The sequence below is a fragment of the Musca autumnalis genome, unplaced genomic scaffold, assembly GCF_047663935.1.
Source record: "Musca autumnalis isolate F117 unplaced genomic scaffold, ASM4766393v1 scaffold_1, whole genome shotgun sequence".
In the NCBI taxonomy this organism is placed as follows: Eukaryota; Metazoa; Arthropoda; class Insecta; order Diptera; family Muscidae; genus Musca; species Musca autumnalis.
In genome coordinates this window covers 108557001-108701179 of record NW_027411644.1, presented here as the reverse complement: position 1 = coordinate 108701179, position 144179 = coordinate 108557001, and the positions used below count along the sequence as shown (strand labels likewise).

The window sequence follows — 144179 nt, the reverse complement described above, 5'->3', positions numbered from 1 at the left end:
CTCTCGTTTTAAAGCAAGATTATTAAGTACTTAATAAGCCCACAAAAATATATGGTGATCGGTTAATTCGTTTTCGCCCTATAGCCAACACCGCAAAACGATTTGTTAAAAAAGGGGGTATCCTCTCAGTGAGGTGGTCGCCGAAAAAGCAGAGTTCGAAAATAAACAGTACACTAACATAGTGTACCGCTCCGAGAACAGTATCACTAAAATATTTTTAGCGTTAGTGTTCCGGAACACAAACACTAAAAAATATTTTAGTGATACTGTTCCGGAGCACAACGATAAAGGTAGTGTTCCACATTTTGGTACACTAAAAACGTTGGGTACCGCAGTCGGAACACTAAAAATCGTAGTGCTCCGCAGTCGGAGCACTAAAAATCGTAGTGCTCCGCAGTCGGAACACTAAAAATCGTAGTGCTCCGCAGTCGGAACACTAAAAATCGTAGTGTTCCGCAGTCGGAGCACTAAAACATCGTTGTGTACCACATGTCGGAACACTAAAAAATAACGTAATGATAATGTAATGTAATGATTTGCGAGGAAAATTAAATATTTATAATTTTTGAGATAAGTGCAAATTAAGACATAAAAACTCAGATACACCTCTTAAATCCATGTAAGTATACATATTAATTAATAACGTTGGGAACTTAAGTAGAAAATATGAAAAACATTGATTCGGTTGTTGTACAATGGCGCACTACAAATTGTAGTGTTCTGACTGTGGATACATGAGTTTATTATGATTTGTGAGGAAAATTAAATATTTTATAATTTTTTTTAATAAATACAAAAAATAAAAAATAAAATTTAATAGAACACGTGAAAAACGCCTGATTTCATTTTTGGACAATGGATCTCTAAAAATCTACTGCCGGATCACTAAAAATCGTAGTGTTCCGACTGCCGGATCTCTAAAAATCGAAACAATGGAACAATAAAAATCGTAGTGTTCGGCTGCGGAGCACTAAAAATCGTAGTGTTCCGACTGCCGGATCACTAAAAATAGTAGTGTTCCAACTGCAGGATCACTAAAAATCGTAGTGTTCCGACTGCCGGATCTCTAAAAATCGAAACAATGGAACAATAAAAATCGTAGTGTTTGGCTTCGGAGCACTAAAAATCGTAGTGTTCCGACTGCCGGATCACTAAAAATTGTAGTGTTCCGACTGCCGGATCTCTAAAAATCGAAACGCTGTTAATTATAATTTCTGAGGAAAATTAAATATTTTATGGGTTGTGGGACGAGTAAAAATTAATAAATAAAATGCACGTGTTTTAAATTAGTTACAAACGTTGAGAGCTTTAGTAGAAAATTAGAAAAAAAAAATTATCATCATTAATTGATGAATATTGTTTCTTGTACAAATGGCAACAGGTACAATTTCCCCAAAATAATAAGTGTGTGGTAGTATTTATCCCGAAATCATAAAGTTGACTTTAAATGTACAATCCTGCTTGCGGAAAATCAGCACATTCTCATTGAGTGATATTGTTTGTTGTACAAATATCAACAGGTACAATTTCCCCAAAATAATAAGTGTCTTCAAACGTACAAGTCTACTTGGGAAAATCCACATACTTTCTTAAACTGAATTCACTGGGGAATTTTGTTTTTGATACAAAAAGTTACAGGTACAATTCCCGCAAACATTGTGTTGTTATCAATATTTTCCGTTTCTTATTTCTTTTGTTCACATTAAAAAAATTAAGTAATTTATGAAGATCAAGAAGACAATTTTTATACGAATATGTACATCTTTATGAAACTAAGTATTGTTATTGTGATACGTATATACTCAGCGTCTAAATGTGCAACCACAGTAACGTGTAATATTTTAGATTATATGTAACAAAAAATGTAATATATAGTGTTTTATAAAAATTTGTACCGCATACATCTTGTCATATTTTCTACTAACGTTCTCAAATTTTGTAACTAATTTTAAGTACATGGATATAACATGCTCATCTTAACTTGGCCCAAAAGCCATCAAATATTTAATTTTCCTCATAATAAACAGATGATTACCGAAACGTCCAACAAAACCAGTCAGATATTTTTCACACTTCCTACTAATTTTTATTTTTTAATTTGTATTTATTAAAAAAAAACATAAAATATTAAATTTTCCTCACAAATCATAATAAACTCATGTGTGGTACATTACCTTATTGTACGAGTATTGCACGTGGTACACTACGATTTTTAGTTATCCGGCAGTCGGCACACTACGATTTTTAGTGATCCGGCAGTAGGAACACTACGATTTTTAGTGCTCCACAACCGAACACCACGATTTTTATTGTTCCATTGTTTCGATTTGTAGATATCCGGCAGTCGGAATACTACAATTTTTAGTGATCCAGCAGTCGGAACACTACGATTTTTAGTGCTCCACAGTCGAATACTACGATTTAGTGCTCCATTGTCCAAAAACCAAATCAGATGTTTTTCACATTTTCTTTTAATTTTTATTTATTAAAAATATATATATAATATTTAATTTCCTCAGAAATCATAATAAATTAATGTATGGTTCATTACATTATAGTTTCAAAACGTGGTACAAAACGATTTTTAGTGCTCCGGCACGACGATCTTTCTGATTCATTCCACAAAAACTAAATATTGTTTGTTCATAATTTTGACCATATTTCGCAATGTGTTTAACTAATTTAGACATACATGGATGTAACAGTTTATCTTAATTTTTATTTGATCAAATTTAACCAAATAATTAATTTTCCTAAGAAAACATAATACCTTTATTATTTTTTAGTGTTCCAACACGTGGTGCACTATGATTTTTAGTGATCCGGCAGTGGGAACACTAAAATTTTTATTCCTCCGCAGTCGGAGAACTAAAATTTTTAGTGCTCCGCAGTCGGAACACTACGATTTTTAGTCCTCCGCAGTCGGAGCACTACGATTTTTAGTGCTCCGGCAGTCGGAACACTAAAATTTTTAGTGCTCCGCAGTCGGAACACTACGATTTTAAGTCCTCCGCAGTCGGAGCACTACGATTTTTAGTGCTCCGGCATGCGGTACACTACGATTATCGTTGTGTTCCGGTACAGTATCACTAAAATATTTTTTAGTGTTTGTGTTCCGGAGCGGTACACTATCGTAGTGTACCTATCCACCTTGGTACGGTACAGAACGGTACGGTACGATACCATTGTGTTTATTTTCGAACACTGCGAAAAAGAGAAATGACACATTCGTCTGCAAACCTCTGCAGCTGAGACCTTTATATATTTGAAGTACTTACTTTTTACTACTCATACAGCAAAAAATATCGATAAACACTTTTATACAATTTTTTCCCCATTCCACTCAATTTAAAATTTGCTTCAGAAAATTAATAAACTTAGTAATACATGTTTGGGTAAATGTAAACACCATATGATTAATGTTTACATGCAAACAAAAGTGTAGCCAAGTTTATTAAATCCCAAGAGAACTTAGGAAACAATTTTGCAGCGACCGTTGCATTTAAATTTTAAATATTAACGCATAATATAATTTATTAATTTTAGAAAAAAAAAAAAAAAACACAAAAATACGAATTAACTAAAATTGTCGGATTTAAATCCTCACATAGCAAAAACTACTTCACGTATCAGTACCAAAATTCAGATTCTTCTTAATGAATATGTTTTATATCACTCCCCATCAATAAATTTGTTCAACGAAGTATTTAGTTTTTACCATTTTTGGCCACGGTCGTGACACTGTGCGTCGTGGTTTCAATCTGTCAACTTTTTTGTTATTGTGAATAAATTGTATGAAAACGTAAACAAACATCTTGAACAATTTTCGGTCAAAATTGAGTTGTTGTTATGCTTCTTACGTGACCTTGTAAATAGATCTTGCCCTCTAGTATTGAGGATATATTAAGTCCGTTTTTCTGTTTGTATATTCTTGATCAGTATCTAGCTATGCCCGTCTGTTGTAATCACTCTAGCGTCCGAAATAATTGAGCTAGTGTAGTGAGTGTACTCGTATTAAGTATCAATCTACGTCAGTCCTCCGGATTTTACATATTTTGAAGATTTTACCTACATTTTTGACCGAACTAACTGTAATTTGACATTTGAAGTTCCCAGTGGTTACAAAACTTCTCCACGTAAGATTTTAAACATAGGTCCATGTTTTGGTATAGCCCCCATATAACGGCACCTCCCGATTTTAGCTACTTTTTTGTCCGAATTAACTGTAATCTGACATTTGAGGTTCTCAGTGGTCACAAAATTTCACTAAAAATTGTCAACGTCCATAGGTCCATAACGGCACCTCCCGATTTTACATATTTTGAGCCACAATACTTTCCCACAAAAAATTGTGAACATATGTGTATATTTCGGTATAGCCCCCATATAACGCTACCTCCCGATTTTCGGTATTTTGAGCAGTTTTGCTACATTTTTGACCGAACTAGCTGCAATTTGATATTTGAGATTCCCACACGCAGAGAAAAAAATATGATTGATCCAACAATATTCGAAGAGCAAAATATGTATTGTAAAGATATTGTTAAATTCCAAATGTAGTATTGTGATTCCAACAATTGGGTTTTGTTAAATCCAAAAATAGTTTTTGTCAACTGGACAATAGTTCTCTCTTTTCTTAGACAATTTTTTCTCTTCTCTCGCTATTCGATGCCGTGTTGAAAAAAACAATTATGGTGAGTTTTTTTTTTTTGTATGACATGATGCATTTATCTTTGTTTTTGTGTGTATGTATACCAACAATGAGACTCTTGTTTTTATTTGTTTCTGTTTTGTTTCATTCTTCTATCTTCATTGTGCTTTGAGGTTTGGTGTTATACCGGAGTTTGTTATGGTGTTTAATTATTCCTTATGTTGTGGTGGGTGCTTGTGGCTTTTTGTTTGTCTTTGTTGTCAGCCAATGCAGCAAACAATGTATTGTGTTCATCAATGATTGCAATATTATACGCGACATTTATATCCAAATTATGTGAAAAGTGTATATGAGAAGTATATACACTCAAATCAAACATTTCTGGGCTGGTTTTCTGGGTTCACAATACTTTTTGTAAACAAAATTAGATTATGATAGTTCCTACAATCGGTATTGTTAACGATTTTTACAATATTGCGGAAATTCGAAAGTTGTTTTTGTTTTCTATGTTTGGAACAAAAGATGGTATTTTTGGATTTGGATTACAATGTTTGAACAAAACAAATACATTTTTGGAACCAAAACAAATATTTTTGTTCCAACAAAAGCCAAAAATATTTTTCTCTGCGTGTAGTGGCCCCAAAACTTCTTCACAAAAAATTGTCAACATAGATCCATGTTTTTGTATAGGTAACTTTAGGCAAATATTTGTTCCAGCGACAGGCAGTGTGCGCTTACTGAGAGCATAAATGCCTTTTTGACGCTCACTTGCTCTCAGTAAGCGCACACCACCTGTCGCTTGAGCAAATATTTGCCCAATGTCACATTTTCAATGCAGTTTTCTCGGCCGCCCGGTATTAATACTTTCCGCAAGGTAACTACACTTGTTTCGGGTATCCGGTCTGATGCAATATGATCTATTGATCTATAAAGTTTCATTTGGCCTATGCATTTCCACGCAATCGACCTAAAACGCAAGCAATTAAAAAAATCGACTTTTTCTAATTTTCGACTTTTAATGAAAAATTAAATATGCGATAAAAATTTAATCAAAAACGCTGCATTCATATAAAGTCAGGGATTGTTAGGAATGTAGTAAGAGTATTTTCTCAATCAAAAACCAAGGGATTGTCATGTAAGAATACACCTATATTACCCTTCAAAACATTCAGCACTTTTAAAAGAAGGGGCGATTGCAGGAAAACTATACTTTTTAGCATGGTAGAACAAATACAAGGTAAAGTTAATACTACAACAAATACAACTCGAACAACAACCACAAAGGAATTTGTTTTTGTTTGTAACGTTACTGTCAGTTGTATTTGTAAACAAAACAAGGAAATGTCTATAAATTATTGGAATTTAAAAAACTAATAATTTTTCACATTTGGTTGAATATTTTGGAAAACATGAATGAAAACTCGTTAGATTTTCAATTTGAATGTTTCCATATCATTCCACTAAATGCATAACTTCTCGCAGAGAGTAGATTTCTTGCAAAAATGTTTGGGGTCGCTGGTAATTCATTGAAAAAAGAGAAGCTGCTTCAATAGTTTGCTTTTGAAAACAAAAAAGCACATGTTTATTAGGGTTTTATTATTTTCAAGTTTAACAAAACACCACACATATAAACAAATATTGTACCGCCTCTATAAGCGGTGTTTTAGTGTGCGGCATGTCGTTCGGACCTGTAGGAGGTTACATGTCAATGCTATGAAGCCGTCTTTATGAGAAATAGTTTTTTTTCTGATGAATAAATTTGTTCTTCTAATATACATCGAACATAGAAATAAATACATAAAATGTCGTATGGAATTTGACACTAACACTACAACCCAGTTCAGTCAGCTGGGTATTGCTGCTACCTTTTCTTGTTCTACCATGACTTTTTAGAGAAAAAAGTTATTTTATAAAAAATGCTTGAAAAGTCTCAAGTCTTCATATAAAATTTTAAGTATTCTTGCAAAAAAAATTATCGGCGCTAAGTGGGTTAAAATCCCTAAGTGGTTTAATGGTCTGTTTCTCTGAGACGTTTCGAATTCAAATTCATTTCACTTACTACCAAACTCATGTTATTGTAGACAATTTTTGTTTGATCAAAAACAAAAATGAATTAATAGCCTGTTTCACTAACCCCCCGTTTACACATGCAAGTGGCAGTTCGAAAAACACAAATACACTCACACATATTCATTGCCACACCAACTAACAACCTCACTGCCGACAAAATTTTCTTGTCAGTAATCAATGTAAGTGCTTTAAAAGTAACTTCAATTTTTTTCCGAACGTCTACACATGCAAGTGTCAGTTCGAAAAAATTGAAGTTTCGACTATAATATGTATACACAACTGTCTGTAAGTTACTTGCATGTGTAATCATTGGGTAAGACGATTCGAATTCAAATTCGTTCGAACTACAACCAAACTTCAGTTTTTGAAAAATATTTAATTCAGTTTTGTTTCCGATCAAACAAATATTGTCTACAATGCAGGGACGTACGCAGGGGGGGGGGGCACTGGGGGCCCCCCCCGAAATGGTTTGGTCGACTAAAATTTTTTGAGCTAATTTAAGAAATTATTACGTTTTTCAATAAAATAATTTTTTACTTTTGGAATTTTCAAATGAAAACTTAGATTGTTCTGAATGTCATGTACTAAAAATTTACTTTATGAACAAGTTGTCTAAGAAATATTTAAAATTTTTTGTTTGAATACTCTTTTTGAGAAAACTTCCACTGAAATCTGTATTACTTCTTTTTCTCATGTAATTTCATTATCAAATAATAAAGGGTCGAGGAATTCTAAAGGCTTTAAACTCATTCTGCATTCATAAAATACGTGTTTTGTATTGTGCGGATTGGAAGTGAATGAAATGACATGTTTACTGGACAAAATGTACGATATATCAAGTGTTTTCCGTAGAGCATATCTCTAAAACCAATAAGAAATTTTTTTTACTGTCCTTAATTTTTTATTATTTATTTTATGGAGAAACATTTATTGTTGTGCGTCATAAAGTGCTAATATCTGCTATAAGTAGCATACCCACCTGAATTTTTCCTATCATTAACAAAGTTGTAGCTGAAAACAACCGCAAACAAAATTAATGCTCAAACATTGGTTAAATGGTATTAAAATCTGCTGTAATTTCGGGCTTAAGGCTAACGATAAAAATGTACCTTATCGAAATAATGGCCTTTGACTTCCCATATGTTTCGACAAAATCCGCTTCAAATAATTTGGTGTCGATTTAGCCCAGTTCTTTCGTCTGTCTGGTTCGAGCGCATAATAACTCTCGAACGGATCAACCGAACTTTAAGTCATATCGGTCCAGTCCTTTTTTCCCACAAGTCTACCTTTGTCGAAGGTCCAAATCGATTTCTTCGAGATATAGATTAGGTTCGCATATGGATTATATCGGTTCACTCCTTCAGGTACCTGCCATACAAAATTTCAATATCCGATTTCACCGAAACTTTGAACATCCTAAAATTACTTTCGGGCGTTCATATGTATATCAAGTTCCAAGAGGGTCTATATGGGACAACATCTTCGGATACTTCCCTCACACAATTTCAAAATAAGTGCAATATAAGGGCTGTTCGAGAATCCATTGGACATTTTTGCCAATGCTACTCTTTGCGGCCTTGTTTACAGAGATATTCTATTTTTCGTGGGTAAGTCGATGCTTCCTGACATAACGATAACTTTCAAAAGGAATGACTTCCAATGTTAGATCCACTTCCAAAATGGATCATTCTTGCAGGTATCTTCTCCACAAAAGTGCAAAACTTTTGCGCTCTTATCGAAGTCAAATTTATGATCACAACATAAACATTTACACAACGCTCACAATCGTGAAGTTTTATACCCAAATGTTTCGATATTTTTGTCGGAAAGTGTATACGTCCTAAAAAGACAACGAAATTCTGAAACTCCCTGACTACACAATTTTTAGGACAGAGATATTGGATATGAAGACCGTATTCGATCTGTCTATAGATTAAAGTCTATACTTTTAATACTGATACTTTTTTACTTGTTTTCGAGAAAACAAAAGTTATGAATTTTCATAAGTTGGTGCCGACAGAAGTGCATAATCTTTGGTCATAGTCCTTGGAAAGTTTTAAATGTCATCAAGTTCATAAACATCTAATCGTATAATTAATGTAGAAATAAGGCGGAACAACCATTGGGATATCAGATGGAGTTTTTCCGACTTAACCTATTTTGTCAGGACTTAGCTAAAATTTTGCCGAGCCCGAATGTGGGTTTCGTAGTCTCATACAGTACTGCGTGTAGAATTCGGAGTATATGAATCGTAGTTGGTATCGCCCGACTTTTGATAAAAATGTTCTAAATGCCTGTTCCAGAACCTTCCAGAATCTAAAAATTTTTACTACTGAAAATGAGTAGATTCTTGCAGTACTGGAGCAGACCATAAATGTAATTTTCTGCATTTTTCAGTTGCATGGACTCTATAACTTCTGGTAAAATAGTAAACTTGTGTTTTTATGACATAAAAGAATATTATTTTCTTACAAAAGCTGGCAATGTTTGATTGGAATTGTTCGGTACAAGTCTAATCTGCACTCTGGGATTCGAGTTATTCTTTTTTTGAAGTTATTTATTTCAATTAATTAATGTTATACAAATAACAGTAATAGGGTTTTTAGATAGATCTTCTTATCAGCATCAGTCCTCGCGGTAAAATGTGTCCAATTGATAACTTAATAAGGCAAAAGTAACACGAAACTTTTTTAATGGGACTGAAGTTAATGTCTGATATATGGATATGTACTTTGAAGAATAAAAAAAACTGTAAATCTTTGAAATAGAATCGAAAATGTCAAATAAGAGCTACTGTGGTTAAAAATTCTGGGATACACCAAAACATAAACCTACATGTGTAATATTCATTTGAAAGATTTTTTAGTTATTGCGTCAATTATGTTGGAGAATTTGGTTAAAAACTTCAAAATACCAGTAGTGGGATTCTGTAACTCATTTTTGCTGTTACCGACAAAAATCGGTAAAATTAAATCGCAAAATTATGACTAAAAACATAAAGAAAAGTTGGCATCACTGTTTGTGTCGGTAGAGGCTAGCGACTACTTTTTAATCGTCGTTAACTTACCGAAAAATTTCGTTAATTATCGAAATTATAAGCATTTTAATTTTACCGACAATTATCGATAACAGCAAAAATGAGTTACAGAATCCCACTACAGGCGGAACTTTTGTATGGGGACTATACTGAAGGTATGATATGCTGCATTTTACTCTGTTCCAAATTTCAAACTTATATCTATAATATTGTAAACTCTCTCTATTGAAATTATATACTTTGTGTCAATGTTTCATATAAAATCAACTAAAAACCCTTTATGTAACGCTACACAACATTTTTTAATTTCATGATTTTTGGTCAAGTTGGGCCCCCCCCGAAATGAAATCCTGCGTACGTCCCTGCTACAATGACATGAGTTTGGTAGTAATTCGAAAGAATTTGAATTCGAATCGTCTTAGAGAAACAGGCCATAAATATTTTTCAAAAAACTGAAGTTTGTTTGTAGTTCGAACGAATTTGACTTCGAATCGTCTTAGTGAAACAGGCTATAAGAATTTTAATGTACACCCGGTGTGTACAGTTTATATTGATGACGTGTTGCCCTGTGTATGTCATTGACGAGTTGTGTCTTTACTAAATGTTAATTCTATCAATGTGGCAATTACTGTTGGTTGAAGCCTGAGCTAAATGTGGAACAAAGTATTCGTATACACATTCGTCCTCCGTTACATTAGGTTCCACTGGAATTTAAAGATTCGAAGTTATGTAGGGAAAACAAGAACAATTAAGTATTTCGTTGCAAAACTAAAATCGGTGTTCCAATCGTTTTGGTCCGATAAAAATTTTTGAAATTGTTTTTGGAAGTTTCAAATCAAAACTTATATTGTTTTCAACACTTAGGGCCTGTTTATGTATGTCGATAAGAAAATGAATGTGTACGAAAAACTATCAAATGTGAATGTGTTTTTCAAATTTGTTTTTCGTTTTGAAGCAAAATCGAAGGAAATAATATTTTCAAAACTAAAGTTTGGGTGTGTTTCATGCGCACACATTTGCATTTCGAAATACATAAACAGGGGGTAAGAGTTATTTCGAGTATTTCTCAAGTAATCGTAGCCATTGTGAGTAGCAATTATATTCAGAACCTCATTGACAGGTTACTCTTTCGTTGAAATGAAATCATGGATACTTTTCGGGAACGAAATGTCTACATTTATTGTGCCGAAAGAAAAGGATTTTATTTAATAACCTCGACCATAAGATGAAAGTTATAAACAATTCGTCACACTGGAAATATTCGTCGGAGAACATTCATATCGTCGGTGTCATGCTTAAATATTCCATACGCCATTTTCCCGTTTTGAGATAATAGCATTTTAATGTTTGCGTCACAACTGCTTGGAGCTGACTAAAGAAAATATTTATATTTTTGACAAATATATTATTAATTGTATATCACGGTGCTCTTGAGTCAAATTTAAATGGAAGGTGCTTACACCTGAGAAGTTTTTGCGGATTCTGAAACCACAATGTTCATAGATGAGAAAAATATAAAAACAAAAAAAATCGCCGGAGCGCTTTTTAAATAAATCGCGATTCAAGTTGACATTTTTAGAGGTTGTTTAGGTTTTCACGATTTTGCTTGGAAACTGCAAGTTCTATTAAAATGAGACTGAAGAAAATGTTGTAGTTATGAAAATTCTCTACAAGATTGACCTTCACGGTATTTTCGTAGGTTTTAACATTTTTTAGATATTGAAGTTCAAATTGGGACAATGCACTGACTGTATCGCCCCCTTATAAAACAATGTCATGAAGGGTGCGCCTTAACTAACTTTTAATGAAAAACGCTTACACAGGCGAAGTTTATGTGAATTCTGAAACAGCAATGTTCATAGATGAGAAAAATCCAAAAACAAGAAAAAATCGCCATAGGTATTTTTAAATAAATCGCGGTAAAAATTCACATTTTTAGGTGTTTTTTAGGTTTTCACGATTTTGCTTGGAAACCGCAAGTCCAATCGAAATGGAGCTTAAGAAAATGTTGTAGCTGTGAAAATTCTCTACAGGATTGACCTTTATGATTTGTTTTCAGGCTGTACCATTTTTGAGATAAAGAAGTTCAGTTTACATTTTTAGGTTTTTTTGTTAGGGTTTCGCGATTTTGCTTGAATACGGTAAGTCTTATCGGCATGGGACCTGAGAAAATGTTATAGCTGTGAAAATTCTCTACAAGACTGGCTCATGTAATTTTTCCTAGGTTGTACCATTTTTTCAGATATATAAGTTTAAGTTGGGAAATTGCAGTCATGACATTGTTTTATAAGGAGACGATACAGAATTGAATTGAATTTGAATTGTCCTAATTTCAACTTCTATATCTCAAAAGTTGTAAAACCTACGAAAATATTATTAAGGCCAATCTTGTAGAGAATTTTGATAGCTACAATATTTTCTTTATTCCCATTTTGATAGGACTCGCGGTTTCCAAGCAAAATCGCAAAAACCTAAACAACCCCTAAAAATGTCAACTTGAATCGCGATTCATTTAAAAAGCGCTCCGGCGATTTTTTTTGTTTTTTGATTTTTCTCATCTATGAACATTGTAGTTTCAGAATCCGCAAAAACTTCACAGGTGTAAGCACCTTCCATTTAAATTTGATTCAAGAGCACCGTGATATATGTAGTACATCTTTGGGTGCCACCGTGGTGGAATGGTGTGCACACCCGCCTTGCACGCTGAGGTTCGATTCCCCGGCCAGGCAACATCAAAAAATTTCTGCGGTGGCAAAATACCACTAATTAATTTTCTGATTATTTCAGCCATGTAAAACTTCTCTACAAGTGGTGTCTTAGGACACGCCGTTCCGACTCGGCGATAAACTGTAGGTCCCATATCATTGAGCTAATATGAATCGGGGTGCACTCATTTATATGAGAGGAGTCTCCCTTGTCCCGTATGGGATGTTTGTGGAACAATTATATTATATAGAACATCTTTACCAAAAATCTGAATTTCGGTGGAGAGCTAGTGCTTACCACTAGAAGCGACGTCCTAAAAGTCCGCACCGATACAATGTGTTCAAAAAAGTTATTCGGAGTCAAAGGTCATTTTTGGAGGCATTATTCAGTTTTTTTTTTTATTTTTCTCGAAAACGGTAAGGCTTAGCAAAAGCCGGCCAAAGAAAAAGTTGTAGATTTAACAATTGTCTACAAGAATGTTCCCTATGATTTTCTAAAAAGGCTTACAATTTTTGAGATCTTAAATTAAAAATTAGTCGCGTAAGTACATTATGAGTCGAACCTGTTAACGTAACCACACATGTGCTAGTTATTTCCATAAGCTTTCAAACGATATCCACTTTGCAGTAATCGGTCCAGTAGAACCGGGACTAACCCGGTTTTTAAATTTGACCTTCCGGGTCCGTAATCAGCGCAACAAACCCTACATTTCGACAAAATTTCAAAAAAATCGGAGAGTTTTCGTTGGTTTAGTCTCCGTTGGGTTTTCGATTACACATGTGGGTTAAATGGGCTATTTTTGCATAAAATTACTCTAGCATGGAATAACTCTACTAAACACGCTCCGATTTTGTTGGAATCTTTTTTTAAGGGATAGGTATAATTTCGCTCTTCAAGGAAACATATATTTTTTGGGGTGACAGACCCGGTTATTTCGGTTATTTTAGCTGGTTCGTCTGAATATGTGCATATTTCCCTTATATGTGCATACAAGTTATGTGTTTTTTGGAACAGCTGTACCTCAAGAACGGTTCCTTCTAGAAAAAAATTATAAAGACCAAACTTGTAGATAATTTTTCTGTCTACAATATTTACTTTAGTCGCATTTTGATCAGATCCTTAAAACCTTAAAATTTGACCTTTGACGCCGAATAACTTTTTTTGCACACATGGGATCGATGGGGACTTTTAGGACGTTGCGTCTAATGGTAAACCCTAGCTTTCCACCAAAATTCAGCATTGTGGGAATTTTTGCTATTTCAACGTTTATTTTGACTGGGCTATATAGAGAATTTTTTAAAAATAGAATTTAGTCGAGTTATTCCATATCCACACTAATGACACAAACGCGAAATATTGTAAATCACATGGAACATAGTGACAAACAAATTTTCCCATCTTTGTCCCAATAAATTCAAAACTTTTAAATCGAAAAATAAAGTTCTGATTTTTGGAATGTGTTTTTAATGGCCAGTTTCTCTAAGACGATTCGAATTCAAATTCGTTCGAATTACTATCAAACTCTTGTTGTTGAATAAAATGTTGGTTTGATTGAAAACAAAAACAAATCAAATATTTTTCAAAAAGCAGAAGTTTGGTTGTGGTTCGAACGAGTTTGTATTCGAATCGTCTTAGTGAAACAGGCCGTCAATTTCACTGTGTGTAATTTTTTGAATCATGTTTTATTAACCATATTCTGACTCCACAGTGTGATAGAACACCAAAAATGAGAAGACACATATCTCGCGGTTTTTCCCTATCTGATGAACTTTTGAAGTTGGTTGTTTGCTTCAATTTTGATCGGTTTGAAAGCAGTATAACAAAACTTGAAAAAAAATTGTAAAAGAAATTTGACCATGGCGATTTTGACCTTGCAGATGAAAGATGAAGCTTGATGCATTATATGTGTTCACAATTTGTATTCTATAAGACAAGAGCTACAACTTTGCCTCCGAGATAAATTCAAATTTCCTAACTGTTTGGAAGATATAGTCCTGACTAAATGACCCTTTCTACATCAAAGCCTCAAACCTTTGGAGGCCTATAACCGCGAAAGTTGATGACATAGGGAAAAACGGCGAGACATGTGTCTTCTCATTTTTGGCGTTCTATCACACAGCGGTGTCAAAATATGGTTAATTATTTTCGTGTTGCACAGTGTTTTTAAGTTATTAAAATATTAATTTCATACCCGAAAAGAATTTATGTTTTAGGACCGAAACAGGGATATCTCGGAAACTAGAGCAGATAGGAAAAGGCCGGCTTTCTGAGAGCAAAGTAGGGTAAATTTCAATATGAAACACATTGAAATGTATGCTAACATGCTCTCAATAAGTGCAGTGACCGCAGAAAAATATGTGTTAGAAATATGTTTGGATCCAAACAAATATTTGTTTGGGACTGGTTGCAAACAAATATATGTTTGGATCCAAACATAATTTGTTTGTCTGCAAACAAATATATGTTTGCAACATTTTGTAACATATCTCAATTTTATTTGTTTGGGTACCATTTGTCATGGGTGGAGAGAGGATTTTTGTCGAAGAGAGTAACAACAGGGCTCTCGCAGATGCTGAATGCTGTTTTATAATAAAGAGCTGTGTGTATGGTGTAATAGGAGACGCAGAAGCTTTGGCCAAACACGTGTGTTTCGTGCTTTGTTTTTGTTAACCAACGTAGCAAACGAAGAGGAAAAGAAAAAAATTAATTATGTTGTTCTTTTTTTAGTTGTCTAATAACATCGTTGAGTAAAGACGGTAATGTGAGTGAATAAAACAGTGTTTTGTGTTTTCTTAAAGAAATGGTGCTTTTTAGTAAATTAAATGCCCAATACATTTTATAATTTGAAGTTTTATAATTGAATCAAAAAGGTGAATGGAAATATTTTACTGGACAAGGAAGAAATCGCATTTATATTGGTAATTACATCAATACATTTTTCATATATGTACATACATATGTACATATTTATGTTTGAAATATGAATGTACCTATTAATGACATTATATACTCATTTAATTCCAGATGCTGATAACCCACTGATGATTTCAACATTGAGGAAAATGTGTTTTATTTCACAACTAAGGAGAAGCGTTCATCGATGTATCTATATATTTATTTCTTTTTAAAGTGTAACTTTTTATAAATTTGTCATTCCGTTTGTAACACATCGAAATATTCGTCGGAGACCCTATAAAGTATATATATATATATATATATATATATATATATATATATATATTATTGATCAGCATAAAATTCTATGTCGGTTTGACCATGTCCGTCTGTCTGTCCGTCCGTCTGTTGAAATCAAGATACAGCTCGCAATTTTAAAGATAGAGAGTCAAAATTTGGTACAGAAGTTTTTATTACTTGCAGGATGGTTGGTATTGAAAATGGGATATATCGGTCCACGTTTTGATATATCTCCCATAGAACGGTACTCCCGATTTTCGGTATTTTTAAGGTTTTAGCTCCATTATCCTACCAAAATGGCTGAAATTTGGTACTTAGTCTTCTTTAGGGGTATAAAACTTTCCCCCCAGAATTTTGTCGGTATCGGTCCACACCTTCATATAGCCCCCACGGTACCTCCCGAACGGTACCTCCCGATTTTCGTAATTTTGAAGGTTTTAGCTTCAATATCACGCCAAAATGGCTGAAATTTGGTACTTAGTCTACGTTGGTGGTGTAAAACTTTCCCCCAGAACTTTGTCGGTATAGGTACATGCCTTCATATAGCCCCCATAGAACGGTACCTCCCGATTTTCGGTATTTTTAACGTTGTGGCCTCAATATTCCACCGAAATTGCTGAAATTTGGTATTTAGACTTCGTTGGGGGTACTCAGACTTCCCCAATTAAAATTGTCGATATAGGTCCACGCCTTCATATAGCCCCAATGGAAAGGTACCTCCTGGTTTTTCGTATTTTTAAGGTTGTGTTTTCAATATTCCACCAAAAAGGCTGAAATTTGGTATTTAGTCTTCAATGTGATATAAAACTGTTCGCCAGAAATATGTCTGTACAGGTCCACGCTTTCATATTGCCCCATTTCTGACTAAAATTCGTCAGTATAGGTCCACGTTTCGATATAGCCCCCATAGAACGGTACCTCCCGATTTTCGTAATACTGAAGATTGTGACGTCAATATCCAACCGAAATGGCTGAAATTCGTTATTTCGTCTCCCAAGAGTTATAAAATATTCCAGAAGAGTATTATCAGTATAGGTCCACGTCTTCCTATATCCCCATAGAAGCGTACTTCTTGATTTTCGGCATTTTTTAAGTTTTAGCCACATTCTCTTACCGAAATATAGGAAATTTGGTATTTAGTCTTCTTTGAGCCTAAAAACTTTCCGTCAGAAATTTGTCGGTATAGATCGACGTTTTGAAATAGCTCCCCTAGAATGGTGCCTCACATTGTTTTACCGAAATTGCTGAAATTTAGAATTAAGTCTTCTTCATACATGAACGGAAACTAATTATTCCATTTTACTTCAATACAACTTGTGGTGGAGAGTATACCAAGTTCGGCCCGGCCGAACTTAACGCCGTTCTTACTTGTTTTAATATACAACCACAATTCGCAATTTATAAAAGGGTAAACCTTGGCTTTAACTATGTTACATTTTCAAAAATATAGCCCATATATGTTATAATATGATGATAAAATTAGTTGGAAACAAACGGTTATGTCATTTTGGTTATGACGTGTGTCCCCATACCTTGTTTTCAGTGAAATATCTGTTTACAGCGACCTCAAAAAATATAATTAAGATTTTATGCAATCTTAGGTAAAAACTCATCAACACACACTTTGATATAGCTTCCATACAAAGGTGGCGCCCGATTGAAATTGTGGAGAGAAAAGAAAACTAATTAATGTGTATTTTATGGTGGAGGGAATAAAAAGTTCGGCCCTGCCAAACTTTACGCTTTTTCACTTGTCTGACCTAATTTGGGCATTTGGGGTACCAGTGGTCCTAAAATTGTGTACAGGAAAGTAATTATTCCATTTTAGCTCAGAATATTTTATGGTGGAGCCGGCCCGGCAGGCTGGACCGATTTTGCTTGAATTCATTATATGTATTGTATTATAGTTTTTTATATTAATTAGTGATTTTAAATTCAAATTGTTGAATAAATATTAAATCCTTCACATTGGGGATCTCTCATGCGGTAATGATGGATATCTCTAACTTGAACTATCATGCCGTTAAGACTCAATATTTTCAGACCCGATAGTTGAGGCAAAATGTTTGGCGTTCTAAAGTTGTAATCAAAAAGAAATTTACCATCCTTGGCCAACAGCAATGAAGTGGGTGTAAAGCCAAAAGAAAATTTAAAGGTGGTGGGGAAACGATCGAAGGGGAATCCACCATGGATTTCTTCTATGCCATATCTAGGGAGAAAATATATAATTTTTAAGAAAAATTCAAATTAAAAACCAAAAGAAAAAAACTTACTCCAATTGTTCGATTTCGTCATCATCGTAAAATACCGGCAACTTAGAGGTCCTTATTATTTTCTTTGTGTCAAATCGCACACTGATATGTACTTCTTGACGTTTAGAGTTGAGAATGTTACAAAAATGCATGTGAAAACGTCCATCCGGTTTACCCGATAGCTTCATGGTCACAACCATGACATGACCCGGTTGAAAACTATTCGGCAAATCATGACTAAATACCAAACGATTGTCAATGCAATTTATTGGTGGCCAGATAATGGGAAAATATCTCCGATGATCAATTTGTTTTAATGCCTTCAAATCTCCCGTCACTTTTAGCGTATTTAATTCCTTGTAGTCCGAAGTATTGTGGCGTATAAATGTTAGTTTTCTATTATTCACTGAGATATAGAATTTCTTTTCATCCAAAGCTATGATAATGTGAAACGGTCGAAGAAAAAGTGGTGTATAGAACTGTTCACTGCCGGCCTGTTTCCATTCTCCATTTATTCGTTTTTTGAAAACTATAAGATCATCCTGGAGATATATGGATATGCGTAAACCAATATCGACATGATCGTCACATTCATTGAATTTGTCCGTAGCCAAAGATATTGAGAACCTAACAATAACAAAGAAATTGTTTGGTTATGAAATTCTAAATTTTAGATATCCTTCCACTTACCAATAACCCTGTTCCTCTGCTACACTTGAAATCTCCAAAATATGACCAAATTTAAGACTTTCACAGAGCCTGCCTTGAAACACCGTCGTCATGTTGGATCGTTGTTTTAACATTTAAATCTATCTGCAGTCTGTTTGTGGATAACAAATTTGTTCTTTCAAAATCACTCAATCTCACTCTGCAAAGTAAATAAAGAAATTCACACTTGACTCATTTGTTGTGTTTCTCGCTCAGACAGTCAGCTATTGTGGGATCAAGCGATGACGGTTCGTTAAGCAAAGACTTGCCGCAAATAAATATCTGTACTTATTATTAATACAATAATAATGTTTTATACCCTCCACCATAGTATGGGGGGTATATTAAGTTTGTTTTTCCATTTGTAACGCATTGAAATAATCAGCGACAATATAAAGTATATATATTCTTCATCTGGATAAAATTCTGAATTGATATAGCCATTTCTGTGTGTCCGACTGTTGTAATCACTCTAGCGTCCGCAATAATTGAGCTAGAACGCTATGCTATACTATGCGCTATACTATGCACCCGAGTGTTTTTTTCCATAGGCGGGTCAAGTTCGAAGGTGGGCTATATCGGTCCATGTTTTGGTATAGACCCCCCCCCCATATAACGGTGACTCCCGATTTTCGATATTTTGAGGGTTTCAGTTACATTTTTTGCTCGAACTACCGGTAATTTAAGATTTGATGTTCCCAGTGGTCACAAAATATCTCCACCAAAAATTGTTAACATAGGTCCATGTTTCGGTATAGCCCCAATAACACAGTATCTCCCGAATTTCGGTATTTTGAGGGTTTAGCTACATTTTTGACCGAACTACTTGTAATTTAACATTTGAGGTTCCCAGTGGTCACAAAATATCTTCAACAAAAATCGTTAACATCGCTCCATGTTTCGGTATAGCCCCCATAAAACAGTACCTCCAGGTACCTCCCGATTTTCGGTATTTTGAGGATTTTCACTACCTTTGTTGGCAGAAGTACCTGTAATTTGATTTTTGAGGTTCTCAGTGGTCACAAGATATCTCCAAAAAATCATTAACATGGGTCCATGTTTCGGTATAGCCCGCATAAAACAGTAACTCCCGATTTTCGGGATTTTGAGGGTTTTATCAAAATTGTTTGTCCGAACTAACTGTAGTTTGACGCTTAAGGTTCCCAGAGGACACAAAACTACTCTACCAAAAATTGTCAACAAAGGTCCATGTTTTGGTATAGCATCAATACAGCGGTACCTCCAAATTTTCGGTATTTTGAGGATTTTAGCTACCTTTGTGACAGAAGTACCTGTAATTTGATCTTTGAGGTTCCCAGTGGTCACAAAATATCTTCAACAAAAATCGTTAACATAGGTCCATGTTTCGGTATAGCCCCCATAAAACAGTAACTCCCAATTTTCCGGATTTTGAGGGTTTTATCAAATGTTTTGTTCGAACTACCTGTAATTTGACGTTTGAGGCTCCCAACTGTCACAAAACTACTATACCAAAAATTGTAAACACAGGTCCATGTTTCCATATAAGGGTACCTTCCGATTTTCTGTATTTTGAGGGTTTTATCCGTATCCGTATTTTTGGGCTGAAATATCTGTAATTTAACATTTGAGGCTCGCAGTGGTCACAAAATATCTCCACCAAAAATCGTTAGCATAGGTCCCATAGAACAGTACCTCCCGATTTCCGGTATTTTGGGTGTTTTATCAAATTGTTTATCCGAACTACCTGTAATTTGACGTTTAAGGTTCCAAGAGGTCAAAAAACATCTCTACCGAAATTTGCCAACAAAGGTCCATGTTTCGCTATAGCTCCCATATAACAGTACCTCCCGATTTTCGGTAGTTTGAGTATTTTAGCTACCTTTTTGGCAGAAGTACCCGCAATTTGACGTTTGAGGCTCCCAGTTGTCACAAAACTACTTTACCAAAAATTGTGAACATAAGTCCATGTTTCGGTATAGACCCCATATAGCGATACCTCTTGATCTTCGTTATTTTCAGGATTTTAACTTTAATTTTAACCAAAATTGATGTAATTAGGCATTTGAGGTTCCTAGCGGTGACAACACCTCTACACTGAAATTTGTCAATACACGTCCATGTTTTGGTATAGCCCCCATATAATGGTACCTCCTGATTTTCGGTATTTTGAGAATTTTAACTACCTTTTGACCAATTTATCTTTTGTTTGATATTTGGCGTTCAAAGTGGTCACAAAACTTCACATTTTCTGATCTTATATAGGCAGTTGGGTTTCCGTGATCACAAAATATCTCTATTTAAAATTGTGGACAGGAAGGAACAGTAACTAATATGTATTTCATGGTGGAGGGTATAAAAAGTTCGGTCCGGCCGAACTTTAAGCTTTTTTACTTGTTTGTTATTGTTGATGAGCCTTCTGCCTATTTATAAAAGATGCAGAAGCAGACGATCTTTAGCAAACAGAAACCACATTGAATATATTGTGATAGACGGATTTTATTCATCAGGTGAAACGTCCGATTGATGCGAATATCATTTCTCAACATATGCTTGTAGCAGACTGTTAATGGCTTTGTGACCTAAAGTACATAACCTAGAAAGAGACGCTTGCGCCTATTATTTCTCAAATAGTAGTACTAATTTAGAAACATAGACAACTCTCTCACTCCCTCTGAAGAACAAAGGCTCGGAGTAGTATCTTCTTCCATGAACGTTCCCGGAAGGAGAATACAAACGAGGATTCTTTCAGGGTGAACAAATCCATGTGGAAACAAGCATCGTTAAGCTTAGCTATGTTTTTTCGGCCCGACTCAGGAAATGCCAATGAGACCTCGTGCCCGAGTTTGGTTGTCCACGCTAAAGTGCGAGACACCATGCTGTTGTAATGTCTGGCGAAAAATCTACAAAGATATTCCAATCAAGATTAGCTATGCCTTTTCGCCTTTAGCTTATCCGGGCCCAGGAAATCCCGATGAAATGTATTGCGAAAATGGACAAAGATGTTGCAATGGACGAGTGGTACGAAATTACCATTGGGCCACACAACAATAACAGTAATGAATCTTGTTCTCTCGTTAACAGAGGCTGGAGTGAAACAACCTGAGAGAGACTGCGACACAACCTGATTTTTGCTGTAAGGCAGGCGAAAGTTAAAATCTTAAGCCCGTGTGACCCGAATGGAGAAGACGATGCCGAAAAGTTACTAGAAAACATGCAGCTACACACGAATATGATACTTAAGGTTGTGCAGATCAATCTGAAGTGGATCCTTCTTCTTGAGGAGGACCTAGACATAGACTTCAAATAGGACGACTGAAGGGGTCATCTACTCTATAGTAGACAACTCTAGGGACCATATCTTTGGACTGCTCTAAGACTAGTCTACTCTATAGTAGACTACCATAGGGTCATTTACTCTATAGTAGACTACCGTAGGAGCCATCTACTGTCATTATACGACCTTAGGGGTAATCTGCTTTACAGTAGACGACCCTAGGGGTCATCTACTCTATCGTAGATGACCCTAGGGACCATCTACTCTACCGTAGACGACCCTAGGGGTCATCTACTCTACCGCAGACATCCCTAGGGTCCATCTACTCTACTGTAGACGGTCCTAGAGGCCATCCTCTCCACCGTAGACGACCCTAGGGGCCATCTACTCTACCGTAGACGGTCATAGGGGGTCATCTACCCCACCGTAAACGGCTCTAGGGGCCATCTATTCTACCGTAGACAACTCTAGGGGCCATCTACTCTACAGTGGACTATATACATACATAAAGCATAAGGGTATGCCTAGATCGTGTCTAATTCTTCAACACAGCATAAACTTTTTCCTTGGTCACCAGTTTAGCACAGCGGACTTCACCCTGGCAAAAGTGGAAACAATAAAAAGTTTCTTTCAATTGTTCCGCGCTGAAGATGATGATGAACTATATGTAGCTCTGCATTTATTCAGACTCACTGCAAAAGAGATGAATCTGCAATAAGCATTGTCCGAAGCGATCAGACCAAAGTTATGCAAGACTTGTTCAACTCCTGTCGCAGAAAGGACAAAGATTCACCTCTCCTCGTGAAAAATTAATTTTCTTGTCTGTTTGATGATTCTCACGGTGTGCCTTAACCAAATTTAAATGGAAGGTGCTTACACCTGGGAAGTTTTTGCAGAATCTGAAACTACAATGCTCATAGATTAGAAATATCAAGAAACAAAAAAAATCGCCGGAGGGATTTTTAAATAAATCGCGATTTAAGTTCACATTTTTAGGAGTTCTTTAGGTTTTCACGATTTTGCTTGGAAACCGCGAGTCCTATGTAAATAGGCCTAAAGAAAATGTTGTAACTGTGAAAATTCGCCACAAGATTGGCCTTTATGATATTTTCGTAGGTTTTACTGTTTTTGAGATATAGAAGTTCAAATTGAGACAATGCACTGACTGTATCGCCTCCTTATAAAACAATAGCATGCTCAGTGCGCCTTAACTAACTTTTGATGAAAACCGCTTGCACACGGGAAGATTTCGCGGATTCTGAAACAGCAATGTTCATAGATAATAAAAAAATAAAAAACAGAAAAAAACGCCGGAGGGATTTTTAAATAAATCGCGATCAAAATTCACAATTTTAGGGTTTTTACAGGTTGTCACAATTTTGCTTGGAAACCGCAAGTCGTATTGAAATGAGTCTAAAGAAAATGTTGTAGCTGTGAAAATTCTCTACAAGACTGACCTTTAGGGTTTTTTCGTAGGTCTTACCATTTTTGAGATATAGAGGTTCACTTCAAATTTTTAGGTTTTTATCTTAAGTCTTCAAGATTTAGCTTGGAAAACGCAAGTCATATCAAAATGGGACTAAAAAAAATTTGAAGCTGTGAAAATTTTCTACAAGACAGGGTGATTTATTTTTTCCTAGGTTGTACCATTTTCAAGATATAAAAGTTTTATTTGGGAAATTGCAGTAATGACATTGTTTTATAAGGAGAGTGCATTGTCTCAATTTGAACTTCTAAAACTCAAAAACGGTGAAACCTACAAATGTATCATAAAGGCAAATCTTGTGGAGAATTTTTACAGCTACAATATTTTCTTCAGGCCCATTTACATAGGACTCGCGGTTTCCAAGCAAAATAGTGAAAACCTAAAGAACCCCTAAAAATGTGAACTTAAATCGCGATTTATTTGAAAATCCCTCCTGCGATTTTTTTGTTTCATGATATTTCTCATCTATGAGCATTGTAGTTTCAGAATCTGCAAAAACTTCCCAGGTGTAAGCACCTATTATTTAAAATTAGTTAAGGCGCACCGTGTTCTATGTAATGTTACATGTAAGCTACAGGGATATGAGGTTGTAAAAAGGTGATCACCCTAACGGCCGATATCGGTCCAACCTTCGGGTTCTTCCCACACAAATTTCAAAAAGTTTTGGCACAAGATCTGTTTAAGGACATGTCTTTGATTATTTTGAATTTTTTTGCATCAGGTTGTCCTCGGGGCCTCCATTAAAAAGGTGGCAAGTCCATACTTCTTAAAACATTAAAACATTGCTTAATAACAGTTTAAGAACTGTTAGATGTTTTTTTTTTGAAAATTTCACCGAACGTGATTATGACTACAACGATATATTTTTTCGTTTCAAGTCCATGCTTCCTGACATAGTGACCCAAATGCTAAAAAATGCAATGAACAACTAAAACATTTTTTAACATGATAATAATCGATAGGATTGAATACCAAAATTGTATCCTGTTAAAAGAGGGAAATCATGATTACATCATTATAATTATTACTAGGGAAAGTAATACTTCCTGAGATATGGGCTCCAAAATGACACTTTTATTTATAGCTACTTCTTCATACATCGGTCACACTGAAGTTTTTAGTAGTATTTGATACAATGCTATTAATTAGTTCTGTGTGGTAGACCAGTGAGTGGATAGTTGTGCCCCACGAACGTCTAAAAATGTACGCTGAAAACTTTCAAACTTCTGTTGTCGCCTACGAATATGTTATTTATTTTTAAAACTATGTATCTGAGCTGACAGATACATTTTTATTTATAAATATTTCAGTATGAGATCATTATTAATATTTGAATTAAGACTTAACATTACTATTGAGAATAAGTTTCAAAATCCGAACACATAGGATTTGTTTTAATGTGCTCCAGTTCGTTGACTTTGACCTGGACACCATCGATGCCAAATATTTTCAAACCACCCACAAAGGGTACAACATTGAGTGTTCTAAATTCAAAACGGCATAGGAATAGACCATCTTTGGCAATTTTCAATTCGTTGTCCATGAAAGCAAATGCCAGTTTGAAAGGCTTGAAGAAGTCCTCGAAAGGGAATTCAAAACTGTCCTCATCTTCTTTATCAAAACTGAAAACCAAAGAAAAAGTAGTTACAAGAAGAACAGCTAGTAACTTTATTCTCTCTTACCAATAATGCTCATCTTCGGGTATGGTTTTTGAAGTTCTCACCACAGTTCGGGTATCGAAACGTACACTCAAATGTAACTCCTGACGTTCCATGTCCCATATGTTGCGTAAATGTACAATAAAACGTCCATTTTCATTACCATCTAAGTGGGCCGAAATAATCATAACATGACCCGGTTCAAAGGGCATTGGCACGTCGGAACTAAATTGTATGCGATCTTCAACAATTTGTATGGGTGGCCAAATGTAAGGGAAATATTTACGATGATCCATTTGACGAAGATATTCTAAATCTCCCATAATATCAATTTCCGTTAGAAGTGATAAACGAGTGCTATAACTGTAGCTTGCTAGCGCCACACCATTGAGGCTTAAGTGAAATTTACCATCTGCCAAGGCAATATAGAGCTTAAATTCTTCTAATAATTGTGAAGTTTCATAGTCAAAAAATTCCTCTTCACACCAATCGTTGTTCAGAAATTTACCGAGCATTATTTGATTTGTTTCAAAGTCGGCAACAAAATGAAGACCTATTTTACGATTTTCTCCCGGCTCTGTACAAAGGGATATGTGAAATCTGTAAGAAAGTAAAATAAAAGCAGTAAAAAATCGTTAAGTTCGGGCTGGGCCGAAATTGTATACCCTCCACAATAAAATAATCTGAACTGAAATAGCATACTTTGTTTCCTTTCCAGTCACTAATTTTAGGTGGAGAAGTTTTTCGACCACGGCCTAAATCAGGTCAGGAAATATATAATAAAAATGTCAATAAAGAAGTTTTTTTTTAACACTGGAAACCTAAAACCTTAAATTACAGAGAGTTCGGCCAACAAATGTACCTAAAATGCTCAAAACTTCTAAAATCTTGAGGTATGGTAATATGCGGGATATACCAAAAAAAGGACTTATGTATGTTGACAATTTTGGGGGGAGAAGATTCGTAACAACAGGGAACCTTAAATGTCAACCTCAGTTTAGTAAAAAATGTAGTCAGAACCCTCAAAATACTGAAAATGGGGTGATACCGAAAAGGGGAGCTATACCTAAACACGGACCTACGTTGACAATTTGAAGTGAAGATGTTTTGTGACCACAAAGAACCTCAAATGTCAAATTACGGGTAGTTCAGTCAAAAAATATAGCCAAAACCCTCAAAATATCGAAAATCGGGAGGTATCGTTATAACGGGGCTATACCCAAACCTGGACCTGCGTTGACAATTTTTTGTGGAGAAGTTTCGTGACTGCAGGAAACCTCATATGTCAAATTACGGGTAGTTCACTAAAAAATTAACTAAAACCCTCAAAATACCTAAAAGCGGAAGGTACCGTTATATGGGTCTATACCTAAACATTTGACAATTTTTGGTATATAAGTTTTGTGACTGCAAAGAATCTCACATGTCAAATCAAGAGTAGTTCGGTCACAAAATGTAGCTAAAATTCTCAAAATACTGAAAATCGGAAGGTACAGTTATGTGGAGAGTATACCTAAACATGGACATACTTACTTACTTAGCTGGCCTTTTACAGAACATTTGTTCCATAAGCCGAACTAAGAAAAAATCTCCAATCCTCTCTGTTTGCTGCTGTATTTTCCCAATCTGGGATATGTAGCTTTGTGATATCTCGTTTCACTTGTTCGCTCCAACGAAGCTTTGGCCTTCCAGATCTGCGAGAACCTCCATGCGGCCCGTATTTATACGCCTTTTTAGCGGGTTCATCATCACTCATTCTTATAACATGGCCTAGCCATCGCAATCGTTGTATCTCGATTCGTTCAACTATATTGATGTCATTGTATAGTTGATACAGCTCGATGTTCATACGACGCCGATATTCGCCGTCAACACAGATTGGCCCGTAGATCTTTCGAAGAATTTTTCTCTCAAACACACAAAGCACTGCCTTATCTGCTTGAGCAAGTACCCATGCTTCGGAACCATACATTAGCACGGGTAGTATCAGTGTTTTGTACAGTGTTATTTTTGTTTGACGAGAGGTGGCTTTATTCCTAAACTGCTTACTCAGCCCAAAGTAGCATCTGTTAGCCAACACTATTCTTCTTCGTATTTCACAAGTGATGTTATTTGTTGTGTTTATGGCGGTGCCGAGGTAGACGAAGTCCTTTACTACCTCAAAATTATAGGTACCAACATTCACAGATGGTGCGGTGTTTATGGACATATTACGCGTCGATACCATCAACTTGGTTTTTACGCCGTTTACTGCCAGACCAACTTTAGCAGATTCTCTTTCGACTTTTGCAAAGGTGTCAGTTACTTCCTTTACCGATCGACCCATGATGTCAATGTCGTCGGCATAAGCCAGTAACATGTGGCTGTTCGTGTATATCGTTCCATTTCTTTTGACCTTCGCGTCTCGTATGACCTTTTCCAGCAGGATGTTGAATAGATCACACGACAGGCCGTCTCCTTGTCTGAAACCTCTTTTGGTAGTAAACTCTTCGGAGAGGTTCTTTCCAATTTTAACTGAGGATCTCGTCTCAGTTAATGTCATTCTACAAAGTCGAATGAGCTTTGCAGGAATACCAAAATCAGACATGGCTTGGAACACCTTTGAACGTATAGGGCTGTCGAATGCTGCTTTATAATCGACGAAAAGATGGAAGGTGTCGATCTGCATTTCTTGGGTCTTTTCCAGGATTTGTCTCAAGGTAAATATCTGGTCAATGGTGGATTTGCCAGGTCTAAAGCCGCACTGATAGGGTCCAATAATTTCATTGACCATAGGCTTTAGTCTCTCACACAATATGCCAGATACTATCTTATATGCAATAGGGAGCAGACTTATGCCCCTATAATTGGAGCACACAGTCTTATCACCCTTCTTGTGGACTGGACATAGGATGCTCACGTTCCAATCGTCGGGTACGCGTTCTTCCTGCCAGATGGTGCTAACTAGCTGATGCATACACCTTATCAGCGTGTCGCCTCCGGTTTTGAACAGCTCGGCTGGTAGGCCATCTGCTCCTGCCGCCTTATTATTCTTCAGCCGGTTTATTGCTGTCCTTACCTCATCTTGGCTGGGCGGTATACATTCAATACCATCATCTGGGATTGGATCTGTGGTATCTTCGCCGTCTTCACTGCTATCGGATACCAACAGTTTGGAAAAATGTTCTTTCCATATCCTGAGCACACTATCTGTATCAGTTACCAAATTACCTTGTTGATCTCTACAGGAGGATATTCCTGTACCAAAGCCATCAGTTTGATGCTTCACTCTTTGGTAGAATTTTCGGACTTCGTTCTGTCTCCTGTACATCTCCATTTGTTCACACTCCCTCTTTTCCATTTCTCTCTTTTTCTTGCGGAAAAGCCGTTTCTCTTCTCTCCTTTTCTCCCGATATCTCTCTCGTGCGCTACGCGTTGCTACTGATTGTAAAGTAGCTCTATATGCCGCATTTTTCTCTTCGGTAGCAGCACGACACTCCTGGTCATACCATGAATTCCTTTGTGGAGGTCTCTGGAATCCAAGTATGGATTTTGCGGCTGTTTGCATGGAGTGGGCAATATGTTGCCATTGTGTTGTTATGTTATCGGGACAAGGAGTGCTCGCTTTAAGCAATTGGTCTAGTTGAGTGGAATATGCTGTGGCTATCTGTTGTGTTTGCAGCCTATCGATGTCCAACTTCCGCGTTGAGTCTGTTCGTGCTTTATTTGCAACGTTTAGACGGGTACGTACCTTTGCTGCAACAAGGTAGTGGTTAAACGAATCGAGATGCAACGTTTGCGTTGGCTAGGCCATATCATGAGAATGAGCGATGATGAACCTGCTAAAAAGGCGTATGAATACTTGCCACATGGCGGTGCACGCAGAATCGGCAGGCCTAAGCTTCGATGGAGCAAACAAGTGGATGAAGAAATGGAAAGGCGCGGTATTCCAAAAAGTCAAGCGAAAAACAGAGAGGAATGGAGATCTTTTCTTAGTTCGGTCTATGGAACAAATGTTCTGTAATGGGCCAACTAAGTAAGTAAGTAAGATTCGTAACCACAGGGAACCTCAAATGTCAACCTCAGATTAGTAAAAAATGTAGTCAGAACCCTCAAAATACTGAAAATGGGGGGCTATACCTAAACACGGACCTACGTTGACAATTTGTAGTGAAGATGTTTTGTGACCACAAGGAACCGCAAATGTCAAATTACGGGTAGTTCAGTCAAAAAATATAGCCAAAACCCTCAAAATATCGAAAATCGGGAGGTATCGTTATATCGGGGCTATACCCAAACCTGGACCTGCGTTGAAAATTTTTTGTGAAGAAGTTTCGTGACTGCAGGAAACCTCATATGTCAAATTACGGGTAGTTCAGTAAAAAATTAACTAAAACCCTCAAAATACCTAAAATCGGAAGGTACCGTTATATGGGTCTATACCTAAACATGGACCTATGTTGACAATATTTGGTATATAAGTTTTGTGACTGCAAAGAATCTCACATGTCAAATCAAGAGTAGTTCGGTCACAAAATGTAGCTAAAATTCTCAAAATACTGAAAATCGGAAGGTACAGTTATGTGGGGAGTATACCGAAACATGGACATATGTTGAACATTTCTGGTGGACAAGTTTCTTAGCTGCAGGAAACCTCATATGTCGAATTACGGGTAGATCATTCAAAAAATGTAGCTAAATCCCTCAAAATACTAACAATCGGAAGCTACCATTATTTGGGGGCTATACCTATAAATGGACCTGCGTTGACAACTTTTTGTGGAAAAGTTTCGTGACTACTTTTATACTTTACTTTTATATGGGGGCTATACCTACAAGTTTACAAGTTTAGTGACTGCATGGAACATCAAAAGCCAAATTTCGGGTAGTTCCCTCAAAAAAATGTAGCTAAAATCCTCAAAATGCCGAAAATCTGGAGGTACAATTACATGGGAGCTATAAACATGGACCTATGTTGACAATTTTTGGTGAAGAAGTGATGTGTCCCAAGGAATTTCAACTGTCAGATTACAGATAGCTCGGTTAAAAATTGTAGTTAAAATTCTCAAAATACCTAAAACCTTCTGTTGAAAATGTTAGGTAGAGAAGTTTCGTGATTGCAGGGAACCTCAGATATCCAATTACTGATAGTTCAGTAAAAACTTGTAGTAAAATACCTCAAAATACCGAAAATCGGGACTATACCTAAACATGGAACTGTGTTGTCAATTTTGTTGGAGAAGTTTCGTGACTGCAGGGAACCATATATATCAGATTGCGTATAGTTCTGTCCAAAATATAGCGAAAACCCTAAAAATACCGAAAATCGGAAGGTACCATTATATGGGGGCTATACCTAAACATGGATCTATGCTGACAATTTTATGTAGAGAAGTTTCGTCACTGTAGGGAACCTCAAATATAAAGATACGGGTAGTTCAGTAAAAAATGAAGCTAAAAACCAAAACTGAAGGTAAAACCCTCAAAATACCCAAAATGGGAAGGTATCGTTATATGCGGGCTATACCTAAACATGGACCTATATTGACAATTTTTGATAGAAAAGTTTCGCGACTACAGGGAATCTCCAATGGCAAATTATGGGTAGTTCAGTCAAAAAGTGTAGCTAAAATCCTCAAAATGCCGAAAATCGGAAACTATCGTTATATGGGGGCTATACCTAAAAATGGACGTATGTTAATAATTTTTGGTGGACAAGTTTCGTGACTGCAGGTCATCTAAAACGTCAAATTATGGGTAGTTTCGTCAAAAATGTAGCTAAAACCCTCAAAATACCGAAAATCGGAAGGTACCCTTATATGGGAGCTATACCGAAACATAGATCTATGTTGACAATTTTAAAGTTCTGAAATGTAAAATTACACCTAATTAGGTGGAAAATTGTAGCTAAAATCCTCAAAATATCGACAATCTGGAGATACCATGCGAAAAAAATGGCCGATATATCCCATCTTCGAACTCGGAATCAAAAATATAGCATTCTAGCTCCATCTTTGTAGACACTATATTGATTACAACAGACGGTTAGACGGACATGGCTAGAGCGACACAGAATTTTATCCTGATCAGAAATATATGTACTTCATAGGTTCACAAATGATTACTTCATACTGTGGTGGAGGGTGTAAAAATAACAAGTAAAAAACGTTAAGTTCGGCCGGGCCGAACTTTTTATACCCTTCACCATTCTAAACTAATACGGAATACTTAGTTTTCTTTCTCTTAAGAAAGAAAAAAATGTAGATAAGTTTCTTGACCTCTAGCAACCTTAAATGCCAAAGTCAGTCTGAAAATGTAGCTAAAAACGTCAGAATACCTGAATTCGGGTGGTACCGTTATATGGGGTTTCGAATCTTATGTAAGTTCAGACCAAAGACACATGTGTATAAAATTGTAGCTCTTAATCTCAACTCGTCCGCAAGATAGGGTGATTACAACAGACAGACGGACATGGTTAAATCGACATAGAATTTTACGCTTATCAAGAATATACATATATACTTTATAGGGTCGCAAATGATTATTTCGATGAGCAAGAACAAACTTAATATACCCTCCATACTATGGTAGAGGGTATAAAAATACAAATTATAAAGGTAGCCATTGAGAAATAGGAAATAGCTGCAAATGTGGAGATTATAACGTATACTTGTTTTCAAAAATTAAACTGTTATCGTAGACTATTGAAGGTATCATCGTCTTCTTTTTCGCTTAACTGTTCAGCATAGGGACTCAATGAAGGTACAGAACAAAGAAATGCTTCTGTTAGGTAATTAAGCCGAAAAGTATTAATTGTTTAAACGCAATTTTTATGGGAATTTTGATTATTTTGATATTTTTAACCCCGTTTAGAATAATTATTAAATTATATTATTGGTCGACAAACTCAATTCGAACACAGTGACAACATTTCTTTGTTTATGTCTTCATTATCATTTTGTATTTTTGTTTGCTGGGGGGAAATCCCTTGCTAGTGAAATTCGCCGTCAAACCACTAAACAGCACTTTTCAATACCACCATTATTGTCACCTCTTTGTGTGATTTCTTTTATTATTTATAATTTATTATTTATGTACGCATAACATAAACAACTACAACAACACTGTTGCCTATATAAGTTTAACGGCTTTGTGATTCACACCCACAATTTTTTCGAATTTTTTTCACATAGGCCAGACTTGTAAAAAAAAACAAACAATACCTTTTAGCACCATCTTTGGCCTTGCCGCAAATTTCAAAACAATGACCAAAACGTAAATGTTCCGCAAAATTCGAATGAAAAACTGACTTGCTCATTGTGATAGTGGCAATTAATCGCTCGCCTTCTTGTAAAGAACTGAATTGAGAAGTATGGCAAATTTCCACGCTAAGAGGGCACATATTGAATGTTGATATTTTGAGACAATTTAAGCTCATATGCATGTAAATAAATAGCTTGCTTTGTTTTCCTTTTTTGCCAAGCCACAATACTCTTGAGTAGCGTTTTATGCAAATATTTGTCATTGGCAATTTGCTTTCGCATCTGTGCAGAGTAAAAAGTCATCCTAAAAATATACTTTGGTTTCTTAAAATGGAATAAAAAATCCTAAAAAAAAAATTCAAGCACTGAGGCCACGGATGCCGTCGTTTGAAATAAGAAGTTTGGAAGTTTAAATTGGAAATTTTTTTAGTGCAAGAGCTGTATGAAGGAATGGCTATTTCGGTGAAACACTTCAAACCATAAAAAATTTGGGCTTTTTGAAAGAAAATTGTAAAAATATATAACTGGACTTTATAGAAGCAACGCTTTTTGTTGAAAGATACTTCATAAGTGTACAAAACAAGATACATATATCATAAACACATAAACATATCCCAGGATATTCGACTAATGTTAACTAAAATGAAGTAACAAATAAAAATTTGAAATGTGCTATTGACGGAGTATACATACATATTCATTCTCATTAAAATAGGTTTTTCTCATTTTTTCTAGTCGTGTAAAAAGACTTATTCTCTCTGTCCCTACAAACATTTCTCAAAATTGCGGAAGATTGTTTGCTCAGATTAATCTTCTGTGATTTCCAACGGCGATCATTTGACGATTGTTTTAATTTTTTTCTTGAATTTGTCAAATGATCGTCCTGGAGAATAACAGAATACTCTGGAAGAGCAACAGATGATTGTTTACATTTTGTTCTTATAGTATGGTTACATTAGAGTTTTTTTGCCGGGTCAACCCATTTCATGAGGATTTATTTGACGTTTGCGCTATGGAATTGACATTTGAAGCCCAAACACACTGGGTTAATCCGGATCGTCCTAGAGAATAAGAGAATACTCTCCTAGAGAACAACAGAAGAGCATTAGATGATTGTTAGTGACATTTTTGATTTGGTTGTATATAATTCACATACATATATTTCCATGCACTTAAGAGAACATATTGAACTTTTGTAAGGGAGTAACCCGAAGGTGTTGTCCGATATAGACCTTGGAACTTAAAATATGTTTGGAAGAAATTTACGATTTGCTAATTTCTTCCAAATAGGATACACAATTCGTAAGTAAAGGTGAACCTCAGTTGTTTTTGTTGTTGTAACTATGCACATATGTTCGTTCGTAGGTATATATTTACAGTTATTTGATTACGGTTCCTCCCTGTCTAGATTAATTCTGCAACCTGGACTGGCTGCGTCCGTAAACATTAGGAGCGTCCGTAAACAATTAGCTGAACAGTTATACAGATGTAGTGTATCGCGGGGTCCCAATCCACATGCGTGGCATGTGTTTGTTATCGTTCTATCAATTTGGCGGCTGCATCTTAGGGATCATAATTGGGTTTGCCTTGGCAGCTGGCGTACTTCAGTTTGATGGGTGGGGATTTTCTCCGAGTACTGCATTCACACTGCATTTTTGTACTGCAAGTGCAACTATAGCAGTGTGAAATGTTATCCAAGCCTGCCTGATTGAACCTCTCTCTAGATCGTGATGATCTTTCCGCCCACTAGATTGTGGCAGGCATACTGCATCGACAAGATCCGGTAAAATGTTCGTTTCCCCATGAATAATCCACAGGGCGGATTTGTGACAGGTTTGAACATTTTTCGACTGCGTAGAGCTAATATTTACATACCACATTGGCGCTGCATAGTTTACCACAGAGCGGGCTATTGCTTTATAAGAGGACAACAAGGATTCTTTGTCACCACCCCATTTGCCGCCGGTCAGCTACTTTAGGACATTTTACCAACTTCTGATTTTGTCGCAAGTAGTCCGGATGATTTAAACATGATATCGAACGTTACATCCAATATCTTGGAGTATTTAGTGATCGGATTCAGTACATCATGGATTAATAGAATTAAACGATCTAACATGACTAAGGAGTTTGTCTTGAAAACGTAGAGGTTAAACAGTTAAGGAGGTATCTGTCCACCTTGGGGAACTCCCTGCTTCACTTTAAGGGTTTTGGACGTCTTATTTCTGATTTCTACAAACGACTGGTGTCCACACACATATTTGATTATCCGATGTTTCAAACACGGCTGGAGGTAAGTCTTCTCTATATCTTCGAACAGCTTGGCACGGTTGACTGTATCGAATTCCTTCAATAGGTCAAGAGTCACCATGACAGTTGGGTTTTTAACCAGCAGGTATGTGCGTGTGGTTGCAGAATTGATGATGTCCCGAAAAATACTCTCAGCTACCTGAAGATCTGGGGGAATTGACAACTCTTTGAAGCGGTGATTGGTAAATTCTTTGAACCCTTTGTCAATAAGTTTTTCCATGATACAGAAAATTCCGGCGGTCAGAAGTTATGCAGTCGGTGTGTTTTGTTAAAGGAGACGATATTAGGAATGTGGTATGAGTCAAGGCGAATCTCCTCTATGGCAATCTCCTCTTATCGTTGTAGGAGGTTCTTCGTTCGCTGTGCAAAATGTGGAGCTATCCAGCCTGTCATGTGGCCAGCCTAGGATAGAATGCTAAAGCTCATGATGAGAATAGACGTCCCCCATGTATGGGTTGCTAGAATGAAGCTCCAAGGAAATAGGCCTGTATTAGGCGGACTGGTGTATAAGAAAGGCAAAAACACATAATTGTTGAGGTGACGGCTCATGGTCTGAGATTCCTCCGAGTCATAATAGGGACCGCGGGGATAAACTGATGCAAATTTTTAAAAAACGATACGAGACATGTCCTTAGGCTGAAATTGTGCCAACATTTTTGTGTGGAAGGTACTCGAAGGATTGAATCGTCCATATTCGAACCAATTATATGGCTACAAATATTATGAGGAACAATTTGTTGACCAATTCCGATGATTCGTTCTAGTGTTACCGTCCGTACCATTGTAGCGAAAATGTTATAACTTTTGTGGAAGGTACCGAAGGTTTGGGAAGATATAGTCCGTATTCGATTATATTATTTTCCCTATATTTTTGGACTAGAGTGTATTTTTTCCAGGCTATATCGGACCACTTTTTGGTATATACGAGACATGTCCTTAGGCTGAAAGTGTGCCAACATTTTTGTGTGGAAGGTACTCGAAGGATTGAATCGTCCATATTCGAACCAATTATATGGCGACAAATATTATGAGGAACAAATTGTTGACCAATTCCGATGATTCGTTCTAGTGTAACCGTCCGTACCATTGTAGCGAAAATGTTATAACTTTTGTGGAAGGTACCGAAGGTTTGGGAAGATATAGTCCGTATTCGATTATATTATTTTCGCTATATTTTTGGACTCGAGTGTCTTTTTTCCAGGCTATATCGGACCACTTTTTGGTATAGCCCCCATACATATATCAGTACCTCCCGATTTTCGGTATTTTGAAGATTTTAGCTACAATTTTTGATCGAACTACTTGTAAATTGACAGTTGAGGTTCCTAGTAATAACAAAATATCTCCACCTAAAACTGTCAACATATGTGCATGTTTTGCTATAGCCCCCATACAATGGTACCTCCCGATTTTTGGTATGTTGAGCATTTTAGTAAAAATGTTCACCGAAGTACCTGTAATTTGAAAGTTGAGGTTCCTAGTGATCCCAAAACATCTCCACCAAAAACCGTCAACATAGGTCCATGTTTTGGTATAGCCCCTATTTAACGGTACCTCCCGATTTTCGGTAGTTTGAGGATTTCAGCTACAATACTGTAAACATAGGTCCACGTTTTGAAACAGCACCCATAACAGTACCTCCCGATTTTCGGTATTTTGAATATTGTAGCTACATTTTGAGACCGAACTACTTGTGATTTGACGTTTGATGTTCCCAGCGGTCACAAAACATCTCCACCAAAAACTGTCAATATGTCCATGTTTTGGTTTAGCCCCCATATAAGGGTACCTACCGATTTTCGGTATGTTGAAGATTTTAGCTACAATTTTCGACTGAACTATTTGTAAGTCGACATTAGAAGTTCCCAGTGGTCACACAACATCTACACCAAAAACTGTCGACAGAGGTCCATGTTTTTGTATAACCCCCTATATAAATTGTCAACATAGGACTATGTTTTGGTATAGCCCCCATATAACGGTACCTCCCGATTTTCGGTTTTTTGAATTTTAGCTAAAATTTTTCCCAAGTATCTACAATTCGACATTTGAGGTTCCTAGTGGTCACAAAACTTCTCCACCAAAACATAGGTTCACACTTTGATATATTCCCATATAAGGTTCCCGACCGATTGAATACATTTTTATGCGTTTTTAGCTTATTTAGGTATTGTGGTCAGAATATTTTATGGTGGAGAGTATAAGAACTTCGGCCTGGCCGAACTTAACGCTTTTTTACTTGTTTTTTACTTTACTTTTATTTTTTCAATTATTTTGAAAATTTCTTATACGATAAATTTTCAAATCCCTCACACATGGGATCCTCCAAATAGAAATGATCAATGGCGCTTACGCGTACCATAACACCTTCAATGCCAAAAATCTTAACGCCAGAGATATCCGATAACACATTTGGTGTGCGCAACGCATAGTCGAAGAGAAATGTACCATCTTTAGCCATACGGAAATGGGTGTCGGTAAATGCCACTGCAATTTTAAATGGTGTTGAAAAATCCTCAAAAGGAAAATGACCATCTTTTTCCTCAGTTCCAAATCTAAAAAAAAATATAAAAGCAAAATTCTTAACAAATTCAATACCCTCATGAACTCCATGTTCTTACACCATTTTTTCAGGATTATCCTTTTTACTTTGTGTTGGCAATTTCGAATTTCTTATAACCTTCTTTTTGTCAAATCTCATGCTAATGTGAACCTCTTGCCGCTTAATATTCAGGGCATTGCGAAAATGCATAACGAAGCGACCCTTAGTATCACCTCTTAGTTTGACCATAATAACCATAACATGACCCGGTTTAAAGGCTATCGGTATATCATGACTAAAATCTACTCGCTTTTCACTTAGTTGTACTGGTGGCCAAGGTCGTGGGAAATATTGTCGATGATCTATTTGATTTATTTGTGACAAATGTCCCATTAACTTCAAAGTGTTCAGTTCCTCAAGCGCTACTTGGTATTGTACAAACATAAATGGTTTACCATTTATGCTTATGTGGAACTTGTCTACATCCATTATCAGATTGATTTTAAATCTCTTCATAAATTCCTCTATATCGTGTTCTTTTGTAGCCACCTCCAACCACTTTTTATCGACTTGTTGTTTTACAATAATTGTTTCATGCTGCGTATTGACGAGCATGTGTAATCCAATGTCAATTATGTCACGTTCTTGATAGCGTCCCGTTGCCAAAGATATGCTGAACCTATAGGACAGTTTGTTTTTAATTTTTACTTATTTATTTTTTTTTGTATTTAGTATGGCGAACTTGCTTACCATGAACCATCAGCTTCCACCTCTGCACCAATTTCTAAAATATGTCCAAATTTTAAATTTTCTGCCAGTTTGCCTTGAAATACCGCCGACATCGTTTATGAGATTTGTTTTTTAACTCTCTTTTTGTTCTAGTTTCCAACCAAGCTTTCAGTATCTCTTTGTTGATCTGAAATTGGTTTTCAAAATTAGAAAAATATATGTATGTATGTATATTTATAAATTCACTCAATAATATTGAGTCAACATCTTTGACTCAAAGAGTAGTAAATGAAAAAGAATCACTGCTCTTTGATCATTTGTTGTTATTTTGCAAAGCTACTCATTTCCATTTGCATTTCTATTAACTTATGAATACACACACACAGTGCTCGACATATCAATGGAAACTCTTCCAGAAAACTAAATAAAATATTGTAAATTTTAACTAGGTGCATTTTTTACTTGCATATTTTTGCATAACATAAAAACTCAATTCAAAATAAATATAAATATATACTCGTACGCTATACAAAGAAAACCATACCTACAAATGCTTTTCTAAATTATCTCGACATATTGATATGTCGAGCACTGTATGTAAAAGACACTGCTCAACATCATTTACTTCCACTATAGAAATTGTGTATTCCTCTAAGAAGTAGAGCGTTTCCGGTAGAGTTATGTAATCTAACATCATGAAATATAACGTGTTATATTAAGTATACGCAGACAAAATGTGGGCCATTGGTACTGCGAAGTGAACCATATAATTCCATATAGTTCCTTTGGCACAACTCTAGTTTCCGGCATTAATTAACGACGGATAAATTCAAATTTGTTGTTGGTAGTACATTTTCAAATTCCGCTCATCAGTTACAAAATAACAACTGCAACTTCTCCAATGTTTGCCCAGAAAAATCCCGCATAACACAAAAATATATCTCTTTATGTAGGTTTTGTTTATTTTTGTCGGCATTTATTGGGGATTCCTTTCTGTTAATAACGAAAATGAAAAATGCTAATGCGGATGTTGTGTCATTTTGTCGGTTTAATTTATTTATTTTTTGTTCATTGCAGATTATAAATCACAGCCATAAACTTTAGCGTTATACACAGAAAAAAATTTCCGCATTTTAGGAATAGCGTTCATAAAGTCTTGCCAAGGTTAAAATTTCTGCATTTCATGAACGCCTTTTTTAAAGAAAAAAAAATACTGGTTTCTTCTGAGAGATTAGAAAAAACAATTTTGGTGAATTGTTTTGTTTTTATTGAATAAAAACCAGCACACACATACATAACTTTGCATGGTAGAACAATATAAGGTAACAGCAATACCCACACCCAGAAAAATGTATGTTAGAAATATGTTTGGATCCAAACAAATATATGTTTGGGACCGGTTGCAAACAAATATATGTTTGCAACATTTTGTAACATATCTCAATTTGATATGTTTGGGTAAAACATATTTTTTATGTTAGAACATCTTTTTCATGGGTGGAGAGAGGATGGCTGCGGAATGCTGTTTTATAATAAAGAGTTATGTGTATTGTATAATAGAAGACGTAGAAGCGAAGAAGGGGGCTTTGGTGCTTTGATGGCGTGTATGCGTCAAACTCGTGTGTTTCTTGTTTTGTTGTTGTTAACCAACGTAGCAGGCGAAGAGGATAAGAAGAAATGGTATGAATTATTTTGTTTTTTCTTTCTTCAGTGTTTTAGTTGCCAGCGTAGCGTCAAGACGGTAAAGTGAGTGAATAAATCAGTGTTTTGTGTTTTCTTAAAGAAATTGTGTTTCAGTAAATTAAATGCCCAATACATTTTATAATTGAATCGAAAAGTTGAATGGAATTATTTTATTGGACAAGGAATAAATCGCATTTAATATTGGTAATTACATACATATGTATATTTGAAATATGGCATATCCATATTTATTTATTACATAATCATTTGATTCCAGATGCCGATTCCACACTGATTATGTCAACTTTGAGTAAAATTTGTTTTATTTCACAACTAAGGAGAAGCGTTCAACTACGTGTCTATATATTTTTCTTTTTAAAAGTGTGACTATTTACAAATTATTTCAATCAGTTTTTTTTATTAAAGTGTGTTATGTATTTCTTTGGAATTTTGTATGTTCCTATGTGTCTGTTGTTGTTGTGCCTTTTAATAAACAAAAACTCCAGCATTTGTGTGTATATTATAGAGATATCAAGTGAGGTCTTACTGAGAGAGAGAGAGCACACATTTTAAAGAGTTTTACATTGAAATTTACGCTCCCTTGCTCTCAGTAATCGCTCACTGGTGCATGTGTTTGTTTTTTTGGGGGCTTTTGGTTTTGTATTTGTTTGCACCAAAACATTTAAATTGTTTGCACCCAAACATTTAAATTGTTTGCACCCAAACATATAAATTGTTTGCACCCAAACATGCAATTTGTTTGCACCCAAACACATATTTGTTTGTAGGACCAAAACATATGTTATGTTTGGGACTGTTGCAAACATATATATATGTTTGCTGCAAAATATGTATGGGACATATGTTAGCGAGGCCTTTTTTTCTGCGTGCAGCTGACTGAACTGGGCTGTAACGTTAGTGCCACATTCCATATGACATTTAATATATTTATTTCTATTTTCGATGCACATTAGGGATATATATTTTAAGGAAAAAATATATCATTCCGAAAAAAAGTATTTCCCATAAAGACATCTTCATATCAATGACATGTAACCTCCTTCAAGTCCGAACGACGTGCCTAAAACACCGCTTATTGAGGCGGTAAAATATAAAGCCCTAAAAAGCGCTTCTTTGATTTCAAAAACAAAAGATTGAAACAGATTCTCTTTTTTCAATTAATTTCCAGTGATCCCAAACATTTTTGCAAGAATTCTACTATCTGTGAGAAATTATGCATTTAATGGAATGATATGGAAACCTTCAAACTGAAAATGTAACGAATTTTCATTCATGTTTTCCAACATATTCAATCATGATTTTTCATTAGTTTTTGTAAATTCCAATAATTTATAGACATTTCCTTATTTTGTTTACATATACAGGTGACACTAACATTACAAACAAAACACATTTCTATGTGGTTGTTGTTGAGTTGTATTTGGTGTAGTATTTACTTTACCTTATTTGTTCTACCATGATAACTTTGATATAAATGGGACGTATAATATTATGAGTATTGACAAACACAACACATGTCCGGATTTTACCAAGCGAATGGACAAAGTAAATGAGAGCCATAATACAACCACCACAACACAAGGAATAATTAAAAATCATAACAGAAAAGAAAACAAAATGGGTAGAAATCAAAGACAACAACTGAAAGAAACAAAGAAGAATGAAACATACATTTCTTTGTAGCGTAGTGTCACATATTACTTGTTTTGTTTTACTTTTAATTTATTGAAAACATAGTAATTTTGTCCTATTGAAATTGTGTCATTGTAAATGTTGTCAAATATTTTATTTTACTCCAATATTGATATACATATTTTTTCATACATTCAGTCTCTTTAAAACCTTCGTATCAAACACATATAATTTTGTTAAATAAAGATTAGTTTTTTAGTAACGTGTTCGTGTTTCAATCCGTTGAAGAACCTTCTGCAATTGGCGCCCACAAATATTAGTATCCCGCTATAAATTGACGCCCAACAGCGAGGCCTGAATAACGCCCAGAAAGCCGTGAAGAAGGATTTTTATTGAAAATATATTGGAGAACTGGTTTCCGACAATAGTGGACATAAATTGTGGCCCTTTCCGTCTGGCAAAATCCCAAAATTTTTTCTTCAACCCGTGTAACAGGATAAGGAATATCCTGTCCATAGTCAATATCTATGAATAAAAGAATTATTGCTGAAGGTACACTCAAAATCAAACGAATTACGAGGAATACGAACATGGTGTCACTTACAACTGAACAATTTGAAAGTCTATTGAGATCCATAAACAGACCCAGCGAGAAGAATGGATCGTTTAGCGGTTGCTCAGCAAGATACAACGGGGAACGATGTGCTACGAAAGTTGAGGAGTTTATATCAGCTATTACAACTTACCAGCTTATTGAAGACGTTGCTGATGCTAATGCTGTTAATGGTATGCCTATGCTACTGCAAGGAGATGCTGCAGAATGGTGGAGTGGTGTTAAGGGTAAAGCCAAAACTTTCATAGATGTCATTAAAATGTTACGTGAGGCCTTTGCTCCACCGACACCAGCATGGCGAATCTATACGGAATTATTTGAAATTAAACAGGGTAAGAATGAACCTACAGATACATTCATTAGAAAGAAGAGAACGTTATTTGCGCAGTTAGCAGAAGTTCCTACAGAATCCAGCCAGATTGATATGGTGTTTGGGATGCTTCATCCTCACATAAGAGAACGTGTATTTCGTCATAAAGTTAAAACCTTTGAAGTACTTCTGGCAGATGCAAGGGAAGCTGAACTTACAATTAGTGAACGCGTTGTTGTGAACACTAAACATTTAGAAAGTGGTCCTCAAGGTGGTCTAAAACGTTGCTCCTTTTGCGGAAAAAAAGGCCATACTGCTGAAAGCTGTTTTAAAAAGCAAAATGTTGTTGAATATGTAAATTCAAATGCTAAGACAGAAGTTTTAAAAACGAAATTGGCTTGCTACGGATGTAACGCACCAGGTTTTGTTCGTGCGAATTGTCCTAAATACAATGAAAAGCTAAACGCAAGTTTTAATTCCTATGATATGTATATCGGTCGTGACATTCCAAGGGTGAATGTTGAAATGTTTGGATTTTCTGGACAAGCTTATTTTGATACCGGCTCTAAAACGAGTGTAGCCAGTTCAAGTTTAAAGCGAATTATGCAGTTAAAAGGATGTAAATTTGATACCATTAGATGTAAAACAACGTTGGCCGATGGATCCACAACCAATCAAACATTTCTTACAACAACATGCAAGACATTGGTTGGAGGAAGAAGTTTTGACATCGATTTTTTGGTTTTTCCGGAAAATAAAAAACAACCGCACTCTTCTGGGAACAGATTTTATGGAGCAGGCCAGTATTGTACTGAATATGGGGCAGAAGCATTGGTATTTTGAAGGCTGTCCAACTAAAGTATTTGACTTTGCTCAAGAGCTACCAATCGAGTTGAACTTAGCAGAAACAAACAAAATTACTGGATCGTATGTTAAACGCAAGCCAGTGAAAATAGCAAAGGGACATACGGAATCTCCGTTTATAACTCCAATGAAAAGTTGTCAATTGTATGTTTCGGACTTTGAATCTTATGGCCCGGATTACCATCGTGAATCTGATTATTCTCCAACTACAAACTAGGGATAGGTAATGGAAAGCAATAATCGATTTTTCGATTTGGTCTAAAACTAAAAATGCGATTTTTCGGTCTGGCGATTATTTCACTTGTCATAAAACTCGACTTTCGACTTTTTCATAACCGCAGAAAATCGATTATGATCGATTATTCGTCGATTTTCGAGTTTTCTTTTGAAAATGTAAAACCGCCAAAACTGTAAAACCGCTAAGTTAGCAATCAATGGGCAAACTCGAAAATCGATCACAAGATAATCGATTATGCGATTTTCCCTCCAGCCAAAAGTCGACCACGATTTTTAGACTTTTAACTGCAAAAAGTCGACTAATCGATTAATCGAAAGTCGACTTACCTATCCCTACTACAAACCAAGCAATATTCAAAAATCCTTTTCCAGATGATACCACAAATCCAGAAAGGAGAAAGGATGCTGATTTATATCCATATATGTGCAGCGTTAAAAGCGAAAGAGTCGAAGATGAAATATACATCGAGCTTCTCATGGTTGATTTTAAGATCGTGAAAGAATCGGATGCGCTTAATTTTAATGAAGAAGGTGACAATTTACCAATAAATTCCCCACCATATCACATGCCATTTGCAAGGGCTGAGCAGTTGATAAAGGAGGTTGTGGTAATGCTTGAAAATGATATCATAGAAGAATGTGATTCGGCATGGGCTTCCCCTATGGATATGTTACCGAAGGAAGATGGGCCGGCAATACAAATGGATGCAAGTGCTCATGTGTTCAGAGAGGTTTCACTGCAGGGGGAGGGTAAAGAAAAACGAGAAGAACATAATTATTCCACCACGGAACGAGATGCTTCAGCTATTGCGTTTGTGGAAAACACTGAAGAATTGGAAATGAAGTCGCAGGACAAAAACAAACTATATATGGAAAAACGTAGACCTCCATATAAAATTTTTGATGTCGGGACGGATGTCCTTGTTAATAAGCATGTCTTAAGTAATTCTCCAAAAGGTGTTACATTAAAGTTTGTTGTTTACTCCAATATTGATATACATATTTTTTCATACATTCAGTCTCTTTAAAACCTTCGTATCAAACACATATAATTTTGTTAAATAAAGAATAGTTTTTTAGTAACGTGTTCGTGTTTCAATCCGTTGAAGAACCTTCTGCAATTGGCGCCCACAAATATTAGTATCCCGCTATATCTTTTAATTTTTTCTTTATATTTTCTTACGATCTTCCATATGATTCATCAGCAAATCGTGGTCGCGATTCGCATTGCATAAATACTTACTTTAGGTTGGTAATTCGCGGAAGATATTTAGACGCGCTCGCCTGCCACTAATTGATCTTCCAGGAGAATCGCAAATTATTCTTACGCGATAGAAAATGTTTGCAGGGCCGTTTCTTCTAATGATTTTTACTGTAGTTGTTATCGTCTTGTGAGTATAGGAGAGCAATATGAACCATATCGACACCTCCAAATAATAGTATGCTAAGTCTAAAAAGTGAGTTTTGCAGGAAAAGCTCTCAAAGTTTGGAAATTTTTTTGAACTTCAGTACTATGCTAAGTCAATATTTGTTTATAACTTCTGTTCGGGTTGACAGATCATTACCAAAATTAGACAGAATTTAAGTTAAAGGACGTTCGACACCTCCAAATAATAGTTTGCTAATTCTGAAAAGCGAGTTTTGCAGGACAAGCTCTAAAAGTTTGGAAATTTCTTTGACCTTCAGTGCTATGCTAAGTAAATTTTTGTTTATAACTTCTGTTTGGATTGTCCGATCATTACCAAAATTTGACAGAATTTAAGTTGAAGGACGTTAAATATAAAAATGTAAAGAACTTGAAAACATGCTAAGTCGACTTAGCATACTATTGTTTGGAGGCGTCGATATGTACGCAGCAAAATGTTTGATGGCAAAGATGCCATTCAATCATGGGTGCGAGTGATCTGGCATGTCATCTTTTTAGCATCTTCATCGATAAATTTTATATGAGCGTGAACCCCAAAAGATGCTATTCATTTTTTTGATCCAAAGCATGCCATTTACACCAATGCTTTGACATGTCATAAGAGAGGAAATATGAGAGCAAATACTGAGAATGTAGGGAAAAATAGGAAAGTGATTTTGCGTATCATGAAAATCTTACATATATTTGATAAAATAGTGTATTTCGGATGGATATAAGAAACTTCACATGTATCTTATGTGAGGTACCTGTATAGTATGAAAAAAACTACATCAGAAACGAGAATATGTTAAAATTCTTGAAATATTTTTTTCTGTGTATCGGCAAAAGAAAACCTATCTAAAACAAAGAAGAGCCAATGAAAGCGATGTGCCAACAAATACTGCCAACAATTCATAGCTCATTACACCCACCAGAACCAGACTAGGGATACGCAGTGAAATGCAATAATCGGTTTTTCGATTATAGAAATCTCAATGGCCTATCGTCATAAATTAGCGTTTATTTTAACATGAATAAAGCATATGTATACAAATAAATGTTTGTTCCAAAAATAATATCAAAATGTTTCTTTAAATTCGGAAAGAATTTTCTACGAAAATTTTAATTAGAGTTTCGCTAAGAATTGGTTCCGAATTCTGAAGTAAATTCTTGGAAAATTCGTAAAAAAAATTTACATTTTCTGACAGAAATCGGTACGAAAAAAATCATTTTGCGATTAATAGTAAAATATTGTGCACGAGTATGTTGAAGCTGTCAACACTAGCTTAAATTATTTTTTGTTGTATTTATATTAAACAAATTTAAACATTTTATATGCGAATTTTATAACCAGCCATCAACATCAACCGAAAAAATCCCTTTCGTACCGAAGATTCTTCAGAAAATGTGTAGAGATTCTTAAAAATACTTTGGGAAAATCGGTACAATTTCTAGGAAAATATTAGAAAAATCGAAAAATTTCTAAAAATATTCGGGAAATCTGGGGAAAAAATCGGAAATCAGATTGTTAGCTGGGTAATTTCAAAATTAATCCACACACCAATAAAATAAACACAATCAGCTGACGTTCCCTGCAAACCAAATTTCGGATGTCCGACACATCTGAACAATGTCGGTAGCAAAATCGTTCAGATTTCGTTCCGATTTTTTATACGATTTTTCGTAGGGGAATTCGTTCAGATTTCGTTCGTACGAATTCGGATCGATTTGTCAGAAACAAATTTCCCCTGGCACAACAACCACCTTTTGGATATATTTAACAAAGTTTAGATTATTCTACTATAACTACGAACTAATAACAACAGTGAAAATCATTAGAACGTTTGAAATTGCAATATTCCAATAAAAAAACATAACAGAGATCGATTTTTAAAAGAAATAGGCGTCAGAACAAATTTTTTGCTTTGCTTTTTGTACAAAGATTCGAAAGGTACCTCCGACTTTCATACGACATTATTCCGAAATCGTTCAGAAATCTGTACGAAAATCAGGAAGAAAAAAAAAATCGCCTTCCGAATTTCCCAAGGATTTTCTTCCGATTTCGTTCCTAATTCTGACCGAAATCTATCAGATTAAGCTCCGACATTTCGTTCCGAAATTATGTCAACCACTTCATACAACTTTCGTTACGGCATCGTTACGATTTCGGATCCGACATCGGACGTAGCGTCCGAATTTTGTTCCGATTTCGTTACGATGTAGGTACGATTGGTTTGCTGGGTTATCACGAAACATTATAATTACACCATGGCGGAATAAGAAGGTATTCATTCATTCCATCTTTTACTTTACTTGACCAACTTTGGATGCCATTTTTATACCCTCCACCATAGGATGGGGGTATATTAAGTTTGTCACTACGTTTGTAACTACTCGAAATAATCATTGTAGACCCCACAAAGTATATATATTCTTGATCAGCGTGCAATTCTACATCGATATAGCCATGTCCGTCCGTCTGTCCGTCTGTCCGTCTGTCCGTCTGTGGAAATCACTCTAGCGTCCGAACGGATTGACGTAGGTTGATGAAATTTTGGGAAAATATGTTATATTTACGTAGGACTTTTGGTATTGAAAGCGGGCTATGTAGGTCCACGCTTTCGTATAGCCCCCATACAAAATGACGCGTGACGCGTCGTCGTTTTAAGGAATTTTTAAGATATTTGGCCCATTTTACCACCGAATTGGTTGTAATTTGGTACTTTGTGTCTCCAGAGGCCAAAAAATATTCCTACCAAAGTTGGGTTATATAGGTCCACGTTTTGGTATAGCCCCCATATAAGGCCCCATATAAAGTACGCGTCATTTTAATATATTTTGAGTGTATTAGACCCATTTGACCACAGAATTGGTTGTAATTTGGTATTTTGTGTCTTCAGAGGCCAGAAAACATTCCTACCAAAGTTGGGTTATATTGGTCCACGTTTTGGTATAGCCCCCACATAAGACCCCTTATAAAGTACGCGTCATTTTAATATATTTTGAATGTATTAGACCCATTTGACCAAAGAATCGGTTGTAACTTTGTATTTTGTGTTTCCAGAGGCTAAGAAACATTTCTACCATAAAATGTTTACATAGGTCCACGTGTTGATATAGGCCCCATAAAACAATATCTCCCGATTTTCGATATTTTGAACGTTTTAGCCTCATTATCACACCGAGATGGCTGAAATTTGGTATTTAGTCTTCGTTTGGGGTATAAAACTTTCCCCCAGAAATTCGTAGGTATAGGTCCACGCCATCATATAGCCCCCATAGACGGTACCTTCCGAATTTCGGTATTTTGAAGGTTGTGGCCACATTAATCCACCGAAATGGCTGAAATTTGTGGTGGAGGGTATAAGAAGTTCGGCCCGACCGAACTTAACGCTTTTCTTACTTGTTTTGATATCATCTTTAACTAGGACTTTCTATCGGAGTTTTTTGTCAAACTGCTCGTATTAATATGCCATTCTGTGAGGGCATCTTAAACCATCCGGTGCGCCTTAACTAATTTTAAATGGAAGGTGCTTACACCTGGGAAGTTTTTGCAGATTCTGAAACTACAATGCTCATAGATGAGAAATATCAAGAAACAAAAAAAAAAAAATCGCCGGAGGAATTTTCAAATAAATCGCGATTTAAGTTCACATTTTTAGGGGTCCTTTAGGTTTTCACGATTTTGCTAGGAAACCGCGAGTCGTATGTAAATGGGCCTAAAGAAATCTTGTAGCTGTGAAAATTCTTCACAAGATTGACCTTTACGATATTTTCGTAGGTTTTACCGTTTTTGAGATATAGAAGTTCAAATTGAAACAATGCACTGACAGTATCGGCTCCTTATAAAACAATATCATTACTGCAATTTCCCCAATTAAACTTATATATCTTGAAAATGGTACAACCTAGGAAAAAATCTTGTAGAGAATTTTCGCAGCTTCAACATTTTCTTTAGTCCCATTTTGATATGACTTGCGGTTTCCAAGCAAAATCTTGAAGACTTAAGATAAAAACATAGACTAATTAAGTAGAGACAACGAACGCTCTCATTTTTCATTCTCAACCAGATGTCGCACGAATCGATTTGGGGCTAGTCATCTGACTCAAGCCAAACTGGGGCTAGTCAAATGACTCAACTTCGAAAACAATTTATTTGTTTTTCTACCAATTAGGGTCTTTGTTTGCAAACTTCGCCAATTTAAAATGTTCTTTACATGTGAAATTAACTATGCCACTCTTTTTGATAGGCATATATTTCGTAAATGTTAATATTTTTAGGAGTTTTCGTTTGAGTGAAACAATTAGCTTTCACTCAAACCATAAACATGCGTAAACGACATCTATGTCGCCGCAGATAAATGGTGAGACCCATTCTTTGTCTCTACATTAATTAGTCTATGATAAAAACCTAAAAATTTGAACTGAACCTCTATATCTCAAAAATGGTAAAACCTTCGAAAAAAACCTAAAAGTCAGTCTTGTAGAGAATTTTCACAGCTACAACATTTTCTTTAGACACATTTCGATGCGACTTGCGGTTTCCAAGCAAAATCGTGAAAACCTAAAAACCCTAAAATTCTGAATTTTGATCGCGATTTATTTAAATATCCCTCCGGCGATTTTTTTTTCTGCTTTTTTTATTTTTCTTATCTATGAACATTGCTGTTTCACAGAATCCGCGAAATCTTCCCATGTGTAAGCATTGTCTCAATTTGAACTTTTATATCTCAAAAACAGTAAAACGAAAATATCATAAAGTTCAATCTGGTGGAGAATTTTCACAGCTACAATATTTTCTTTATGCACATTTACATAGGGCTCGCGGTTTCCAAGCAAAATCGTGAAAACCTAAAGAATCCCTAAAAATGTGAACTTAAATCGCGAATTTTTTGAAAATCCCTCGGGCGATTTTTTTTGTTTTTCGATTTTTCTCTTCTATGAGCATTGTAGTTTTAGAATCTGCAAAAACTTCCCAGGTGTAAGCACCTTCCATTTAAATTTGGTTTAGGCACACCGTGATAATCTTTCGAAGAAACTTCTCTCAAACACACCAAGTCCTGCTTTCGCAAGTACCCATGCTTGGGGTAGGTTGAGATTTCAATACCCACAGTTGGTACGAGTCTACTGGACTTCTTCCGTGTTGATACCATAAACATGGTCTTATTGCATGGTTTACTGTCAGACTCACTCATGTGGCTGTTAGGCTTGCTTTGTTCGGCCTATTATGTCGATGTCATCTGCGTTGGTCAGAAATATTATTTCTTTATTTTATATATCATACATACATTTGTTCCCATACACATCCATGGTGCACCGATTATAAAATTTCTTAATTATGTCTCGTATGACTTTTTTGCATAATGGGAATGCCTAACTCAGACATGGATTGGAACACCTTTGACCTTATTCGGCGGTTGTAGATAACCCCTATTTGACTGACCATAGGTTTTAGCCATTCACATTGTACGCTCGGTAGCCCTATATATGTAACGGGTAGGAGACGCATGCTATATAGTCCATATTGGAACTATAACATCAATTAGACATTTTTGGGGGAAATTTGAACCAACGTGTTTGGTATTTTTGCCACACACACTGTTTCGCAGATATAACCAATTTGTTTCTTCTGCTGAGGGGGTATGGCAATATCGATCCGGCTTATCCACGTTTTAAATTTTCTGCATGGTGAATAATCATTCTTAAGGTTTTACAATAACTTAAATAAACAATTTAATGACTTCGTAATAAGTTTCAATGATTACAATGAACACTTTTTGTTGATATGTACAAGTACGAGAATATCACTTCAGCATCGCCGCTGCCGTATATGCAAAAAGTATGATTGATTTTTCTAAAACAAAAAAAGTGACTAACGTAAATATTTTTTCTAATTACTTTCTTTCACGACGCCAACAATACAGGCACTGATAATATTCAAGTCATGTCGATGTATGATTTATTTTTACAATGTTTTTTTTTGTATTTTTTTTTAATCGCTATGAACCATATTTGTTAAGCCGATATTTACTCTATTGGCAAAAAAGCCAAAGAGAAAATAAAATGTATGGAACAGCTCTTGAGTTTTAATGCTACCAAGCTGTTTAGCAGTTACTCATCATATTCAGCCTAAAAGTATTCTTTAAATTAATGTTGTTTGTCTTTTGTGAAACTATGGATCACAATCTGATCAAATCCAAAATGGAAATGTACTTAAGATTTATTCGATATTCCGTCAAGTACAGAAATTATAAACTGATAAGGCCCCCCCAAACTACCGAAGGATCAATGAGATTTATCGGGTGCAGGTAGAAATTCGTGTGAAGAATGACGCGCTTTGTATGGCAGCCATTTTCAATTGCCAATTGTTACGATAAAGAATCAAAGGATTTCTTTATTTCGACAATAAACAATAATTAAAAAAAATTGAGAAGGCTGCAAACTGCCAGCGATACACCTCCAAGGCTATCCGTATTGTGCCACAATGGTGATATCTGGCAGATATCAGTATGGATCTGGCCCGGTGCTCATTTCTATTTCGGCACGGACCAGAAGAGCTCGGAGCAGGCATACCAGTATAAATTGCCGCTCCCATGGTGAAAAAATGCACGAACACAAACACTTAATTGTTGAGGTGACGGCCCGTGGTCGAAGATTCCTCCGAGTCAATCCGGTGCATAGTACCGGCCGTCTTGGTATTGTATGATGACAGTCTGCAGCGAGTATGCTTGCCACATGTGAGATAATGATGTGTGTTTATGACCTCTCCATACGATTGTATAGCGGATGCGTTCGTGCACATATGTTCACTCTCCCTCTCTCTTTTACACACTAGGTTAAGTTAGGTTAAGTCATATTTTAATACTTAGTTGTTAAGAATGTTTCTTACTTTAATAAAGCAGTGCAGTATAAACATTGGGTGAAGTAGGGGATGAAAGTTACGGTCCAGACAGCTTGACATGGCAAAGCCCAGGATTTATCTTGGTACCTCTTTCATCTCAAGTGGACACTGACCTCCCCGTGGTGTCACCTGGGGAGCTGCCTTTAACACCCGTTAAAGGTAGCGAGCTAACATGTGCCGCGCGTTCACCCATAAGAACGTCAAAAACTTGGGTTTGGGCGTCGGGTTAGTAAACCTCCCCTAGAAATAGCAGCATTCTATGAAAAAACGAATGAAAAGAAAAAAAAACCCTCTAAAATTGACGAACTCCGCAAACGTTCGCACTTGGAATGTTCGCACTCTTTATAGAGAAGGTGCAGTTTACGCATTGGCAGATGTACTTGAAAAGTACAAGGCCGACATTACTGCCATATAGGAAATTAGATGGATTGGGAAAGGCGTTACAACAACACCTGCAGGTGACGCACTGTATTATAGTTGCAATGACACAAAGCATCTGGTCTCCAGCTTCACCCCAGTGATTAAAAGCATAATTCTTCAACATCAGTTTTATTTGCGGATCATGAGATCCCACTGAAGACGAGGACGAACAGACCAATGATATATTTTACGACCGCATGACATTAAAATTCTTCTAGCTATTTTAATGCCAAAATTGGAAAAGAGTATATCGTTGGCCCAACAGTCGGGAAATTCAGTCTCCACACTGAAACATCTGACAATGGTATGAGGCTGATAGACTTCGCAGCGGAAAACAACATGGTATATTCAAAGAACAAGTAATCAAATTTATCATGTTGTGATAGATGGAAGACATTAATCGAGCGTGTTGGATGTGCGATCGTTACGAGGAGCCAACATACACTCGGACCACCACTTTGTTGCAGCAAAGGTGCGTACCAGATTAAACGTAGCAAATAAGGTACGAACTGACACAACTCGGAAATTGGACATCGGTAAGCTGCAAACACAACATATAGCCACATAGTATATTCCACTCAACTAGCCTAATTGCTTAATGAAAGCACTCCTCGTCCCGGTAACATATCAGCACAATGGCAAAATATTGCCCACTCCATGCAAATAGCCGAAAAAACCATACCTAAATACCAGAGATCTCCACCAAGGAATCCATGGTAAGACCTGGAGCGTCGTGCTGCTACCGAAGAGAAAAATGTGGCATATAGGGCTACTTTACAATCAGTAGCAACGCGTAGCGCACGAGAGAGATATCGGGAGAAAAGGAGAGAGGAGAAGCGTCTTTTCCGCAGGAAAAAGAGAGAAATGCAAAGACGGGAGTGTGAAAGAATCGAGATGTACAGGAGCCAGAATGAAGTCCGAAAGTTCTACCAAAGAGTAAAACATCAAACTGATGGCTTTGGTACAGGCACATCCTCCTGTAGAGACCAGCAAGGTAATTTGGTAACTGATACAGATAGTGTGCTCAGGATATGGAAAGAACATTTCTCCAAATTGTTGGTATCCGATAGTAGGGAAGACGGCGAAGATACCCCAGATCCAATCCCAGAAGATGGTGTTGAATGTATACCGCCCAGCTAAGATGAGGTAAAGACAGCAATAAACCGGCTGAAGAATAATAAGGCAGCAGGAGCCGATGGCTTACCAGCCGAGCGGTTCAAAACCGGAGGCGACACGCTGATAAGCTGTATTCATCAGCTAGTTAGCACAATATGGCTGGAGGAACGAGTACCCGACGATTGGAACCTGAGCATCCTGTGCCCTGTCCATAAGAAGGTAGATAAGACCGTATGCTTTAACTATAGGGGCATAAGTCTTCTCCCTATTGCATAAGATAGTGGGATAATTGGCAAACGACTAAAGCCTATGGTCAACGAAATAATTGGGCCATACCAATGCGGCTTTAGACCAGGCAAATCCACAATTGACCAGATATTTACCCTGCGACAAATCTTGGAGAAGACTCAAGAGATGCAGATCGGCACTTACCACCTTTTTGTCGATTACAAAGCAGCCTTCGACAGCCTCCTACGTTCAAAGGTATTCCAAGCCATGTCTGAATTTGGTATCCCTGCAAAGCTCATTCGGATTTGTAGAATGACATTAACTGATACTCGGTCCTCAGTTAAAATAGGAAAGAACCTCTCCGAAGAGTTAAGTACCAAAAGAGGTTTCAGACAAGGTGACGGCCTATCGTGTGACCTTTTCAACATTCTGCTGGAAAAGGTTATACGAGATGCGAAGGTCAAAAGAAGTGGCACAATATATACAAACAGCTTATGCCGATGACATTGACATCATGGGTCGATCGGTAAAGGAAGTAACTGATACCTTTGAAAAAATCGAAAGGAAATATTCTAAAGTGGGTCTGGCGGTAAACGGCGAGAAGACCAAATTGATGGTGTCGACGCGCAAAGCTTCCATAGAGATCGGGCCAACTGTTGAAGTTTGTTCCTATAATTTTGAGGTAGTAAAGGATTTCGTCTAGCTCGGCACAACCGTAAACACAACCAACAACATCAGTTGTGAAATACGAAGAAGAATAGTGTTGGCCAACAGATGCTACTTCGGACTGAGTAAGCAGCTTAGGAATAAAGCCACATCTCGTCAAACAAAAACAACGATTTACAAAAAACTGATACTACAGGTGCTGATGTATGGTTCCGAAGCCGCAGACAAGGCAGTGCTTGGTGTGTTCGAGAGACAAATTCTTCGAAAGATCTATGGACCGATCTGCGTTGACGGTGAATATCGACGTCGTATGAACCACCAAGAGAAGTTTCCCTTGTCCCTTATGGGATGTTTGTGTAACAATTATATATGAACCACGAACTGTATCTGCTATACAACGACATCAGTATAGATAAACGTATCGAGATGAAACGATTGCCTTGGCTATGCCATATAAGAATGAGCGATGATGAACCCGTGCCACATGGCGGTGCACGCAGAATTGGCAGGGTTAGGCCTTAGATGGAGCAAGCAAGTGGATGAAGAGATGAAAAGCGCGGTATTCTAGAAATCGAAGCAGTAAGCAGAGAGAGTTAGATATCTTTTCTTAGTTCGGCATATTGAACAAATGTTCTGTAATGGGCCAACTAAGTACGTAAGTACAAGCATTCAAAAAGGAAGCATGTTTCGTAGTGTCTTACAAGAAGATCCCGATCCTCTTATCATTCTTCGACCGTCTTATTTCGTGTGCCAAAGGTCATTGCAATAAGATCCTGTTGTTATTGTTCGTTTTGCCTTGTGTTAGTTTCATTAATCATTTTTATTGCAGCTAAGTGGATGATTGGTCTTCTGTAGCCTATCCTAGATGCAGTGGTTGTTGTAGCCTCTACAGGTGTAGTTTGTAATGTATTGTGTAAAAGAAAGAAAGAAAATAGAAAGAAAGTAAAATAAGATTAGAAGGACATTAAGCATCCATAACGATTCTGGTGTAAGGTTAGTCGGGTTAGCTGGACATGCAAAGAGGTGCCTCGTGATGTGTGGGGTACCTCCGCATTTTGGACAAACATCCGGGTTCAGGGTTGAGAGGTAGCTATTTAGGTACCTGGAGATACCAGATCGGAGTTGTGATAGTACCGATCTGGTATCTCTGGGTAGTGACCTTTCATCATCACTTATGGGTGGTGGTCTTCCACCGAGCACAATATTGCTTGTGTATGATGATTTGTAGTTATGCACCATCTCTGTGTGGACATGTTTCATGGCTAGTTCAATGTCTTCGGGGGACGGGTCTGAGGGCATTTGGGGTATGTTTTTAAGTTCGGCGCGGTAGTCTTGTCTTATGGGCTCGGTCCTCTCGCTAAATGGGTTTTTGGAGCTACGATGGCTAGGGTGGTTTGGATTTTGACACTTTATTACGTGTTCTCTCGTGAGCAGAGTGCAGTGCTCTTTGACCGGGAGCATCTTGGTCTCATGGTGGAGATGATTTTGAGGTGCCTTTGAGTGGCAACCTGTAGCTATTCTAATTGCATTGTTTTGTATGGTTTGAAGGTTTGTAGTATACTTTCATCGCAAAACAATTTTTTAATTTTTCTATTCAAACTTGTATCACTTTGGCACTAAACATTTAACGGACATATGTTCATCCATGTTCACCACGATAAATTTATCGATTTTATAGTTATAAATTTGATTCATGTTTAACGATCTGGCCACTCCAATTTTTATATTGAACCACTTGTCTCATAAAACGGGTCTCAAGAAGCTTGATATTAACACGTTTTTTCTAATGCTTTCTTTTGCAATTAATCTTCCGAGAGTGAACATCATAATCTTGATCAAAAGTTGACACTATTAACCTCTAAATCTATAAACGGCATAAAATTTCCCATTTTTTTTTTGATAAAGTATTTAATCAAAATTTAAATAAATACAATTTTTAATTGATTTTTAAAAGGTAATTAAATTTAACAAGCATATAGAAAAGTGTTAATGTGTATCATAATTTAGGCGGTATTATACACCACGAGGTTTCTGAAGCCAAGCTCCATTCTTGGGAGCAGCCTTAACACCCGTGGTAACAACTGTACCTGTCCACTGCTGTTGGGTTTTGTTAAGAACCTCCAAATCCCATAAAACCAACGATTATGCAGACTTGTGAAACATTCTAAATTTTGGTACTAGTACAAAGTTTCATAATCGCATGATAAAAGTTCCATAATCATCGCTATTTAAAAGGAATACTCTTCGTCATCATTATTCTCGTCGGAATAACTACAATCGTCAGTACTACAGCATCATTTCACTGGTAAATTTCCTGGAAAGTTCGATCGACAAGTACAGAACTCCAATTTAAACCATCTTTGATATGATGAAAACTCAACATTTCGGTATGATAAAATTATAGTATTGCATCGTTAAAATTTTTAGTCCCAATAAGATTTACATGAAAATATTTCGAATTGTTATCAAATGTTACATTTCCCATTATTTTATTTCGTTTCAAACTAAAAATCTCGATTTTCAACCCTAACTTTAATCTCCACTTAAATTTCAAGAGAAAACAAAAAAGAGAAAAAATAATTGTAATTGTTTAGCATCTCATAAACAGTAAAAAAAATGAGATCTATAAAAACTAAGTTATAAACTTAGAATATCCAACAACAAAAAATTTTGCTTTTATTCCACTCAAGTTTGCATTTGCCAAACCTACTCAGCATACATTGATCACATTTTTGTTTCTTCCTTATGACTACTATAACAACTACAGTTATCACCGAGTGATGGAATTCTTGTCTGGTTTTTCTAATCTAGTTGTAATTGATGTTTTATGAAACTCGGTCGCTGAAGATTATTTAAAAACGAAAACCGCGAGTTCTTGGTAAAAAGTATTTAATTCGTAATAAAAAAGAATAGAAAAATTGATCAGTGTATGTTGAATGTGTGATTAAAGTTATTACTGGCTAATTTATAAAATAAATTGTGAAATATGAAATATAACTAAAATAGTCAAATAATGAAAGTAAAAATTTAATATTCATTAAAGTGATTTATTAAAAAAAAAAAATCAGTGAAACCTATATATTAAGTAACTTTAAATTGTTATTGCATGCTAAAATTATAATTCTTAGACTAAACCACATAAATTGAAATTTCAAAACAGGATTCAAGAATTACAGTTCTTGTCATCGTTCCATAAGACAACCAACATTGGGAGGCCTCTTCAATAAGTAACCTGGTTATGTTATGGTAAGTCCGCACCTCTTTTTTTTCTGGTATCATAGAGTTTTGTTTTACGTTGCTTTTGATTCAATGAAGAAGCATATGTAAACAAAAAGAATTATGTGGTTTAATCTATCTATTCTTTATGCTTAACTCAACCTAGCGTTTATATAATTCTACTCTTCACTTCAAATCTTGTTTTTCATACACCCTACCTTCAGAACAAATGAGTAATAGTTAAGTTAAAATATTCGCACAAAAATTTTTTTACTCCTCGTTTTGTTTACTCTTTTAAATTAGAAGTAGTTATAAGTCAGCATGAAATGAATAAAACTTGTTATATATCTATTTAATATGGATTGCTAAATTTAACCTATGAGTTTCCTTAATAAGATGATGTCGGAATAGATAACTAGATATTGGCCTAAATATGGGGTTCTATTAAAAGTACGTCAGCCAAGTAGAACCAAAGGTAGGGCGGGTATAGAGGCTGTGCTCTCCAAAACACCTAGGAGTAGCCTGACTAACGACAACAATATCGATACCTTTTTTTTTGTTAGATTTCATATTTTATTGTTACCAGATTTATTGGGGCAATTCGTTTTAGGTATCTTGGTAACTTTGGCCCATGTAACTTCATTTTCTTTACAAAATAGGGAGTTAAAAATCATTATAGTAACGTGAAACAGATAGATTTTAACGAAGGACGTGAACCCCCTCAAAACCGACTGCTGCTGCTAGCGTACAAAAACTCCCGTAGTCCTCTCGTCTAGATCTGTTGGCATGAGAAATCATATTTCCCATAACATTGATACTTCTTCTGGAGGTATTTTGAAACACATATGCGTGTTCGTTACAATAATTGGCGCCCAACGTGGGGCCTGAAGGAATTTCTATATTTCCTTTCGGCTCATCCTTTTTAGTAAATTGTAGATTTCATCATTTTGTTTGCTTGGTATTTCAACATTGCGTTTGGTCGAAATGTCTTCGAAAAATTTTGCATTACTTTACAGGATATTTTAGTTGTTTGAGGTAAATAAGTTCGAACAGACTAACCGTTAAGCAGGTGTAATCTAGTTCGAGGATATTTGAGCAGACTCATGGAGGAAGTACATTTGCGAATATTTTAGTTTATCAGCTAGATCTAATAGTCATGTTTAACTAGTTATCGATTCGCTTAAAATATACTCTAGGATCACAAAGATTTTGCTTTTTGCAATAATTTGTCCGAGATATTTTAGGATTTCCACCTGTGAAGAAAGCTTGGATTCGAATTGGTGGGTTAAACGTATTAGTTATAATCTGTAAACATAAAACACCATAGCCCAATTTTTTTCAGTATCGACTTTTGTTGTCCATCTATTCCGAATACACATCGTCTTAGATTAGGGAACTCATGTATATACTCACTTAATTTAAATTACGGACCTATTGTCGTGTTATTTCATAACAATTCGACTAATTATTAACATTTTCTATATATCTTTAAACAAACCTTTTATTCGATTGCTATTGACAACTTCTTTGTTTTGAAAATGTCTCTGAGTCGAACTCCTCCTCCTCCTCCTGCTAATACGGCAGTTTCTGAAACTGCTCCAAATGCTGAAAGCGAATTGGACTGTTTTATTTGTGAAGAATTAATATTGGAGAGTCATGATTGTTTAATCCTAAAAGAATGTTCACATATTTTTCACAGTAGCTGTATAGAGACTTTTTTGGCCACTGCCGCTGAATGCCCTATATGTAAAAAATCATGTAAACTTTCTGATTTTAAGAAATACCCCCTTCTTACGGATTCCGACGTTCCAGTCCCACTTTTATTTCCTATAACTAATGCTACCCAGTCGCACCCTTCGGGCAGTAAAGCGAGTGGGAGAGGGAAACCGAGAGGGGCTAAAGCTTATCAGTCCCACTACCATACCAGGAGTTACACCCGAAATAACCATGACCCAATCTCATATCCTATGGGTATGATTAATGAGCAAATGAACACTCCTGTGAAGCAACGGCCTCCAACATCCTTTCAAAACAATAACTCCAATTCTGTAGTAGATTATGATCAAATCAATCGCCTAATCGAACAGAGTGTTACTAGAACGCTCAGTGCTCTGAATATACTTCCTAAGCCAAATCAAAACCCTTTACCAATTACGCAAAATATTAATAATGATTTTCCTAACCCAACCAATACCAATTCTGAACCTCCAAATGATCCTCCCATAAATCAGAATTTCAATAACCGCAATTCTAATGACATTTCAACTTCCTCAAGTACGTCTTCATCTCATTTCTCAACAGATAAAATCAGTTCTATAATACACAGTTGGCATCTACAATTCGACGGATCCCCGAGTGGATTAAATGTAGAAGAATTTATATATCGATTAAAATCTCTTACTAATGACACATTTTAAGGGGATTTTACACTAATTTGCAAACATCTTCAGATTTTGTTATCCGGCAAAGCCAAAAACTGGTATTGGCGGTATCGAAAACAAGTACCCACTGTAGAGTGGGATGACTTTTGTTCAGCCCTTCGGTCACAATATCGTGATTTTAAAACTTGTTTCGATATACGCGAAGAGATTAGAAATAGGAAGCAAAAACCTGCTGAAAGTTTTGATACTTTTTATGAAGCAATTTCCACTATTGTTGACCGTCTAAGTACCCCTATATCGGAATCTGAACTAGTAGAAATCATTACCAGGAATCTTCGCCCTGAGGTCCGACAGGACTTGTTATATGTTCATATAGAATCTATTTCTCACTTACGCAAGCTGGTGCAAAAAAGAGAAAACTTCTTAAACGATGAACATGTAAAGCGCAATTTGATCTCTCGAAATCCTAATATTCCTCAACAGAAACGACAAATATCCGAGATAGATCTTGAAAAACAAACCCCGGAAAATATTAGCTCCCCCTTAGATGACGCTTCAGTGAATGCCATAAAAAGTTATCCAAGCAACATTCAATGTTGGAATTGTGGAGATATTGGTCATCACTGGGAAGACTGCTTGCGTGACAGAAAGATTTTTTGCTATGGTTGCGGAGCGAAAGAGGTATACAAACCAAATTGCTCGATTTGTTTGGCTAAAAAGGCACCAAAAAACTTCAGAACCCCGGTTCGCAAAGTGGAACAATAAGTCTTAGCCAAGAAATACATACAAAACTTATTGGCAATAATTCGAGTGAATTATCAAAATCTACTCATCTAGACATTCATCCTACTCAAAATGACGTTTTGTCCCCGAATAAAGTCAATATTAAACAACCTCAAATACTTCGAAACTCTTTTTCTAATAAGGATCACAATTCCGAAACAAATAACCATTCCAAACTTATATACCCACTGATACCTTATCACATTCGATGGGAAAGGTACATGGAGAAAAGGAACCAAATTTTTAATGTAGATACTTTATCAACAGATCGTATGTCAAAACCAAAAAGAAATACTTTAAGACTCCGCAGGTATTGGAAGCTTCGCCAGCTAAGTAATCGATTCTTAGTATCTGCTATTGTGAATAATCCAAAAGATAAGCGTTTTTACGCTAAGGTTACTTTCCTACAGTTTACGGAATTTGGTCTTCTGGACACAGGGGCCAATATAAGCTGTATAGGCTCCGATCTGGCAACCTCTAATATTCACAAATATCCTAATTTCACTAAAACCAAATCTTTTGTCAAAACTGCAGATGGGAATCCCCAGCAAGTAGTTGGATGGTTAGATGTGGAAATCACATTTAAGACCCAAACACGCTCAATTAAGTTATTCGTTATTCCCACCTTATCACAAAGGTTAATATTGGGTGTGGACTTCTTTAAAATGTTTAACTTATTTAGTAACGTTTTGGGATCTGTAGATATGGTTTCTCTTAATGATTCGGAAGACATAGCAAACTTTAATGAAAGCAATATCGATTTACCCAAAAATGACGACTCTGATCCAAACCTCGATTCCTCATATCCCCTTTCTACAGCCCAAAGACAACAACTCGATTGCGTTAAAAAACTTTTTCCAAATTTTGAAGCCCAAGGTTTAGGTCGAACGCCTCTGATCAAGCATTCGATCGACGTAGGCAATGCAACCCCAATCAAACAGCGATTTTATCCGGTGTCACCGGCTGTCGAGAAGGTGATGTTTAAGGAAATCGACAGAATGCTGTCTTTGGGTGTAATAGAACCTTCGACATCACCCTGGAGTTCGCCGATGAGGCTTGTTATAAAACCAGGCAAGGTCAGATTGTGTTTAGACGCAAGAAAACTTAATATGGTTACGAAGAAGGACGCATATCCTCTTCCGTCCATAGAAGGTATTTTCGCAAGACTTCCTAAGGCCAACCTTATTACCAAATTGGATCTTAAGGATGCATATTGGCAAGTAGCCTTAGACGAAAATTCAAAACCTCTGACCGCCTTCACGATACCAGGTAGACCATTATACCAGTTCGTCGTAATGCCCTTTGGGCTATGTAATGCTCCACAGACGATGTGTCGCCTCGTGGATGAGATCATTCCTGCAGATCTCCGACACTGCGTATTTGGCTACCTGGATGATTTAGTGGTTGTGTCAGAGGATTTCGAAAGTCATTTAGAAGTCTTAGTTAGAATTGCTTCCCAATTCAAAAAGGCAAATTTGACTTTGAATATCGGAAAAAGTAAGTTTTGTGTTACTCGAGTAAATTATCTTGGGTATGTTATTGGGGACGGTGGGATTACCACAGACCCAGACAAGATTAGCTCTATCCTCAACTGGCCTACTCCGAAGAACCTCAAACAGGTTCGCGGATTTCTTGGACTGGCTGGTTGGTACCGCCGTTTTATTGAGAATTTTTCGACAGAAGTCTTCCCAATAACCGAAGTGGTATCAACCAAAAAGAAATTTGTTTGGACACCAGAAGCCCAGAGATCCTTTGAAAGGATCAAATTTCTTTTAACCACTGCTCCGGTCCTTATAAATCCAGATTTTTCCAAAAAGTTTTTTGTGCACTGTGACGCCAGTGACTATGGGATTGGTGCTGTCCTGGTCCAAATGGACAGTGATAACCAAGAACGACCAATTGCATTTATGAGTAGGAAGTTAAATTCGGCACAGCGCAACTACAGCGTAACAGAGTGCGAATGTTTGGCTGCTCTAGAAGCAATCAAACGCTTTAGGTGCTACCTCGAAATGCAGGAGTTCGAGGTTATCACTGACCATTCTAGCCTAGTCTGGTTGATGAAACAACCAAATCTGAGTGGAAGACTAGCTAGATGGGCATTTCAGCTCCAATCCTATAGATTTACTGTGAGTCACAGAAAGGGCAAAGAGAATGTTGTGCCCGATGCACTTTCGCGTATTCCAGAAACCTCAGTTGACGGTATAGAGATAATCGAACCAGAAGTGGATTTAGATTCCCCACATTTCAAAGATTCCGACTATGAGGAACTCAAACAGAAAATTAATGACAACCAAGAAAAATATCCTGACATTAAGATCTTGGATAAGTATGTATATTTCAGGACTGACCATTATTCTGGGGACCCTGATCAGGAGAATTCAGCGTGGAAGCTTTGGATCCCACAAAACCTTCGTCTATCGGTGTTGTGCAGAGCTCATGATTCACCCATATCCTCCCACGGTGGAATGGTCAAAACTTTAGAATTACTTAGAAGAAATTTTTATTGGCCAGGTATGGTTAGAGACGCACGCAAGTATATCAAGTCTTGTGAAGTGTGTAAATCAACAAAAGCTCCAAATTTCGTCATGAAACCACCGATGGGGAAACAAATCACCACCGAAAGACCTTTCCAAAGACTTTACGTCGATATTCTCGGTCCTTATCCTAGAAGTAAGTCGGGATATATCGGACTTCTGATCGTATTAGACCACCTTACCAAATTCCATTGGGTATGTCCCCTACGGAAATTTACTTCGGCGATTATAAAAGACTTCTTAGAGAAAAATATATTCCATATGTTCGGTGTTCCAGAAGTAATAGTAAGTGACAATGGAACACAATTCAAAGCACACGACTTTAACGCATTTTTAACAACTTATGGTATCACTCACTGTTACACTGCATATTACTCACCGCAGTCTAACGCATCAGAGCGTGTAAACAGATCTCTAATTGCGGGTATGCGGGCATATATTAAAAAAGATCATCAACTGTGGGATAAACATCTGAGTTCCATATGCTGTGCTCTGCGAAATTCGCACCACCAAACAATAGAAATGTCACCATATCGCGCTTTATTTGGATTAAATATGATCACGCATGGGTCATCTTATAAGCTGTTGAGAAATGTAGAACTATTAGAGGAACCTCAAGCCAAACTCTCAAGAGAAGACCAGGTCCAAATTCTAAGAGCTGACATTATGAAACATATAAAAGACGCCTATGAGAGAAATAGGGATCAATACAATTTGAGAACCCGATTGTCTACTTTCATTGTTGGCCAAGCAGTTTTCAGGAGGAACTTTGCTCAAAGCAACGTAGAAAAGAAGTTTAATTCGAAACTAGCTCCGGTTTTTATAAAAGCGAGGGTGCGTGAAAAACTTGGCAGTCATTATTATATATTGGAAGATATGGATGGCAAACTTGTTGGAACCTTCCATGGCAAGGACATTCGTCCATGAAAGTACTTTTTTCCTCATAATTCTGCTGCTCAACGAGCCAGAATTATGTGGTTTTGTAGTATACTTTCATCGCAAAACAATTTTTTAATTTTTCTATTCAAACTTGTATCACTTTGGCACTAAACATTTAACGGACATATGTTCATCCATGTTCACCACGATAAATTTATCGATTTTATAGTTATAAATTTGATTCATGTTTAACGATCTGGCCACTCCAATTTTTATATTGAACCACTTGTCTCATAAAACGGGTCTCAAGAAGCTTGATATTAACACGTTTTTTCTAATGCTTTCTTTTGCAATTAATCTTCCGAGAGTGAACATCATAATCTTGATCAAAAGTTGACACTATTAACCTCTAAATCTATAAACGGCATAAAATTTCCCATTTTTTTTTTGATAAAGTATTTAATCAAAATTTAAATAAATACAATTTTTAATTGATTTTTAAAAGGTAATTAAATTTAACAAGCATATAGAAAAGTGTTAATGTGTATCATAATTTAGGCGGTATTATACACCACGAGGTTTCTGAAGCCAAGCTCCATTCTTGGGAGCAGCCTTAACACCCGTGGTAACAACTGTACCTGTCCACTGCTGTTGGGTTTTGTTAAGAACCTCCAAATCCCATAAAACCAACGATTATGCAGACTTGTGAAACATTCTAAATTTTGGTACTAGTACAAAGTTTCATAATCGCATGATAAAAGTTCCATAATCATCGCTATTTAAAAGGAATACTCTTCGTCATCATTATTCTCGTCGGAATAACTACAATCGTCAGTACTACAGCATCATTTCACTGGTAAATTTCCTGGAAAGTTCGATCGACAAGTACAGAACTCCAATTTAAACCATCTTTGATATGATGAAAACTCAACATTTCGGTATGATAAAATTATAGTATTGCATCGTTAAAATTTTTAGTCCCAATAAGATTTACATGAAAATATTTCGAATTGTTATCAAATGTTACATTTCCCATTATTTTATTTCGTTTCAAACTAAAAATCTCGATTTTCAACCCTAACTTTAATCTCCACTTAAATTTCAAGAGAAAACAAAAAAGAGAAAAAATAATTGTAATTGTTTAGCATCTCATAAACAGTAAAAAAAATGAGATCTATAAAAACTAAGTTATAAACTTAGAATATCCAACAACAAAAAATTTTGCTTTTATTCCACTCAAGTTTGCATTTGCCAAACCTACTCAGCATACATTGATCACATTTTTGTTTCTTCCTTATGACTACTATAACAACTACAGTTATCACCGAGTGATGGAATTCTTGTCTGGTTTTTCTAATCTAGTTGTAATTGATGTTTTATGAAACTCGGTCGCTGAAGATTATTTAAAAACGAAAACCGCGAGTTCTTGGTAAAAAGTATTTAATTCGTAATAAAAAAGAATAGAAAAATTGATCAGTGTATGTTGAATGTGTGATTAAAGTTATTACTGGCTAATTTATAAAATAAATTGTGAAATATGAAATATAACTAAAATAGTCAAATAATGAAAGTAAAAATTTAATATTCATTAAAGTGATTTATTAAAAAAAAAAAATCAGTGAAACCTATATATTAAGTAACTTTAAATTGTTATTGCATGCTAAAATTATAATTCTTAGACTAAACCACATAAATTGAAATTTCAAAACAGGATTCAAGAATTACAGTTCTTGTCATCGTTCCATAAGACAACCAACATTGGGAGGCCTCTTCAATAAGTAACCTGGTTATGTTATGGTAAGTCCGCACCTCTTTTTTTTCTGGTATCATAGAGTTTTGTTTTACGTTGCTTTTGATTCAATGAAGAAGCATATGTAAACAAAAAGAATTATGTGGTTTAATCTATCTATTCTTTATGCTTAACTCAACCTAGCGTTTATATAATTCTACTCTTCACTTCAAATCTTGTTTTTCATACACCCTACCTTCAGAACAAATGAGTAATAGTTAAGTTAAAATATTCGCACAAAAATTTTTTTACTCCTCGTTTTGTTTACTCTTTTAAATTAGAAGTAGTTATAAGTCAGCATGAAATGAATAAAACTTGTTATATATCTATTTAATATGGATTGCTAAATTTAACCTATGAGTTTCCTTAATAAGATGATGTCGGAATAGATAACTAGATATTGGCCTAAATATGGGGTTCTATTAAAAGTACGTCAGCCAAGTAGAACCAAAGGTAGGGCGGGTATAGAGGCTGTGCTCTCCAAAACACCTAGGAGTAGCCTGACTAACGACAACAATATCGATACCTTTTTTTTTGTTAGATTTCATATTTTATTGTTACCAGATTTATTGGGGCAATTCGTTTTAGGTATCTTGGTAACTTTGGCCCATGTAACTTCATTTTCTTTACAAAATAGGGAGTTAAAAATCATTATAGTAACGTGAAACAGATAGATTTTAACGAAGGACGTGAACCCCCTCAAAACCGACTGCTGCTGCTAGCGTACAAAAACTCCCGTAGTCCTCTCGTCTAGATCTGTTGGCATGAGAAATCATATTTCCCATAACATTGATACTTCTTCTGGAGGTATTTTGAAACACATATGCGTGTTCGTTACAGGTTGCTCCAATGGTAATTGTTTATGCTTGGGGCCCAGATTGGTGCCGCATAGTCCATTAATGGACGCCCAATGGCTTTGTAGGTGGTACGGATTGTTTCTTTATCCTTCCCACAAGAGCTACCCGTTAATGTCTTGAGAATTTTGTTGCGCTTCCCCGCATTTTCTGTTATTCCTTCTGCATGTTTGCAAAAGTATTGCAGGTTGTCGAAAGTGACACCTAGTATTTTGGGTTTTTTTTTATTGTTGGGATGATTTGATCATCAATGTGTATGTTAAGGTTTATGTTTACTTCTTTTGCCCATAGGTGCAGTGGTTGAGGTCGTTGCTTATTTAGGATTCCCTTGTTTATTTATGAACCGATCGCTATAGTTCGGATTATGGGACAAATGTTATATATACAAGCAAATTTACCTAAGTGATTGAGTCAAGACTTCGGCACAAAAGCGACTGGCTTTCATGCTTAAGTTATTTCCGATTAAAGACAAAAAGGCAAGGGGCAACATAGTTCGAATTTATCTCGGTCGTTCTTTATTCTATTATAATAAATTACTTAAAAATGAGTGTTATGTTAATTTAGTTTAATTTCCGTTAATTTAAAAATTTGAATTGTAACGTAAAGTTTTTATTACGGAGTTACTTTATTTAACCAACAACAACTACCATGTAGAATTCTCTTCATCATTCCAGTTCTTACTTTACCTTTCATTAATGTGCTTTTGTTTCTTTTGTCATAATCATGTAATTATCGTTTAGTTTGCTACTCTTGTATTTCTTTCATTTGTTTGTTGTTGTAATTACGTCATTAGTGTGCTTGTCCACTTGTATTAATCTTCGCCCATGTATGTGAGTATGGTTGTTCGCTTAGGGGGAATGTGCGTTTGTGTGTTCGTTGCACAGATTCGAGGTGTTACCAGATGTTTTGGATAATTCTCGAACAGGGAGATTTTGGGATAAATACAGGTGGAATCAGCAACGGCGAGTTAGTTGTGTTTTAAGCATTGAACTGAACATATCGGTTAAAGAATAGCTGCGTGCTAACTAGAGACAAGTTGTGTGATTTGTAATTAAAGTCGGTTCCGAATAAGTGTAACAAAGTAAATAAAGCATTGTAGAAACGTAATCTGAAACGAACCCTGTTTTATTTGGTACAAATCGTACTGGAGAATAAAACAACGTCTACACGGAGATTAGTTAAATCTAATTCCGTAACAGTATTATTATGTTCATCATTGCTTCCGGCAACATTTAAAACGTTATTTGCGGCGGCTGTAATTCTTCTGATTTTTTTCTCGATTCGTGGTTTGGAAAAATTACCTACTGCAATATAAATATACGACAAAGTAAAAAATTATGCGGTTTGTGGGTTACAAATGAGAACCAAGCGCATCACAAATTATGCCTGCAATAGTTGAGTAGCGGAAAAAAATCATACAAATAGTATTATTTAGCTTTCAAGCAAACGTCTTGCACTGCAACATGTCGGCGTTGTTTCAAGGAAAACTCATAGAAAATTTGAGCTTTGGTCATCTCCTGCAGATTGGTGGCAAGGCAGAAAGTGAAGAATCATGGCAAGTGATTTGAATTTTTGAAACACCTAAAAGTTGTTGCCAACTTGAAAATTTTCTACTTTCAGGTTCAGCATTTCCCTGTCAATGGGAAAATGCAGCGAAACAGAAACATTCGATACGCCATTTCATATGCTGGTGGATGTTGGTAATGAAAAAATTATATTTAAACGATTTGATGGCCAGTGGGTGGAAGTGGACAGTGAAGAATATGAAACGGAAAAATTTCGTCAGAATTTTCGCATCACAATAGCCGTCGATGAGAATAAGTTTTATGTGGGAATCAACGAAGAATCGTTTTCATTTGTTGCCTACAAGGCGCACCTGACAAAATTAAGCCACATAAGAATCGATGGAAATTTTATGACACTAAAACAAGTTGATCATCGTAAATATTTTAGTGCAGCATGGCCAACGGTTCAAATTGCGGAAGACAATTGTTTGCATTTTAGTCATGACATACCATGCCGTTGGCAACCGGGTAATGTCATGGTGGTGACCATGAAATTATTGGGTAAAATGGATGGTTGGTTTAAAATGGATTTTCGCAATTCCGAGAATTTTAAACGCATTGAAGTCCATATCAATGTAAGATTCAATTTAAAGAAAATTATACGAAATTCCAAATTGCCCACAAAGAAGTCGGAAAATAATCCAGATATGTTAGAGTAAGTAGAGGCGGTTCTTTTTTCAAATATGAATATCGTTTGTGATTAAATGTTTTCATTTTCAATTTAGATGGGGTGACGAAGAAACCAAGGGAAGTTTTCCCTTTGATGTAGAATCCAAGCCATTTAGATTGGCATTGGGATTTACGAACACTTCCCTAAAAATGGCCAAAGATGGTGTATATCTTTTTAAGTATAAATATCGAACAGAGAAAATTTTACCCTTTTTGACGGGAATTAAAATTGAAGGACAAAAAGGCATGATTGTTCGTGTGCTTGGTATTGAAAATTTGCTGTGCGATCATCCTAAATGTCACGGGTTTGAACGGTATTCTGAACTGTTAAACTAACTGAAATAAATTTAAGAAAAAAAGGCTTCAGTAGTTTAATTTAGAATTGTACAATATTGGCTTAACGCTGAGAAAATTTAACTAAGGTGAAGAGCTGAAGTTCAATAGGACTGTACAGAAAGATTCGTTTAAGAATGTTTGTTTTATAGATGTCTTAATTGCCGTTGAAGAAGAGATCAAGAGTGCCAGTGTATGTTATTGTGTTATCACAAAACGTAAAAGTATTTGGAAGAGTTTCCGCACGATGGCTGACATTTATTGAAAAAGCGACATTTAAATGAATCTCTTAGGTCGTAATAGCTAGAGTTGGGCAATCTCGTCCAATTGAAAGATCCGGATCATTATCTCGTTCAATGGACACCGGTAATTTCTTTGAAAAAAACGGCGTATACTTAATTTCACACGTTGGTTTTTATGATGGACAGTGATCCGGATCGTTCAATTGAACGAGATTGCCCAACTCTAGTAATAGCTCAACTCGAAAGATAACTAATTAAAAGAAAAAAAAAAAAAAAATCAATATTGGCCCGGTTCGGATTCGAATCTGGGTCTCCGACAACTAAGTGGCTAGGTTGCCGACGTTTTAGCGTTCTTTGTAGCCATCAACTTGTCATAAACTTCCGAACTATGGAAGACGAAAAATACGAAAGTTAATACTAAATCGTAAGTGCGATCGAATTGGGAAGACGTAAACATCGCAAATGATTACTTATTGTATTATAGCAGCCATGAAACGAAACATGAGCTCGGTTTTTCGATTTATGGTAAACCGAAGACTTAAAAACCTGGTCTTCAGATTTATTCCGGTAAATGAGAGAATTGTCATATAAAGGTGAAGTTTTAAACATCAGTTTCATCTGCATAAGCTTACTTCGCTTAACTCACCAAGTTGGATGTTGAGAAGCTGTGAACACAACCGATATTACAAGTCTACTCCGCTCAACTTACACACATGGTGGAAGGCGGCACTCCTTGTCCCGCAAATGTGGAAGCGGATTGGCAAAGAATAGCCCACTGCCTTTAAACTGGAATCTGGTAACTGATACAGATCGCGTACTGTGAAATGAAAAGCCATTTTATCAAGCTTTTGGAACAGGGACGAGGATGAAGAACAAATCCTAAACTACGGCATTGAGTGTTTACCACCTACTTATTTACTTAGCTGGCTTTTTACAGAACATTTGTTACATAAGCCGAACTAAGAAAAGATCTCCAATCCCCTCTGTCTCTGGATGAATGCATGTCCAGCTATGGGAACATCGGTCTGTTATGTCCCGTGCAGAAGAAAGGGAACAAGATGGTTTGTACCGTCTGCAGAGCTACAAGTCTGCTACCCATTCCACATAAAGTCCTGTCGAACGTATTGCGTGAAGGGCTAAAATTTATCGTTAATTTAATAATCGGCTCAGCAGTTAAAATCGGAAAGAAACTCTCATTTTAATACAAAGGTCATTTTTCAGACAAGGTGACAGTCTATCGTGTGAATTATTTAACATATTGCTGGAAAAGATTATACGAGATGCACAAACATTTATAAAAACAGGTAAAAAGGTATCAGTCAGCTTTGCCTCTGCTTTTAACCAAATATTTGGTATTTAGGAGTTTGCAGGATATTGTGGCCCTTTCTGGACGACAAAAATATGGATTTGGATTAAATCTCAAAAGTGTTGGGGAGGAGGTACCTGAAGGAATCTATCGACGTTGTCCAGTTCAGAAGTGGACTTATTTTAAGAGTCATTTCTTTCTATAGAGATCGCGCACTCCATTGTTTTCATTAATTTAGAGCTTTTCCACAATTTTGTTAGGAAGCATTAACTTGCTCACAAAAAACATAATATCGCTGTAAACAGGGCCACAAAGAGTACCTTCGGTAAAAATTCGCAAAGCATACTTGAACAGACTTTCAAGTGTACTTAAAGAAAAATTGTAAGAAGTGGACCGAAGTGGCCATTTTAGAACTCAAACTAAGTTCGGACAAAATAATATGAGATCCGAAGTTTGGACCAAATCGATTGCTCCGTTTAAGAAATATCGCACGTACCAATTTAGCAACGATTTTTCAAACTTTTGTGGGTAGGTATCGGAAGGAGTGAACCGATAGAACCATCTACGAACTTTATCTTAGATTCGCAGAAATATTACGACATCCACATTTGGACCAATACAATATCCTCTTCGAATGTTGTTCTGCGCACCAGCCACTCATTTACACAAATAGTGACACATCTCAGAATATCCAGTTTCGAGAAAAACGGGTTTGAAGTTGGCGATTGAAATATGACTTTGCAACTTAAAAAGATTATTACACAAAAACTAAAATAACTGCTTGGACCATATTTGGTAAATAGATATTACTGCTAAATTTTTGTGCAAGATCAAGCATGATTTGAAGTGTTTTAGTGCTTCATAAACTCAAAAAACATTTTTGTTGAATTATGCCAAACTCGTAGTAAATGAGCAGTAACTTGTTGAGTTTTAGAAATATCACCATGAAAATTTGACCTACGATAAAATAGAAATCGTAAAAAATAGAAATCGCTAACGCCTTTTTAGAGTAACTGAGCGATATGGTGGACCTAGGTGATATGGCGGACCTAGAGTGAAAAGTAGCATAATGGTTGAATGTGTGGGGCTTCGGTGGTTTCGTAATTTTTCAATGTACCTCTTAAGTCATAACAGCTCAACTAGAAAGATAATTAATTCAATTATGTGTTTGTTTTCGTATACCATGGGAGCGGCGATATAACGCGGAATGCCTGCTACGAGATCTTTTGGTCCGTGACGGTATAAAGAAGAAACCCGGACCATGGATATGTTCCGTTTGCCAGATTCGCATCCACTGCATGTCAACAACTCAGGCCTTGTCCTGTTATGAGTTATATTGCGGCTTGCTGATCCAGATCATCTTTTTGCGTGACTTCAACTTAGTTAAACAACAACCACAAACGCAGCATCATACACCAAATATATATTCAGCGCACCGAAAATGCATCGTTCCTGCAATTCAATGGCAACGATCTCCGTAACAAAGTCAGAGAGTTTGTGGACTTTATGAGTCGAAAAAACATCATGGTCGGTGGGATCCAGGAAACAATGCTAACAGACAACTGCAGTTCCCATGTTGCAATGCAAAAGTATCGTACAAAAAGCTAGGGAGGAAGACTTGCCATCCTTATACACCACAGCCTGTCCAATACGAACTTATCCCGCTTGAGCTTGACTTTGTGCCGTGCTTTATATATTCGACATTAATTCGCCTTTGAAAGCTATTAACTTTCTGGTTCGAGCGGACTTCAGTGCTCTTCATGAGCTTTGGCATTCAGCCCTTGACAAAATCCAATTTTTCCTTGGTGAAGGAAGACGCTCCTACGAGGATAAGTGGAGATTGCCACAGTTCGCCAGACCTGGCATCTGGTCTTATAAAGGACGGGCCCTGGAAACCTGACATTTCACTTTGCTCAGACCATCTTCCAATCATCGATTCCCTTATTAGAACATCCAACTTCTTAATCTCGGCCCGCCGTACTTTTCTTAACAATGGAAAACCTGATTAACGAGGATTCAGAGAATTTTCCAATCTCCGCATCAGAGAGCAGTCTATTCTCTCAAAGTCTTGGGTAGCTGAAAGATTTTTCCGGGACATCATCCCAGCTGCAACCGCTCGATACATGCCTGCTGTTCGAATACGCGAAATTAGACCAAATTCCTCAGCAAAGGCTACGGGACTAGGAAATGGACGTGACGAGGCTCGTCGTACGAACCCTGAAGACCTTAAGGCCTACGTACATAAGCTGCCTTGCCTGCTTACCTTGCTTACTTCTGATAAAAGAATAAAAAAGAAAAGTGCAACCCAGTTCGAAATTTCCTCGGCCTTCTTTATTCTTTTATTTTTATTATGTCAGAAATGAAGCAGGAAAGCAAGGCAATCAGGCAGAGCAGCTTATGTACGCAGGCCTTTAGAGTTAGGGAACTTACTCTGGAAGGCAATAGGCTAGTAGGCGAGAATAAGCATAAAATCGTGGCCGACACTATTCAAAAAACGAAGGTCGTGAGGGTTGCCGAAAACCGGCAGTTGTGTCAGAAAAAAATTAAGCCGTGCGTGAACGGATAATGCAAGATCGTCATGTTATATACCGTGAGATAGAGGCATACTTGGGCATTTCTTTCACCAACTAACATTTCATATTATATGAACACCTGGCCGCAAAAATAGGGTTTTCTCGTTAGATCCAGCAAAACTGGACAATCGGTCAAAAAGAGGCAAAGAAATTGTGAATAAAAACGATCGTTGTGCTTCAAACGACGTTTGTATGATCGTCACAGACGACGAAGCTTGGATCTATCCTTAGGAGGCCGAAACAAAACAGGATTCGACCGTTAGGTCTACGAAAGCGAGCCAAATCGAATGAAAGTTATTCATGTAAGAAGCACTTCGAATCAAATGGTCGCCTATTTCTTCATCAAAACTAACCGTGTGGCGATTTTACGGCTTCAGCAATGTAGGACGGTTAATTCTGAGTGGTACACTACAATTTGTTTGCCAGAAGTCTCCTGAAAAATTCGAAAACCCAAAAAAGACGAATAATTCTACATCATGGCAATTCGAGCTCTCACACATCGATTCAACCCAGCGCGTATTCGACCGGACAAAAAGTGGAATTGATGGGTCATACGCCGTACAGTGACTTTATATGATTTCAGCATATCAAGAAAAAAAGGCGTGGTCAACGATTTTCTTAGTCAGGAGATGCTGTAAAAGCGTTCAAAAACCATGTTTTGGAGGTGTCTGGATCGGAGTGGAAAAAGGGATTCAACAATTGGTTTAAGCGCATGAAAAGGCGTATAAATCATTCTGGAGACTACTTAAGTAAACAGTAAAACTATTTTTGATGGTAAATATTGGTGTTTTTATTGTTAGGCCAGATAGTTATCGTTCAATTCTCGTATTCTTTTATCAGAAGACATAAGCAAGAATGCCAAGCTGTTTATATAACGAGTAAAGTGAAACAGTTCCCCAAAGCGGGGGATATCTCCAGAACTGTTTAATTTCTACCTTTCTGAAATTCCACACCCTCCAGACTGCAAAGAGATCGCAATGTATACGGATTATTGTACGATTTTGGCCTTGGGTCCTACAGTCGATGACATGTGATAGGTTAAATATCTACATATCTGACTTACTGCAGTTCTTCCATATGAGGCCGCTAAATCAACACTAGGACGAATAAAATGAGACTCCCCTTGAGCATGTTTGTCGATGGTGCCCTGACCACTAACTACCCCAAGATAATGGCGTCACCAGAGTACCATCTTTCTAAGATTTTACGGGTGCATCAGCAAAAACCTAATATGTAACATGGGCATGTCGCGAGAAATATATATATATATATATATATATATATTTTTAGCCACTGAAATAAGTTGGCTACTGAACTACTTATTGTTCTACTTATTCGTTAAGTTTTAATGGTAAAAATATATATTTCAATTTTCAAAGATCGAACTGTATTCAAAATTTGCCTTCAAACCTATTTTAAACGAAAAATTCTGCCTACATGAAAATACAAAGTAAGAAAATAAAAAGTTTTTCTTAAAATTCGCAAATACTTTCTGAAAAAAGAAAAGCGCCGTAGGCAAAAATATTTTTAAAAAAAAAAAACAAAAATATTTTCACAATTTAAGAAGATAAAAAGTTTTTGTAAAGATATTCAAATATTTTCTGAAAAACGGAAAGCGCTGCAGTCGAAAATATTTTCACACTTTAAAAAGATAAAAAGATTTTGTAAAAATATTCAAATACATTCTGAAAAACGAAAAGCGCCGCAGGGGAAAATATTTTTGAAAACAAATCGCCCGATTTTTTACAAAAATATTTTCACAATTTAAGAAGATAAAAAGATTTTGTAAAAATATTCAAATATTTTCTAAAAAAAAGAAAGCGCTGCAGTCGAAAATATTTTTGAAAAAATCGCGCAATATTTATTTTAACAATGATTGCTTAAGTCTGGAGTATTCCCCCATTGACTTAACTTCATCATTACCTTTCTATACAGAGAGTAATGTTTACAAAACGCACTCACAATTTAAAAAGATAAAAAGTTTTTGTAAAAATATTCAAATACTTTCTGAAAAACGAAAAAATCGCTCGATTTATAATTTATAAATTAAGAAAAAAAGACGTTGGGAGTTATGTCCGCGATTTTTTGGGTGTTATGTATGCTTTACTTCACGGACATAACTCCCAACGAATTTTGGGAGTTATGTCCGCAAAGCGCAGCGGACATAACGCCCAAAATCATTTTGGGAGTTATGTCCGTAGGAGTTATGTCTGGGCATCTTCTAGGAACATGTCCTTGTTAAAATAACAGTTTAGTAAGGACATTTGTAATGAGTTTTTATGCAGGGTTAGCCCACCTCCTGTATCTACTGTTTATCGGTTTCAAGAAAGCCTTCGACACCATCGGAAAGTCATATCGGAAAGTTAATAATATAACATATAATAATATAACAAAATAATTCGATGAGGATGTAGAACTATCACTTTTTCACAATGGAAACATAAGTCAATTGTTTCCAGTGTACGTAAAAATACTTTATGAAACACATACAAAACAAAACATAACCCACATTGACACCGACATAAGCCGCAGCACCGACGTCATTCCCACCGCCACTGCAGCGAAGCAGCAAACTCTACCCCCTTGAGTCTTTCCCAGCAACCGGAGGAAACTTGTCGTTACAGTGTGTGTCTGAGTGTGGCATTGATCATTTCGCACAGCAAATATTTGTCAAAAATTCTTTTTGTTTCGGTGGTGAATAAAACATCTCGGCAAAGCATAACCGAAGTACATATATTTCAGTAATCGTACGGTTTTCGTATATTTGCTTTGAAAAGTTTGTGGTTTTGTTTTGTTTTCGGAGCGAAATGATTCAGAGAAACTGAAATGTCTGTGACTTTGTTTGATTGGTACGGGAATCGTTTTGTTTGTTTGCGTTCATTGATTGTTTCTTGCAAACACTTGAGTAAAACAAGGATGCGCTCTGTCACCCCTACCGTTTACAATTGTACTCGATGAAATAATGAATTAATGTTGTTCATAGAGAAAAAGTGTCTGACACCATCACCCAAAAGCTAGGTATTAATAACAAATTATATGCAGGATATTATAGCCCAACTAATGGTTATAGCAAACCGGGCCAAGTACTTCGCAGATAATGCTATCCTATAATGCTAACATTGCCAGAGATCGACAAAATAAGGCACATTCAGAAAATAAATCACTGGACCTACAGAAAAAAAATTGGATAAGACCAGATTCCTCGCCGGTCTAAGTCAACGGTTCACATGGGACTGTAAGCAAGCTTGACATTTTTATTCTTCAAAATAAATCATTGGAAGTTTTCAGCAAAGAGGAGTATTCTATCCTCTTCTGAGAAAATCACTTGATTTTTATAGTTTTACTTTTTCATGTGAAGAAGCATGGTAGAACAAAGAAGGTACAGTAAATACTACAACAACCCAGCAAAATTTGAAGGAAGGGGCTCCATGCGATGACGTGATTTCATGGCATCTTTTGCATTGGTTCAAACGAAGTCGTGAAAGATCCGATCTGAACCAATGCAAAAGAAAATCGTGAAAGATCCGATCTTTTCATCAACATTTGAACCCATGCGAAGGAAGTCGTGAAAGATCCGATCTTTTCATCATCATTTGAACCCATTCCATCCATCCAATAGAGATGAATTTTGCGTTTTTATTTATACACAATTTTTCTAAATATATAAGATTTATTATTTACAATAGGCTTGATGTTGTCGGAGACTCGAAATCACGACCAACGTTTTTAAAACTCTCGTCGTAATGGTAATGTTATTGCAAAGGTTTGGTGAAAATGACATGCCAAAGCATTGGTGAAAATGACATGCCGAAGTATTGGTGAAAATGACATGTCAAAGAATTGGTGTAAATGACATGCTTTGGATCCAAAAGCAATAGCATCTTTTGGGGCCACGCTCATATAAAATTCATCGATGAAGATGCTTAAAAGATGACATGCCAGATGACTTGCACCCATGATTAAATGTCATCTTTGGCATCGAACATTTTTCTGGGAAATAAAACTGAACAATAACCACATTGAAGTTTGTAACGTTACTGTCACCGGTATTTGTAAACAAAACAAGGAAATGTCTATAAATTATTGGAATTTAAAAACTAATATTTTTCACATTTGGTTGAATATTTTGAAAAAAAAAATTAATGAAAATTTTTTACATTTTCAATTTTAATGCTTCCGTATCATTCCACTAAATGCGTAATTGCTTGCAGAAAGTAGAATTCTTGCAAAAATATGCGGGGTCGCTAATTCATTGGAAAACGAGAAACTGTTTCAATATTTTTGTTTTGAAATAAAAAAACCATGTTTCTTAGGGCTTTACTTTTTCAAATTTAACAAAATAGCACACATATTAAGAAATGTTCTACCGCCTCTATACGTGGCGTTATAATGTGCGGCACGTCGGTCAGAGTTGGAAGAGGTTATGAAGAAGTCTTTATCGGAAATGGTTTTTTTTCTGAATGATATATTTTTTCCTAATATACATACATCGAAAATAGAGATAAATAGACATCATGTCGTACGGAATTTGACATTAACATTACAGCCAAGTTCAGTCAGCTGGGTATTGCTGTTACTCTATATTGTTCCACCATGACGAAGAAGAAAGAATTTAAACAAATAAAGTTGGAATGGTTTACTTGATATTTATTTTTAATTATTTCAAACCTCCAACTGGGAATATTTTTCAAATCCAACACATGAAATATCCTCCATTTGAATATGATTCAATTCGGTAATTTTCACAGTTAGGTCATCTATTCCAAATATTTTCAAACCACCAATAAAACCTAAAACATCTGGTGTTCGGTAGGGGAAGCAAAATAATAATACACCATCCTTGGCAAGCTTCAATTCATTTTCTCCAAAGGCCAGGGCAACTTGAATGGTTGCGTAAAATCATCGAATGGAAAATCACCAAGCTGTTCCTCGTCATCAAAACTAGAACGAGAAAAGTGAGTTATGAAATTTCAAAGGCAATTGGGTCAATCTAGATAAGTGCAAGTTTTTTTAATTATTATTCCAAAAATCCAAAATTTCGCCACAAATATCAAATTTTTCTGACTCACCTAAAATGATCTCCATCTGGAATAGTCTTCGAATTCAGTATCACAGTTTTGTTCTGAAAATTAACCCTTAAATGTAATTCTTGTCTCTCTGGGTCATTGATATTTCGCAAATGGGCAATCAACGAACCATTTTCATTGCCATCCAACTCTGCTCCAACAATCATTACATGTCCAGCTTTAAATGACATCGGTACATCGCCACTAAAATGTAAACGTTCTTCAAATGATTGAATGGGTGGCCATACAAATGGAAAATATTTTCGATGATCCACCTGACGCACCAATTCCAAACCACCACCATCAATTTCCAGCTGAGTCAAAAGACTTAAACGCAGGCGATATTTATAGGAAATATCGAGCGTGTTATTAATGCTTATGTGGAATTTCTCATCAGCCATAACGATATAGATGCGGAATTCTTTTGTGAATTGTGACGTTTCAAAGGCCTTTGATTCCTCATCACACCATTCTCCGTTAATGTACTTTTTCAAGAGAATCATGTCTTTGAGGAAATTAACACAGATCTGGAGGCCAATATTGGAGTCTTCACCGTCGCCGGTCTTAAGTGTTATTTGAAATCTGAAATGGGTAGTAGTAATGGTCGTCATTGAATTTTGCAAAATGGTGATAGCATTATTTTCAACTTTACCTCTTAGCATCCTCCTTTGCTTTACCAGATATTTCCAAAACATGTCCAAATCGCAAATGCTCTGCAAAGTTACAGCGAAAAAATGTATCCGACATTGTTTTTTACAACGTGTTTTTAGCCTATCGCAAGCTGACTGATGAATAAGTGAAGAAAGTTTAAATGAGCTGCGTAAAAAAAACTTTTGCGGTGAGGGAATCTAATTTTAATTCGAAATCAAATTTAAATATGAAATAAAAATGAGAATGAATCACATGCAGTGTGAGAATAGGCTACATAAAAACATTGAGTACTCTAATATCCACGCTCACTGAATGAATGAGGTGACTGTCAATGGACTGGTTTTAATGGGTTCTTGATATGTACTATGGGGGCAGTGATGCTTTCCAAGACTATTGGAACCAAAGTCAGATAAAAACAACTAAGAACGGAGTTAAGTTTTGCCGGCATGAGCTTTTTATACCCTCCACCCCGAACTGTATGAGATTACTATGTTAAGGCTTATTCCTTGGAGGAATAACTGACTACCATCAGGTCAATATATATTGATCATTTTCTGCCCATTGAGATTCCAAAATACTAAATTTCATCCAGCCTTTGTATCCTCTGACAACACACTATACCAAATTATAGCAATCTCTGTTCAAAAAATCTCACAAAAAATCCCTCGAAATATATAAAATTGTGGAATACTGAATAAAATTGCGAGTAAGTTTTCCGTCTTCCGGGAACACAAAATTCCAATTAAAACCAATTCGATAAAATAATGTTACTAAAAACCTAAAAAATTGTTAAATCAGGTGGTACACTTATATGGGGTTTATACCAAAACATGGGTATATACTGTCTGACTTTTTCAAGGAATGTTTTGTAGTGCCGACACGCCGTTCGGCCTCGGCGATAAACAGTAGGTCCCATATCATTGAGCTAAAATGAATCGGGGTGCACTCATTGATATGAGAGAAGTCTCCCTTGTCCCGTATGGGATGTTGTGGAACAATGCCATATTTCAGTTATTCCGGTTGAATAATGCTGCTAAAAATTTCAAAATACCAACAATTTGGGGTACCGTTCTGTAGGGACAGTATCAAAAAATCGACCTGTACCTACAAAGTTCTGAAGGAAAGTTGTATACCCCCAGCGAAGACTAAATACCAAATTTTAACCATTTCAGTTGTATATTGAGGCCATAAACTTCAACCTTGAGGCCATAAACTTCAACCTTGAGGCCACAACCTTCACATTACCGAAAATAGGGAGGCTATGGGGGCTCTATGAAAACGTGGATCTATACTCATAACTCTCTATTGGAATGTTTTATACCCTCCATGGAAAACTAAATATCAAATTTCAGACATTTCGGCTGGATTATGATGCTGAAACCTTCAATATACCGAAAATCGGGAGCGGCCATTCTATGTGGGCTGCATGAAAACGTGGAATTATTCTTAAAAATTTCTGATGGCAAGTTTTATACCCCCAACGAAAGCTAATTGCCAAGTTTCAGACATTTCGTTTGTATATTGAGGCTACAACCTTAAAAATAATGAGAATTCTTCTCTTCTGATATGTTTTATACCCCCATTGAAGACCATATACCAAATTTCATCCATATCGGTTTTATAATGACGCAGAAACTTTCAAAATAACGAATGTCGGGATGTACCGTTCTATGGGGCTTCATATAGCCCGGGAACCTATAACGAAAATTTAAAAAATTTAAAAAAAATGCCGAATTTCGCTTGATATTGAGGCCGCACACATCAATATACCGAAAATTCTATGGGGGCTTTATGGTTGAATGTTGTATACCATCAACGAAGACTAATTGCGAATTTCAACCATTTCGTTTGGATATTGAGGCCAAAACCTTAAAAATACGGAAAATTGGAAGTTACCCTTCTAAGGGGGTTATGAAAACGTGAACCTGTACTCATAACTCTCTTCTGGTATAGTTTACGACACCATCGAATACTAAGTACCAGTTTCCATCCATTTCTGTTTGATAATGACGCTGAAACCTTGAAAATACCGAAAATCGGGAGGGACCATTGATGAACCTAAATGAATTTCTGTTGGAAAGTTTTGAACCCCCACCGAAAACTAAACACCAAAATTCAGCCATTTCGGTGCGATATTGAGGCCACAACCTTCAAAATACCAAAAATCGAGAGGTACCGTTCTATGGGGACTATATCAAAACGTAGACCGATATAACTTACACGGTGCTCTTGAATCAAATTTAAATGGAAGGTGCTTACACCTGGGAAGTTTTTGCGGAGTCTAAAACTACAATGTTCATAGATGATAAAAATCAAAAAACAAAAAAAATCGACGGGGCGCTTTTTAAATAAATCGCGATTCAAGTTGACATTTTTAGGGGTTGTTTAGGTTTTTGCGATTTTACTTGAAAACCGCAAGTCCTATCAAAATGCGAAAAAAGAAAATGTTGTAGCTAGCAAAGTTCTTTACAAGATTGACCTTAATGATATTTTGGTAGGTTTTAAAATTTTTGAGATATAGAAGTTGATATTGGGACAATTCAAATTAAACTCAATTCTGTATCGTCTCCTTATAAAACAATGTCATGACTGCAATTTCCCAACTTAAACTTATATATCTAAAAAAATGGTACAATCTAGGAAAAGTTACATAAGCCAGTCTTGTAGAGAATTTTCACAGCTATAAGATTTTCTCAGGTCCCATGCCGATAAGACTTGCCGTATTCAAGCAAAATCGCGAAACCCTAACAAAAAACCTAAAAATTTAAACTGAGCTTCTTTATCACAAAATGGTACAGCCTGAGAACAAATCATAAACGTCAATCCTGTAGAGAATTTTCACAGCTACAACATGTTCGTTAGCTCCATTTCGATTGGACTTGCGGTTTCCAAGCAAAATCGTGAAAACCTAAAAAAACACCTAAAAATGTGAATTTTTACCGCGATTTATTTAAAAATCCCTACAGCGATTTTTTCTTGTTTTTGGATTTTTCTCATCTATGAACATTGCTGTTTCAGAATTCACAAAAACTTGCCCTGTGTAAGCGGTTTTCATTAAAAGTTAGTAAAGGCGCACCCTTCATGACATTGTTTTATAAGGGGGCGATACAGTCAGTGCATTGTCGCAATTTGAACTTCAATATCTCAAAAATGGTAAAACCTACGAAAATACCGTAAAGGTCATTCCTGTGGAGAATTTTCATAGCTACAACATTCTCTTCAGTCCCATGTTGATAGGTCTTGCGCTTTCTAAGCAAAATCGTGAAAACCTAAACAACCCCTAAAAATGTCAACTTGAATCGCGATTTATTTAAAAAGCGCTCCGGCGATTTTTTTTGTTTTTTGATTTTTCTCATCTATGAACATTGTAGTTTCAGAATCAGCAAAAACTTCCCAGGTGTAAGCACCTTCCATTTAAATTTGATTCTAGAGCACCGTGCTTATTTTCAATACTAATCATAAATTAAAAAGCCCTATCTTAAATATTGTGAGCTGTATCTTGATTTTAACAGTACGACGGACGGAGAGACGGACATGGTTATATCGACTTAGAATTTTATGCCGATCAAGAACAGAACGAATATTTCAATGTGGTACAAACGGAATGACAAATTTAAGTATACTCTCCATATTATGGTGGAGAGTATAGAAAAGAAGATGCCTCGAAACATGCACTGAAACTATGGGAACGGCTCAATAATGATCTGGGTGAAGCTGAAAAGGCTAGCCAGCCCAAAAGAAATAGTAGCGGCAAACCAAGAAGCATAACAAGAGGTCAAGACTTTGACGGCAGAAGTAAGAAGATAAGGTGAAGCTTTTAAGAGTTCGGAGTGGCCCACTCTTCCAGATGAAAGGATACGATTTCTCTCAAATCAATAAATGCACGCCGATTCATATTGTCTCAATGGTATGGGACCTAATTTTAATCGCTAAGTCCGAACGGTGCGCCTTAAGACACCACTTGCACATAAGTTTGTCATGGCAGAAATACTCAGGAAATATTGCCTACATCACACTGAGGGGATTTGCCCCCAGCAGAGAATTTAAATGTTCTGGTCAGGAATTGAACCGCAGAGCCTCTGAGTGCAGGACGGAAGTGCATACCACTGCATCACGGTGTAGGCTTTGAAAGTTGTGTAGTTTATTTAAGATCGGATTTTCGTCATACTATTGAGGCTTTATAGTCCAGCTTTTCTCCAACGTCATCGTATGATTCGTCGGCGAAATGGGAGAAATACCAGCAGTATGCCTACCCAACAAATGCAACATCTTACACCACATGTTGTTGTTCAGCGCCCCCAAAATGTAAAGTCAGTCGTTGTAGACTTTATGAGTCGGAGGAACATCATGGTCACCGCGATCCAGAAAACAAAGCTCACCATCACCTTTAGCTTGCAATATTGCGACGGTTACAAAGTTTTCCAAAAATATCATATCTCGCTTGACTTTAGTGACCTATATGTACATGGAATGTAGCAGTAAAGTTGCGAAAAAACTAATAGCACCACCATGAATAACTGTGGAACAATGTTTTATGCAAATATGAGGCTTTATGTCTATGTTTGGAGGAAACAATTTTAATTTCGCAGTTGGATGTCCTCAGAAACTCGGAACAGATCCAAAACTATGTAGCAAAACCAATTAACAAGGATTTTTAAGCCGTAATTTCAGGGATCTGACTTTGTCGTTAGAGACTAAACCCTATACATGACAACAAAACTGTGAAGAGTTAACTTGTTTTCGTTGAAATCCTAGAAAATATGACTCTAATTTATAAGATAAGTTGACACTAGTTTGGTCCTTCCAAAAGAATATGAAAAACAATAATCTGGCTAATAATCTGGAGGAAAATCAAAGAAATTGCGGTATAGAAGTTATGTGGCCATTCTCTAGTGTTGTGCGTTGTTCCTAGACTATGACAAATCAAAAAAATGATCAGCTAAGGTCAATAAGGCAACTACAGCATCAAAACCAACGACCAAAAATCATATTGGGAAGTCCTTGGAGAAGAATCATCTTGGTTCTATACCTAGCCTATCGATAGACGATACTAACGCCGTCAACTGAAAGAAAAATCAGTGGGCAATTCGTTCTGTTGATGTACTTATATTCTTGAGTGACAAAGTGCCGATATGTGTCTACTTTCTATAATTTTAATAGAATTTTTATACCCTCCACCATAGGATGGGGGTATATTAAGTTTGTCACCACGTTTGTAACTACTCGAAATAATCATTGTAGTCCCCACAAACTATATATATTCTTGATCAGCGTGCAATTCTACATCGATATAGCCATGTCCGTCCGTCTGTTCGTCTGTGGAAATCACTCTAGCGTCCGAACGGATTGACCTAGGTGGATGAAATTTTGGGAAAATCTATTATATGTGCGTAGGACTTTTGGCTATGTAGGTCCACGCTTTCGTATAGCCCCCATACAAAATGACGAGTGACTAGGGTTTTGGTTTTTCCCGGATTTAATCATTCCCGGGAAACGGGAATTAAAAAATCGCCATTCCCGGGAATCCGGGATTTCCCGGGAAATTTTAAAATACGAGAGTGGACCAATATTTCCATGATTTTTATCTTCTCATAGTAACTTATATGAACTACAATATTTTCAAAGACTTGCGGGCTCAAAAATGGATGACACGTTTTCGCTCTATCGATTAAAAACGAAAAATATTGAAAAATGCACCCGGATTTTGCCCACACCGCCCATTTCCATTATTCAAAGCTAATGAAATCGCTCTATTCAAAGTGATTTGGCTCAAACAATGAAGTTATTGATGAGAAATTCCAATTTTATGGACCTCGAAAATCGTATGTTTTATTCTTATGCTTAAGATTGCTTGAAACAAGTAAAAAGTATCAGTCAGCTGTGCCGACTGAGATATACCTTCAGCCACGGAACTAAAGAAAAGAATCAAACACAATACTTCTAACGTTTCTAGGGACTTTTTGAGTTTTTGAACCAATTTCTTAGGAAGTTGGTTTTGTCCCGAAAAAATTTGTACCGTTTTAACTAGGGTCGCACACAAAACATGCTGCCAAACATTTAAAAGAGAGAGTGTGGGGATTTCTCCCTTTGACGGCTATCTTACGTACTACCCAATGTATTTGCTGAAAAAATTTCAAATCGACCCGAGAAGAGCTCTAAAACTTAACTTTTTCCGAATTTTGTGTGGAACCCGTTCTATGCCTGGAACTAATATTACCATTGGCAAAATTATGACCGTTTCGGCTAATCCCTTCAAGAGTTATCGTTCGCACCATTTTAGCGATAATTGTTGAAATTTTGTGGGGAAGGTACCGGAAGTAGAGGACCACCGATGTGGTCCATCTTCGAACTTAAAACTAAGTTTGAAAAAATCTCGAATGCCAAATTTTTGTCTTGATCGGTGGCTTCGTTCGAAAGTTATCGTGCGCACCAGCCAGCACGCCGGACCCCCTTTAGCCCAATGGGGTATAAAAATGGGACTTTAAACACTTTTGTAGATTAAAGTTATTTCCAAATACTTTGTAATTTATTGATTCTGTAAAATCTAATCGAATTCTGATTCTATGGTATAAAAGTGACGGGAATAGTTTATTCATTAATCCAAAATTAGTTGTGATAAATGTAAAAAGATATTTCCCGATTTCCCGGGAAAATTCCGTAACCAAAAAACCGAGAATTCCCGGGAATTCCCTGTGCGGGATTTCCCTACCCAAAACCCTACAAGTGACGCGTCGTCGTTTTAAGGAATTTTTAAGACATTTGTCCCATTTTACCACCGAATCGGTTGTAATTTGGTATTTTGTGTCTCCAGAGGCCAAAAAACATTCCTACCAAAGTTGGTTTATATAGGTCTACGTTTTGGTATTACCCCCATATAACGCCTCATATAAAGTACGCGTCATTTTAATATATTTTGAATGTATTAGTCCCATTTGACAACAGAATCGGTTGTAACTTTGTATTTTGCATTTCCAGAGGCTAAGAAATATTTCTACCATAAAATGTTTATATAGGTCCACGTTTTGATATAGCCCCCATAGGACGATATCTCCCGATTTTCGGTATTTTGAAGGTTTTGGCCTCATTATCACACCGATATGGCTGAAATTTGGTATTTAGTCTTCGTTTGGGGTAAAAAACTTTCCCCCAGAAATTCGTAGGTATAGGTCCACGCCATCATATAGCCCGCATAGAACCGTACCTTCCGATTTTCGGTATTTTGAAAGTTGTGGCCACATTAATGCACCGAAATGGCTGAAATTTGTGGTGGAGGGTATAAAAAGTTCGGCCCGACCGGTTGGTTGTGCTATTATTGTTTTCGCAGCTGTATATAGCGGATGAATCGTTACGTCCTGCGTTATATGCCTGAGTTCGTTTTTGGAAGGCAATAACCGCCTACTGCTAGGGGACTTCAGTGTTCACCATGCGCTGTGGCGTTTTCGGCCAAGGTAATGACCAGAGAGGTACAGAGCTTGTTTACGAAAACGGTATTGCAATCGACAATAAGTTGGTAATAGCTGATTAATATCAGAACCATTATTCGGATTATTCTTCTTTATGAATGGGCTAATTAAATCCGGATGTTTGTAAAAGTACTATTCGCCGATGTATGCATGCAGTAGAGTTGTATAGTTTATGAACGAACTAGTTCAATTGAACGATTCATTGAAAAGAGCGTATAAACTAGATCAGTGGATATAGTTCATTATAGTTCAATAACTCACTGAACTAGGATCAGTCGATGGCCGTACGATTAACGAACGATTCACAATCTAGTTCAGCATGTCATGAAACATGAATAAAGTGGCGCAGTCTTCTGTGTTAAGTGATGGCTTAGTAATGTAATGAGTTTTGTTGGTTTTGTTCAAAAACATAAAGAACATTTTTAATATAATCCAACATATGGAATCCATTACCTATCTATTCAATGTGAGTTGTTTTTGATAGAAAAAAAACAAATAAAAGAAACACACACACCAACCCATTTTTCGCCATGATAATTTCTACACACAACATAAGATTTTTGCAAGTCACCTAACTGAAATTCTAATTACAATTTTTTTTTCGAAGGACATTTTCTTAACTTAATGTAAACTAAATCTTTCTTTATGAATGGGATAAAAATATCTAATTGCTATATTTTGTTCTGGAGTAGTTTAATTATATTATTTTATTGTTTGTTGCTATTTTGGTGTATGTATGCGTTTTCACCAAGCGAACGATTAAGAGCAGGTGAACGATTCTGATCCGAATGATTGAACTGGATAGTGAACTAAGAAATAGATTACTGAAATAGTTCAGTTAAAAAGCTGAACTATTGAACTAGATCTTTAAAATGAACTAGATTGTACAACTCTAGTACGCAGTAAACATGGAAACGAATCAAACCTGCCCAAAAGCAATACCCTCAAATTCCAAGCACACCATACATACGTACATAACTACGCCGACTTTAACTAATTAAACATCTATCATCGCCAACTATTAAAATATATCTCACACCCCATTGGCAACATTACTCATTTTCCTGACCTTATACTGAACCTGCTGATATCCTAAAAATATGTATGTACATGAAATCTTTTGCTTACACTGTCCATCTGCTTAGGACAATCCATCTCTGACTGGGCCATTCAAGCTAACGAACGAACCAACAACCAACCGCCCACCATTTGTAGCTCTTAATTCGAGTAAAGACAGATTAATGCCCAACAAAGAACACAAGTGCCAAAGCATAAAACCGATGAATTTTCAGCTCAACCGCTAAGAACAAAATGTAACAAAGCTAAAGAGGCGATAATACCTCAAAACAAATGACTTGTCATTTCTCAATATTCGAAAATAGAAATGTATAGTCATGGATGGAATGCGGGTGAGTGACCGTTGTAAAAGAGATAAAATGGATAACAGTGTTATGGAAGTTAACCAAGATTGGTGGAGGAAAGTGCATGACTTAAAGAATATATAAGGAATATGGTATGTTTTTAAAAAGGTGAACAGACTTTTATTAAATAAATTTAGTGATTCGTTAAAAGAAAAGTAGGAATGGGAATTTCTTATGACTACCCGAAAAATATCCTTACAATGTGCGCCGAAAAAATATCCTTACACTGTGCGCCTCTTACTCAAGGAGCTGCAAAGCTTCGTCCCAGCATGTACTTTCACTTTTTTGATGAAATTTACCAGACTTACCAAAAACACAGTCAAACACACAAACAAAGCCATATGGATTTAACCATGACCATAATGATAATAATCATGACGGCTATCATTATTTTACTCGATATAAAGCTGCCGGCAACACTTGTCATCGCCCGTGGCTATCATTTGTCCTGCAAATGAATTGGCATTAACGTATTCGTTTTAAAATGATTAGTTGTTATATTTACAGGGCAATGCAATATTTGCTGACATTTGCAAAACATTAGTCGAGCTTCTCTACGGCAAATATTTTAGATGTCATAATTGACAGTATTCTTCGTCCAAGCTTTTCTATAATTCCTTAAATGCTGTAAGGTGGGAAGATGACATCCTTAATTCATGTCAATAGTTGATATCGGGAGCTCTATATGATGGAAACTATTTTGAAATCGATTCGAATTTGGATATATCTCCCATCTATGTATATTTGGGAGAGACGTATCGGGAGTAAAAAAATATAGGATAAACGTCTTTTTCGCAGGAGAAAGAGAGGAAATGGAAAAGGAATGAAGTCCGAAAGTTCTATCAAAGAGTGAAATATCAAACTGATGGCTTTGGTATAGGGACATATTCCTGTACAGACCATCAAGGTAACTTGGTAACAGCTTCAGATAGTGTATTCAGGATATGGAAAAAATCGGGAGGTACTTTTATATGGGGGCTAAACATGAACCTATGGTGACAATTTTTAAATGGTTTTATTTAGCTCACCCCGTTTGTTTTATTATTTATTCTTGGGTCAAATTTAGTAATTCAAATTTCACCCTCTTCCTGTCAACCGATTAATCTGTAATTTTGTATACACTTTGGATTTTGGTGACAATACTATTATGTTTATTCATTATCATTATAAATTCAAGATGGCCGCCGCTACACAATGGCGGATAACGTAGGTTTTATCAATCCCATCAATATGGGTATCAAATGAAAGGGCTCAACAAGCAGAATACAATATACTATAAAAAATTGAAATCCAAGATGGCGGCCGCTACAAAATGGCGGATAACGTAGGTTTTATCAATCCCATCAATATGGGTATCAATGGTTTTATTTAGCTCACCCCGTTTGTTTTATTATTTATTCTTGGGTCAAATTTAGTAATTCAAATTTCACCCTCTTCCTGTCAACCGATTAATCTGAAATTTTGTATACACTTTGGATTTTGGTGACAATACAATTATGTTTATTCATTATCATTATAAATTCAAGATGGCCGCCGCTACAAAATGGCGGATAACGTAGGTTTTATCAATCCCATCAATATGGGTATCAAATGAAAGGGCTCAACAAGCAGAACACAATATACTATAAAAATTGAAATCCAAGATGGCGGCCGCTACAAAATGGCGGATAACGTAGGTTTTATCAATCCCATCAATATGGGTACCAAATGAAAGGGCTCAACAAGCAGAATACAATATACTATAAAAAATTTAAATCCAAGATGGCGGCCGCTACAAAATGGCGGATAAAGTAGGTTTTATCAATCCCATCAATATGGTTATCAAATGAAAGGGCTCAACAAGCAGAATACAATATACTATAAAAAATTTAAATCCAAGATGGCGGCCGCTACAAAATGGCGGATAACGTAGGTTTTATCAATCCCATCAATATGGGTGTCAAATGAAAGTGCTCAACCAGTAGAATACAATGTACTATATAAAGTTAAAATCTAAGATGGCGGCCTCTACAAAATGGCGTATAACTTAGGTTTTATCAATCCCATCAATATGGGTATCAAATGAAAGGGCTCAACAAGCAGAACACAATATACTATAAAAATTGAAATCCAAGATGGCGGCCGCTACAAAATGGCGGATAACGTAGGTTTTATCAATCCCATCAATATAGGTACCAAATGAAAGGTTGTTGAGCCCTTGTGTTAATCTGTAATTTTGTATACACTTTGGATTTTGGTGACAATACTATTATGTTTATTCATTATCATTATAAATTCGAGATGGCCGCCGCTACACAATGGCGGATAACGTAGGTTTTATCAATCCCATCAATATGGGTATCAAATGAAAGGGCTCAACAAGCAGAATACAATATACTATAAAAAATTGAAATCCAAGATGGCGGCCTCTACATAATGGCGGATAAAGTAGGTTTTATCAATCCCATCAATATGGGTATCAAATGAAAGTGCTCAACCAGTAGAATACAATGTACTATATAAAATTAAAATCCAAGATGGCGGCCTCTACAAAATGGCGGATAACTTAGGTTTTATCAATCCCATCAACATGGGTATCAAATGAAAGGTCTCTACAAGTAGAATACAATTTACTATGCAAAATTGAAATCTAAGATGGCCGCCTCTACCAAATGGCTGATAACAATTTTTTATCAATCCCACTAATATGAGTATCAAATAAAAGGGCTTGACAAGAAGAATACAGTGCACTATACAACTTCAATACTTAATATGGGCGCAGCCACTAAATGGCGTATAATTAAGATTTAAATTTAGAATTGAATCTGTAATTTAGGTATCTGATTAATCCAGCCTGAATCCACCACCCAAGTCAAGATTTTTTATAGTGTTGAGGACTGTGTGGCGTTAGGGTGGCTAAAAATGATACGTCGTTAGCGGTACACCACCCAAGTTAAGGTAAAAGGTTAAAACGCGCCGAGAACTGTATGGCATTAGGGTGGATAAAAATGATATGTCGTTAGCGTTTTCCCCTCAAGACTCAGGCGCATCTTGTTGTACATAGCCTTGCCCCTTTATTGGACCTCTGGGGGGTCGACCGTTTAAATGTCCATTACTCGTGGGAACAAAATGGTAAAAAATATATCGTCTGCTCCGTCGGAAAAGGTCGTAAGTCCACTTTTTTTGGAAATCGCGTTTTTGCTACAGGATGATAGTACACGTCAAAACACGTCGTATGATACAAAGAAAATGGTAGTATGTCGCGTTTTTCTATATGTTTTGCCATTGTCGGAAAAGGTCGTAAGTCCACAAAACGTGCAAATTTGAGTACGAAAAGGTCGTAAGTCCAAAGGAAAATGTATACTTTAAAATAATACTACAGCTAATGTAGTTCTGGTATAATGTTTAACGTCATCCATGGTTGGGGTACAATGTAAAGAACTAGCCTACACCTTTGGATGATAATCGGATGATATTTGGCGGAGCCTTTGGACCAAACTTTTGAACAAAAATGTGATAATTTCTATATTGCAACGAAAATTCACATTTGAAATCTATTTTCCCCTATAAGTGAACTGATTATGAAAGATGGACTTCCGGCCTTTTCATTGATACAAATTGGGATGCTGTATGTGTTTAAATACCTCATATATTGACACATAACGAGATTAGTTTGTATTCTGAATTGAATAACATGCAATGTAATACCTTCTAACGGACGGGTAAGTGCAATGTTTATATTATTAAATGATTATAAAATAATAATTGAATGAAATGTTATTAAACTAAGAAGACATCATGGTTTTTGCTAACAAAGAGCAGTATAAATTTGGAATGGAATTGGACCATGGTGTCATGGATCTAGTTTCCTATTTTCACGGTGATTCTGAAAGCTCTGATGATAAACTTCATAATCCCAGGAAGACATTACATGCTGAAGATTCTACATGGTTTGCAGACAAAAACAAAAAACCTCAAACGAAGAATAAATACCAAATTTCAGCCATTTCTGAGAAATATTGAGGCCACATCTTCAAAATACCGGAAATCGGGAGGTACCGTTTTATGGGGGCTATATGAAGGCGTCAATACCAAACATCCTAGAAGTAATAGAAACTTCTATACCAAATCACGAAGATCTATCTTTAAAATTGCGAGCTGTATCTTAATTTCAAAAGACGGACAGACGGTCATAGTTATACCGACTTAGAATTTTACTCTGATCAATAATATATATAATTTATAGGGTCTCCGCTGAATATATCAATATGTAACAAACTGAATGACAAATTTAATTATAACCTCCATATTATGGGGGGTATACCTGATGACTTGACTTAAAATGTATCTTATATACCTCGTGAAACTATAGCTATCAATATATTGCCTTCTAATCTAAACCCTTGCTTTCCAATATGACCAAAGCTTCGTTATGCATAACATCTGGTATTTCCATTGATTTGTAACATATTTAAGAAAGTGGGGGTGGTCGGGTCTTATTGCTAAAATATATAGCCAGGGGAAACGGAATCATTCGTAAGATTTATATATGTATATAGCGCATTTAAAGAATAGGGCACAGGTGTAACCCGCTCCTTCGAAATTCAACAAACTACTTCCACCAAGGGACATCTCTGTGCATAATCTGAAAATTACATGGAATAAGTATAATAAGGACAGCTACAAAGTCAGGCAAAACATGGGTGTTTGGTCCATTTCACACCTTTCCATCATAACCAACATCTAATGGGGTCAATTCTGGTCGGAACCCACATAATTTCGTGACGATCGGTCCAAAATTGAGGCCTATAGTTTTATTACAATTGTTAATGGATGGACGGACACACTTAGCTAGATCGCTTTATCTCGTCGAGATATGAAAAAATGGCAAGGGGAGGGGGTCTACGACGAATACTTCGCGAATATTGGACAAAACAAACTTATAATACCATTTCCACATTGTTTTGTAAAGCATATATATTTTATTTTAAAAACGTCCGTAAATTGTAGGAAAAGGTCGTAAGTCCCAACAAAAATACAAAACTGTACAAGGAAAAGGTCGTAAGTCCAAAGACATCCAATTATCTCCCAATCGCGATGGAACTTTATCAAACAAAGTACAGGTATTGAAGCGGAATAAATAAACGAAAAATACTGCCTTTACCACCATAATGAAATCTTTAATACAGAAAGCGCTGGAATGTTTTTTCTTCCTCCTGAAAAATTTATTGAGAGGGACTTACGACCTTTTCCGACGGAGCAGACGATATATAAAATACAAACACAAATAAAACAGAAACTGCAACACAACGTAAACGAAGGCTTCAAAAAGCGAAAGATAAGTATAAAGCAAAACGAAGGTGATAGAAATAGTCGATTACAGAAACGACGGGAACAATTAGCGTCAAAAACACCTGAGCAATATGAGGCCAGGTTAAAAAAGCAACGTCAGCGATATACACAAATGACGGCGTCAGAAACGCCTGAAGAATATGAAGCCAGGTTAACAAAGCAACGTGAGCGATACACACAGATGATAGCGTCAGAAACGCCTGAAGAATATGAAGCCAGGTTAACAAAACAACGGGAGCGATACACACAGATGTGTGTTGCCTTTATCATGGGCTTCTACAATACATAAAATGCAGGCCAGCACTGTGGATCACGCAGTCGTATACTTAGGTGTGAAACTGTTTGAAGAAGGTCAAGCCTACGTGGCTCTTAATAGAGTAAGATCTTTGCAGGGACTACGTATAGAGGAGTTGGACTGCAATAAACTAACGGGCAAGAAACCTTGCAATAATGAAGCACTAAATGAATTAAACAGAATGCGAAATAAAAACTAAAAACTAGAAAATAAAAATAGGTAAAAAAACTTTTTAAGTTAAACGGTTTTATGTTAAACATACATTGCAATGTTTAAGATTAATGTACTAAAAACCAAAAAATAATAAAATAGATACAGTCGTGGGAATTATAAACATATGCATAGACTAGACTAAAATAAAACCGTGGGGCACGTCAATTGTCTACAATCGTTGATTAAAATGTTTGTTTTGTAATGTTACACTATAATTAGGCAGTTGTTCAACCGACAACGATGGACGTGTGATAAGTAGGGCTAGAATGTGGGAACAAGCTAGCAAGCTCGATTATAAGCGAGTTTTAGGGTTTCATAGTGGTGAGCGAGTAGTACTTTGTAGATTAAAGACAAACTACGAGCAGTGAAACGATTCCTCGCCAGCCAGCAGTGTGAATGTCCAACGATAAACTAGTTGAAACATCTCTTTTATTTACATGGAGTGTATAACTATTGGAATTTCCATGAGCAAGAAAATAGTAAGTAATTTCCTCACCGTCTGCGGGCCAACTGCCTAACGACGAATTAAACGATTCTTCTATCGCACATTAAGTCGATAATTTGTAGTCAATTGACGTGCCCCACGGTTTTATTTTAGTCTAGTCTATGCATATGTTTATAATTCCCACGACTGTATCTATTTTATTATTTTTTGGTTTTTAGTACATTAATCTTAAACATTGCAAAGTATGTTTAACATAAAACCGTTTAACTTAAAAAGTTTTTTTACCTATTTTTTTGGTGATCAAGTTTTGTGACTGCAGGGAAATGTCAAATTACGGGTAGTTCAGTAAAGTAATGTAGCTAAAACCTTCAAAATTCCGAAATCGGGAGATACCGTTATACCAAAACACCTAGGACCTGGCTTGACAAATTTTATCGAAAAGGTCTTTTGACCACTGGTAACCTCAAATGACAAATTATACCTAGTTGGGTTACAACCTGTAGCTAAAATCCTTAAAATACCGAAAATCGGCAGGTACCATTATATACCGAAGAAGTTTTGTGACCACTGGGAACCTCAAATTTTAAATAACGGATAGATCCACCAAAAAACTTAGCTAAAACCCACAAAATACCAAAAATCGGAGGGGGGCTATACAATGTGATTAAAACAGACGGAAATGTCTAGATCGACTCAGAATTTTATTCTGATCATATGGTCGTAAATGATTATTTTAATGCGTTGCAAATGAAAAAAAGAAACTTAATATACCCTCCATACTATGGTAGAGGGTATAATAAGGCAGCAGGAGCCAATGGCTTACCTGTCGAACAGTTCAACACCGGAAAATATAGCTCCATACATGGAGTAAATAAGGGTTTCGGTGCAATGCATACAGCCATGACTATTCCGGCTGTGGTTGAAAGAATTTCTGGCATTACTTGCCATCGATTAAAAAATTGTTGGTGCTTCATGTATAACCTTTCCGTTATATACCGATATCCCTGCGAGTACCTTAGAATTCTTCGATCGTTTCTAAATTTTTATATCTCGTTTGTGTTCCACACAATGTTATGTCAGCTTTAAAATTATTAATTAAACTCCTTGAACATTTTTCTTATAGGTATTTATTTGTGTAAGTTTAGCACTTCACAGAATACTTTTCAAAGCCTTCACATTCGGGATGATCGCACAATAAATGGTCTATAGCAAGCACACGAAGAATCATACCCTTCTGTCCTTCAATTTTCATTCCCATTAAAAAGGGTAAAATTTTCTCTGAACGAAATTTATAATTAAAAAGAAATACACCATCTTTGGCCATTTTTAGGTAAGTGTCCGTAAATGCCAATGCCAATCTGAAAGGTTTAGATTCTCTATCAAAGGGAAAACTTCCTCTTCTTTCTTCGTAACTCCATCTAAATTGAAAATCATAACATTTTATCAAAATTGATATTCTTATTTGAAACTTCTACTTACTCTGTCATGTCGGGATTTTTTTCAGGATTCTTTGTGGGCAATTTGGAATTTCGTACAATTGTCATTTCATTGAATCTCACATTGATATGGATTTCAATGCGTTTAAAATTCTCGGAATTGCGAAAATCTATTCTAAACCAACCATTCATGTTGCCTAATAATTTCATGGTCACCACCATAACATTTCCGGGTTGCCATCGGCATGGTATGTCATGACTGAAATGCAATCTATTGTCTTCCGCGATTTGAACCGGTGGCCATCTTTCACTGAAATATTTACGATGATCAAGCTGTTTAAGTGTCATCAGATTTCCATCAAGTCTAATATGACTGATTTTTGTCAGTGGGGCTTTGTAGGCAACAAATGAAAACGGTTTGTCATTGATTGCCACATAAAACTTATTCTCATCGACAGCTATTGTTATGTGGAAATTCTGACAAAATTTTTCCGTTTCATATTCCTCACTGTCCACATCCCACCACTGGCCATCAAATCGTTTTAATATAATTTCTCTATTCCTAACATCCACCTGCATATGGAACGGTATATCGAATGTTTCTGTTCCAGTGCATTTTCCCATTGTCAATGAAATGCAGAACCTGAAAGGGAAACATTTTTTATCTTGAAAAAATAAGTGTTTTATAATTTCCAAAAACTTGCCATGATTCTTCACTTTTTGCTTTGCCACCAATCTGCAGGAGATGACCAAAGGTCAAATTTTCTATGAGTTTCCCCTGAAATAATACGGACATGCTATAATACAATACGTTTGCTTGGCGGCTAAATAATATTATTTGTGAGATTTTTTTCTGCTACTTAACTATTGAAGGTATGCATATTCTAAGCGTTTGGTCTCATTTGTAAACCAAAAACCACATTCATTTTTAATATTTCATAAATGTATTTATTTTTATACACATATTTATATCGACAAAGAAATGCCATGACTTGTAACAGTCGCATGTAACGTTTTTAAATGTTTCAAGAGATTAATAAGTAATTTCTGTTGGCAGCAATGACGAACAGAATAATGCACACGATTGCTGAGTTAATGAAGATTGGACGTGACAACATTCTGTTAAACTCCAAGACCATCTAACGAAGTACTTAGTTGGCCCGTTACAGTTTTTCGATCTCGTCTTCCACTTGTTTGCTCCATCGCCAAGGCTTCGATTCCAATTCTTCCAATTCTGTGGACCGTATTTATACGTCTTTTAAGCGGCTTTATCATCGGTCATTCTTATGACATGACCTAGCCAACGCAATCGTTGTATCTCGATACGTTTAACTATACAGATGTCGTTGTATATCAGATATAGTTCGTGGTTTATACGACGTCGATATTCACAATACTGGCCCGTAGATCTTTCGAAGAATTTTCTCTCAAACCCACCAAGCACTGCCTTATCTGCTTGCGCAAGTACCCAGACTTCGCAAGTACCCAGACTTCGGATCAGTATCAGTGTTTTGTAAATTGTTATCTTTGTTTGACGAGATGTGGCTTTGTTTTTAAGTTGCTGATTTAAATCAAAGTAGAATCTGTTGGCCAATACTATTCTTCTTCTTATTTCACAACTGATGGTGTTCGTTGTGTTTTTTGTGGCGGTGCCGTGGTAGACAAAGTCTTTAAATACCTCAAAATTATATGGACCCACTTCCACAGTTGGTCCGAGTTCTACACACAGAAAAATATATGCTAGAAATATGTGACGTATGGGTGCCGTAGGGGATGGAAGATACCAAGGAACGGTCCTGACCGGTTTTAACATGGCAAAGCCCAGGATTTATCTTGGTCCCTCTTTCATCTCAAGTGGACACTGACCTCCCCGTGGTGTCACCTGGGGAACTGCCTTTAACACCCGTTAAAGGTAGTGACCTAACATGTGCCGCGCGTTCACCCATAAGAACGGTAAAAAAATTGGGTTTGGGCGTCGGGTTAGTAACCCTCCCCTAGAAAAAAACAGCCTACTATGAAAAAACGAAAGAAAAGAAAAACAAACCCCTCTAAAGTTGACGAACCCCGCAAACGTTTTAAGGACCATGATCTGCGAATCTGCACCTGGAATGTTCGCACTCTTTATAGAGAAGGTGCAGTCTTCGCATTGGCAGACGTACTTGGAAAGTACAAAGCCGATATTACTGCCATACAGGAAATACGATGGACTGGGAAAGATGTCACAACAACACCTAAAGGAGACGCACTGTATTATAGCTGCCATGACACAAAGCATGAGTTTGGTTGCGGTTTTGTAGTTGGTCGGAGGTTAAAACATCTGGTCTCCAGCTTCACCCCAGTGAATGAAAGACTTGCTACAATTCGATTTAAAGCAAAATTCTTCAACATCAGCTTTATCTGCGCTCATGCCCCAACCGAAGACAAGGACGAACAGACCAAAGATATATTCTACGAGAGCTTAGAAGAAACATATGACCGTTGTCCTGCCCATGTCATTACAATTGTTCTAGGCGATTTTAATGCCAAAATTGGAAAGGAGAATATCTTTGGACAAACAGTCGGGAAATTCAGTCTACATAGTGAAACATCAGACAATGGAATGAGGCTGATAGACTTCGCAGCGGCAAAAAACATGGTAGTTAGCAGTACCAGATTTAAGCATATCGATATTCATAAGGGCACTTGGCTGTCTCCAGACCAAAGAACAATAAATCAAATTGATCACGTTGTGATAGATGGAAGACATTCATCGAGCGTGTTGGATGTACGATCGTTCCGAGGAGCAAACATAGATTCGGACCATTACCTCGTTGCAGCAAAGGTACGTACCCGTCTAAACGTTGCAAATAAAGCACGGACAGACACAACACGAAAGTTGGACATCGCCAAGCTGCAAACACAACAGATAGCCACAGCATATTCCACTCAACTGACCCAGTTGCTTAATGATAGCGCTTCTCGTCCCGATAACATATCAGCACAATGGCAAAATATTGCCCACTCCATGCAAACAGCCGCAAAATCAGTACTTGGATACCAGAGACCTCCACCAAAGAATCCGTGGTATGACCAGGAGTGCCGTGCTGCTACCGAAGAAAAAAATGCGGCATATAGGGCTACTTTACAATCAGTAGCAACGCGTAGCGCACGAGAGAGGTATCGGGAGAAAAGGAGAGAGGAGAAACGTCTTTTCCGCAGGAAAAAGAGAGAAATGGAAAAGAGGGAGTGTGAACAAATGGAGATGTACAGGAGACAGAACGAAGTCCGAAAATTCTACCAAAGAGTGAAGCATCAAACTGATGGCTTTGGTACAGGAATATCCTCCTGTAGAGATCAACAAGGTAATTTGGTAACTGATACAGATAGTGTGCTCAGGATATGGAAAGAACATTTTTCCAAACTGTTGGTATCCGATAGCAGTGAAGACGGCGAAGATACCACAGATCCAATCCCAGATGATGGTATTGAATGTATACCGCCCAGCCAAGATGAGGTAAGGACAGCAATAAACCGGCTGAAGAATAATAAGGCGGCAGGAGCAGATGGCCTACCAGCCGAGCTGTTCAAAACCGGAGGCGACACGCTGATAAGGTGTATGCATCAGCTAGTTAGCACCATCTGGCAGGAAGAACGCGTACCCGACGATTGGAACGTGAGCATCCCAGTCCACAAGAAGGGTGATAAGACTGTGTGCTCCAATTATAGGGGCATAAGTCTGCTCCCTATTGCATATAAGATAGTATCTGGCATATTGTGTGAGAGACTAAAGCCTATGATCAATGAAATTATTGGACCCTATCAGTGCGGCTTTAGACCTGGCAAATCCACCATTGACCAGATATTTACCTTGAGACAAATCCTGGAAAAGACCCAAGAAATGCAGATCGACACCTTCCATCTTTTCGTCGATTATAAAGCAGCATTCGACAGCCCTATACGTTCAAAGGTGTTCCAAGCCATGTCTGATTTTGGTATTCCTGCAAAGCTCATTCGACTTTGTAGAATGACATTAACTGAGACGAGATCCTCAGTTAAAATTGGAAAGAACCTCTCCGAAGAGTTTACTACCAAAAGAGGTTTCAGACAAGGAGACGGCCTGTCGTGTGATCTATTCAACATCCTGCTGGAAAAGGTCATACGAGACGCGAAGGTCAAAAGAAATGGAACGATATACACGAACAGCCACATGTTACTGGCTTATGCCGACGACATTGACATCATGGGTCGATCGGTAAAGGAAGTAACTGACACCTTTGCAAAAGTCGAAAGAGAATCTGCTAAAGTTGGTCTGGCAGTAAACGGCGTAAAAACCAAGTTGATGGTATCGACGCGTAATATGTCCATAAACACAGCACCATCTGTGAATGTTGGTACTTATAATTTTTGAGGTAGTAAAGGACTTCGTCTACCTCGGCACCGCCATAAACACAACAAATAACATCAGTTGTGAAATACGAAGAAGAATAGTGTTGGCTAACAGATGCTACTTTGGGCTGAGTAAGCAGTTTAGGAATAAAGCCACCTCTCGTCAAACAAAAATAACACTGTACAAAACACTGATACTACCCGTGCTAATGTATGGTTCCGAAGCATGGGTACTTGCTCAAGCAGATAAGGCAGTGCTTTGTGTGTTTGAGAGAAAAATTCTTCGAAAGATCTACGGGCCAATCTGTGTTGACGGCGAATATCGGCGTCGTATGAACATCGAGCTGTATCAACTATACAATGACATCAATATAGTTGAACGAATCGAGATACAACGATTGCGATGGCTAGGCCATGTTATAAGAATGAGTGATGATGAACCCGCTAAAAAGGCGTATAAATACGGGCCGCATGGAGGTTCTCGCAGATCTGGAAGGCCAAGGCTTCGTTGGAGCGAACAAGTGAAACGAGATATCACAAAGCTACATATCCCAGATTGGGAAAATACAGCAGCAAACAGAGAGGATTGGAGATTTTTTCTTAGTTCGGCTTATGGAACAAATGTTCTGTAAAAGGCCAGCTAAGTAAGTAAGTAAGTAGAAATATGTTTGGATCAAAACAAACTTATGTTTGGGACTGGTTGCGAACATATATATGTTTGGATGCAAACATAATATGTTTGGGTCCAAACAAATATATGTTTGCAACATTTTGTAACATATCTCAATTTTATTTGTTTGGGTACCAAAAATATTTGTTATGTTAGAACATATTTTATATGAGTGGAGAAAGCATTTTTGTCAAAGAGAGTAACAACAGGGCTCTCGCGGCTGCGGAATGCTGTTTATAATAAAGACCTGTGTGTATGGTGTTATAGAAGACGCCTAAGCGAAGAAGGGAGGGTAAAAAAGTTGGTTTGTGCTTTGGTGGTGTGTATACGCCGAAACACGTGTGTTTCGTTCTTTGTTGTTGTTAACCAACGTAGCAAGCGAAGAGAAAAGAAAAAAATGGTATGAATTATGTTGTTCTTTTTTCTTCAATTTTCTAAATAAAATCGTTGAGTAAAGACGATAAAGTGAGTGAATAAATCAGTGTTTGTGTTTTCTTAAAGAAATTGAGCTTTTTAGTAAATTAAATGCCCAATACATTTTATAATTGAATCAAAAATATTTTATGGGACAAATCGCATTTAATAATGGTAATAACATTAATACATTTTTCATATACATGCATATATTTGTAATATGGATGTACCTATTTATTACATTATGTAATAATTTGATTACAGATGCCGATTTTCCGTTGATGATTTCAATTTTGAGGAGAATGTGTTTTATTTTACATCTAACGAAAAGCGTTCAACGATGTTTTTATATTTTATAGTTAATAGTTATACCCTATACCACAATGTGGAAAAGGGTATTATAAGTTTGTTTTGGTAAAAATTCATGTAACACCGTGAAATATTCGTCGGAGACCCCCAATGTGGTATACCAATCTTCATATCTCGACGAGATAAAGCGATTTTGAGATGTGTGTCTGTCCGTCCGTCCGTCCGTCCGTCCGTCCGTCTGTCCATTATAAATTGTAAACACGCTCCAGGCCGCAATTATGGACCGATCGTCACGAAATTTTGTATGGAGGTCGGGTTCAGATCAGAATAGATCCCTATTCTTACTGGTGATAATCGTGACATATTTAGCGGGTGAAATGGACCAAAAACATGATATTTATCCAATTTTCTAGCGGCTCTGTAGGTCTCAATAATAGTCCGATCAACGCGTAATTTTAAATAAGGTAAGAGTATATCACAAAGGTGAAGCTTGCCATTTGAGATGGCGATCGGATAATATTTAGAGGGTTAAATGGACCAAAACTTTTGTGTGAAAATTGTGAAAATTTTTAATATACAGCTTATATCTTAATTCCTGGAAGTGACATTCCGGACATGTTAGATATACTTGAAAGTGGAACGCTTGACCTTTCAATTGACGCCAATTATGTTGGTGTGCATGATCAGATAACAAAGTTACAGCCTAATATATTCCGTTATTTGTCTGTAGTGTAATAATAAACTCGCTAGAAGTCGCAATTATACATCAATAGTCACGAAACTTTGCACCGGGTAAGAGTATAGGTCGAAAAAGATACCTACAATTTTGAATGACGATCTGATATTCTTTAGCGGGTGAAATGGACCATTACTTTTGTATGAAAAATATAAAAATTTTATTTTTGGTCGATATTTTAATTCCTTGAGGAAATATGTATATATTTCGCAAAGTAGCCTACATACGAGTATGGAAAAAAACTACTGACCTTTCCTCTGATGTAAATTGCAATAAAGTGTTTGCTAGATAACGGGCCTACTGCCTAATATAATGGGTTCTGTATAGAGAACCACATTTTTATCCTATGCTACTTATTGTCTCTCCAAAAGTTTATGTAACACCACGAAATATTCGTCCTAGACCCCTTATTTGGTATGCCGAAATTCATATCTTGACGAGATAAAGCGATTTAGCAATGTGTGTCCGTCCATTAAAAATTGTAAACAAGCTTAAGGCCGCAACTATGGACCGATTGTAACGAATTTTTTAAGGAGGTTGGGTTCGGGCCAGAATAGAAATGATTAGTTTTTGGTGATGATCGTGAAATGTTCAGGGGATGAAATGGACCAAAAACAAAATTTTAACCAATTTTGTAGAGGCTCTGTAGGTCAAAATAATAACCCGCAAAATGTTAAACAAAGTTTGAGTTTATGATGAAGAAGAAGCGTACAAACCACGTGAAGATCAGATAATACTTAGCGGGTTAAATGGACTGAAACTTTTGTGTGGACTTGGTAAAAATTTCAATAACGTAGCGGTCAAACAACGGAAGTAGTAGTTCTACATAATTGGGTTTCATTACATTTTACGTAAACTAAATTTTCATTTCCTGCTACAAAAAAGTCTTTGCCATGCTAGATAACTTTTTGGTTTTGGTCATAAGTATTATACATTACATCTCTGATATGTGATAATTAAATTTTCACAATCATTGAAAAGAAGTTCCTTGGAGATCGATTGTCCAGGGATAGTGGTATAGGGTATCCCATGGTCGGCTCCGCCCGATTATACATTTTCTTACTTGTTTTTATTTGTTTTTCTTTTTTATGTATCTATGCCTCTATTGTTGCTTTTGTGTTTGGTATTTTTATACATTTCAATAAAAGAAAACCACCACCATTTATAAATGTGTGTATGCCGGAGGAAGCGAATGGGTCTCCCATGAGCGTAAATTTACTCTCGGTCACCACCAGTTAGAGCAGTGTGAGGCATTGTGAGTGTCATGAGCGTAAATTTACTCTCACTCACCACCAGTTAAAGTCTACACAATTTGTGAGCGAGAGTAAATATACGCTCACGAAACTCACAATGCCTCACATTGAGTTAGAGCCGGCAATCGGCACACAACAACAACAAATTGAGCAACCACTGTTGTCAGTGCATAGTTTTTCAATTAGTGAGTGGAGAGAGAAACTCGAGTAAAGGACTGCGGAATATTGGTTAGAGCCATTGATGTCAACGCCTGCACGTTGTCGTAACAAACGAATTCAAATGAGAGCAATGTCAGCCGTGGTTTAACAAAGGGACATTACTCTCCCATCAATTCTCTCTTATTTTTTTGGACATCAATGGTTCGAGCCTACACAGTTTGTAAGCGAGAGTAAATTTACGCTCACGGGAGACACATTGTCTTAAGCTGGGTACACATTGTCAGTTTTGAGTGTCGATATTTCGCAATTATCGATAATTATCAATCCGTCCAGCAACAGCAAAACATTTTGCGGTTGCATGATGAATGACAAAAATGAACGGCCACACTAGCAAGCAACAACAAAGCTGATAATGTGTACCCAGCTTTACTCTGGTGTATGTGTTTTTGTAGATTTTGGATTTGTATTTGTCATATGTCATGTTTGGGACTGGTTGCAAAGAAATACTTGCTGGAAAATATGTTTGGGACATATGTTAGAGAGGACTTTTTTCCTCAGTATATGTCTTTTCGCCGTTTACCGCCAGACCCACTTTAGCTAATTCTACTTCGACTTTCTTAAAGGTATCAGTTGCTTCCTTTACTGATCGTCCCATGATGTCAATGTGGTCAGCATAAGCAAGTAACATGTGGCTGTTGCTGTAAATTGTGCCATTTCTTGTGACATTTGCACCTCGTATAAACTTTTCCGGCAGGATGTTATACAGATCTCACGAAAGGTTGCCTCCTTGTCTGAAACCTCTTTTGGCACTGAACTGTTGGAAGAGGTTCTTTCCTATTTTAAGTGTATCAGTTAAAGTCATCTTACAAAGCCGAATTAGCTTTGCAGGGATACCAAATTCAGAAATTGTATGGAATACCTTTGAGCGTTGGGGCTGTCGAAGGCTGCTTTTTAATCGACAAAAAGGTGGTAGGTGTCGATTTGCATCTCTTGGGTCTTCTCCAGGGTTTGCGGCAGGGAAAATATGTATATGGTCAATTGTTGTAGGTTTGTCAGATCTAAAGCCGCATTGGTATGACCCAATTATTTCGTTGACCATATGCTTTAGTTGTCCGGACAATATCCCTGTCAATATCTTATAAGCACTTCTCCCGATTGCCCATATACACACCGGTTCATCTGAATAGAACCAACCAATATGTGTCTACAAATACCGTTATATCTAACGAAAGGAGAGGAATGTAAATTATAATTTTGAGGACATGTAGAGTATATAGTAGCCGATATTTCCAATACCTATCATGTTTCACATATGCGTTATAACGGTACTGTTTATCTGCTTTATGAAAAAAAGTCAAAATATTAGCATTTTTAATGGTTCACCAGGATAGAACCACCCTAAGAATTTACACAAATCCTTTGTTAGATGTGGTAAACTTTAACAAAAAACTATTTATAATTATAAATAAATGCCGTTAGTGTTGATTGCCAACAAATATTGTGCAAAAATTTGTATTAGGGTCTTGAAATTTGATGAAAATCGAGACTTAGAGCTCCAAAAATTATTTTTATGAAGAAATCGGTAGAAGCAATTTATAAAGACAAAATTTTATACTGAATTATGTTCAAAATTTTCTATACTACAAAAAAATACAAAAAAGTCACATTAGATAGGTTTATGAGTCCGAAACAGAGGAAATATGGTAAAGATAATTCAAAATTCTACCTTTCCAATCCAAAATTTGATATTTTATCTCAGGAAAGTGAATGCAAATCGATGGGTTCCACCCAGTTTCGTTGGCTGTGGACATCTACAGGTTCAAAAAATAAAGAAAATTCCACCGCCGAACGCTCCATCTCACCATCAAGTCCTTGGAATTTCAAAAGGTTCAAAGACATTTGATGTTAAGAAACAGCTTAGCGATAGGGAAAGGCGGACGTTAATTTTTTCGAAAGGAAAGGGTTTAATTTTGATGGTTATGATGTTTACATATATTTTCCTCATAGTATAAGTACCGAAAAAATATTTCTGATCCGTTATTACACAAAAAATAGCGCCTATGTTTCTGTGCTTTCCTTGTCATGCGATATCTTCTAAACCAAAGCCCTTGATGTTGACATAGGGCGTTCGGCGGTGGAATTTTCTTTATTTTTTGAACCTGTAGATGTCCACAGCCAACGAAACTGGGTGGAACCCATCGATTTGCATTCACTTTCCTGAGATAAAATATCAAATTTTGGATTGGAAAGTTGGATTTGAATTATCTTTACCATATTTCCTCTGTTTCGGACTCATAAACCTATCTAATGTGACTTTTTTGTAATTTTGTTGTAGTATAGAAACATTTGAACATTATTTAGTATAAAATATTGTCTTTATAAATTATTAATACCGATTTCTTCATAAAAATAATTTTTGGAGCTCTAAGCCTCGATTTTCATCAAATTTCAAGACCCTAATACAAATTTTTGCACAATATTTGATAGCAATTAACACTCACGGCATTTGTTTATAATTATAAATAGTTTTTTTGTTAAAGTTTACTACATCTAACAAAGAATTTGTGTAAATTCTTAGGTTGGTTCTATCCTGGTGAACCATTAAAAAATGCTAATATTTTGACATTTTTTCATAAAGCGAGTAAAAAGTACCGTTATAACGCATATGTGAAACATGTTAGGTATTGAAAATATCGGCTACTATATACTCTACATGTCCACAAAATTATAATTTAAAATTCCTCTCCTTTCGTCAGATATAACCGTATTTGTAGACAAATATTGGCTGGTTCTATTCAGATGAACCGGAGTGTATTTAGAGCATTCTACCTGTCAGATAGTGTTAACTAGCTGAAACATACACCTTATCACCTTGTCTCCATCGGTTTTGAACTCGGTTCGGCTGGTAGGCCATCGGCCGTTGTTGTATTTTTACAGTGTTTTATTTAACTTGCTTCGATGTGTGTTTAGTTCAAATCTGGTAACTCATTTTTAACACGGTTGCAGTTGACCAATCGAACTAAAACTTTGCACACTTTTCAGATTTGGATGACAATACACGAATATGAAATCAAATCCAATATTGGTCCATTTTTACACTGTTTTACAGTGTTTTATATAATTTGCTTTTCAAATCTGGTAACTAATTTTTCACACAGTTGCAGTTGACCAATCGAACTTCAAATTTGCACACATTTCAGATTTGGATGACAATACATGAATATGAAATCAAAACCGATATTGGTCCATTCTTACAGTATTTTTACGGTGTCTAACTTAACCCCCTTTTCAAATATGGTAACTGATTTTTAAGACGGTTGCAGTTGACCAATCGAAGTAAAACTTTGCACACTTTTCAGATTTAGATGACAATACGTGAATATGAAACCGAAATCAATATGGGTCCGTTTTTTTTCTATACCCCCCATATAACGGTACCACCCGATTTCCGGTATTTTGCTTTTCAAATCTGGTAACTCATTTTTCACACAGTTGCAGTTGACTAATCGAACTAAAACTTTGCAAACTTTTCTGATTTGGATGACAATACATGAATATGAAATCAAAATCAATATTGGTCCATTTGTACAGTGTTGCACAGTGCTCAATTTTACATGCTTTTCAAATCTGGTAACTCATTTTTAACACAGTTGCAGTTGACCAATCGAATTAAATTTTGCACACATTTCAGATTTGGATGACAAGGTATGAATATGAAATCAAAACCAATATTGGTCCATTTTTAGCATTTTTACAGTGTTTTATTTAAATTGCATTTCAAATCTGTTAACTCAATTTTGACACGGTTGCAGTTGACCAATCGGACTAAAACTGTGCACACTTTTCAGATTTATATGACAATACATGAATATAAAATTAAAACAAAGGTTGGTCCATTTTACAGTGTTTTAACGGTGTTTTATTTAACTTGCATTTCAAATCTGGTAACTCAATTTTGACACAGTTGCAGTTGAGCAATAGAACTGAAACTTTGCACACTTTTCAGATTTTGAGGACAATACATGAATGTGAAACCAAATCCAATATGGGTCGATCTTTTCCTATAGCCCCCATATAGCGGTACCACCCGATTTAGTTCAAATTTAGTAACTCATTTTTAACGCAGTTGCAGTTGACCAATAGAACTAAAACTTTGCACACTTTTCAGATTTGGAAGACAATACATAAATATGGGCCCAATTTTTCCTACAGCCCCCATATAGCGGTACCACCCGATTTCAGGTATTTTGAGGATTTTATCTTCATTTTTGCCCGAATTAGCTGGCATTTGGGATTTCCAATGATACAGGCATTTCCCCACCAAAAATTGTGAACATGGGTCCAGGTTTTGGTATAGCCCCCATTTGAATTAAAAATTGTGACAATATTGAACGGCAAGCGTTTTATTTGAGAGATTCCATCATGAGAAAGAATATATTTATTGAGGCTAAGCGACAAATTATTTTCTAGTTTTAAGTGCATTTCTAAATAAAACACTGAAACTTAATTTTTTTAAATTATTTTTTATTATACACAGAAAAAACAAAAGTATGATTTTTTTTACTAATTCCGTTCATAATTTTTTTGTCCATAATTTGCATAATTGTTGACATGGGGCGTTCGGCGGTGGAATTTTGAATTATCTTTACCATATTTCCTCTGTTTCGGACTCATAAACCTATCTAATGTGACTTTTTTGTAATTTTATTGTAGTATAGAAAACTTTGAACATTATTCAGTATAAAATTTTGTCTTTATAAATTATTTATACCGATTTCTTCATAAAAATAATTTTTGGAGCTCTAAGCCTCGATTTTCATCAAATTTCAAGACACTAATACAAATTTTTGCAGAATATTTGTTGGCAATCAACACTAACGGCATTTATTTATAATTATAAATAGTTTTTTGTTAAAGTTTACCACATCTAACAAAGGATTTGTGTAAATTCTTAGGGTGGTTCTATCCTGGTGAACCATTAAAAAATGCTAATATTTTGACATTTTTTCATAAAGCGAGTAAAAAGTACCGTTATAACGCATATGTGAAACATGTTAGGTATTGAAAATATCGGCTACTATATACTCTACATGTCCACAAAATTATAATTTAAAATTCCTCTCCTTTCGTCAGATATAACCGTATTTGTAGACAAATATTGGCTGGTTCTATTCAGATGAACCGGAGTGTATTTAGAGCATTCTACCTGTCAGATAGTGTTAACTAGCTGAAACATACACCTTATCACCTTGTCTCCATCGGTTTTGAACTCGGTTCGGCTGGTAGGCCATCGGCCGTTGTTGTATTTTTATACACAGAAAAAACAAAAGTATGAATTTTTTTTACTAATTCCGTTCATAATTTTTTTGTCCATAATTTGCATAATTTGAACGTACCTCTTTTAAAGTGAATGGACAAATTTTTTTACTCATGCACACAATACTATTTTTTCAAAAGTATGAATGCTTTTCTAAAATACAAAAATAAATTTCATAGTTTCTCCTACGTTAACCACTATTTTCTGGCAAAACCGGTTTTTGTGCTTTGCCTACAAAGATATGGTGGATTTGCTTCTATTGTGTTTGTCTTTCCTCCCCTCCATCGTATCTACACGCACATTGACTGCGTGTCAACAAAGCACAACAGCCTAAACAACCACCACTACTCACCGCTACCACACTAACTAACCACCATAGATTTCGTTTGTTTTCGGAAGACACTCACCATATCAATAGCATTAATTCGCAAATACAATTTTTGAATTACTTTAATATAAATGCAACATCTATAAATTCAAGCTAGTGATGATGGACTCAGTATGTATGTACGTATGGTTAACATTGTTCTGATTTACAAGATACATAATTAATTAGGAAAATCAATAAGAAGAGAACCCTTTAAAACAGGCATGACCAAAAAGAGAACGGAGAAAATGTGAATGTATTAAAAATATTGGCAACTTATAACAGTGTGTTAGTAAGTTTGTATTCACGCAAGCTATAAAACAATAACAAATCAAAACATTTGTTCTCTTTTGTACGCTCTTTCTGTGCATTCGGGTCGTGTGTGTGTGTAAATTGCCGAAAATCATCGGCACCGCCGTGTCAAAAAAGAACACATTTGCTTTAAAAGAACAGGAATTACAAAATTAAGTAAAAAACAACTAATTTGAAAATAAAATAAAAAAAATAGTAGTAAAAAATAGTAGTAAAATAATAGTAAAAAAAAACAAAAATTTGTATAGAAAAAATAAATTTTTGAAAAATATAAAAAGAGTTTTGGAATATAAGCAATTTTTTTTTCTTTAAAGAAGATTATTTTGAAATAAATGAATTTGTTCATATTTTGCAAAATAGAATACATATATTACATGTTTATGATTCATTCAAAAAAGAAACCGGTATTTATTGCTTTATGAACTAGGTTCATAAAATACAAAAATCTGAACATTGGAAATTTTTTTTGAACACTATTCATATATTGAATGAATTTTTTTTCTGTGTACCCTCCACCATAGAATGGAGGGTATAATTAACTTTGTTATTCCATTTGTAACACATCCAAATATGAGTCGGAGCCCCTATTAAATATAAATATACTTCATCAGCTTAAAATTCTAAGTCAATATAACCATGTCCTGGCCGTCCGTCCGTCTGTTGAAATTAAGATAGAGCTCGCAATTTTTAAGATAGAGCTTTGTAATTTGGTGTAGAAGTTTCTATTACTCCTAGCATGTTGGGTATTGCAAATGGACTACATCGGTCCACTTTTTGATATAGCCCCCACCGAAATGGCTGAAATTTGGTATTTAGTCTTCATTGGAGGGTATAAAACTTTTCACCTAAAATTTGTCGGTATAGGTCCAAGTCTTCATTAGCCCCATAGAACGGTACCTCCCGATTTTCTGTATTATTAATGTGGTGGCCTCAATGGCTGAAATTTGGTATTTAGTCTTTCATGGGGATATAAAATATTCCAGAAGAGAATTGTCAACATAGGGCCACGTCTTCATATAGCGTCCATAGAGCATCTTTTCCGATTTTCGGTATTTTGATGGTTTCAGCGTCATTATCAAACCGAAATGGATGTATAAAACGGTGGGTGTATAAAACATGTCCATCTAAAATTTGTCGGTATATACCTACATCTTAAACAGCCCACCCCCCCAGAACGGTACCTCCCGATTTATGGTATTTTGATTGTTTAACCATCAAATCGAAATAGATCCCAGTTTGATATATCCGCTATAGAAAGACCGCTCTTACTTGTTAATCGTTCGTATTGGAACCGATTGCGTTGTTACAATAATTACAGACGGTCGGACGTGCATAGCTATCTCGACTCCAAATTTTCCGAAACAGATTTCGGCCAAACTATTTCGTTGAGGTATTTTTTTTGTTCGTTAAAGCTTAGGGGATGAAACGTCTGTTTAAACAGATGCTATGAGTTAATGGGTTAAGATTCCTTATATGTTAAGATCGAAACCATATGAGACAATTTGTTGATACGATACCTCTTCCAAATTTTTGGTCTGAGTTTGAGCCACTGATGAAACACCTCCTTATTTCGCGATAGATGTACCTTACCTTGAGACCGAAAATAAGAACCCTAAACTTCGCATTACAGCCAGTTCGGTTAAAAATTGTAGCTAAAATTTCTAAAATACAGAAAATTGGGAGGTACCGTTATATGGGGGCTATACCTAAACATGGACCTATGTTGATAGGTGTTGGTGGAGTAGTGTTGTGACCCCTAAGAACCTTAAATGCCACATTAAAAAATTAAAAAAATAATTCAATTCGCAAAATAACTCATACACATTTTCACAATTCCTTTGTTAGCACAAGGGAATTCCCAATAAATGCCGGCAAAAATAAACAAAAACAACATAAAAAGATATTTGTTTTGTTGTGGGGGATTTTTCTTGGCGGGCATTGGCATAGTTGATGTGATATTCCACAACTGACAGTCAAAGTTGGTTGACACAAACTTTTAATAAATATTAACAGCTTTCTTGTCAGACATAAAGTTTAGCGGTTACTTTTTTTGTTTCTTACTTATCGAAAATGTTCGACAAAAAAAAAATCATAACTTCGGTAATTAGTTCCACTCACTACTAGAGGAGACCACAATTTGTAGCGGAAAAGCCTGCGAGGTTGAAAAAATGTGTATACATTTATAGCAGCCACGATCAGCATCGAACGGAAATGTATAAACCAAACCACACGTATTCTCTTTATTTACATCAACTGCGGTTTAGCAAAGGGACAACTCTGATTTATAGTAATGCATATCTATGCCAATGTACAGACTTCTTCCGTACATTAGCTTGTCAACCAAGTAGCCACAAACGATAAAAGATTCGGTTTTTGTTACTATTTGAGTCAAAGATGTTGAGTGATTCTTTTTAAAATAGTGCTTCAATTTTAGAAATAATTTCAGTTAAAGAAAGTGATTCTAATGGCTTGGTTGTGAAGAAGAAAAAGAGAAGAAGATAATACACATGTACAATGTCGGCGATATTCCAAGGTAAACTGGCAGACAATTTGAAATTTGGACACATTTTGGAGATTGGAGCTGAGGTGGAAGAGGATGGGTCATGGTAAGTTGGACTAAACAAAAACCCAAACAAATAAATAAATAAAATATAATATAAAATAAATTTAAAAAAATCAACTTCCTATAGGTTCAGCTTATCTTTGACCACGGGACGTTTTCAAGAACGTGACATAATTGACATTGGATTACACATGGTCGTCAATACTCAGTACGATGCGATTATTGTTAAACAACAAGTTAATGAAAATTGGCTGGAGGTGGCTACAAAAGAATACGAGACCGAGGAACTTATGAAGAGATTTAAAATCAATCTGATAATGGCGGAAGACAAGTTCCACATAAGCATTAATGGCAAACCGTTGATGTTTGTAAAATATCAAGTACCGCTTGAGGAATTGAACACTTTGAAAATAATGGGTAATTTGTCACAGATTTATCAAATAGATCATCGTAAATATTTTCCACGAGCTTGGCCACCAATACAGCTAACACAACAGCGTGTACATTTTAGTCACGACATGCCTGTAGCCTTTAAACCGGGTCATGTTATGGTTATTATGATCAAACTGAGAGGTGATTCTAAGGGTCGGTTTATGTTGCATTTTCTCAATGCCCATAATATTAAGCGGCAAGAAGTTCACATTAGCATGCGATTTGATACGAAGTATGTTATAAGGACGTCGAAATTGCCGACAACCAATATAAATGATAATCCTGAAAAAATGGTGTAAGAACATGGATTTCATGATTGAATTAAATTCTTAAGAATTTTCTTTTGTTTTGCAGATTTGGAGCTGAGGAGAAAGAGAAAGATGGTCGGTTTCCGTTCGAGAATTTTTCAACACCATTTAAAATTGCAGTGGGTTTTACCGACACCCATTTACGTATGGCTAAAGATGGTAAATTTCTCTTCGACTATGCCTTGCGCACACCAAACGTATTATCGAATATCTCTGGCGTTAAGATTATTGGCATTGATGGTGTTACGGTGCGGGTTAGTTCCATTGATCATTTCTTTTTGAAGAATCCCTCGTGTAAGGGATTTCAAAAGTTATCGTATAAGAAGTTTTCAAAATAATTAAAAAATATTAAAATTCAAATTAAAACTACCACATAAAAATGTTTACTAAGTGAGGTGGCTAAGTTGAGTGGAAATTCTGAACCGAACTTTTAATAAACAAGTAAGAAAAGCGTTAAATTCGGTCGGACCGAACTTTTTATACCCTCCACCACAAATTTCAGCCATTTCAGTGGATTAATGTGGCCACAACCTTCAAAATACGGAAATTCGGAAGGTACCGTTCTATGGGGGCTATATGATGGCGTGGACCTATACCTACAAATTTCTGGGGGAAAGTTTTATACGCCTAAAGAAGACTAAATACCAAATTTCAGCCATCTCGGTGTGATAATGAGGCTAAAACGTTCAAAATATCGAAAATCGGGAGATATTGTATTATGGGGGCTATATCAACACGTGGACCTATATAAACATTTTATGGTAGAAATGTTTCTTAGCCTCTAGAAACACAAAATACAAAGTTACAACAGATTCTTTGTTTAAGTGGGTCTAATATATTCAAAATATATTAAAATGACGCGTACTTTATAAGGGGCCTTATGTGGGGGCTATACCAAAACGTGGACCTATATAACCCAACTTTGGTAGGAATGTTTTCTGGCCTCTGAAGACACAAAATACCAAATTACAACCAATTCTGTGGTCAAATGGGTCTAATACATTCAAAATATATTAAAATGACGCGTACTTTATAAGGGGCCTTATATGGGGGCTATACCAAAACGTGGACCTATATAACCCAACTTTGGTAGGAATATTTTTTGGCCTCTGGAGACACAAAGTACCAAATTACAATCAATTCGGTGGTAATATGGGCCAAATATCTTAAAAATTCCTTAAAACGACGACGCGTCACGCGTCATTTTGTATGGGGGCTATACGAAAGCGTGGACCTACATAGCCCGTTTTCAATACCAAAAGTCCTACGTAAATATAACATATTTTCCCAAAATGTCATCAACCTACGTCAATCCGTTCTAACGCTAGAGTGATTTCCACAGACGGACAGACGGACAGACGGACGGACATGGCTATATCGATGTAGAATTGCACGCTGATCAAGAATATATATACTTTGTGGGGTCTACAATGATTATTTCGAGTAGTTACAAACGTAGTGACAAACTTAATATACCCCCATCCTATGGTGGAGGGTATAAAAAGTAAAAAATAGTTAAACTCGGGTGGGTCGAACTGTTTTGTTTATACCCTCCACCATAAAACATTTTAAAATAAAATGCAATAATTCCTTTCTTGTCCACAAGTTTTATTGTAGAAGTTTTTGACCACACACGGATGAAAATAGGCCTCTCTAACATATGTCCCAAACATATTTTGCAGCATACATATATTTGGTTGACATCAGTCCCAAACATAAACTATGTTTGTGTCCTGCAAACAAATTATATGTTTGGGTGCAAACAAGTTATATGTTTGGGTGCAAACAAATATTTGTTTGGATCCAAACATATTTCTAACATATATTTTCCTGCGTGCAGATACCCCAACAACCTAAATTCGGTCAGAAAATGTATCTAACATGTCTTCAATCGGGCGGCACATTTATATGGAGGCTATATCAAAAATGTAGCAAAAACCTTTAAAATACTTAAACTCGGGAGGTATTTTCATAAATGGAGACTATACAAAAACATGGATCTATGTTGACCCTTTTCTTTACTGCAGGGAATCTAAAAAGTCAAATTACGGGTGGTTCAGTTTAAAAATGTGCTAAACCCTCAAAATACCGAAATTCTGGAGCTATCGCTCTGTGGGGCTTTATCAAAGCATGGTCTATGTTGACAATTTTTTTGCGAGCCTCACATGTGAAATTATAGATTGTTTGGTCAACAAATGTAGCCAAAATTCTTAAAATGCCCAAAATAGGGAAGTACCCTTGTTGGGGGGGGGGGGGGGGCTATAGAAAAACATACACCTATGTTGACAATTTTATAGGGAGAAGTTTTAAGACCAATTCGAATTTACAGGTAGTTTATAAACACTACGAACCTAAATTGTCAAATTACAGCGAGTTCGGACAAAAACAATTCTCAAAATATGCAAAATCGGGAGGTACCGTATTTTTGATGTCCTTTTTATCCTGAAATGCAATAATTTATAATTATTATATAAAGCCTATACTCTCCTCTTTAATATGACACCAATACCAGCATCGTACGACGAGTACAAGTATTTAAAAGATTTTTTTGAAAAATGTTGACCTTTGAAATTTGTTTGACCTCTAAAAGGTCAAAACGATGAGAAAACGAATTAAAAATGCCGTTTTACTCCATTTTGCCTATATTTTCAAACGTATATAGTCCGGTTCAAGTGTAATTTTGGCTGTCGGACAGTGTTACAGGTAGTTCAGTCAAAAAATTTAACTAAATTCTCAAAATACCTAAAATCCGGAGGTACCATTATATGGGTCCAAACCATGTACCCACGTTGACAAATTTGGGGGAGAAGTTTTGCGACCACTTGGAACCTGAAATGTCCAACTGTAAAAATCCTCAAAATACCTAAATTCCGGAGGTACCGTTATATGGGGCTGTACCAACATATGGACCCACGTTGACAATTTTTTTTTCTGGTACCTATTAATAACTGGTAATTATCAGCTAAAATGCTCCGTTTTATTGGGGCTATACCAAAGCAGTGACCGATACAGCCCATATTCGAACTTCACCTGTCCATGGAAAAATACAATCGCTTTCTAACTCAATTATTGCGGACGCTAGAGAGATTACAACAGACGGACGTGGCTAAATCGACTCAGCATTTTACCCTGATCATAAATGTATATTAGAGTTACGACTTTTCGACATTTTTTCTCAAAAATTATCACTAATTAATCACTAAAATAACGGTTATTTCAATGAAATATAAAAAATCACCCACAAATCGATTTTAAAAAATAGTTTATCCCTCAAGATAGTTGACGAAGTCAACTTATATATTGGAACAAAAATAAAAATTCAAAACTAAAAATAAACAACGCTTTTTCACTGACCTTCAGCCGAAATATACATAAAATAAAAAAAAATATTTGTTTAAAAATATATATGAAATTAAAAAAAAAACAAAATTTTCTCAAAAGTATTTCCTGTTGCACGAATTAATAAATATCATGATTTCGCACACAAAAATGAAATCATCTCATTTTGGCATTTCAGCGAAATCAACATCGAAATCGCAGTACACATGATATACAACCCTGTTTTTGCCTAAAAAGGTACCAAAAGTTGCAACACTTTTCACGTATCACAATAACTACCTCGTTTATTGGTCAATTGCTGCAAGAAAAAAATTTAGTATCAAAATTTTGTAAACAATGCATTGCAATGTGAAAAAAATATAAAATAAAAAATAAAAAATTTAAATGGAAGGTGATTACACCTCGGAAGTTTTTCAGATTCTCAGATTCTGAAACTACAATGCTCATAGATGAGAAATATCAAGAAACAAAAAAAAAAAAACAAATAGGAAAATCAGCAAAAATATATTTTGACAAATCCGCGTACTAAACCGCGATTTAACAATTTTTACATCAAATGAAATCTTTTGTACGCGATTATATTTGCGAAAACACGTGTCATAAATTACAGAGATGCGCTAGTAATATGGGTATCTTAAGCAAAATATAATGTGGGGGCATATCCGCGGTTCTTAAAGAATCTACTTGAAATAGATGTATATTGACGCTAATGAAACCGAATGCGCATCAGAATCGTATGCACATTGCGCGACTTTTACCCACTTTAACGTTTTTTGCATTGTCTGATGCAACTGACGGCACACGTTGGCCGCTGAGTGAAACATCGAAATATGCATAAATATTGAAAGAGTGTGATTCGCTGTATCCAAAAACGGATGCGCATCAACTGGTTTTAACCAATTCGCGAATAATAGGCGTTTTAATTTCGACATTTTTTGAATGATTGAAATTTCAATATTACTCTTCTTAATTTCCTATTCTTATAAGTTATCACAGTAAGCAACTAAGCTTTCACGATGGTAAACCATATTTCTTGAAGAAGTTTTAGCAGTTCAAATTAATTACTGTATGGGATTTTAGCGAAATAGTTGGAAAACTCTCAAATATTTGTTTCTAGTTTTTCGAATCAAACCAAACAATATATTTGCAACAATATTTTCCAACAAGAAGATTTTCTTTTTGTTTAAAAATTTTGCCTATTAGGCGAAGGTCATTTTTTTATTAATTTTTTTTAAATTAATTTCTCGTTAGAGACGAGCTTACTGACAAAGATGCTTTTCTCTTTTGTTGTTGCTATAGTATGCAATTTATGTACCCAATCTCTATAAATATGGTTTCATATTTTTCTACGCATTGTCAAAAGATTCTGTACATATTTTTAATTTATTTTTTTAGAGGTTTGTACGGACTCTGGGACAGGATAATTTGGATTTGATTCAAGATTTTTTTATTATTTGTCGATTTTTCGCGACAATAAAATTAAATTTAGTACATATATAAAAATCTACGAATATATAAGGAATTCTGTTAACAATTTATGTATAAATTTTCTCATAACAACAAATAAGACATTTCTAAATATTTTTTCTTTTTTCGAGTATAAAAACCGCTATAACATTTGCGCGCATCGGCCAATTTTGTGAACGAGAACAGATTTGAAACCAGAATTTTTTCCCTAACCTCTATGCCAAAAATCGTAGATGTGCCCGCAAAAAAGTTTTTTCAGTTTTTTTCAAATGGAAATGCAAAGGATTTTTGTTTTTTACCATATATAGATAATTTTACGATAATTTTCTAAATAAAGTTTTAAAGTTCTATGTATATTGTCGTATATTTACAACAACTTGTTTGAAAATTCATGTTTAATCAACTGCGCATATGTTTGAAATCAACAAAAAAATAAGTGTAAACACTGGGGTGTATTTCAGGATTTCGTCAAATGCAGTGGATTTTGGAGCGCAAGTGTAAACTTGGCATAAGATGTTTACTCCATTCAAATATTGAAAAAGATCATAATGCACAATCCACTTTGAAAAAAATTTTGTTTTTTGTCATGAAAAAAACGTTTACGACATTTTTGTGATTCTCAGTATTAAAGAAAATTAGTGAGAAACAAACGTTATGTCTCTTTGGTTATCTCATGTGGCTCTAAAGTTTATTTTCAAAAAATTTTCCATAATTCTGATAAATATAAATATTTACCTCAATACTATGGAGGTGGGTCTCCATATTCACACCTCCTCCATTTTCACGCCACAATCCATATAAAAGCAAATTTCTTTAATATCAGTCTCATCTATGACCATGCCCCGACCGAAGAAAAAAATTGAACAGCCACATCACTAAGATTGTTCTATGATACTCTAAAATGTCTTTAGTCCAACGGTCGACTAGTTCAGCTTTCATGTAGTAACATCCAACAACGGAATGAGGCTCATCCATTTCCCGGCGGCAAAAAACTTAGTAGTCAAGTTCCAACACTTCGGCATACACAAGACCACGTGGATGACCACAGATGTAAAAACCAAAAGCGAGATCGATCATGTTGTGATAAACGGAAGACACCATTTCAGTGTGTTAGATGTCCGATCGGATCGAGATGCTAACATCGACGCAGACCATTTCCTTGTAGCAACCAAGGTAACTACTCGACTGAATGTTGCAGCAAAAAATACGATCTATTACAGGACGGAATGTGGATATCGAGCATGAGTGTGTGAACTGGAGATGCTCAGGAGTCACAATGAATTCCGAAAATTTTGAGTCTAAAAGACCAGTCTGCAGGCACATTCTCCTGCAAAGATGGTGAAGTGAATCTGGTAACTGATTCTGTAGTGTACTGAGTATCTAAAGGGAGCATTTTATCAAACTTTTGGTATCGGATGTGGACGATGAAGATACTCTAGGAAGGGATCGTTTTATGGGGGCTACATGATGACTGGTCCTATACAGGCACATTTCTGGTGAAAGTTTTATACCACCAACGAAGACTCTAAATGTCAAATTTTAGTGTTGGATATTGAAGTCAAACCTTCTTCAAAATACCGAAAATCAGTAGGTATCACTTCTACCATTCTAGGGGGACTATTGGACTATATAAAAACGATAACGATGGCTCGATAATTCTCAGATCTCTCTTAAATCCAGTGCGTTAATCTTCAATAGTGTAAATCAGCTATTATGTTTGTACAGTCTGAATAAATCTATAAGTTGATGGATGTAAATGTTATATTATTTGCAGTCATCCTAAAAGTATGCAATGAAAATTGTGTTTCTAGTCACTTCAAACGATAAACTAGGTTTGAAAATAAAAATGTAAAGGGACATTTACATTAGTGCTTATTATCATTATAACCGTATCTATATTGATGTGCTTTAATTAAAATTAATTAAATTATGCATATGTATGTACATGAAATAAATCATACATACATACGTACTTTTATCTTATTTTCCATCCGAATAAAATCTGTAAAATGAAAATGCCAAATTATGACCTACGCAATTTTATCGTTAATTGGCGTAAAAATTTCGTAAAATACCGAAGGTTTAAGCATATTAAGAGAACGATTAAACTACCGTTCGTTATATTCGTCATTATTATAATCTTCTTCATAAGGGTATAATTAAATTTATCATTCCGTCGGAGACCGTATAAAGCATATGTACATATTCTCGATCAACATAGCATAGTGCTCCTAGGATGTTTGCTATTGAAAATGAGCTATATCGGTCCGCGTTTTCATATAGTCCCCATAAAACGTTACATCCCGATTTAGGGTAATTTGAAGGTTGTGGCATCAATAGCCCACCGAAGCGGCTGAAATCTTGTAATTAGTCTTCGTTGGGGTATACAATTTTCCACCAGTATTTTGTCAGTACCAGACCACGTTTTGATATAGCCCCCATAGAACGATACCTCCCGATTGTCGGTACCTTGACTAAAATTTGACATTTAGAGCCTTCGTTGGGGGTATAAAACTTTCACCAGAAATATGTCTGCATAGGACCATCCTTCATGTAGCCCCCATAAAACGATCAATCCAGATTTTCGGTATTTTAAAGGTTGTGGCCCCACCGAAATGGCTGAAATTTGACATTTAGTGTTCATTGGGGGTATAAAACATTCACTTGAAATGTGTCTGTACGAGGGGAACTAGAAAAGTTTCTGGTCTAACAATTAACACGCGAACACCGAAATTGCTGAAATTTTGCATTTAGTCTTCGTTGATAGTATAAAACTTTCCACCAGAAATGCGTAGGTCTATGTCCATTTTTTAATATAGAAGGATACCACCCGATTTTTGTAATTTTGAAGTTTGTCCAACAGAAGTAGCTAAAATTTGGCATTTAGTCTTCATTTGGGTTATAAAATATTCCGACAGATAATTGTCGGTACAGGTCCACGTTTTGACATTGCCCCCACCTAACGGTACCGCCCGATATTCGGTATTTTTAAAATTTCAGCCACATCATCCAACTGAAATGAATGAAATATGATTTGAATATACATAATTTAAAGTGGGGTGTATAATAAGAGTTCAAAATCACCACATCTTGCATTTAGGAACCTTAGGACGGACATTTTAATTTTCTTATCTGCTTTACTGTGATCAATTCCAAGTGATATCTGATATGTTAGATCAAAATTTTTGCCGGAATTGTAATTTTATTTAGCCAAAAATTAAAATCGCAAAAAGTCGCTGGAAATATTTGCTGAGACTAACTATTCTAGACAAGAAATATAACAAATTAAAAAAAAATGGAAGCAAACTCGACTAATTTCCATTCTAAACTCCTATATCAATTTTAAACTCCTATATCAATATAATTAGCGAGCAACATATAAATTAACATAACTTATGGATTTTAAAATTAGTAAATTAAATTAAATACCTTTACGAGAAATTAAAAATAAAAATATTCGACAATAATGTATTCGCAGACTACTCACGTCTATCGCAATTTTACAACTGAAAACCATCATCGTGAACACAGCAAAAACTATCTATGTTAAAGGTACCCATATTGCGTTCTGACTAATTAATTCCAATTGCTATATATGTCGTTAAGTACAGTCAACACTCTACCCTGTCGGACTTTTATTAACCAGTTGATAAAATGATTGATAATAGATCGATAATTTTTAAACTGACTAAAAACTGGCTGAAAAGTTATCTAGAGATGAACCACTTTGAACAGAAAAAAATTTCGGCAATTGTCCATGTCTAGATATCTTTTCGACCAATATAAAGTTAGTCGAAAAGTTATCTAGAGATTACCCACTCTGAAAACAGAAACATGTACCGTCTGCAAAGTATTTGTGTTTGTCGAAAAAATAAGGCACAAATGTATAAATAATTCGCACTTGCTTTTTCTTAATATTCTTCGTATAAATGCAGCATCCAGTTATAGAATACAGTGTTGATGGACTGAACATATTCGTACATATTACTCATATTATTCTGGAATTAAAAAGGAACACAAAGGAAATATACAAATTTGCCCCATCTTCTCTCTAACAAAAAAAAAGAGAGAGAGACAAAGAGAGGGAGAGAGAGAATATGAAAAGTCAAAAATAAAAAACACACAGAAACAAAAATTTTTTTTTCACATTATGTTTTAAACTGACTAAAAATAGGCAAAAAAAAAAATTAGTTTATTATCAGTCGAAAAGTTATCTGGCGTTGGACAATACTGACTACTCAGGCGCTCATCGCCTTGTAAAATTAGTCAGTTGGCATAAGGCAAAATGATTGATAAAATGCCACTTATGTTTAAAAAAAGCTAGCTTTATGTTAGCTTTAAATCGGCCACAGTCCCTACAGGGTAGTTTAATACTGTACTGATGTTTCATGTCTTCTTTCAAGTTAATTTTTTTTGATTTTCTGCATGCTACTGTACCAACATATCACGGATTTGTTGCTTAATTTGCCTCCTTAGCCACTTCTACACACATTTGGAATATAATTACATACATATGTATTTATTTTTGTAAACGTAATCTATAAATCTAAGTCGGCTACTTTGTTAAACTTCTTAAAGTCAATTTAATATTAAAATAACATTTAAATCCCCTAATCTTCTTAAATCAAATCAAAGAAACTTTTGCGGTTGAAAACAAAGATCTCCAAAGTTTGCCACAGCTTACAATGAATGACTTTATGATGTCTTTTAATGTCCAGAGGGCAGTAAATAAAGTTCATTCGTTTTGCACAATCTGTGTATGGGAAAAGTTTTAGTTTTTTCTTTTTTTGGCAAAAGGACAAACGAATTTCCTCAATTTTTTGGAAAACCATACAAAAAAATTCGAAATGGCAATTGGCAATAATCGACAGTTAGTAAAACATTTTATGGCATCATTGGTCACTTAACTGCCCCAAGGACGTTTGATGGCAATTGGTGAGGGCGAGGAGGTTGTAAAATAAGAGAAGAAAAAAATTGCATGCAACGTTTAAAGTTTTGTTATTATGGGAAAGATAGTCTTTTTTATTGTTCTTACACAATCTCAAGAAAAAAGTCAATAAATTATTGTTCCTAAAGGTGATAACTTAAACGCTCGACAACATAGTAAATTAAGTAGTCAATAACGACGAATACAAATAAATTATATTTTGTTTATACATGACTTCAGTTCCAAGCAATATGGATTAAATGGAGTATTGGAAATACAATATGTCGCAATAGAATTAAACCTCAAACCTTCGCAGCACTAAATAAGACTTGTAATAGAAAGTTTCTAAATTCATAGAGGCCTTTTAACCATGGTGGTGGATTTTAAATAACTGTTCTAAGAATTTGCAAAATACCAAAAATGCGGGAGTATAGATTCGAAAAGTGGTTAATTTTTTGCAACGCGCTGCAGGAGTTGTTACTACGAGGGCTGCACTATAACTTGTTGGCCTAACAATAAAATCGCGAATATTTACCATTAAAAAATTTATTGTTTTCTTAAGTAGTCTCTAGCATGATTTATACAATTTTTCATGCGCTCAAACCGATTGATGAATCCCTTTTTCCACTCCACCTCCAACACGTGGTTTTTGAACGCTTAACGGTTAACGATTTTTTTACAGTGTTATTTAACTTGCTTTGGCGTCTGTTTAGTTCACATATATAACTCATTTTCCAAACAGTTGCTGTTGCCCAATTGAACTAAAACTGCACTTTTCAGGTTTGGATGAAAATACATGAATATGAAATCATAACCTATATGGATCCATTTTATCCTATAGCCACAATATAGCGGTACCACCCGATTTTAGGTATTTTGACGATTTTATCTTCATTTTTAGCCCGAATTGGCTGTAATTTGGTATTTGGAGTTTCCAATTGTACAGAATCTTACTCAACAAAAATTGTGAATATAGGTCCAGGTTTTGTTATAACCCCAATATACCGGCAAAACCCGATTTAAAGCATTTAGAGGATTTTATTTTAATTTTTAGTCCGAATTGGCTGTAACTTTGAATTTGTCTTTATAAAATTCTGAAATCTTTAAATTTGTGTTTTTCAATAATAAAGAGAAGAATATAAAAAAAATTGAAGCTTAGTTCCCTTAAAAAATTATCAATTGAAAAAAATGTACTGAGGGTTGCTGTAGTTTTGACCGACACTGTAGGATGAAACTTAAAAATACTGAACGTCGGTCGGTACCATTCTATGGGCCCTATACCAAAACTTGGACCTCTATAGACAGTTTTTAATAAAAAATTCTAACAAATGAAAACACAAAATCTCAAGTTACAAACAATTTGGTGCTCAAATGAGGCCAAGTTCCTCAAAATACCTTAAATCGGCGCGATGCTTTATATAAGGCCTATATCAAAATATGGACCTATGTTTTGGTAATAATTGTGCCACAAACATCCCAGAAGGGATAAGGGAGACTTATCTCATATCAATGAGTGCACCCCGATTCATATTAGCTCAATGATATGGGACCTACTGTTTATCGCCGAATCCGAACGGCGTGTTTTAAGACGCCACTTATAGAGAAGTTTTACATCGCTGAAATACTCAGGAAATGTCGCCTACATTACTGAGGCCACCGTTGAAAATTTTATGTTTATTGGTCTGGGAATCGAACTGCATACCTTCTGAGTGCAAGGCGGGCGTGCATACTATTACATCACGGTGGCACCTATGTTTTGGTACAGAATTTTCTATTACTCCTAGGATGTTTGGTATTGAAAATGGGATATATCGGCCCACGTTTTGATATAGAACGGTACATTCCTATTTTCGGATTTTTTAAGGTTTTCACAGGAATTCCTTGTAATTTGGTGTTCAGTCTTCTTTGGGTCTAAAAAACTTTTCCCCAGAAATTTGTTAGTATAGGTTCACGTTTTAATGTAGCCCCCATAGAGCGGTACCTCCCAATGTTCGGTATTTTTATGGTTTTTGCAACATATTCTTCAGTTAGCATAAGCTAACGACATAAGGCGGAAGAACTTAAGGCCTCGACGCATAAGAAGCATGGCATTCTTGCTTAAGTCATATCTGGTAAGTGACTAAAGACCAAGTTCGACCTAATTCAAATGTGATCCTGAAATCTTTTTATTAGGTCGAACTTGGTCTTTAGTCTTTTATCAGATATGACTTAAGCAAGAATGCCATGCTTCTTATGTGTCGAGACCTTTACTTTCAGAAACGAAAAGAAACCAATTGTTTCATTTTATTTCAATAAAGACTTGGTGGTGGGTATAAAAAGTTCGGCCCGGTCGAAATTAACGGCGTTCTTACTTGTTTTTTAAGAAGGCTATCTCATTTTACATCTGTCTTCTAAAAGAAGTCCTTCCGGCGTTCGATAAAAAACACATTATATAAGAAGACTGGTCTGATAATAAAATATTCCTTTATTCTGTTAGAACAAATTGTTTATGTGAGACGTCTTTGTTGTCTTCTATGAGAAAAAGCTCTAGCTTTCTATATTAACATCTTCTGATCTAATTAAGAATTTATTCTGTTTTTTTATAACTTGTCATTCTGTTCTATTTTCTATAACCAGATTTTTCTGTCTGATATAAAAGTCGTTTTAGTTTTTGAGGAATGGATGAAGGAAATCGTTCTGGTCTCTTAACCCTTTCGGCCCAACGTTGCTTATAAGCAACTTCGATTTGAACGTCGTTTTATTTAAAACTAACGGAATTTTTTCCTCAAAGAACACATTGCTTTGGCTAATTGTAGTCCTAAGAATGCAAAAATTATAAAAAAGTGTCAGTTGTATCCCGATCAACAGAACTACGATGCATTATTCAGTGTGAAGTCTGGAAAATCACGGCATGTCAAAAATCGATGTGTACAGTCCAAATTATTTAAATCGTTTCTAAATCAAAATGTATGAGCTTTCTGTTAAACTTTAGTTTTGATTCTTCAAAAGTAAGGTCAGAGGTATACTTCTATACGATTATAACATTTATATTTACATAATTGCACAAAATAATGAGCAAACAAATTTTAGATAAAGCGTACTGTATCTTCCGAAATAGGTGGGGTAACGCCCACCAATTTATGTTATGTCTTAGTTTTGACTTATACTTTAATTCTATGTTTTTAAAGTAACTACTAATGCGAGGAAAAAAGTTCGGGGCCGAAAGGGCTAAAGAAGACCGCTTTCACGTAGAGTTTGTTATATTCTATAAGCAGGGGCTCAATTCTATTTCTATGAATGTTAAATGAAAACTTTTATAAAGGAAACAAATGTCAAATGAAAAAATTTATAAAGGAAATATTTTTCTTTTTAATTTTTCATAGAACAAGAATCCAGCTCCTTGTTTTCTTCTTTAGTAATTTCTCTTTACAGTTCGAAACTTTGATTACGAAATAAAATATATTTCTGTGATTTCCAAGCTGTACAAATAATTTTTTTATAAAAGCTCATTTTATATTTATTTCTAAATTCATTTCTAATACTATCAAATCACAATTTTCTGTATCACTTTCGTTACGTTTAGCACATCTCCTGTAAAAGTGCCATTATTTTCCTAGTATCTTCTGATGTCAGTTTTTGCGATTCTACATCAAAATTGGATTTTTCATAAGCATCAATCCATTCGTCAACATCACGACTTAGATTTTCACTTCCACATTCTTTGAGTAATGCTCGAACTTTACGCGCTTCTTCGGTAGCATTCGGTTTGTCATAACGTTCCATAATTTCAGCATATTTACCAATGAGATCAAAGGATTTCTCATAGCACTTTCCTCGCTTTGTATTGTATTGATGAACATAGTTCATATACGACTGTAGATCCTGGCGATATTTGTTGTAAGAATTAGCTTTGGGAAGTTTTTGTATTGTATTGCGTATGACCACTTCGGTACGTGGAATTAAACTTTTAGCCAATGTTCCCATTCTTTCAAAACGTCTGACAAACTGATCACTTCGTTTGGAACGGTCCAGTGGTGAGGTTTGGGAAACCTAACAAAATAGGAAGGTATGAAAATCATATTTGAGTGATAAATGTGGCAGAATGCGATTTGCAAAGTTTGAGGTTTATATTTCATTATATGTTCATATTTAAAACTCACCTGAATTACCACCGAAACAATTATAATCGCAATTGCTATTTTCATTTTGTTCCGAAATATTCAATTAATCCGCAATTACTAGCAATTTCCAACTAATGTCACTTGCAAACAGCTGAAATTTCTTATCGGCCGTTGGTTTTCTTAATAACAGATTCGAAATAAGTAAAACGTATAAAGTGCTTGAGGCTCATCTTCTCCCAGCTATTATTTATACACATTCCGTAGAAATTCCTCTCAATGTACATTGCAATAGTGATAAGGTATTGACCTCGTCCATCGATTCTGGAAAGAAATACACTTGAAAAATCTTATTTGTATTTTTAGCCACATGGAACAAACGAAAAATCGAGTAAAAATTCTGTTAGATGGGTCCGAACTTTTAATACCATAAAACAGACTCAAACTAAAACCAATGATGTATTCTACTATTTGGAAAACAAAATGCCAATTTCTATTCGATTTGTTAAAATTATGTATATATTGACAATCTTTGGTTAGGTTTTTTCCACCCTATTGCAACACAAAATGCCAATTAGCAGTCAGTTGCTTCGCTATATGGAGGCTACACCAAAACCTGATCATATACTGACAATTTTTATTAAGGATCCATTGCAACACAAAATGTCAATTTGATTGTCTAAAACCATCAAATCCCCTTAAATCGGGTGGTAGCGTTATATGTGGACTATACGTACACCAATGTTAAACGTTTTTAGTAATCATTTTTAACAGTGTTTTATTTAACTTGCTTTGGTGTCCGTTTAGTTCAAATCTAAAAATTTATTTTTGACACAGTTGCAGTTGACCAATCGACACTTTTCAGATTTGGATAACATGAATATAAAACCAAAACCGACATGGGTCCATTTGTTCCTATAGCTCCCATATAGCGGTACCACCCGATTTCTGGTGTTTTAAGGATTTGTCTTCATTTTTAGTCCGAATTGACTGTAAATTGGCATTTGGAGTTCCCAATTGTACAGAAACTCCACTACCAAAAATTGTGGACATCGGTCAGATTTTGGTGTAGCCCCCATATAACGATTCCACTCGATTTCATGCAATTTAAAGTTTTTATCTTAATTTTCGGCATAAATTGACTGTAGTTTGTTAAAGGTAAAACAATTTATTTACTAAAAAGTTAAAAATACAAAATACTTAAAAAATTAAGTTTCAGTGTTTTATTTACAAATGCACTTAAAACTAGAAAATAATTTGTCGCTTGGCCTCAATAAGTATAATCTTCCTCATAACGGAATCATAAAAATGGTGGCAAAATTAAACGACAAGCGTTTTATTTGAGGGATTACATCATGATATTCTTCCTCATGATGGAATCTCTCTTATCGAGTCTAAGCGCCAAATTATTTTCTTGTGCATTTATAAATCAAACACTGAAACTTAATTTTTTTAATTATTTTTTATTTAACCTTTTGGAAAACAAACTCCAGTGAAGTCGATTTGTTTGGAAATATCTATACCCTCAAAAGACCATAAATCTATAGGCATTGTTACATGGGGTCGATCTATTTATATAGCCCATTACACTGGTTAACAAAATTAAAAAAGTTGTTTTGAAAGATTTTCCTCTTGGTATCGGCGTTTCTTTTTTCTGGAAGTGCCTATATATCTATGAAAAAAAACGAAAGAAAAGAATATCAAACCCCTCTAAAGTTGACGAACCCCGCAAACGTTTTAAGGACCATGATCTGCGAATCCGCACCTGGAATGTTCGCACTCTTTATAGAGAAGGTGCAGTCTTCGCATTGGCAGACGTACTTGAAAAGTACAAGGGCGATATTACTGCCATACAGGAAATACGATGGATTGGGAAAGGCGTCACAACAACACCTAAAGGTGAAGCACTGTATTATAGCTGCCATGACGTAAAGCATGAGTTTGGTTGCGGATTCGTAGTTAGTCGGAGACTAAAACATCTGGTATCCAGCTTCACCCCAGTGAATGAAAGACTTGCTGCAATTCGAATAAAAGCTAAATTCTTCAACATCAGCTTTATTTGCGCTCATGCTCCCACTGAAGAAAAGGACGAACAGACCAAAGATATATTTTACGAGCGCTTAGAAGAAACATATGACCGTTGCCCTGCACATGACATTAAAATCATTCTGGGCGATTTTAATGCCAAAATTGGAAAGGAGAATATCTTTGGGCCAACAGTCGGGAAATTCAGTCTCCACAGTGGAACATCTGACAATGGTATGAGGCTGATAGACTTTGCAGCTGCAAAAAACATGGTAGTTAGCAGTACCAGATTTAATCATCTCGATATTCATAAGGGCACCTGGCTGTATCCAGATGAAAGAACAAGTAATCAAATTGATCCTGTTGTGATAGATGGAAGACATTCATCCAGCGTGTTGGATGTACGATCGTTCCTAGGCGCAAACATTGATTCGGACCACTACATTGTTGCAGCAAAGGTACGTACCCGTCTAAACGTTGCAAATAAAGCACGAACAGACACAACGCGGAAGTTGGACATCGATAGGCTGCAAACACAACAGATAGCCACAGCATATTCCACTCAACTAGCCCAATTGCTTAACGCGAGCACTCCTTGTCCCGATAACATAAGAACACAATGGCAAAATATTGACCACTCCATGCAAACAGCCGCAAAATCCATACTTGGATTCCAGAGACCTCCACAAAGGAATTCATGGTATGACCAGGAGTGTCGTGCTGCTACCGAAGTTAAAAATGCGGCATATAGAGCTACTTTACAATCAGTAGCAACTCGTAGCGCATGAGAGAGATATCGGGAGAAAAGGAGAGAAACGTCTTTTCCGCAAGAAAAAGAGCGAAATGGAAAAGCGGGAGTGTGAAAAAATCGAGATGTACAGGAGCCAGAATGTCCGAAAATTCTACCAAAGAGTGAAACATCAAACAGATGGCTTTGGTACAGGCACATCCTCCTGTAGAGACCAGCAAGGTAATCTGGTAACAGATACAGATAGCGTGCTCAGGATATGGAAGGAACATTTCTCGAATCTGCTGGTATCCAATAGTAGCGAAGACGATGATACCACAGACCCAATCCCAGAAGATGGTATAGAATGTATACCACCCGGCCAAGATGAGGTAAAAACAGCAATCAACCGGCTGAAGAATAATAAAGCAGCAGGAGCCGATGGCTTACCAGCCGAGCTGTTTAAAACCGGAGGCGACGCGCTGATAAGGTGTATGCATCAGCTAGTTAGCACCATCTGGCAGGAAGAACGCGTACCCGACGATTGGAACCTGAGCATCCTATGTCCCGTCCACAAGAAAGGAGATAAGACTGTATGCTCTAACTATAGGGGCATAAGTCTTCTCCCTATTGCCTATAAGATAGTGTCAGGGATATTGTGCGAACGACTAAAGCCAATGGTCAACGAAATAATCGGATCATAACAATGTGGCTTTAGACCTGGCTAGTCCACCATTGACCAGATATTTACCCTGCGGCAAATCCTAGAGAAGACCCAAGAGATGCAGATCGACACATTTCACCTTTTTGTCGATTATAAAGCAGCATTCGACAGTCCCCTCCAATCAAAGGTATTCCATGCAATGTCTGAATTTGGTATCCCCGCAAAGCTCATCCGGCTTTGTAAGATGACTTTAACTGATACTAGGTCCTCAGTTAAAATTGGAAAGAACCTCTCCGAAGAATTTTGTACCAAAAGAGGTTTCAGACAAGGAGACAGCCTTTCGTGTGACCTATTCAACATTTTGCTGGAAAAGGTAATACGAGATGCAAATGTCAAAAGAAATGGCACAATTTACACCAATAGCCACATGTTACTTGCCTATGCTGATGACATAGACATCATGGGACGATCAGTAAAGGAAGTAACTGATACCTTTAGGAAGGTCGAAGCAGAATCTGCGAAAGTGGGTCTGGCGGTAAACGGCGAAAAGACCAAATTGATGGTGTCGACGCGCAAAGCGTCCATAAAGCTCGGACCAACTGTGGAAGTTGGTACCTACAATTTTGAGGTAGTTAAAGACTTCGTCTACCTCGGCACTGCCATAAACACAACAAACAACATCAGTTGTGAAATAAGAAGAAGAATTGTATAGGCCAACAGATGCTACTATGGTTTAAGTAAGCAATTTAAAAACAAAGCCACATCTCGTCAAACAAAAATAACACTATACAAAACGCTGATACTACCCGTGCTAATGTATGGCTCCGAAGCATGGGTACTTGCGCAAGCAGATAAGGCAGTGCTTGGTGTGTTTGAGAGGAAAATTCTTCGAAAGATCTACGGGCCGATTTGCGTTGACGGTGAATATCGACGTCGTATGAACCACGAGCTCTATCAGCTATACAAAGACATGAATATAGTTAAACGTATCGAGATGCAACGATTGCGTTGGCTAGGCCATATCATGAGAATGAGCGATGATGAACCCGCTAAAAAGGCGTATGAATACATGCCACATGGCGGTGCACGCAGAATCGGCAGGCCTAAGCTTCGATGGAGCATACAAAAAGTCAAGCGAAAAACAGAGAGGAATGGAGATCTTTTCTTAGTTCGGTCTATGGAACAAATGTTCTGTAATGGGCCAACTAAGTAAGTAAGTAAGCCTATATATTCAATGTTTGTGTTTAGTTATCATTTGATGAGCTTTTTAAAACTTTTTAATTTCATAGAATCCAAAATTTCCAATGATACCGCCCGTTAAACCGTCAATACATCAGTATCCATCGTTCTGATATGGACCAAATCCCAACGATCATATGTTTTTCAAGACCCAGACTTCTGGCTTTTGATAATAACTGATGCAACTGCACTCTAAACTTTGAATTTTATTAAATTGGCAACTGAAATGTGAAGAAATGTTCGTTAGTTTTGAAAATTTTGACCCTTAGACCCATATCTAAGATTCCCACGTACGACCCGCCACTCCCCCGAAGAAGAACGTATGACTGATATCAGTTTCAAAATTTGATTCACTTTAAATCTTAATCAAAACAAATACAAATGATTTGAATCATATAAAAAAATTATATTTTACAAAATATTGAAGAAATACAAATGATTTGAATCATATAAAAAAATTATATTTTACAAAATATTGAAGATTTTTGCGCGGATTTGGTTCAGTTGCATATGTTTTGACCATTAAATTTTTATGTGTGTTATATATTTTCAAATATTTTCAATGTTTTTATTGTATAAAGCGTTGAAACGCGTCAAATTTCAAAAAAATACTTAATTATACCCTCAGCATTTATGCTAACGAGGGTATATACACTTTCATACGGGCAAAATGTGCCTCATCGAAATAGTGGTTTTACACCCCAAGTATGTTTGGACGAAATCCGTTTCATACAATTTGGAGTTGATTTAGCCATGTCCGTCCGTCTGTGTGTCTGTCTGTCTGGTTGGCTGAGGCGCACGTAATATTTTGTCCAAACTTAAGGCCTGCGTACATAAGCTGCTCTGCCTGATTGCCTTGCTTTCCTGCTTCATTTTTGACATAATAAAAATAAAAGAATAAAGAAGGCCGAGGAAATTTCGAACTGGGTTGCCCTTTTCTTTTTATACCCTCAGCCTTTAGGCTAAGGAGGGTATATACACTTTGATACGATGAAAATGTGCCTCATTGAAATAATGGTTTTAGACCCCAAGTATGTTTGGACGAAATGTGTTTCAGACAATTTGGAGTCGATCTAGCCATGTCCGTCCGTCTGTCTGTCCGTCTGTCTGTCTGTCCTGCTGGCTGGAGCGCACGATAACTCTCGAACGGATGAACCGGTTCGGTTGAAATTGTGGCTTTCGTAATATTTTGTCCAAACTTAGTTTAAGTTCGAAGATGGGTTATATCGGTCCACTCCTTCCGGTACCTCCCCCACATAAGTTCAAAAATGTTCGGAAAAATTGTGCGAACGATAACTCCTAAAGTTAGTAACCGATCTGCTCCATACTTTACACATCGTGAACCTTCTACCAGACATAGATGAGGTTCCACTCTGGTCTCAATAGGTCCACTCCTTCGGGTAGCTCCCACACAAAATTTCGGAAAAGTTCAGTTTAGGGCCATCTCTCGAATCGCTTTGATTTTTGTTTCAGCAACTTGTATTTACTGCCCTCCATACGACGGTGCAAGTTTCATTAGGCGCAAGTCCATACTTCCGGAGAAATTAGCAAAAACCCCTATGACACCGTGTGAGGTGGTTGGAGCGCAAGATAACTCTCGAACGGATCTGCCGATTCGGTCCAAAATATAGCCTTAGTAATATTTTGTCAAAACATAGTTTAAGTTTGAAGATAAGCATTAATCGGTCCACTCCTTCAGGTACCTCCCCCACAAAAGTTCAAAAGTTTTCGGAAAAATTTTTTGTACGGTAACTCTTGAAGGGAGTGGCCGAATTGGTCTATACTTTACACATTCTAATATATCTACAAGATATAGATCACGTTCAAATATGGACTATATTTGTCCACCCCTTCCGGTACCTCCCACACATCATTTCGGATAAGTTCACTTTAAGACCTAATATCGAATCACTTTGATTTTTGTTGAAGCAACTTGCACTCGCATCCTCAATTACGATGGTGTTATTTTTTTAGGGGCAAGTCCATATTCTTGAGTAAACAGCCCGAAGAGTGTAAAAACCCCCTATGGCACCATATGTTGTCAATGTCGATCCATTCCTTTTAGTATCTCCTCCGCAGAACTTTTGATCTTTAATCCTAATCAACATTTTTGTCGGTTCAAATGCCCAAAAATTTTAAAATCCCCTAAATACATACGTATTTTTTGAAAAATTGTTTCAATATACACAGGTTGAGGGTATATCTCTGTCGGCAAAGCCGACTGATACTTTTTTACTTGTTTATTCTTTTATCAGAAGTAAGCAAGGTAAGCAAGAAAGGCAGCTTTTGTACGCAGGCCTTTAGTTTAAGTTCGAAGATAGATTATATCGGTCCACTCCTTCCGGTATCTCCCCACAGAAGTTCGAAAATGTTCGGAAAATTTGTGCGCAAGATTACTCTTGATGGGAGTAACCCTTTGCATATTGTGAAATTTCTACCAGACTTAGTTGAGGTTCCTATATGGACACAATCGGTAAACTCCTTCGGGTACCTCCCACTCAAAATTTCGGATAAGTTCAGATCAGGACCTGCTCTCTAACAGTTTTGATTTTTGTTGCAACAACTTGTATTCATTGACCCTATACGACGGTACAAGTTTCATTAGGGGCAAGTCCATATTTCCTGAGAAAATAATATGAAAGATGCAAAAAGCCTCTATGACACCGTGTGTAGTAGTTGGAGCACAAGATAACTCTCGAACGGATTTGCCGATTCTGTCCAAAATTTGCGCTTCGTAATATTTTGTCCAAACATAGTTTAAAGTCGAAGATAAGCCATTTCGGCCCACTCCTTCAGGTACCTCCCCCACAAAAGTTCAAAAATATTCGGAAAAATTGTGCGCACGATAACTCTTGAAGGGAGTGACCGATGTAATCCATACTTTGCACATCCTAATATATCTACCAGATATAGATCAGGTTTGAATATGGACTATATTTGTCTACTCCTTCTGGTACCTTTCACACAAAATTTCGGATAAGTTCACTTGAAGACCTGCTCTCGAATCACTTTGATTTTCGTTGAAGCGATTTTCATTCGCTACCTCCATTACGACGGTAAAAGTTTTTTCAGGGGAAAGCCCATATTTCTTGGAAAAACAGCCCGAAAGGTGTAAAAACCCCCTGTGGCGTTCGGAGAGCACGATAAATCTCGAACTTTTCAACCGATTTGGTCCAACATTTGGTCTTCGTCATATTATATCCAAACTTAGTTTCATGGGGCAATACCGGTCCACAACTTCCGGTACTTCTCCCCAATATTTAAAAAATGTCAGTAAAATGCTAGGACGATATCACTAGAATGGGGCAACCAATTTGGTCCAAGCTTTGGATCTCCTAATATATTGTCAAAATTTAGTTTAACTTCTAAAATGGCCAATATCTGTCCTCCCTAAGGGTACCTCCCCAACAAAAGTTCAACATTTGTGTCTTAGTGCAGTTAATTCCTAATCCAAGTCGGCAAGTTCAAATGCCCAAACAGAGCCACAAAATTCTGAAGAGACTTAAATACATTCGATCTGTCCGTAGGTGAAAGTTTCACTTCACATTGGCTGTGGATATATATCTGTCGGCAAAGTCGACTGACAATTTTTTTCCTGTTTTACTTTCGAAAAAAAATTGTTTTAATAAAATTTCCTAAATCGTGCAATTTTGTTGCAAATGTATTGGCCACCACTGTATATAAAAGAAAATGATGTTAGTTACAACGCTTATAACTCAAGAAGCGCTGAACTGATTTTTAACCCGAAGATGTTTCTAATGAGGTTGTAATTTTTATTCCCATACATATTAAGCGATAATTGATTTGTAACATAACTTGTCAGTGCTATTTACAATGGCCAGAGTCGTTACAATCATTCCCACCAAATCCGAAGTGAAATTCGACTTCGAAACAACATCTACATCAAGGCTAAGGATGAAATGCTTTAAATAGCGGGTTGTAGCGAATTTTTTCTTTGCACAGCTAATTACTGTCCCTACCGTTCAAATTACATCTATTTATTTGACCAACTACGGGATTGTATAGTTTTAGTAGAATATTTGATTACAAAAACTGTCGGTGCTACCAGTCGTTAAACGAACTGCCCCTACTCGGGAACACCAAAGAATGTTCAAACATTTGTATGACAATTATATAATTGCGGTTTTACATTGAATTCACATTTAAAATGCTTATATTAAGAAAAATATCTACGCGTAGAACCCGTAATGCTTATAGAGCTCGGAGATCATCTTGTACGAAAAAGTCATACAATTTTTGTGCATCACAATGTCAGGTAGAAAGACAAACAACGAATGGTCGTTATATAACAAACAAGTAAGAAAGGCGTTATGTTCGGCCGGGCCGAACTTGTTATACCCTCCACCACGAGTTGTATGGAAGTAAAATGGAACAATTAGAGTTTCCTTTCGTTTACGGAGAAGACTAAACACCAAATTTCAGCAATTTCGGTAAAACAATGTGGCTAACCTGCAAAATACCGAAATTCAGGAGGTACCGTTCTATGGGAGCTATGTCAAAACATTGATCTATACCTACACATTTCTGGCGGAAAGTTTTTAGACTCATAGAAGACTAAATACCAATTTTCCTATATTTCGGTAAGATAATGTGACTAAAACCTTCAAAATACCGAAAATTAAGAGGTACGCTTCTATAGGGAGATAGGAAGACATAGACCTATACTGATAATTATCTTCTGGAATATTTTATAACCCAATGCAAGACTAAATAACAAATTTCAGTCTTTCGGTGGGATATTGACGTAACAACATTCGGAATTACGAAAATCGGGAGGAACCTTTCTATAGGGCGTATTTATAAGCGTGGGCCTATACCGACGAATTTCAGCCATTTCGGTAGGTTGTTGTGGCCACAACCTTCAAACTACCGAAAATCGGGAGGTACCGTTCTATGGGGACTAAATGCAGGCGTGGGCCTGTACCGACACATTTCTGGGGGAAAATTTTATACCACCAACGAAGACTAAGTACCAAATTTCAGCTATTTTGGTAGAATATTGAGGTCACAACCTTCAAAATACCGAAAATAGGGAGGAACCGTTCTATGGTGGCTATATGAAGGCGTGGACATATACCGATAAATTTCATATGGAAAGTTTTGTACCCCCAATGAAGACCAAATTTCAGCTATTTCGGTGTGATAATGATGCTAAAACCTTCAAAATACCGAAAATCGTTAGGTACCGTTCTATGGGGGCTATATTAAGGCGTAGACCTGTTCCGAAAAATTTCTGGAGGAAAGTTTTTTACCCCCAACGAAGACAAAATACCAAATTTCAGTCATTTCGGTGGATTATTGTGGCCACAACCTTCAAAATACCGAAAATCGAGAGGTACCGTTCTATGGGGGCTATATTAAGGCGTGGACCTATACCAAAAAATTTCATATGGAAAGTTTTATATCCCCAACGAAGACTAAATACCAAATTTTAGCCATTTCGGTGTGATAATGATGCTAAAGCCTTCAAAATGCGGAAATTGGAAGGTACCCTTCTATGGGGGCTATATTAAGGCGTGGACCTGTACCGACAAATTTCTGGAGGAAAGTTTTATACCTCCAAAGAAGACAAAATACCAAATTTCAGCCATTTCGGTGGATTATTGTGGCCACAACCTTCAAAATACCGAAAATCCGGAGGTACCGTTCTATGGGGGCTATATGAAGGCGTGGACCTATATCGACAAATTTCTAGGGGAAATTTGTATACCCCCAACGAAGACTCAGTACCAAATTTCAGCCATTTTGGAGTGATAATGAAGCTAAACCTTAAATACCGAAAATCGGGTGGTATCGTCATATGGGGGATCTACCAAAATCTGGACCTATGTCCACAATTTTTGTTGGAGAAGTGTCTGTACCATTGGGAAATCCAAATGCCAAGTTTCAGCCAAATCGGGCTAAGAATGAAAATAAAATCCTAAAAATACCTGAATTCGGGTGGTACTGTTATATGGGGGCTATAAGCAAAAATGGGCCCATATTGGTTTTGGTTTCATATTCATGTATTGTCATCCAAATCTGAAAAATGTGCAAAGTTTTAGTTCGATTGGTTAACTGCAACTGTGTTAAAAATGAGTTACTAGACTAAACAGACATGAAACAAAGCAAGTTAATTAAAACAAGGATAACATTGTTTTCATTTGACCACGGGTATTCTGCATCGTGGTATTAATAATTGCATGACATATTTTTACAAAAAACGTCATGTTCAATCCTAACAGACTGCGAGACGAACTTCGATGGGTATAAAAATGTTTACGAATGAAAAGCTTTCGCACGGGGGTAGTGGTGTAGGGTATCATACGAGTATAGTCGGCCCCGTCCCAACTATAGCCTTTGCTAACTTGTTTTTTTATTTGACCACTAGAAACCCTAAATGCTAAATTATAGTTAGTTGGGTCCCAAAACGTAGCTAAAAACGTCAAAATATCCATCTATAAACTTGATGAAGAATATGTATACTTTATAGGGTCGCAAACGATTAAAAACAAACTTAATATATCTTCCATACTATGGTGAAGGATATAAAACAAAGGTGTATAAATTGTTACTATATATCGGTATCAAAAGATGTAATAAACATTTATTTTTTTATTTTTCATTTTTTTCATGGTCAATCTAAATCAAATCTGTTGAAAATTCTCAGTGCTCGCCACATTACAATTTTTTACGTTTTAAGTTGAACTTAAGCATTTATTCATCACAATTTATTAAAATTACTTTTATTTCTAAATCCATAAATAAAATACACACAACCTTTTTCCGACTTAACAAATCTTACAAACACTTTCAGTATTAATTCCATTTCAGCATATTTCCTGTAGGTGAGGTGTCAATTCTCTTATATCCTCAGCACTCATATTATTGTAGGTATTACCAAAATGTAGCGACCTGTAGCGTGACCAATTCTCCGACATATCATTGCCGCCAGATTGTTGCATTAAATTTTGCATTTCCTTGGCTTCTGACGGAGCATCTGCTTCTTCATATTTTTGCAGAATTTTCGCAAATTTTTCCAGCAAATCAAATGTTTTGGCATAACAGCCACCACGTACGGTTTTATACTCCTTCACATCGTTCAAATAGGATTTCAATTCTTTGCGATATTTTTTATATGGCCGTCGTTTGGGTATTTTTGGGATTGTTGCCTTGACCACCGTTTCCGTTATGGGTACCAAACGTCTACCCAATGCTGCCTTATCGATAATATCCCTTACTGTTTGTGGGCTTCTTTTGTGTTTTCCTGTGGCATGAGCTACCTTAAATTAGAGGAAATTAGTATTTGAGAACATTGAGGGAGATATCTTATCTTACCTGAGCTAATATGGTTACAAATAGAATTAGAGTTAAATATCTCATTTTATTTTCCCAAATTTTGCGGTGTAATTTTTTTGATGTTTCAACTAGCGCTAGAAAAAATGCTTACTCGCTTTATTTTGACATTGTTTGACAAGTGTATGAAAACAACTAACTATTGTCCGAATAAAGCCGGGCAATAGACAGACAGAATTTGAATTATTTATTTGTTTGTGTGCCTGGTGTGTGGCTATTTTGAGATTATCATCGAACGAGTGACCCACCACACTAGGGATTTTTTCATATTCTGCCTAGTCTTTAAGCGATAAGCTTTTTAATTAGATGAAAACATTTCTCTGGAATGTCGTATCACTTTCTAATACCCTACACTGATATATTAGGGTGGTTTATATTCTGTGTTATGCGCCGGTTCCAGCGGTAATTAACGGTACCTCCCGATTTTCGGTATTTCGAGGATTTTAGCTAAAATGTTTAACCGAACTAGGTGCAATTTGACATTTGAGTTTCTCAGTGGTCACAAAACTTCTTCACTAAAAATCGTCAACATAGATCCATGTTTTAGCTTAGCCCCATATATAACGGTACCTCCCGATTTTCAGTATTTTGAGGATTTTTAGCTACAATTTGTAACCGATCTATCTGTAATTTGATATTTGAGTTTCTCTGTGGTCACGATACTTCTCCACCAAAAATCGTCAACATAGGTCTATGTTTTGATATAGCGCCCATATAACGATACCTTTCGATTTTCCGTATATTGAGGATTTTAACTAAAAATGTTAACCAAACTAGCTGTAATTTGACATTTTAGGTTCTGAGTGGTGACGAAACTTCTTCACTAAAAATCGTCAACATAGGTCCATGTTTTGGTATAGCCCCCATATAACGGTGCCTCCCGATTTTATGTATGTTGAGGGTCTTACCTACATTTTTTGACGGAACTACCCGTAATTTTACATTTGAGGTTCCCTGAAAATACAAAACTTTTCCATCATATGTCCCAAACATATTTTGCAGTAAAAATAACATATGTTTCGGTCCTGCAAACAACAAACAAATTATATGTTTGGGTGCAAACAAATATTTGTTTGCGATGAAATATATGCTCACATGCTCTCTGTAAGCGCTCACTGGCTATCTAAATGGTGGTGGTTTATTGAAAGGCATAGAAATAAAAGCAACAACAGACACATATGTACATAAACAATTCCAAAGAAATACATAACAGACTTTAATAAAGAAAAACTCAATGAAATAATTTATAAAAAGTCAAACTTTAAAAAAAAGTATAGAAACATCGTTGAACGCTTCTCCTTAGTTGTGAAATAAAACACATTTTCCTCAAAGTTGAAATCATCAGCCGGAAATCGGCATCTGGAATCAAATGATTATATAATGTAATAAATAGATACATCCATATTTAAAATATGCATATGCAAGTATATGAAAAAATTATTGATGTAATTACCAATATTAAATGCGATTTCTTCCTTGTCCAATAAAATATTTCCATTCACCTTTTTGATTCAATTATAAAAGAAAACACAAAACACTGTTTTATTCACTCACTTTACCGTGTTTACTCAACGATTGTATTTAGAAAACTGAAAAAGAGAACAACATAATTAATACCATATTTTTTCTTTTCTTCTTCGCTTGCTACGTTGGCTAACAACAAACAAATAAAATTGAGATGTGTTGCAAAATGTTGCAAACATATATTTGTTTGGACACGAACAAATTATGTTTGGATCCAAACATATATTTGTTTGCAACTAGTCCCAAACAAATATTTGGTTGGATCCAAACCTATTTCTAACATATATTTTTCTGCGTGCATATAAAGATACCTACCGATTTTCGGTATTTTGAGGATTTTAGCTACATTTGTTTAACCGAACTAGCTGTAATTTTACATTTGAGATTCTTGGTGGTCACAACACTTTTCCACCAAAAATTGTCTAAATAGGTGTACGTTTTGGCATAGGTCCCATATAACAGCACCTCCCGAGTTTCGGTATTTTTGGAAATTTGTCTACAATTTTTGATCGACCCACCTGCAACTTGGCATTTCAGATAACAAGCGGTCGCAAAAATTCTTCTCTAACAGTTTTCAACTTCGGTCCATATTTTGGTCCCTCCTGATATTCGACATTCTGATGATTTTAGCTACATTTTGACTGTTTAGGTTCTAAGTGGTCACAGAACTTCTCCGCAAAAACGGCATAACGGTATCTCCCGATTTTCAGCAATTTGAGAATTTAGATAAATTTTTTGGCCGAACTACCTGTAATTTGAAATTGCCAGAGGTCACAAAACTTCTTCAACGATTTCCGGTTTTTTTGAAGTTTGCTGTAATTGGTATTTAGAATTCGATTGCGCCCAAGGACAGCCAAGTTCACCCATATACGTTAACGTGACTGCAACAACAACATATTTTCTCTTTATTCTCATCTGTGGTGGTTTAGCAAAGGAAAGACTCGCACAGAGAGACTAATGCAAAAAAATTTTGAGCTCCACCGGCCCAAGGAGCAGGGAGTGTTGAGTGAGTGAGTTGATTACTTAAATTGAGTTAAGTAAGTTGATTTCTTAAATAAAGTTACAGTTATCTCTCTAAAAAAGTGTCATTTAATTCCAAAATTGAATTCTGTGGCCAACAGTAAATTCTTTGACATTTGAGGGCAACTTGATTTATTTTCAACGTATAAACGTTTTTATTCCGACCCTTGCACACTGCGAAATTTGGGAAGTTTAGTGGAACTTTAAGGGATTTTCAAAGTGCATGAAATTAATTAACTTTTATTGAATTCGTTAGCTAAGTACTCCACTGCAAATGGTCCATACTCAGTTTGCCGATTTACTCCACGAAACGACTAAAAAATGCACTTAAAGTTGCACTTTTGTTTAATATTTTTTTTTTTTTTTGTAAGAAATGTATTTTTGATTCATTAAAAAAATGGAGTGGCGCGGACAAACGGTAAGTCAGTATGCCATGATTTATTTTTCTTAAAATTTTACAAAACTATTATGATATTTTACATCATTAAAAAATGCAAAAAACCCTTATTGTTTTCGTGCAATTTTAGTCGGAAAGATGTGATTTTTTGAAGTTTTCAAAATTATAATTTTTTACTTTCCGTGGACATTTCAAAAGTGAGTTCCGTACATTCACGTGTTAAGATATATATATTCTGAAAGATTGGATTCTCCTCTGTTCGCAAAGCTATAAAACTGGTGCGGTATCGCGCGGTCTTTGGAGATATTCAGGATTTTCTAAAAAGACTTCGGGAATTTCACATAGTTGCATTTTCCAAAAGTGGAAGGTAAACGCGACAATGAACGCTATTGTTGACTGTGTTTTGAAGAAACGGACTCACTAATTCTAACAATGATAATTTCTGTAAAATTAAGAAACCTCTCGCAGTTTTTCATAGTTTTGACCTCTAAATGTTGGAGATTTACATATAGTGCAACATATTTAGATGCTGCGGTGCAAATACCAAAATACGTTAAAAATTGTAATGCAGTGCAGACCTGAACTTGATCTGAAAGACATTATTAACAAAATTAATGGTACAGACCTGCTGAATGGACCAATAAACGTTATAGATACAAATGAAAACAAAAAATATTGAAATTTTACTCCTTAGTAGATGTGTAGGGTTGTGGGGCTTCACCCAGAAGTGGGCCTATTTTGACAGCTTTTGTGTGAGGAGGTTTTTTATTCGCTAACATCTTAAAATTTACATTTGCATCAAAATCGGCTGCAATTTTTGTCTATAACCTTTAAAATACCCAATATGAGGGAACCCGGCATGTGAGGGCTATTCCAAAACGCGAACCTATATTGAAAATATTTTGTACATAAGTTTTCTATCCGCTGAAAACTCAATATACCAATTTGCATCAAAATCGATTGAAAAATGAATGTAAAACGTAAAAACGGCAGCCACCGTTACATGAGCGCTACAGGAAACCGCGGGTCTATGTGGCCCAATTTGAGCCCCACACTGTCCACTAATATAAGAAACATTTGTGCAAAAATTTAGGAATCTACTCCTTTTCCTTTAAAAGTTATTAGTAAAGTTCCACTAAAGTGCTCATATTTTGCACTGTGCCTTGGTGTGACTGAACACGTCCTTCTGCCTTGACGTTGCTCCACAGTGATGTACATATATTAGGCCTTACGTCAACTTTTTTATTTTATTGTCTGTTTGCCGAAGTTTAGACTCGAACTCACAACCCTGCGGAATGTACTTTATACTGTATAATTTGGCTCATTTGGCTTCCAAATATTGCCAGGAGTTATGTGAGACTGATTTTTTTCGGGGGCCACCGTGGTGCAATGGTTAGCACGTTCGCCTTGCACTCAGAAGGTCTGCGGTTCGAATCCCAGGCCAAGCAACATCAAATTTTCAACGGTGGCAAAATTCCCCCTCAGTAATGCTGGCGACATTTCCTGAGTATTTAAGCCATGAAAAACTTCTCTACAAGTGGTGTCGTAAGACACGCCGTTCGGACTCGGCAATAAAAAGTAGGTCCCATATCATTGAGCCAATATGAATAGGCGTGCACTCATTGATATGAGAGAAGTCACCCTTGTCCCTTCAGGGATGTTGTGGGAACATATGTATGTATGTATGATTTTTTTCAATATGTAATTTAATAAAAGTGTAATTTAGCATCCCGTTCCCCTTAAGTAGAACTGAATACCGTTTAATTTGAATTTGTTACCGTTTAAGTAGATATGAAGGACCGTTTATGTTTACTTTTTCTTCGTATTTCATCTTCTACTTATAAGTGCCATAAATCATTATTTATGTATGTCAATGACACATACACAAACTTCTTTCTACACACAAGATATTACAAAGCTATTTCAACCCCTAGAGTATACATTTGACATGGGATGCGTGTAATAGTAAGATTTTCTTTGCTACATACATGTGGCTTGAAATTCCATTTGAGTCAGGACAAGAATCTGTGAATTTTAAAGGCAAAATTTTGAATGAATGTTTATAGAAGTTGAAAGAAATTCTCTCCACATAAAGTTACAATTTATTTTTTGGTTTTTGCAGGTTAGAATAGGTGAGTATAATTATTTAGACATAAGTCCATATGTTGTAAAGCACCAGCATAAAGTTTCCACCTGATTTGATGAAGTTAGAATGTTTTAGCTAAATTTTTTCGATCGAAAATGCACGGAAGAAAAAAAGACCTTTCTCTCCACTTAAAGTTACAATTCATTTTTTGGTTTTTGCAGGTTAGAATAGGTGAGTATAATTATTTAGACATAAGTCCATATGTTGTAAACCTCCAGCATAAAGTTTCCACCTGATTTGATGCAGTTTGAATGTTTTAGCTAAATGTTCGCAAACATATATTTGTTTGCAACAGTCCCTAAAATAACATATATTTGACTCCTTCAAACAAATATTTGTTTGGGGTCAAACAAATAATTATTATACCTATACAAATGGAAAAACCTTTTCGATTATAACCATATCCCAGCTAACATTTTTCCGAGGACTCTGATTTCCGATTTTTCTTTTATTGAAATGCATAGACATACCAAACACAAAAGCAACAACAGGCGCATAGGTACAAACAAAATTCCGAATACAAGAAACACATAACAGACTTTAATGAAAGAAAAAAGGAATAAAATAATTTATAAAAAAGTATATAATAATGTAGTGTCACACCCTTAGAAAGAAATACAAATAAAAAGTATTAATTATTAAAAAAATAGAAACATCGTTTAAC

At 36.1% G+C, this 144179-nt stretch overlaps 9 protein-coding genes across 15 annotated transcripts; 2 read left to right on the top strand and 7 right to left on the bottom strand.

Moving 5' to 3' along the window:
* Positions 1-17531: 17531 nt before the first annotated feature.
* LOC141390750 (uncharacterized) lies at positions 17532-18772 on the bottom strand. Its single transcript, XM_073963704.1, has 3 exons — positions 18602-18772; positions 17933-18538; positions 17532-17868 (listed from the first exon to the last, which is right to left on the bottom strand). Exons 1-3 carry the CDS (start codon positions 18712-18714, stop codon positions 17595-17597), a joined length of 993 nt encoding a protein of 330 aa, XP_073819805.1. The 5' UTR covers positions 18715-18772; the 3' UTR covers positions 17532-17594.
* A 5839-nt stretch (positions 18773-24611) lies between these two features.
* On the bottom strand, positions 24612-32369 carry LOC141390749 (32 kDa beta-galactoside-binding lectin-like). Its single transcript, XM_073963703.1, has 3 exons — positions 32222-32369; positions 25044-25619; positions 24612-24983 (listed from the first exon to the last, which is right to left on the bottom strand). The coding sequence occupies exons 1-3, from the start codon at positions 32314-32316 to the stop codon at positions 24713-24715; spliced, it is 942 nt and encodes a 313-aa protein (XP_073819804.1). The 5' UTR covers positions 32317-32369; the 3' UTR covers positions 24612-24712.
* A 4432-nt stretch (positions 32370-36801) lies between these two features.
* On the bottom strand, positions 36802-50535 carry LOC141390748 (uncharacterized). 4 transcript variants are annotated; one of them, XM_073963702.1, is made up of 4 exons: positions 50484-50535; positions 37863-38028; positions 37192-37791; positions 36802-37125 (listed from the first exon to the last, which is right to left on the bottom strand). In XM_073963702.1, exons 2-4 carry the CDS (start codon positions 37952-37954, stop codon positions 36840-36842), a joined length of 978 nt encoding a protein of 325 aa, XP_073819803.1. In that variant the 5' UTR covers positions 37955-38028; positions 50484-50535; the 3' UTR covers positions 36802-36839. The 4 variants fall into 4 exon arrangements, with proteins under 4 accessions (XP_073819803.1, XP_073819802.1, XP_073819799.1 ...); XM_073963701.1 differs by having other exon boundaries at positions 50505-50535; XM_073963698.1 differs by having other exon boundaries at positions 50398-50523.
* A 14973-nt stretch (positions 50536-65508) lies between these two features.
* Positions 65509-112967, top strand: LOC141390747 (galectin-8-like). Of its 4 annotated transcripts, none has more exons than XM_073963697.1 (4): positions 65509-65527; positions 111719-111890; positions 111975-112574; positions 112634-112967. In XM_073963697.1, the coding sequence occupies exons 2-4, from the start codon at positions 111799-111801 to the stop codon at positions 112923-112925; spliced, it is 984 nt and encodes a 327-aa protein (XP_073819798.1). In that variant the 5' UTR covers positions 65509-65527; positions 111719-111798; the 3' UTR covers positions 112926-112967. The 4 variants fall into 4 exon arrangements, with proteins under 4 accessions (XP_073819798.1, XP_073819797.1, XP_073819795.1 ...); XM_073963696.1 differs by lacking the exon at positions 65509-65527 and adding an exon at positions 111272-111384; XM_073963694.1 differs by lacking the exon at positions 65509-65527 and adding an exon at positions 111272-111497.
* On the top strand, positions 67664-68957 carry LOC141390746 (32 kDa beta-galactoside-binding lectin-like). The gene is made up of 3 exons (XM_073963693.1): positions 67664-67928; positions 67994-68593; positions 68664-68957. Exons 1-3 carry the CDS (start codon positions 67837-67839, stop codon positions 68941-68943), a joined length of 972 nt encoding a protein of 323 aa, XP_073819794.1. The 5' UTR covers positions 67664-67836; the 3' UTR covers positions 68944-68957.
* On the bottom strand, positions 77694-78908 carry LOC141390745 (32 kDa beta-galactoside-binding lectin-like). Its single transcript, XM_073963692.1, has 3 exons — positions 78780-78908; positions 78131-78709; positions 77694-78002 (listed from the first exon to the last, which is right to left on the bottom strand). The coding sequence occupies exons 1-3, from the start codon at positions 78872-78874 to the stop codon at positions 77912-77914; spliced, it is 765 nt and encodes a 254-aa protein (XP_073819793.1). The 5' UTR covers positions 78875-78908; the 3' UTR covers positions 77694-77911.
* Positions 95088-96207, bottom strand: LOC141398434 (32 kDa beta-galactoside-binding lectin-like). The gene is made up of 3 exons (XM_073975745.1): positions 96087-96207; positions 95426-96025; positions 95088-95364 (listed from the first exon to the last, which is right to left on the bottom strand). Exons 1-3 carry the CDS (start codon positions 96176-96178, stop codon positions 95088-95090), a joined length of 969 nt encoding a protein of 322 aa, XP_073831846.1. The 5' UTR covers positions 96179-96207.
* A 12787-nt stretch (positions 112968-125754) lies between the features above and the next one.
* Positions 125755-126622, bottom strand: LOC141390744 (uncharacterized). Its single transcript, XM_073963691.1, has 2 exons — positions 126460-126622; positions 125755-126349 (listed from the first exon to the last, which is right to left on the bottom strand). Exons 1-2 carry the CDS (start codon positions 126502-126504, stop codon positions 125879-125881), a joined length of 516 nt encoding a protein of 171 aa, XP_073819792.1. The 5' UTR covers positions 126505-126622; the 3' UTR covers positions 125755-125878.
* Positions 126623-137648: 11026 nt separating this feature from the next.
* LOC141390743 (uncharacterized) lies at positions 137649-138652 on the bottom strand. Its single transcript, XM_073963689.1, has 2 exons — positions 138411-138652; positions 137649-138355 (listed from the first exon to the last, which is right to left on the bottom strand). Exons 1-2 carry the CDS (start codon positions 138453-138455, stop codon positions 137903-137905), a joined length of 498 nt encoding a protein of 165 aa, XP_073819790.1. The 5' UTR covers positions 138456-138652; the 3' UTR covers positions 137649-137902.
* Between the last annotated feature and the right edge of the window lie 5527 nt (positions 138653-144179).

Coding starts and splice junctions, on each gene's coding strand:
- LOC141390744 (XM_073963691.1), bottom strand. CDS start 126,504: ATGAAAATAGCAATTGCGATTATAATTGTTTCGGTGGTAATTCAG. Junction 126,350..126,459: donor TTGTTTCGGTGGTAATTCAG/GTGAGTTTTAAA, acceptor CTATTTTGTTAG/GTTTCCCAAACCTCACCACT.
- LOC141398434 (XM_073975745.1), bottom strand. CDS start 96,178: ATGTCCGTATTATTTCAGGGGAAACTCATAGAAAATTTGACCTTTGGT. Junction 96,026..96,086: donor GCAAAAAGTGAAGAATCATG/GCAAGTTTTTGG, acceptor TTTCCCTTTCAG/GTTCTGCATTTCATTGACAA. Junction 95,365..95,425: donor AAAAATCCCGACATGACAGA/GTAAGTAGAAGT, acceptor TTTTCAATTTAG/ATGGAGTTACGAAGAAAGAA.
- LOC141390747 (XM_073963697.1), top strand. CDS start 111,799: ATGTCGGCGATATTCCAAGGTAAACTGGCAGACAATTTGAAATTTGGA. Junction 111,891..111,974: donor GTGGAAGAGGATGGGTCATG/GTAAGTTGGACT, acceptor AACTTCCTATAG/GTTCAGCTTATCTTTGACCA. Junction 112,575..112,633: donor GATAATCCTGAAAAAATGGT/GTAAGAACATGG, acceptor TTTGTTTTGCAG/ATTTGGAGCTGAGGAGAAAG.
- LOC141390746 (XM_073963693.1), top strand. CDS start 67,837: ATGTCGGCGTTGTTTCAAGGAAAACTCATAGAAAATTTGAGCTTTGGT. Junction 67,929..67,993: donor GCAGAAAGTGAAGAATCATG/GCAAGTGATTTG, acceptor TTCTACTTTCAG/GTTCAGCATTTCCCTGTCAA. Junction 68,594..68,663: donor AATAATCCAGATATGTTAGA/GTAAGTAGAGGC, acceptor TTTTCAATTTAG/ATGGGGTGACGAAGAAACCA.
- LOC141390748 (XM_073963702.1), bottom strand. CDS start 37,954: ATGTCGGCGGTATTTCAAGGCAAACTGGCAGAAAATTTAAAATTTGGA. Junction 37,792..37,862: donor GTGGAAGCTGATGGTTCATG/GTAAGCAAGTTC, acceptor ACTGTCCTATAG/GTTCAGCATATCTTTGGCAA. Junction 37,126..37,191: donor GATAATCCTGAAAAAATGGT/GTAAGAACATGG, acceptor ATTTTTTTTTAG/ATTTGGAACTGAGGAAAAAG.
- LOC141390750 (XM_073963704.1), bottom strand. CDS start 18,714: ATGTTAAAACAACGATCCAACATGACGACGGTGTTTCAAGGCAGGCTC. Junction 18,539..18,601: donor GCAGAGGAACAGGGTTATTG/GTAAGTGGAAGG, acceptor TGTTATTGTTAG/GTTCTCAATATCTTTGGCTA. Junction 17,869..17,932: donor GACGAAATCGAACAATTGGA/GTAAGTTTTTTT, acceptor TTTTCTCCCTAG/ATATGGCATAGAAGAAATCC.
- LOC141390745 (XM_073963692.1), bottom strand. CDS start 78,874: ATGTCGGATACATTTTTTCGCTGTAACTTTGCAGAGCATTTGCGATTT. Junction 78,710..78,779: donor GCAAAGGAGGATGCTAAGAG/GTAAAGTTGAAA, acceptor TACCCATTTCAG/ATTTCAAATAACACTTAAGA. Junction 78,003..78,130: donor CCAGATGGAGATCATTTTAG/GTGAGTCAGAAA, acceptor TTCTCGTTCTAG/TTTTGATGACGAGGAACAGC.
- LOC141390743 (XM_073963689.1), bottom strand. CDS start 138,455: ATGAGATATTTAACTCTAATTCTATTTGTAACCATATTAGCTCAG. Junction 138,356..138,410: donor TTGTAACCATATTAGCTCAG/GTAAGATAAGAT, acceptor CTCTAATTTAAG/GTAGCTCATGCCACAGGAAA.
- LOC141390749 (XM_073963703.1), bottom strand. CDS start 32,316: ATGAGCAAGTCAGTTTTTCATTCGAATTTTGCGGAACATTTACGTTTT. Junction 25,620..32,221: donor GCCAAAGATGGTGCTAAAAG/GTATTGTTTGTT, acceptor ACTTTCTTACAG/ATTTCACATATCCCTTTGTA. Junction 24,984..25,043: donor CCCGAAGATGAGCATTATTG/GTAAGAGAGAAT, acceptor TTTGGTTTTCAG/TTTTGATAAAGAAGATGAGG.